Here is a 144179-nt window from a genome sequence, read left to right on the forward strand (position 1 = left end):
AAAAGCAAGAATTGGGTGCACAAGTTTTTAATTTACTGAGGAGAACAAACGGCTATACGGGAGCTGTGCCACTGACAACTGACAATCTAAATGTTCTTGCTTAATAATGACTGTAAAAAAATCAACATTGATCAGAAACTTTTATTCCTCATTTATGCAAACAGATTGAAAATTGGAATTATTTCAAATATACAGTTATGTTGTTTAAAAATGTTCAGTATAAATGAGTTTTTAGCTTCAGCCTAAACTGAAAATGTATACACAATCTGAAGACAAATAAAACAAAGCTCAAAATCAAGATCTTTTTTTTTATTTGTTGTTTTTTATTATTTGTTGGTAATAATTTCATGTGGTCTTTAGTGAACAGTTCCACAAGTTCTTGTTACTCTTCTGGGCTTTTAAATAAAGTGAGTAATCTTCTTTGTAGCGCCACCATGTGTCAGGTAAACTTTAGCGTACACATGAAAACATCCTAGAGAAGATATTTGGTCTTCTCAATGGGGCCTTACTTTTGAAAATTCTGACAATCACTTTGTCAAGTTTTGGATTGCCATTATTCATAAACCCCAGGACGTTGTCAGCACCTCTCCACTTTTCCCGGAGTTCATTGTATACTGTCACAGAGAGATCTTCCATGTTCTCCAAGGAGATTTCAAGATTTTGGGACACAATTTTAGCCCAGATCTTTTCGGTAAGCCTCTGTTTAATGGCTTCATCAGCCCCTAGAGGCAATTTCCCTGCTTCATTTGTATTGCTCATTGCGTGCATAACCAGATCTCTAGCAAAGCGTTCCACAAGTTCTCTGTACTCGTCTCGGGTTTTAGATAAAGTGAGTATTCTTTTGGGTAATGCCAGCAGATGTCTGGTGAATGTTGGGACAGTAATATCATCCTCAAGCTCTTCCTTCAGACTTGAAATCAAATGTTTTTCCTTGCACTTATGTGCTTTACAAAGATTGGTGAAAATGGCTTTCGCCATACTGGGCAGCCTCTTTGGACATAGATCCAAATGTTTTCCCTCAATTTCAGGCCAGATTTTCTCAAGCAGACGATAACAGTTGGGAATCCTTGTGGAGTCTTTGTGTTTAGAGGAGACTTTCTTTAAGGCCCGTGAAACTACCAACTGAGTAAGTGCATAAACAAACATTTTTTCTGCAGTCACATCATCAGATGCCAGACTGATGACAGAAGAAGAATCAACTTCTGACTCATGTACAGCTGGAATCACAGGCTTTTCCACGGGACAAGCTTCTATTTTGTCCCAGTCTTTTGTATCAGCTGTGGGCTTTTTCTTCATACAGCTTTTCTTTGGTTCTGCTGTGGCTTGGGATTGTGTGTCCACATGCTGAAGACATTTGCCGGCCTCTGTCTTCAGTTCTGGAGTACCTGTTTTTTTATTATCACCGCAGTTGTCTACAGATATTTCTTTCAGGATGCTGTCTTTTCCTCCTTTTGCCTCCGTTTCCTTGCATTTATCAACGTCTGACTCATATGCAGCTGGCATTGCAGGCTTTTTCATGGGACAAGGTTCTATTTTGTCCCAGTCTTTTGTATCAGCTGTGGACTTTTTCTTCATACAGCTCTTTCTTGGTTCTGCTGTGGCTGTGGTTTGGGATTGTGTGTCCACATGCTGAAGACTTGCACTGGCCTCTGTCTCCAGTTCCGGAGTTTCTGTTTTTTTATTACCACCACAGTTGTCTACAGATATTTCTGTTACGATGTCTTCCTTTGCTCGTGTTACCCCAGTTTTCTCATGGGAATCAGCGTCCACTGACTCAAGACACTCCTCTGTCTGTGTGGACACCGGAGCTCCCTTCTCCATGGTTGTCTCTGTTGCATCCACTAACATGGAGCAAAGTTTCAACATGTCCTTTAACAAAGTGGAAGGCAGCTTAGTGTTGCAGTACTCTGGGTTTAACTGCAGAGATCGCCACTGTGGTACAATTGCACCAAAAAAGTAGTCGCTTAAGGACTTCCATGTTTCCACTGAGGAGTAACTGTGTGGAGTTGTCATGTTTAAGGTTGTATTTCTACTTCTTTGACTCTGAATTGGAGAAGTGGAAACAAATTGCTGGGGGGTTGATGTGGTGGCAGGTATGTCTGCTCTTTGTGAACTAAATGTGTTTGAATGTTGCTCGCTGTTCTGATGCATGAATGCGCTCTGAACTAAATCGCAGATGTTTATGGAGTTCTGGAGTTCTATTTATAGGCTCGTGTCCTGTAGGCCCCGCCCACTGCCCTTTGATAATTGCCAAGCCCCGCCCACGTCCGAATGACTGTTGCCTAGCAACCGCTAGACGTTACAGTGGCTGCGCGCATCATCAACCGCTAGATGTTGATGATGTTTAAATAAAAACATGTTTAAATAAAAACAACAGGGAAAAAAGAGACAAACAAACAAAAGGAAAACAAAGCAATAATAATTATAAATAACTTACATGTTCAAAAGGACTAGGAAGAAGCATAAGCTTATTTAATCCCACCCCCTTTCCACTATTTAGTAATTAATAGTCAACACTTTTTCTTCCCTCAGAAATTCATTACAATTACATTACATAATGCATGTAATTTTTATTTATTTAACCCCAGTAATACGTCAAAAGATATACAATTTACAGACATATATGCATACTTGTGCACCCACAACACACATATATACACATCACTGTTGTGAAAATAGTGGGTGAACACCCGATCAGAGCCACCTCCTCCCTGATGAGTACGCCTGTGTCACGTAAATAACACGCGATCACCTGAGGTGCAGGAAAATCTAAACACCTGTGCCACCACAATAAATAAACAAAACATAAACATTCACTTTGGCTCTTACACACTTTTTAAAACCCTTTTTGTATTTATCTATTTTTTTTTTTTTTATATGTTAAATGTTTCTTAAATGCACTTTTCTAAACACTATATGACGCAATATTTCATTACTCATTCCAAAACCTAACTGACAATCTAAGACCAAAGACCTTGCTTAATAATGATTATACAAAAAACAATAAATAAATAATCGTTGATCAACAATTTTTATCCCACATTTATGCAAACAAATTGTAAATTGGACCCATGCAAATCGTTTCCTATGTACAGTCACGTTGTGTACAAGTGTTCAGTATATATGAGTTTTTAGGTTCAGCCTAAGCTGAAAATATATACACAGTCTAAAGACAAAGCAAAGCACAAAATCAGGATTTTTTTTAATTTTAATTATTTATTTTTTGTTATTAATAATTCCATGTGGTGAAATGATTATTACCCAGGTTGGTTAGATTGCCAATTATTTTCCTGCCAGTCTGGTTTTAATTGAGAATCTCCAGAATTAAGAGTTTTGCCACACAATCAGATGCAGCTGTCAGGTAAAGCATGCACATGAAAAACATCCTAGAGAAGATATTTGGTCTCTTCAATGGTGCATTTCTTATGAAACTTTTGACAATCTCTTTGTCAACATTTCGGTGGCCAATTTTCATTAACTGCATGACAGTGTTTGGATATTTCCACTTTTCCTGGAGGTCATTATATACTGTCACGCTGACTTCTTCAATGTCCTCTAAGGAGATTTTAAGCTTTTGGGACACAATTTTACCCCAGACTTTTTGGGCAAGCCTCTGTTTAATGGCTTCATCAGCCCCTAGAGGCAATTTCCCTGCTTCATTTGTATTAGGATGTATCATGATTTAATAGTTAGTTTGTTTTTATTTTCATGTGCTATGAAACAAGTGTGTGTTTCACTTTACATGTTTGAACCTTAGGGGTGACACAGGACTTTGTATTGCTAGAAAAACTTTTTAATTGTGGACCCTTTGCTGTCAACTATTTTAATGTTTGATATTGGCAGACCTTAAAGAGATCATAGTTTTGTTTTATGTATGGTAATGTTCAAAGTCTTTGGCCCCTCCACATTTCTTTATATTTTGCTGGGCAAATTTGGTTAACAGGAACAGTAATTTCTTGACAAATGTGCAATCATACAGGTGTGGTGAAAAGTTTAGATTCACTCCTTATGGGTATGAGTGTTATGGGAATTTGGGTTTTTAATGATTTAGCTGAACTGTTTTGTTTTTTTTTACCTCAATGGTATGATTGTACAGTATTGTATCTTTAATGACTTTAAAAAGCAAGAATTGGGTGCACAAGTTTTTAATTTACTGAGGAGAACAAACGGCTATACGGGAGCTGTGCCACTGACAACTGACAATCTAAATGTTCTTGCTTAATAATGACTGTAAAAAAATCAACATTGATCAGAAACTTTTATTCCTCATTTATGCAAACAGATTGAAAATTGGAATTATTTCAAATATACAGTTATGTTGTTTAAAAATGTTCAGTATAAATGAGTTTTTAGCTTCAGCCTAAACTGAAAATGTATACACAATCTGAAGACAAATAAAACAAAGCTCAAAATCAAGATCTTTTTTTTTATTATTTGTTGGTAATAATTTCATGTGGTCTTTAGTGAACAGTTCCACAAGTTCTTGTTACTCTTCTGGGCTTTTAAATAAAGTGAGTAATCTTCTTTGTAGCGCCACCATGTGTCAGGTAAACTTTAGCGTACACATGAAAACATCCTAGAGAAGATATTTGGTCTTCTCAATGGGGCCTTACTTTTGAAAATTCTGACAATCACTTTGTCAAGTTTTGGATTGCCATTATTCATAAACCCCAGGACGTTGTCAGCACCTCTCCACTTTTCCCGGAGTTCATTGTATACTGTCACAGAGAGATCTTCCATGTTCTCCAAGGAGATTTCAAGATTTTGGGACACAATTTTAGCCCAGATCTTTTCGGTAAGCCTCTGTTTAATGGCTTCATCAGCCCCTAGAGGCAATTTCCCTGCTTCATTTGTATTGCTCATTGCGTGCATAACCAGATCTCTAGCAAAGCGTTCCACAAGTTCTCTGTACTCGTCTCGGTTTTTAGATAAAGTGAGTATTTTTTTGGGTAATGCCAGCAGATGTTTGGTGAATGTTGGGACAGTAATATCATCCTCAAGCTCTTCCTTCAGACTTGAAATCAAATGTTTTTCCTTGCACTTATGTGCTTTACAAAGATTGGTGAAAATGGCTTTCGCCATACTGGGCAGCCTCTTTGGACATAGATCCAAATGTTTTCCCTCAATTTCAGGCCAGATTTTCTCAAGCAGACGATAACAGTTGGGAATCCTTGTGGAGTCTTTGTGTTTAGAGGAGACTTTCTTTAAGGCCCGTGAAACTACCAACTGAGTAAGTGCATAAACAAACATTTTTTCTGCAGTCACATCATCAGATGCCAGACTGATGACAGAAGAAGAATCAACTTCTGACTCATGTACAGCTGGAATCACAGGCTTTTCCACGGGACAAGCTTCTATTTTGTCCCAGTCTTTTGTATCAGCTGTGGGCTTTTTCTTCATACAGCTTTTCTTTGGTTCTGCTGTGGCTTGGGATTGTGTGTCCACATGCTGTAGACATTTGCCGGCCTCTGTCTTCAGTTCTGGAGTACCTGTTTTTTTATTATCACCGCAGTTGTCTACAGATATTTCTTTCAGGATGCTGTCTTTTCCTCCTTTTGCCTCCGTTTCCTTGCATTTATCAACGTCTGACTCATATGCAGCTGGCATTGCAGGCTTTTTCATGGGACAAGGTTCTATTTTGTCCCAGTCTTTTGTATCAGCTGTGGACTTTTTCTTCATACAGCTCTTTCTTGGTTCTGCTGTGGCTGTGGTTTGGGATTGTGTGTCCACATGCTGAAGACTTGCACTGGCCTCTGTCTCCAGTTCCGGAGTTTCTGTTTTTTTATTACCACCACAGTTGTCTACAGATATTTCTGTTACGATGTCTTCCTTTGCTCGTGTTACCCCAGTTTTCTCATGGGAATCAGCGTCCACTGACTCAAGACACTCCTCTGTCTGTGTGGACACCGGAGCTCCCTTCTCCATGGTTGTCTCTGTTGCATCCACTAACATGGAGCAAAGTTTCAACATGTCCTTTAACAAAGTGGAAGGCAGCTTAGTGTTGCAGTACTCTGGGTTTAACTGCAGAGATCGCCACTGTGGTACAATTGCACCAAAAAAGTAGTCGCTTAAGGACTTCCATGTTTCCACTGAGGAGTAACTGTGTGGAGTTGTCATGTTTAAGGTTGTATTTCTACTTCTTTGACTCTGAATTGGAGAAGTGGAAACAAATTGCTGGGGGGTTGATGTGGTGGCAGGTATGTCTGCTCTTTGTGAACTAAATGTGTTTGAATGTTGCTCGCTGTTCTGATGCATGAATGCGCTCTGAACTAAATCGCAGATGTTTATGGAGTTCTGGAGTTCTATTTATAGGCTCGTGTCCTGTAGGCCCCGCCCACTGCCCTTTGATAATTGCCAAGCCCCGCCCACGTCCGAATGACTGTTGCCTAGCAACCGCTAGACGTTACAGTGGCTGCGCGCATCATCAACCGCTAGATGTTGATGATGTTTAAATAAAAACATGTTTAAATAAAAACAACAGGGAAAAAAGAGACAAACAAACAAAAGGAAAACAAAGCAATAATAATTATAAATAACTTACATGTTCAAAAGGACTAGGAAGAAGCATAAGCTTATTTAATCCCACCCCCTTTCCACTATTTAGTAATTAATAGTCAACACTTTTTCTTCCCTCAGAAATTCATTACAATTACATTACATAATGCATGTAATTTTTATTTATTTAACCCCAGTAATACGTCAAAAGATATACAATTTACAGACATATATGCATACTTGTGCACCCACAACACACATATATACACATCACTGTTGTGAAAATAGTGGGTGAACACCCGATCAGAGCCACCTCCTCCCTGATGAGTACGCCTGTGTCACGTAAATAACACGCGATCACCTGAGGTGCAGGAAAATCTAAACACCTGTGCCACCACAATAAATAAACAAAACATAAACATTCACTTTGGCTCTTACACACTTTTTAAAACCCTTTTTGTATTTATCTATTTTTTTTTTTTTTATATGTTAAATGTTTCTTAAATGCACTTTTCTAAACACTATATGACGCAATATTTCATTACTCATTCCAAAACCTAACTGACAATCTAAGACCAAAGACCTTGCTTAATAATGATTATACAAAAAACAATAAATAAATAATCGTTGATCAACAATTTTTATCCCACATTTATGCAAAGAAATTGTAAATTGGACCCATGCAAATCGTTTCCTATGTACAGTCACGTTGTGTACAAGTGTTCAGTATATATGAGTTTTTAGGTTCAGCCTAAGCTGAAAATATATACACAGTCTAAAGACAAAGCAAAGCACAAAATCAGGATTTTTTTTAATTTTAATTATTTATTTTTTGTTATTAATAATTCCATGTGGTGAAATGATTATTACCCAGGTTGGTTAGATTGCCAATTATTTTCCTGCCAGTCTGGTTTTAATTGAGAATCTCCAGAATTAAGAGTTTTGCCACACAATCAGATGCAGCTGTCAGGTAAAGCATGCACATGAAAAACATCCTAGAGAAGATATTTGGTCTCTTCAATGGTGCATTTCTTATGAAACTTTTGACAATCTCTTTGTCAACATTTCGGTGGCCAATTTTCATTAACTGCATGACAGTGTTTGGATATTTCCACTTTTCCTGGAGGTCATTATATACTGTCACGCTGACTTCTTCAATGTCCTCTAAGGAGATTTTAAGCTTTTGGGACACAATTTTACCCCAGACTTTTTGGGCAAGCCTCTGTTTAATGGCTTCATCAGCCCCTAGAGGCAATTTCCCTGCTTCATTTGTATTAGGATGTATCATGATTTAATAGTTAGTTTGTTTTTATTTTCATGTGCTATGAAACAAGTGTGTGTTTCACTTTACATGTTTGAACCTTAGGGGTGACACAGGACTTTGTATTGCTAGAAAAACTTTTTAATTGTGGACCCTTTGCTGTCAACTATTTTAATGTTTGATATTGGCAGACCTTAAAGAGATCATAGTTTTGTTTTATGTATGGTAATGTTCAAAGTCTTTGGCCCCTCCACATTTCTTTATATTTTGCTGGGCAAATTTGGTAAACAGGAACAGTAATTTCTTGACAAATGTGCAATCATACAGGTGTGGTGAAAAGTTTAGATTCACTCCTTATGGGTATGAGTGTTATGGGAATTTGGGTTTTTAATGATTTAGCTGAACTGTTTTTTTGTTTTTTTTTACCTCAATGGTATGATTGTACAGTATTGTATCTTTAATGACTTTAAAAAGCAAGAATTGGGTGCACAAGTTTTTAATTTACTGAGGAGAACAAACGGCTATACGGGAGCTGTGCCACTGACAACTGACAATCTAAATGTTCTTGCTTAATAATGACTGTAAAAAAATCAACATTGATCAGAAACTTTTATTCCTCATTTATGCAAACAGATTGAAAATTGGAATTATTTCAAATATACAGTTATGTTGTTTAAAAATGTTCAGTATAAATGAGTTTTTAGCTTCAGCCTAAACTGAAAATGTATACACAATCTGAAGACAAATAAAACAAAGCTCAAAATCAAGATCTTTTTTTTTATTTTTTGTTTTTTATTATTTGTTGGTAATAATTTCATGTGGTCTTTAGTGAACAGTTCCACAAGTTCTTGTTACTCTTCTGGGCTTTTAAATAAAGTGAGTAATCTTCTTTGTAGCGCCACCATGTGTCAGGTAAACTTTAGCGTACACATGAAAACATCCTAGAGAAGATATTTGGTCTTCTCAATGGGGCCTTACTTTTGAAAATTCTGACAATCACTTTGTCAAGTTTTGGATTGCCATTATTCATAAACCCCAGGACGTTGTCAGCACCTCTCCACTTTTCCCGGAGTTCATTGTATACTGTCACAGAGAGATCTTCCATGTTCTCCAAGGAGATTTCAAGATTTTGGGACACAATTTTAGCCCAGATCTTTTCGGTAAGCCTCTGTTTAATGGCTTCATCAGCCCCTAGAGGCAATTTCCCTGCTTCATTTGTATTGCTCATTGCGTGCATAACCAGATCTCTAGCAAAGCGTTCCACAAGTTCTCTGTACTCGTCTCGGTTTTTAGATAAAGTGAGTATTCTTTTGGGTAATGCCAGCAGATGTCTGGTGAATGTTGGGACAGTAATATCATCCTCAAGCTCTTCCTTCAGACTTGAAATCAAATGTTTTTCCTTGCACTTATGTGCTTCACAAAGATTGGTGAAAATGGCTTTCGCCATACTGGGCAGCCTCTTTGGACATAGATCCAAATGTTTTCCCTCAATTTCAGGCCAGATTTTCTCAAGCAGACGATAACAGTTGGGAATCCTTGTGGAGTCTTTGTGTTTAGAGGAGACTTTCTTTAAGGCCCGTGAAACTACCAACTGAGTAAGTGCATAAACAAACATTTTTTCTGCAGTCACATCATCAGATGCCAGACTGATGACAGAAGAAGAATCAACTTCTGACTCATGTACAGCTGGAATCACAGGCTTTTCCACGGGACAAGCTTCTATTTTGTCCCAGTCTTTTGTATCAGCTGTGGGCTTTTTCTTCATACAGCTTTTCTTTGGTTCTGCTGTGGCTTGGGATTGTGTGTCCACATGCTGTAGACATTTGCCGGCCTCTGTCTTCAGTTCTGGAGTACCTGTTTTTTTATTATCACCGCAGTTGTCTACAGATATTTCTTTCAGGATGCTGTCTTTTCCTCCTTTTGCCTCCGTTTCCTTGCATTTATCAACGTCTGACTCATATGCAGCTGGCATTGCAGGCTTTTTCATGGGACAAGGTTCTATTTTGTCCCAGTCTTTTGTATCAGCTGTGGACTTTTTCTTCATACAGCTCTTTCTTGGTTCTGCTGTGGCTGTGGTTTGGGATTGTGTGTCCACATGCTGAAGACTTGCACTGGCCTCTGTCTCCAGTTCCGGAGTTTCTGTTTTTTTATTACCACCACAGTTGTCTACAGATATTTCTGTTACGATGTCTTCCTTTGCTCGTGTTACCCCAGTTTTCTCATGGGAATCAGCGTCCACTGACTCAAGACACTCCTCTGTCTGTGTGGACACCGGAGCTCCCTTCTCCATGGTTGTCTCTGTTGCATCCACTAACATGGAGCAAAGTTTCAACATGTCCTTTAACAAAGTGGAAGGCAGCTTAGTGTTGCAGTACTCTGGGTTTAACTGCAGAGATCGCCACTGTGGTACAATTGCACCAAAAAAGTAGTCGCTTAAGGACTTCCATGTTTCCACTGAGGAGTAACTGTGTGGAGTTGTCATGTTTAAGGTTGTATTTCTACTTCTTTGACTCTGAATTGGAGAAGTGGAAACAAATTGCTGGGGGGTTGATGTGGTGGCAGGTATGTCTGCTCTTTGTGAACTAAATGTGTTTGAATGTTGCTCGCTGTTCTGATGCATGAATGCGCTCTGAACTAAATCGCAGATGTTTATGGAGTTCTGGAGTTCTATTTATAGGCTCGTGTCCTGTAGGCCCCGCCCACTGCCCTTTGATAATTGCCAAGCCCCGCCCACGTCCGAATGACTGTTGCCTAGCAACCGCTAGACGTTACAGTGGCTGCGCGCATCATCAACCGCTAGATGTTGATGATGTTTAAATAAAAACATGTTTAAATAAAAACAACAGGGAAAAAAGAGACAAACAAACAAAAGGAAAACAAAGCAATAATAATTATAAATAACTTACATGTTCAAAAGGACTAGGAAGAAGCATAAGCTTATTTAATCCCACCCCCTTTCCACTATTTAGTAATTAATAGTCAACACTTTTTCTTCCCTCAGAAATTCATTACAATTACATTACATAATGCATGTAATTTTTATTTATTTAACCCCAGTAATACGTCAAAAGATATACAATTTACAGACATATATGCATACTTGTGCACCCACAACACACATATATACACATCACTGTTGTGAAAATAGTGGGTGAACACCCGATCAGAGCCACCTCCTCCCTGATGAGTACGCCTGTGTCACGTAAATAACACGCGATCACCTGAGGTGCAGGAAAATCTAAACACCTGTGCCACCACAATAAATAAACAAAACATAAACATTCACTTTGGCTCTTACACACTTTTTAAAACCCTTTTTGTATTTATCTATTTTTTTTTTTTTTATATGTTAAATGTTTCTTAAATGCACTTTTCTAAACACTATATGACGCAATATTTCATTACTCATTCCAAAACCTAACTGACAATCTAAGACCAAAGACCTTGCTTAATAATGATTATACAAAAAACAATAAATAAATAATCGTTGATCAACAATTTTTATCCCACATTTATGCAAAGAAATTGTAAATTGGACCCATGCAAATCGTTTCCTATGTACAGTCACGTTGTGTACAAGTGTTCAGTATATATGAGTTTTTAGGTTCAGCCTAAGCTGAAAATATATACACAGTCTAAAGACAAAGCAAAGCACAAAATCAGGATTTTTTTTAATTTTAATTATTTATTTTTTGTTATTAATAATTCCATGTGGTGAAATGATTATTACCCAGGTTGGTTAGATTGCCAATTATTTTCCTGCCAGTCTGGTTTTAATTGAGAATCTCCAGAATTAAGAGTTTTGCCACACAATCAGATGCAGCTGTCAGGTAAAGCATGCACATGAAAAACATCCTAGAGAAGATATTTGGTCTCTTCAATGGTGCATTTCTTATGAAACTTTTGACAATCTCTTTGTCAACATTTCGGTGGCCAATTTTCATTAACTGCATGACAGTGTTTGGATATTTCCACTTTTCCTGGAGGTCATTATATACTGTCACGCTGACTTCTTCAATGTCCTCTAAGGAGATTTTAAGCTTTTGGGACACAATTTTACCCCAGACTTTTTGGGCAAGCCTCTGTTTAATGGCTTCATCAGCCCCTAGAGGCAATTTCCCTGCTTCATTTGTATTAGGATGTATCATGATTTAATAGTTAGTTTGTTTTTATTTTCATGTGCTATGAAACAAGTGTGTGTTTCACTTTACATGTTTGAACCTTAGGGGTGACACAGGACTTTGTATTGCTAGAAAAACTTTTTAATTGTGGACCCTTTGCTGTCAACTATTTTAATGTTTGATATTGGCAGACCTTAAAGAGATCATAGTTTTGTTTTATGTATGGTAATGTTCAAAGTCTTTGGCCCCTCCACATTTCTTTATATTTTGCTGGGCAAATTTGGTTAACAGGAACAGTAATTTCTTGACAAATGTGCAATCATACAGGTGTGGTGAAAAGTTTAGATTCACTCCTTATGGGTATGAGTGTTATGGGAATTTGGGTTTTTAATGATTTAGCTGAACTGTTTTTTTGTTTTTTTTTACCTCAATGGTATGATTGTACAGTATTGTATCTTTAATGACTTTAAAAAGCAAGAATTGGGTGCACAAGTTTTTAATTTACTGAGGAGAACAAACGGCTATACGGGAGCTGTGCCACTGACAACTGACAATCTAAATGTTCTTGCTTAATAATGACTGTAAAAAAATCAACATTGATCAGAAACTTTTATTCCTCATTTATGCAAACAGATTGAAAATTGGAATTATTTCAAATATACAGTTATGTTGTTTAAAAATGTTCAGTATAAATGAGTTTTTAGCTTCAGCCTAAACTGAAAATGTATACACAATCTGAAGACAAATAAAACAAAGCTCAAAATCAAGATCTTTTTTTTTATTTTTTGTTTTTTATTATTTGTTGGTAATAATTTCATGTGGTCTTTAGTGAACAGTTCCACAAGTTCTTGTTACTCTTCTGGGCTTTTAAATAAAGTGAGTAATCTTCTTTGTAGCGTCACCATGTGTCAGGTAAACTTTAGCGTACACATGAAAACATCCTAGAGAAGATATTTGGTCTTCTCAATGGGGCCTTACTTTTGAAAATTCTGACAATCACTTTGTCAAGTTTTGGATTGCCATTATTCATAAACCCCAGGACGTTGTCAGCACCTCTCCACTTTTCCCGGAGTTCATTGTATACTGTCACAGAGAGATCTTCCATGTTCTCCAAGGAGATTTCAAGATTTTGGGACACAATTTTAGCCCAGATCTTTTCGGTAAGCCTCTGTTTAATGGCTTCATCAGCCCCTAGAGGCAATTTCCCTGCTTCATTTGTATTGCTCATTGCGTGCATAACCAGATCTCTAGCAAAGCGTTCCACAAGTTCTCTGTACTCGTCTCGGTTTTTAGATAAAGTGAGTATTTTTTTGGGTAATGCCAGCAGATGTCTGGTGAATGTTGGGACAGTAATATCATCCTCAAGCTCTTCCTTCAGACTTGAAATCAAATGTTTTTCCTTGCACTTATGTGCTTTACAAAGATTGGTGAAAATGGCTTTCGCCATACTGGGCAGCCTCTTTGGACATAGATCCAAATGTTTTCCCTCAATTTCAGGCCAGATTTTCTCAAGCAGACGATAACAGTTGGGAATCCTTGTGGAGTCTTTGTGTTTAGAGGAGACTTTCTTTAAGGCCCGTGAAACTACCAACTGAGTAAGTGCATAAACAAACATTTTTTCTGCAGTCACATCATCAGATGCCAGACTGATGACAGAAGAAGAATCAACTTCTGACTCATGTACAGCTGGAATCACAGGCTTTTCCACGGGACAAGCTTCTATTTTGTCCCAGTCTTTTGTATCAGCTGTGGGCTTTTTCTTCATACAGCTTTTCTTTGGTTCTGCTGTGGCTTGGGATTGTGTGTCCACATGCTGTAGACATTTGCCGGCCTCTGTCTTCAGTTCTGGAGTACCTGTTTTTTTATTATCACCGCAGTTGTCTACAGATATTTCTTTCAGGATGCTGTCTTTTCCTCCTTTTGCCTCCGTTTCCTTGCATTTATCAACGTCTGACTCATATGCAGCTGGCATTGCAGGCTTTTTCATGGGACAAGGTTCTATTTTGTCCCAGTCTTTTGTATCAGCTGTGGACTTTTTCTTCATACAGCTCTTTCTTGGTTCTGCTGTGGCTGTGGTTTGGGATTGTGTGTCCACATGCTGAAGACTTGCACTGGCCTCTGTCTCCAGTTCCGGAGTTTCTGTTTTTTTATTACCACCACAGTTGTCTACAGATATTTCTGTTACGATGTCTTCCTTTGCTCGTGTTACCCCAGTTTTCTCATGGGAATCAGCGTCCACTGACTCAAGACACTCCTCTGTCTGTGTGGACACCGGAGCTCCCTTCTCCATGGTTGTCTCTGTTGCATCCACTAACATGGAGCAAAGTTTCAACATGTCCTTTAACAAAGTGGAAGGCAGCTTAGTGTTGCAGTACTCTGGGTTTAACTGCAGAGATCGCCACTGTGGTACAATTGCACCAAAAAAGTAGTCGCTTAAGGACTTCCATGTTTCCACTGAGGAGTAACTGTGTGGAGTTGTCATGTTTAAGGTTGTATTTCTACTTCTTTGACTCTGAATTGGAGAAGTGGAAACAAATTGCTGGGGGGTTGATGTGGTGGCAGGTATGTCTGCTCTTTGTGAACTAAATGTGTTTGAATGTTGCTCGCTGTTCTGATGCATGAATGCGCTCTGAACTAAATCGCAGATGTTTATGGAGTTCTGGAGTTCTATTTATAGGCTCGTGTCCTGTAGGCCCCGCCCACTGCCCTTTGATAATTGCCAAGCCCCGCCCACGTCCGAATGACTGTTGCCTAGCAACCGCTAGACGTTACAGTGGCTGCGCGCATCATCAACCGCTAGATGTTGATGATGTTTAAATAAAAACATGTTTAAATAAAAACAACAGGGAAAAAAGAGACAAACAAACAAAAGGAAAACAAAGCAATAATAATTATAAATAACTTACATGTTCAAAAGGACTAGGAAGAAGCATAAGCTTATTTAATCCCACCCCCTTTCCACTATTTAGTAATTAATAGTCAACACTTTTTCTTCCCTCAGAAATTCATTACAATTACATTACATAATGCATGTAATTTTTATTTATTTAACCCCAGTAATACGTCAAAAGATATACAATTTACAGACATATATGCATACTTGTGCACCCACAACACACATATATACACATCACTGTTGTGAAAATAGTGGGTGAACACCCGATCAGAGCCACCTCCTCCCTGATGAGTACGCCTGTGTCACGTAAATAACACGCGATCACCTGAGGTGCAGGAAAATCTAAACACCTGTGCCACCACAATAAATAAACAAAACATAAACATTCACTTTGGCTCTTACACACTTTTTAAAACCCTTTTTGTATTTATCTATTTTTTTTTTTTTTTATATGTTAAATGTTTCTTAAATGCACTTTTCTAAACACTATATGACGCAATATTTCATTACTCATTCCAAAACCTAACTGACAATCTAAGACCAAAGACCTTGCTTAATAATGATTATACAAAAAACAATAAATAAATAATCGTTGATCAACAATTTTTATCCCACATTTATGCAAAGAAATTGTAAATTGGACCCATGCAAATCGTTTCCTATGTACAGTCACGTTGTGTACAAGTGTTCAGTATATATGAGTTTTTAGGTTCAGCCTAAGCTGAAAATATATACACAGTCTAAAGACAAAGCAAAGCACAAAATCAGGATTTTTTTTAATTTTAATTATTTATTTTTTGTTATTAATAATTCCATGTGATGAAATGATTATTACCCAGGTTGGTTAGATTGCCAATTATTTTCCTGCCAGTCTGGTTTTAATTGAGAATCTCCAGAATTAAGAGTTTTGCCACACAATCAGATGCAGCTGTCAGGTAAAGCATGCACATGAAAAACATCCTAGAGAAGATATTTGGTCTCTTCAATGGTGCATTTCTTATGAAACTTTTGACAATCTCTTTGTCAACATTTCGGTGGCCAATTTTCATTAACTGCATGACAGTGTTTGGATATTTCCACTTTTCCTGGAGGTCATTATATACTGTCACGCTGACTTCTTCAATGTCCTCTAAGGAGATTTTAAGCTTTTGGGACACAATTTTACCCCAGACTTTTTGGGCAAGCCTCTGTTTAATGGCTTCATCAGCCCCTAGAGGCAATTTCCCTGCTTCATTTGTATTAGGATGTATCATGATTTAATAGTTAGTTTGTTTTTATTTTCATGTGCTATGAAACAAGTGTGTGTTTCACTTTACATGTTTGAACCTTAGGGGTGACACAGGACTTTGTATTGCTAGAAAAACTTTTTAATTGTGGACCCGTTGCTGTCAACTATTTTAATGTTTGATATTGGCAGACCTTAAAGAGATCATAGTTTTGTTTTATGTATGGTAATGTTCAAAGTCTTTGGCCCCTCCACATTTCTTTATATTTTGCTGGGCAAATTTGGTTAACAGGAACAGTAATTTCTTGACAAATGTGCAATCATACAGGTGTGGTGAAAAGTTTAGATTCACTCCTTATGGGTATGAGTGTTATGGGAATTTGGGTTTTTAATGATTTAGCTGAACTGTTTTTTTGTTTTTTTTTACCTCAATGGTATGATTGTACAGTATTGTATCTTTAATGACTTTAAAAAGCAAGAATTGGGTGCACAAGTTTTTAATTTACTGAGGAGAACAAACGGCTATACGGGAGCTGTGCCACTGACAACTGACAATCTAAATGTTCTTGCTTAATAATGACTGTAAAAAAATCAACATTGATCAGAAACTTTTATTCCTCATTTATGCAAACAGATTGAAAATTGGAATTATTTCAAATATACAGTTATGTTGTTTAAAAATGTTCAGTATAAATGAGTTTTTAGCTTCAGCCTAAACTGAAAATGTATACACAATCTGAAGACAAATAAAACAAAGCTCAAAATCAAGATCTTTTTTTTTATTTTTTGTTTTTTATTATTTGTTGGTAATAATTTCATGTGGTCTTTAGTGAACAGTTCCACAAGTTCTTGTTACTCTTCTGGGCTTTTAAATAAAGTGAGTAATCTTCTTTGTAGCGCCACCATGTGTCAGGTAAACTTTAGCGTACACATGAAAACATCCTAGAGAAGATATTTGGTCTTCTCAATGGGGCCTTACTTTTGAAAATTCTGACAATCACTTTGTCAAGTTTTGGATTGCCATTATTCATAAACCCCAGGACGTTGTCAGCACCTCTCCACTTTTCCCGGAGTTCATTGTATACTGTCACAGAGAGATCTTCCATGTTCTCCAAGGAGATTTCAAGATTTTGGGACACAATTTTAGCCCAGATCTTTTCGGTAAGCCTCTGTTTAATGGCTTCATCAGCCCCTAGAGGCAATTTCCCTGCTTCATTTGTATTGCTCATTGCGTGCATAACCAGATCTCTAGCAAAGCGTTCCACAAGTTCTCTGTACTCGTCTCGGTTTTTAGATAAAGTGAGTATTTTTTTGGGTAATGCCAGCAGATGTCTGGTGAATGTTGGGACAGTAATATCATCCTCAAGCTCTTCCTTCAGACTTGAAATCAAATGTTTTTCCTTGCACTTATGTGCTTTACAAAGATTGGTGAAAATGGCTTTCGCCATACTGGGCAGCCTCTTTGGACATAGATCCAAATGTTTTCCCTCAATTTCAGGCCAGATTTTCTCAAGCAGACGATAACAGTTGGGAATCCTTGTGGAGTCTTTGTGTTTAGAGGAGACTTTCTTTAAGGCCCGTGAAACTACCAACTGAGTAAGTGCATAAACAAACATTTTTTCTGCAGTCACATCATCAGATGCCAGACTGATGACAGAAGAAGAATCAACTTCTGACTCATGTACAGCTGGAATCACAGGCTTTTCCACGGGACAAGCTTCTATTTTGTCCCAGTCTTTTGTATCAGCTGTGGGCTTTTTCTTCATACAGCTTTTCTTTGGTTCTGCTGTGGCTTGGGATTGTGTGTCCACATGCTGTAGACATTTGCCGGCCTCTGTCTTCAGTTCTGGAGTACCTGTTTTTTTATTATCACCGCAGTTGTCTACAGATATTTCTTTCAGGATGCTGTCTTTTCCTCCTTTTGCCTCCGTTTCCTTGCATTTATCAACGTCTGACTCATATGCAGCTGGCATTGCAGGCTTTTTCATGGGACAAGGTTCTATTTTGTCCCAGTCTTTTGTATCAGCTGTGGACTTTTTCTTCATACAGCTCTTTCTTGGTTCTGCTGTGGCTGTGGTTTGGGATTGTGTGTCCACATGCTGAAGACTTGCACTGGCCTCTGTCTCCAGTTCCGGAGTTTCTGTTTTTTTATTACCACCACAGTTGTCTACAGATATTTCTGTTACGATGTCTTCCTTTGCTCGTGTTACCCCAGTTTTCTCATGGGAATCAGCGTCCACTGACTCAAGACACTCCTCTGTCTGTGTGGACACCGGAGCTCCCTTCTCCATGGTTGTCTCTGTTGCATCCACTAACATGGAGCAAAGTTTCAACATGTCCTTTAACAAAGTGGAAGGCAGCTTAGTGTTGCAGTACTCTGGGTTTAACTGCAGAGATCGCCACTGTGGTACAATTGCACCAAAAAAGTAGTCGCTTAAGGACTTCCATGTTTCCACTGAGGAGTAACTGTGTGGAGTTGTCATGTTTAAGGTTGTATTTCTACTTCTTTGACTCTGAATTGGAGAAGTGGAAACAAATTGCTGGGGGGTTGATGTGGTGGCAGGTATGTCTGCTCTTTGTGAACTAAATGTGTTTGAATGTTGCTCGCTGTTCTGATGCATGAATGCGCTCTGAACTAAATCGCAGATGTTTATGGAGTTCTGGAGTTCTATTTATAGGCTCGTGTCCTGTAGGCCCCGCCCACTGCCCTTTGATAATTGCCAAGCCCCGCCCACGTCCGAATGACTGTTGCCTAGCAACCGCTAGACGTTACAGTGGCTGCGCGCATCATCAACCGCTAGATGTTGATGATGTTTAAATAAAAACATGTTTAAATAAAAACAACAGGGAAAAAAGAGACAAACAAACAAAAGGAAAACAAAGCAATAATAATTATAAATAACTTACATGTTCAAAAGGACTAGGAAGAAGCATAAGCTTATTTAATCCCACCCCCTTTCCACTATTTAGTAATTAATAGTCAACACTTTTTCTTCCCTCAGAAATTCATTACAATTACATTACATAATGCATGTAATTTTTATTTATTTAACCCCAGTAATACGTCAAAAGATATACAATTTACAGACATATATGCATACTTGTGCACCCACAACACACATATATACACATCACTGTTGTGAAAATAGTGGGTGAACACCCGATCAGAGCCACCTCCTCCCTGATGAGTACGCCTGTGTCACGTAAATAACACGCGATCACCTGAGGTGCAGGAAAATCTAAACACCTGTGCCACCACAATAAATAAACAAAACATAAACATTCACTTTGGCTCTTACACACTTTTTAAAACCCTTTTTGTATTTATCAATTTTTTTTTTTTTTATATGTTAAATGTTTCTTAAATGCACTTTTCTAAACACTATATGACGCAATATTTCATTACTCATTCCAAAACCTAACTGACAATCTAAGACCAAAGACCTTGCTTAATAATGATTATACAAAAAACAATAAATAAATAATCGTTGATCAACAATTTTTATCCCACATTTATGCAAAGAAATTGTAAATTGGACCCATGCAAATCGTTTCCTATGTACAGTCACGTTGTGTACAAGTGTTCAGTATATATGAGTTTTTAGGTTCAGCCTAAGCTGAAAATATATACACAGTCTAAAGACAAAGCAAAGCACAAAATCAGGATTTTTTTTAATTTTAATTATTTATTTTTTGTTATTAATAATTCCATGTGGTGAAATGATTATTACCCAGGTTGGTTAGATTGCCAATTATTTTCCTGCCAGTCTGGTTTTAATTGAGAATCTCCAGAATTAAGAGTTTTGCCACACAATCAGATGCAGCTGTCAGGTAAAGCATGCACATGAAAAACATCCTAGAGAAGATATTTGGTCTCTTCAATGGTGCATTTCTTATGAAACTTTTGACAATCTCTTTGTCAACATTTCGGTGGCCAATTTTCATTAACTGCATGACAGTGTTTGGATATTTCCACTTTTCCTGGAGGTCATTATATACTGTCACGCTGACTTCTTCAATGTCCTCTAAGGAGATTTTAAGCTTTTGGGACACAATTTTACCCCAGACTTTTTGGGCAAGCCTCTGTTTAATGGCTTCATCAGCCCCTAGAGGCAATTTCCCTGCTTCATTTGTATTAGGATGTATCATGATTTAATAGTTAGTTTGTTTTTATTTTCATGTGCTATGAAACAAGTGTGTGTTTCACTTTACATGTTTGAACCTTAGGGGTGACACAGGACTTTGTATTGCTAGAAAAACTTTTTAATTGTGGACCCTTTGCTGTCAACTATTTTAATGTTTGATATTGGCAGACCTTAAAGAGATCATAGTTTTGTTTTATGTATGGTAATGTTCAAAGTCTTTGGCCCCTCCACATTTCTTTATATTTTGCTGGGCAAATTTGGTTAACAGGAACAGTAATTTCTTGACAAATGTGCAATCATACAGGTGTGGTGAAAAGTTTAGATTCACTCCTTATGGGTATGAGTGTTATGGGAATTTGGGTTTTTAATGATTTAGCTGAACTGTTTTTTTTTTTTTTACCTCAATGGTATGATTGTACAGTATTGTATCTTTAATGACTTTAAAAAGCAAGAATTGGGTGCACAAGTTTTTAATTTACTGAGGAGAACAAACGGCTATACGGGAGCTGTGCCACTGACAACTGACAATCTAAATGTTCTTGCTTAATAATGACTGTAAAAAAATCAACATTGATCAGAAACTTTTATTCCTCATTTATGCAAACAGATTGAAAATTGGAATTATTTCAAATATACAGTTATGTTGTTTAAAAATGTTCAGTATAAATGAGTTTTTAGCTTCAGCCTAAACTGAAAATGTATACACAATCTGAAGACAAATAAAACAAAGCTCAAAATCAAGATCTTTTTTTTTATTTTTTGTTTTTTATTATTTGTTGGTAATAATTTCATGTGGTCTTTAGTGAACAGTTCCGCAAGTTCTTGTTACTCTTCTGGGCTTTTAAATAAAGTGAGTAATCTTCTTTGTAGCGCCACCATGTGTCAGGTAAACTTTAGCGTACACATGAAAACATCCTAGAGAAGATATTTGGTCTTCTCAATGGGGCCTTACTTTTGAAAATTCTGACAATCACTTTGTCAAGTTTTGGATTGCCATTATTCATAAACCCCAGGACGTTGTCAGCACCTCTCCACTTTTCCCGGAGTTCATTGTATACTGTCACAGAGAGATCTTCCATGTTCTCCAAGGAGATTTCAAGATTTTGGGACACAATTTTAGCCCAGATCTTTTCGGTAAGCCTCTGTTTAATGGCTTCATCAGCCCCTAGAGGCAATTTCCCTGCTTCATTTGTATTGCTCATTGCGTGCATAACCAGATCTCTAGCAAAGCGTTCCACAAGTTCTCTGTACTCGTCTCGGTTTTTAGATAAAGTGAGTATTCTTTTGGGTAATGCCAGCAGATGTCTGGTGAATGTTGGGACAGTAATATCATCCTCAAGCTCTTCCTTCAGACTTGAAATCAAATGTTTTTCCTTGCACTTATGTGCTTTACAAAGATTGGTGAAAATGGCTTTCGCCATACTGGGCAGCCTCTTTGGACATAGATCCAAATGTTTTCCCTCAATTTCAGGCCAGATTTTCTCAAGCAGACGATAACAGTTGGGAATCCTTGTGGAGTCTTTGTGTTTAGAGGAGACTTTCTTTAAGGCCCGTGAAACTACCAACTGAGTAAGTGCATAAACAAACATTTTTTCTGCAGTCACATCATCAGATGCCAGACTGATGACAGAAGAAGAATCAACTTCTGACTCATGTACAGCTGGAATCACAGGCTTTTCCACGGGACAAGCTTCTATTTTGTCCCAGTCTTTTGTATCAGCTGTGGGCTTTTTCTTCATACAGCTTTTCTTTGGTTCTGCTGTGGCTTGGGATTGTGTGTCCACATGCTGTAGACATTTGCCGGCCTCTGTCTTCAGTTCTGGAGTACCTGTTTTTTTATTATCACCGCAGTTGTCTACAGATATTTCTTTCAGGATGCTGTCTTTTCCTCCTTTTGCCTCCGTTTCCTTGCATTTATCAACGTCTGACTCATATGCAGCTGGCATTGCAGGCTTTTTCATGGGACAAGGTTCTATTTTGTCCCAGTCTTTTGTATCAGCTGTGGACTTTTTCTTCATACAGCTCTTTCTTGGTTCTGCTGTGGCTGTGGTTTGGGATTGTGTGTCCACATGCTGAAGACTTGCACTGGCCTCTGTCTCCAGTTCCGGAGTTTCTGTTTTTTTATTACCACCACAGTTGTCTACAGATATTTCTGTTACGATGTCTTCCTTTGCTCGTGTTACCCCAGTTTTCTCATGGGAATCAGCGTCCACTGACTCAAGACACTCCTCTGTCTGTGTGGACACCGGAGCTCCCTTCTCCATGGTTGTCTCTGTTGCATCCACTAACATGGAGCAAAGTTTCAACATGTCCTTTAACAAAGTGGAAGGCAGCTTAGTGTTGCAGTACTCTGGGTTTAACTGCAGAGATCGCCACTGTGGTACAATTGCACCAAAAAAGTAGTCGCTTAAGGACTTCCATGTTTCCACTGAGGAGTAACTGTGTGGAGTTGTCATGTTTAAGGTTGTATTTCTACTTCTTTGACTCTGAATTGGAGAAGTGGAAACAAATTGCTGGGGGGTTGATGTGGTGGCAGGTATGTCTGCTCTTTGTGAACTAAATGTGTTTGAATGTTGCTCGCTGTTCTGATGCATGAATGCGCTCTGAACTAAATCGCAGATGTTTATGGAGTTCTGGAGTTCTATTTATAGGCTCGTGTCCTGTAGGCCCCGCCCACTGCCCTTTGATAATTGCCAAGCCCCGCCCACGTCCGAATGACTGTTGCCTAGCAACCGCTAGACGTTACAGTGGCTGCGCGCATCATCAACCGCTAGATGTTGATGATGTTTAAATAAAAACATGTTTAAATAAAAACAACAGGGAAAAAAGAGACAAACAAACAAAAGGAAAACAAAGCAATAATAATTATAAATAACTTACATGTTCAAAAGGACTAGGAAGAAGCATAAGCTTATTTAATCCCACCCCCTTTCCACTATTTAGTAATTAATAGTCAACACTTTTTCTTCCCTCAGAAATTCATTACAATTACATTACATAATGCATGTAATTTTTATTTATTTAACCCCAGTAATACGTCAAAAGATATACAATTTACAGACATATATGCATACTTGTGCACCCACAACACACATATATACACATCACTGTTGTGAAAATAGTGGGTGAACACCCGATCAGAGCCACCTCCTCCCTGATGAGTACGCCTGTGTCACGTAAATAACACGCGATCACCTGAGGTGCAGGAAAATCTAAACACCTGTGCCACCACAATAAATAAACAAAACATAAACATTCACTTTGGCTCTTACACACTTTTTAAAACCCTTTTTGTATTTATCAATTTTTTTTTTTTTTATATGTTAAATGTTTCTTAAATGCACTTTTCTAAACACTATATGACGCAATATTTCATTACTCATTCCAAAACCTAACTGACAATCTAAGACCAAAGACCTTGCTTAATAATGATTATACAAAAAACAATAAATAAATAATCGTTGATCAACAATTTTTATCCCACATTTATGCAAAGAAATTGTAAATTGGACCCATGCAAATCGTTTCCTATGTACAGTCACGTTGTGTACAAGTGTTCAGTATATATGAGTTTTTAGGTTCAGCCTAAGCTGAAAATATATACACAGTCTAAAGACAAAGCAAAGCACAAAATCAGGATTTTTTTTAATTTTAATTATTTATTTTTTGTTATTAATAATTCCATGTGGTGAAATGATTATTACCCAGGTTGGTTAGATTGCCAATTATTTTCCTGCCAGTCTGGTTTTAATTGAGAATCTCCAGAATTAAGAGTTTTGCCACACAATCAGATGCAGCTGTCAGGTAAAGCATGCACATGAAAAACATCCTAGAGAAGATATTTGGTCTCTTCAATGGTGCATTTCTTATGAAACTTTTGACAATCTCTTTGTCAACATTTCGGTGGCCAATTTTCATTAACTGCATGACAGTGTTTGGATATTTCCACTTTTCCTGGAGGTCATTATATACTGTCACGCTGACTTCTTCAATGTCCTCTAAGGAGATTTTAAGCTTTTGGGACACAATTTTACCCCAGACTTTTTGGGCAAGCCTCTGTTTAATGGCTTCATCAGCCCCTAGAGGCAATTCCCCTGCTTCATTTGTATTAGGATGTATCATGATTTAATAGTTAGTTTGTTTTTATTTTCATGTGCTATGAAACAAGTGTGTGTTTCACTTTACATGTTTGAACCTTAGGGGTGACACAGGACTTTGTATTGCTAGAAAAACTTTTTAATTGTGGACCCTTTGCTGTCAACTATTTTAATGTTTGATATTGGCAGACCTTAAAGAGATCATAGTTTTGTTTTATGTATGGTAATGTTCAAAGTCTTTGGCCCCTCCACATTTCTTTATATTTTGCTGGGCAAATTTGGTTAACAGGAACAGTAATTTCTTGACAAATGTGCAATCATACAGGTGTGGTGAAAAGTTTAGATTCACTCCTTATGGGTATGAGTGTTATGGGAATTTGGGTTTTTAATGATTTAGCTGAACTGTTTTTTTTTTTTTTACCTCAATGGTATGATTGTACAGTATTGTATCTTTAATGACTTTAAAAAGCAAGAATTGGGTGCACAAGTTTTTAATTTACTGAGGAGAACAAACGGCTATACGGGAGCTGTGCCACTGACAACTGACAATCTAAATGTTCTTGCTTAATAATGACTGTAAAAAAATCAACATTGATCAGAAACTTTTATTCCTCATTTATGCAAACAGATTGAAAATTGGAATTATTTCAAATATACAGTTATGTTGTTTAAAAATGTTCAGTATAAATGAGTTTTTAGCTTCAGCCTAAACTGAAAATGTATACACAATCTGAAGACAAATAAAACAAAGCTCAAAATCAAGATCTTTTTTTTTATTTTTTGTTTTTTATTATTTGTTGGTAATAATTTCATGTGGTCTTTAGTGAACAGTTCCGCAAGTTCTTGTTACTCTTCTGGGCTTTTAAATAAAGTGAGTAATCTTCTTTGTAGCGCCACCATGTGTCAGGTAAACTTTAGCGTACACATGAAAACATCCTAGAGAAGATATTTGGTCTTCTCAATGGGGCCTTACTTTTGAAAATTCTGACAATCACTTTGTCAAGTTTTGGATTGCCATTATTCATAAACCCCAGGACGTTGTCAGCACCTCTCCACTTTTCCCGGAGTTCATTGTATACTGTCACAGAGAGATCTTCCATGTTCTCCAAGGAGATTTCAAGATTTTGGGACACAATTTTAGCCCAGATCTTTTCGGTAAGCCTCTGTTTAATGGCTTCATCAGCCCCTAGAGGCAATTTCCCTGCTTCATTTGTATTGCTCATTGCGTGCATAACCAGATCTCTAGCAAAGCGTTCCACAAGTTCTCTGTACTCGTCTCGGTTTTTAGATAAAGTGAGTATTCTTTTGGGTAATGCCAGCAGATGTCTGGTGAATGTTGGGACAGTAATATCATCCTCAAGCTCTTCCTTCAGACTTGAAATCAAATGTTTTTCCTTGCACTTATGTGCTTTACAAAGATTGGTGAAAATGGCTTTCGCCATACTGGGCAGCCTCTTTGGACATAGATCCAAATGTTTTCCCTCAATTTCAGGCCAGATTTTCTCAAGCAGACGATAACAGTTGGGAATCCTTGTGGAGTCTTTGTGTTTAGAAGAGACTTTCTTTAAGGCCCGTGAAACTACCAACTGAGTAAGTGCATAAACAAACATTTTTTCTGCAGTCACATCATCAGATGCCAGACTGATGACAGAAGAAGAATCAACTTCTGACTCATGTACAGCTGGAATCACAGGCTTTTCCACGGGACAAGCTTCTATTTTGTCCCAGTCTTTTGTATCAGCTGTGGGCTTTTTCTTCATACAGCTTTTCTTTGGTTCTGCTGTGGCTTGGGATTGTGTGTCCACATGCTGAAGACATTTGCCGGCCTCTGTCTTCAGTTCTGGAGTACCTGTTTTTTTATTATCACCGCAGTTGTCTACAGATATTTCTTTCAGGATGCTGTCTTTTCCTCCTTTTGCCTCCGTTTCCTTGCATTTATCAACGTCTGACTCATATGCAGCTGGCATTGCAGGCTTTTTCATGGGACAAGGTTCTATTTTGTCCCAGTCTTTTGTATCAGCTGTGGACTTTTTCTTCATACAGCTCTTTCTTGGTTCTGCTGTGGCTGTGGTTTGGGATTGTGTGTCCACATGCTGAAGACTTGCACTGGCCTCTGTCTCCAGTTCCGGAGTTTCTGTTTTTTTATTACCACCACAGTTGTCTACAGATATTTCTGTTACGATGTCTTCCTTTGCTCGTGTTACCCCTGTTTTCTCATGGGAATCAGCGTCTACTGACTCAAGACACTCCTCTGTCTGTGTGGACACCGGAGCTCCCTTCTCCATGGTTGTCTCTGTTGCATCCACTAACATGGAGCAAAGTTTCAACATGTCCTTTAACAAAGTGGAAGGCAGCTTAGTGTTGCAGTACTCTGGGTTTAACTGCAGAGATCGCCACTGTGGTACAATTGCACCAAAAAAGTAGTCGCTTAAGGACTTCCATGTTTCCACTGAGGAGTAACTGTGTGGAGTTGTCATGTTTAAGGTTGTATTTCTACTTCTTTGACTCTGAATTGGAGAAGTGGAAACAAATTGCTGGGGGGTTGATGTGGTGGCAGGTATGTCTGCTCTTTGTGAACTAAATGTGTTTGAATGTTGCTCGCTGTTCTGATGCATGAATGCGCTCTGAACTAAATCGCAGATGTTTATGGAGTTCTGGAGTTCTATTTATAGGCTCGTGTCCTGTAGGCCCCGCCCACTGCCCTTTGATAATTGCCAAGCCCCGCCCACGTCCGAATGACTGTTGCCTAGCAACCGCTAGACGTTACAGTGGCTGCGCGCATCATCAACCGCTAGATGTTGATGATGTTTAAATAAAAACATGTTTAAATAAAAACAACAGGGAAAAAAGAGACAAACAAACAAAAGGAAAACAAAGCAATAATAATTATAAATAACTTACATGTTCAAAAGGACTAGGAAGAAGCATAAGCTTATTTAATCCCACCCCCTTTCCACTATTTAGTAATTAATAGTCAACACTTTTTCTTCCCTCAGAAATTCATTACAATTACATTACATAATGCATGTAATTTTTATTTATTTAACCCCAGTAATACGTCAAAAGATATACAATTTACAGACATATATGCATACTTGTGCACCCACAACACACATATATACACATCACTGTTGTGAAAATAGTGGGTGAACACCCGATCAGAGCCACCTCCTCCCTGATGAGTACGCCTGTGTCACGTAAATAACACGCGATCACCTGAGGTGCAGGAAAATCTAAACACCTGTGCCACCACAATAAATAAACAAAACATAAACATTCACTTTGGCTCTTACACACTTTTTAAAACCCTTTTTGTATTTATCTATTTTTTTTTTTTTTATATGTTAAATGTTTCTTAAATGCACTTTTCTAAACACTATATGACGCAATATTTCATTACTCATTCCAAAACCTAACTGACAATCTAAGACCAAAGACCTTGCTTAATAATGATTATACAAAAAACAATAAATAAATAATCGTTGATCAACAATTTTTATCCCACATTTATGCAAAGAAATTGTAAATTGGACCCATGCAAATCGTTTCCTATGTACAGTCACGTTGTGTACAAGTGTTCAGTATATATGAGTTTTTAGGTTCAGCCTAAGCTGAAAATATATACACAGTCTAAAGACAAAGCAAAGCACAAAATCAGGATTTTTTTTAATTTTAATTATTTATTTTTTGTTATTAATAATTCCATGTGGTGAAATGATTATTACCCAGGTTGGTTAGATTGCCAATTATTTTCCTGCCAGTCTGGTTTTAATTGAGAATCTCCAGAATTAAGAGTTTTGCCACACAATCAGATGCAGCTGTCAGGTAAAGCATGCACATGAAAAACATCCTAGAGAAGATATTTGGTCTCTTCAATGGTGCATTTCTTATGAAACTTTTGACAATCTCTTTGTCAACATTTCGGTGGCCAATTTTCATTAACTGCATGACAGTGTTTGGATATTTCCACTTTTCCTGGAGGTCATTATATACTGTCACGCTGACTTCTTCAATGTCCTCTAAGGAGATTTTAAGCTTTTGGGACACAATTTTACCCCAGACTTTTTGGGCAAGCCTCTGTTTAATGGCTTCATCAGCCCCTAGAGGCAATTTCCCTGCTTCATTTGTATTAGGATGTATCATGATTTAATAGTTAGTTTGTTTTTATTTTCATGTGCTATGAAACAAGTGTGTGTTTCACTTTACATGTTTGAACCTTAGGGGTGACACAGGACTTTGTATTGCTAGAAAAACTTTTTAATTGTGGACCCTTTGCTGTCAACTATTTTAATGTTTGATATTGGCAGACCTTAAAGAGATCATAGTTTTGTTTTATGTATGGTAATGTTCAAAGTCTTTGGCCCCTCCACATTTCTTTATATTTTGCTGGGCAAATTTGGTTAACAGGAACAGTAATTTCTTGACAAATGTGCAATCATACAGGTGTGGTGAAAAGTTTAGATTCACTCCTTATGGGTATGAGTGTTATGGGAATTTGGGTTTTTAATGATTTAGCTGAACTGTTTTGTTTTTTTTTACCTCAATGGTATGATTGTACAGTATTGTATCTTTAATGACTTTAAAAAGCAAGAATTGGGTGCACAAGTTTTTAATTTACTGAGGAGAACAAACGGCTATACGGGAGCTGTGCCACTGACAACTGACAATCTAAATGTTCTTGCTTAATAATGACTGTAAAAAAATCAACATTGATCAGAAACTTTTATTCCTCATTTATGCAAACAGATTGAAAATTGGAATTATTTCAAATATACAGTTATGTTGTTTAAAAATGTTCAGTATAAATGAGTTTTTAGCTTCAGCCTAAACTGAAAATGTATACACAATCTGAAGACAAATAAAACAAAGCTCAAAATCAAGATCTTTTTTTTTATTTTTTGTTGGTAATAATTTCATGTGGTCTTTAGTGAACAGTTCCACAAGTTCTTGTTACTCTTCTGGGCTTTTAAATAAAGTGAGTAATCTTCTTTGTAGCGCCACCATGTGTCAGGTAAACTTTAGCGTACACATGAAAACATCCTAGAGAAGATATTTGGTCTTCTCAATGGGGCCTTACTTTTGAAAATTCTGACAATCACTTTGTCAAGTTTTGGATTGCCATTATTCATAAACCCCAGGACGTTGTCAGCACCTCTCCACTTTTCCCGGAGTTCATTGTATACTGTCACAGAGAGATCTTCCATGTTCTTCAAGGAGATTTCAAGATTTTGGGACACAATTTTAGCCCAGATCTTTTCGGTAAGCCTCTGTTTAATGGCTTCATCAGCCCCTAGAGGCAATTTCCCTGCTTCATTTGTATTGCTCATTGCGTGCATAACCAGATCTCTAGCAAAGCGTTCCACAAGTTCTCTGTACTCGTCTCGGTTTTTAGATAAAGTGAGTATTCTTTTGGGTAATGCCAGCAGATGTCTGGTGAATGTTGGGACAGTAATATCATCCTCAAGCTCTTCCTTCAGACTTGAAATCAAATGTTTTTCCTTGCACTTATGTGCTTTACAAAGATTGGTGAAAATGGCTTTCGCCATACTGGGCAGCCTCTTTGGACATAGATCCAAATGTTTTCCCTCAATTTCAGGCCAGATTTTCTCAAGCAGACGATAACAGTTGGGAATCCTTGTGGAGTCTTTGTGTTTAGAGGAGACTTTCTTTAAGGCCCGTGAAACTACCAACTGAGTAAGTGCATAAACAAACATTTTTTCTGCAGTCACATCATCAGATGCCAGACTGATGACAGAAGAAGAATCAACTTCTGACTCATGTACAGCTGGAATCACAGGCTTTTCCACGGGACAAGCTTCTATTTTGTCCCAGTCTTTTGTATCAGCTGTGGGCTTTTTCTTCATACAGCTTTTCTTTGGTTCTGCTGTGGCTTGGGATTGTGTGTCCACATGCTGAAGACATTTGCCGGCCTCTGTCTTCAGTTCTGGAGTACCTGTTTTTTTATTATCACCGCAGTTGTCTACAGATATTTCTTTCAGGATGCTGTCTTTTCCTCCTTTTGCCTCCGTTTCCTTGCATTTATCAACGTCTGACTCATATGCAGCTGGCATTGCAGGCTTTTTCATGGGACAAGGTTCTATTTTGTCCCAGTCTTTTGTATCAGCTGTGGACTTTTTCTTCATACAGCTCTTTCTTGGTTCTGCTGTGGCTGTGGTTTGGGATTGTGTGTCCACATGCTGAAGACTTGCACTGGCCTCTGTCTCCAGTTCCGGAGTTTCTGTTTTTTTATTACCACCACAGTTGTCTACAGATATTTCTGTTACGATGTCTTCCTTTGCTCGTGTTACCCCAGTTTTCTCATGGGAATCAGCGTCCACTGACTCAAGACACTCCTCTGTCTGTGTGGACACCGGAGCTCCCTTCTCCATGGTTGTCTCTGTTGCATCCACTAACATGGAGCAAAGTTTCAACATGTCCTTTAACAAAGTGGAAGGCAGCTTAGTGTTGCAGTACTCTGGGTTTAACTGCAGAGATCGCCACTGTGGTACAATTGCACCAAAAAAGTAGTCGCTTAAGGACTTCCATGTTTCCACTGAGGAGTAACTGTGTGGAGTTGTCATGTTTAAGGTTGTATTTCTACTTCTTTGACTCTGAATTGGAGAAGTGGAAACAAATTGCTGGGGGGTTGATGTGGTGGCAGGTATGTCTGCTCTTTGTGAACTAAATGTGTTTGAATGTTGCTCGCTGTTCTGATGCATGAATGCGCTCTGAACTAAATCGCAGATGTTTATGGAGTTCTGGAGTTCTATTTATAGGCTCGTGTCCTGTAGGCCCCGCCCACTGCCCTTTGATAATTGCCAAGCCCCGCCCACGTCCGAATGACTGTTGCCTAGCAACCGCTAGACGTTACAGTGGCTGCGCGCATCATCAACCGCTAGATGTTGATGATGTTTAAATAAAAACATGTTTAAATAAAAACAACAGGGAAAAAAGAGACAAACAAACAAAAGGAAAACAAAGCAATAATAATTATAAATAACTTACATGTTCAAAAGGACTAGGAAGAAGCATAAGCTTATTTAATCCCACCCCCTTTCCACTATTTAGTAATTAATAGTCAACACTTTTTCTTCCCTCAGAAATTCATTACAATTACATTACATAATGCATGTAATTTTTATTTATTTAACCCCAGTAATACGTCAAAAGATATACAATTTACAGACATATATGCATACTTGTGCACCCACAACACACATATATACACATCACTGTTGTGAAAATAGTGGGTGAACACCCGATCAGAGCCACCTCCTCCCTGATGAGTACGCCTGTGTCACGTAAATAACACGCGATCACCTGAGGTGCAGGAAAATCTAAACACCTGTGCCACCACAATAAATAAACAAAACATAAACATTCACTTTGGCTCTTACACACTTTTTAAAACCCTTTTTGTATTTATCAATTTTTTTTTTTTTTATATGTTAAATGTTTCTTAAATGCACTTTTCTAAACACTATATGACGCAATATTTCATTACTCATTCCAAAACCTAACTGACAATCTAAGACCAAAGACCTTGCTTAATAATGATTATACAAAAAACAATAAATAAATAATCGTTGATCAACAATTTTTATCCCACATTTATGCAAAGAAATTGTAAATTGGACCCATGCAAATCGTTTCCTATGTACAGTCACGTTGTGTACAAGTGTTCAGTATATATGAGTTTTTAGGTTCAGCCTAAGCTGAAAATATATACACAGTCTAAAGACAAAGCAAAGCACAAAATCAGGATTTTTTTTAATTTTAATTATTTATTTTTTGTTATTAATAATTCCATGTGGTGAAATGATTATTACCCAGGTTGGTTAGATTGCCAATTATTTTCCTGCCAGTCTGGTTTTAATTGAGAATCTCCAGAATTAAGAGTTTTGCCACACAATCAGATGCAGCTGTCAGGTAAAGCATGCACATGAAAAACATCCTAGAGAAGATATTTGGTCTCTTCAATGGTGCATTTCTTATGAAACTTTTGACAATCTCTTTGTCAACATTTCGGTGGCCAATTTTCATTAACTGCATGACAGTGTTTGGATATTTCCACTTTTCCTGGAGGTCATTATATACTGTCACGCTGACTTCTTCAATGTCCTCTAAGGAGATTTTAAGCTTTTGGGACACAATTTTACCCCAGACTTTTTGGGCAAGCCTCTGTTTAATGGCTTCATCAGCCCCTAGAGGCAATTTCCCTGCTTCATTTGTATTAGGATGTATCATGATTTAATAGTTAGTTTGTTTTTATTTTCATGTGCTATGAAACAAGTGTGTGTTTCACTTTACATGTTTGAACCTTAGGGGTGACACAGGACTTTGTATTGCTAGAAAAACTTTTTAATTGTGGACCCTTTGCTGTCAACTATTTTAATGTTTGATATTGGCAGACCTTAAAGAGATCATAGTTTTGTTTTATGTATGGTAATGTTCAAAGTCTTTGGCCCCTCCACATTTCTTTATATTTTGCTGGGCAAATTTGGTTAACAGGAACAGTAATTTCTTGACAAATGTGCAATCATACAGGTGTGGTGAAAAGTTTAGATTCACTCCTTATGGGTATGAGTGTTATGGGAATTTGGGTTTTTAATGATTTAGCTGAACTGTTTTTTTTTTTTTTACCTCAATGGTATGATTGTACAGTATTGTATCTTTAATGACTTTAAAAAGCAAGAATTGGGTGCACAAGTTTTTAATTTACTGAGGAGAACAAACGGCTATACGGGAGCTGTGCCACTGACAACTGACAATCTAAATGTTCTTGCTTAATAATGACTGTAAAAAAATCAACATTGATCAGAAACTTTTATTCCTCATTTATGCAAACAGATTGAAAATTGGAATTATTTCAAATATACAGTTATGTTGTTTAAAAATGTTCAGTATAAATGAGTTTTTAGCTTCAGCCTAAACTGAAAATGTATACACAATCTGAAGACAAATAAAACAAAGCTCAAAATCAAGATCTTTTTTTTTATTTTTTGTTTTTTATTATTTGTTGGTAATAATTTCATGTGGTCTTTAGTGAACAGTTCCGCAAGTTCTTGTTACTCTTCTGGGCTTTTAAATAAAGTGAGTAATCTTCTTTGTAGCGCCACCATGTGTCAGGTAAACTTTAGCGTACACATGAAAACATCCTAGAGAAGATATTTGGTCTTCTCAATGGGGCCTTACTTTTGAAAATTCTGACAATCACTTTGTCAAGTTTTGGATTGCCATTATTCATAAACCCCAGGACGTTGTCAGCACCTCTCCACTTTTCCCGGAGTTCATTGTATACTGTCACAGAGAGATCTTCCATGTTCTCCAAGGAGATTTCAAGATTTTGGGACACAATTTTAGCCCAGATCTTTTCGGTAAGCCTCTGTTTAATGGCTTCATCAGCCCCTAGAGGCAATTTCCCTGCTTCATTTGTATTGCTCATTGCGTGCATAACCAGATCTCTAGCAAAGCGTTCCACAAGTTCTCTGTACTCGTCTCGGTTTTTAGATAAAGTGAGTATTCTTTTGGGTAATGCCAGCAGATGTCTGGTGAATGTTGGGACAGTAATATCATCCTCAAGCTCTTCCTTCAGACTTGAAATCAAATGTTTTTCCTTGCACTTATGTGCTTTACAAAGATTGGTGAAAATGGCTTTCGCCATACTGGGCAGCCTCTTTGGACATAGATCCAAATGTTTTCCCTCAATTTCAGGCCAGATTTTCTCAAGCAGACGATAACAGTTGGGAATCCTTGTGGAGTCTTTGTGTTTAGAGGAGACTTTCTTTAAGGCCCGTGAAACTACCAACTGAGTAAGTGCATAAACAAACATTTTTTCTGCAGTCACATCATCAGATGCCAGACTGATGACAGAAGAAGAATCAACTTCTGACTCATGTACAGCTGGAATCACAGGCTTTTCCACGGGACAAGCTTCTATTTTGTCCCAGTCTTTTGTATCAGCTGTGGGCTTTTTCTTCATACAGCTTTTCTTTGGTTCTGCTGTGGCTTGGGATTGTGTGTCCACATGCTGTAGACATTTGCCGGCCTCTGTCTTCAGTTCTGGAGTACCTGTTTTTTTATTATCACCGCAGTTGTCTACAGATATTTCTTTCAGGATGCTGTCTTTTCCTCCTTTTGCCTCCGTTTCCTTGCATTTATCAACGTCTGACTCATATGCAGCTGGCATTGCAGGCTTTTTCATGGGACAAGGTTCTATTTTGTCCCAGTCTTTTGTATCAGCTGTGGACTTTTTCTTCATACAGCTCTTTCTTGGTTCTGCTGTGGCTGTGGTTTGGGATTGTGTGTCCACATGCTGAAGACTTGCACTGGCCTCTGTCTCCAGTTCCGGAGTTTCTGTTTTTTTATTACCACCACAGTTGTCTACAGATATTTCTGTTACGATGTCTTCCTTTGCTCGTGTTACCCCAGTTTTCTCATGGGAATCAGCGTCCACTGACTCAAGACACTCCTCTGTCTGTGTGGACACCGGAGCTCCCTTCTCCATGGTTGTCTCTGTTGCATCCACTAACATGGAGCAAAGTTTCAACATGTCCTTTAACAAAGTGGAAGGCAGCTTAGTGTTGCAGTACTCTGGGTTTAACTGCAGAGATCGCCACTGTGGTACAATTGCACCAAAAAAGTAGTCGCTTAAGGACTTCCATGTTTCCACTGAGGAGTAACTGTGTGGAGTTGTCATGTTTAAGGTTGTATTTCTACTTCTTTGACTCTGAATTGGAGAAGTGGAAACAAATTGCTGGGGGGTTGATGTGGTGGCAGGTATGTCTGCTCTTTGTGAACTAAATGTGTTTGAATGTTGCTCGCTGTTCTGATGCATGAATGCGCTCTGAACTAAATCGCAGATGTTTATGGAGTTCTGGAGTTCTATTTATAGGCTCGTGTCCTGTAGGCCCCGCCCACTGCCCTTTGATAATTGCCAAGCCCCGCCCACGTCCGAATGACTGTTGCCTAGCAACCGCTAGACGTTACAGTGGCTGCGCGCATCATCAACCGCTAGATGTTGATGATGTTTAAATAAAAACATGTTTAAATAAAAACAACAGGGAAAAAAGAGACAAACAAACAAAAGGAAAACAAAGCAATAATAATTATAAATAACTTACATGTTCAAAAGGACTAGGAAGAAGCATAAGCTTATTTAATCCCACCCCCTTTCCACTATTTAGTAATTAATAGTCAACACTTTTTCTTCCCTCAGAAATTCATTACAATTACATTACATAATGCATGTAATTTTTATTTATTTAACCCCAGTAATACGTCAAAAGATATACAATTTACAGACATATATGCATACTTGTGCACCCACAACACACATATATACACATCACTGTTGTGAAAATAGTGGGTGAACACCCGATCAGAGCCACCTCCTCCCTGATGAGTACGCCTGTGTCACGTAAATAACACGCGATCACCTGAGGTGCAGGAAAATCTAAACACCTGTGCCACCACAATAAATAAACAAAACATAAACATTCACTTTGGCTCTTACACACTTTTTAAAACCCTTTTTGTATTTATCAATTTTTTTTTTTTTTATATGTTAAATGTTTCTTAAATGCACTTTTCTAAACACTATATGACGCAATATTTCATTACTCATTCCAAAACCTAACTGACAATCTAAGACCAAAGACCTTGCTTAATAATGATTATACAAAAAACAATAAATAAATAATCGTTGATCAACAATTTTTATCCCACATTTATGCAAAGAAATTGTAAATTGGACCCATGCAAATCGTTTCCTATGTACAGTCACGTTGTGTACAAGTGTTCAGTATATATGAGTTTTTAGGTTCAGCCTAAGCTGAAAATATATACACAGTCTAAAGACAAAGCAAAGCACAAAATCAGGATTTTTTTTAATTTTAATTATTTATTTTTTGTTATTAATAATTCCATGTGGTGAAATGATTATTACCCAGGTTGGTTAGATTGCCAATTATTTTCCTGCCAGTCTGGTTTTAATTGAGAATCTCCAGAATTAAGAGTTTTGCCACACAATCAGATGCAGCTGTCAGGTAAAGCATGCACATGAAAAACATCCTAGAGAAGATATTTGGTCTCTTCAATGGTGCATTTCTTATGAAACTTTTGACAATCTCTTTGTCAACATTTCGGTGGCCAATTTTCATTAACTGCATGACAGTGTTTGGATATTTCCACTTTTCCTGGAGGTCATTATATACTGTCACGCTGACTTCTTCAATGTCCTCTAAGGAGATTTTAAGCTTTTGGGACACAATTTTACCCCAGACTTTTTGGGCAAGCCTCTGTTTAATGGCTTCATCAGCCCCTAGAGGCAATTCCCCTGCTTCATTTGTATTAGGATGTATCATGATTTAATAGTTAGTTTGTTTTTATTTTCATGTGCTATGAAACAAGTGTGTGTTTCACTTTACATGTTTGAACCTTAGGGGTGACACAGGACTTTGTATTGCTAGAAAAACTTTTTAATTGTGGACCCTTTGCTGTCAACTATTTTAATGTTTGATATTGGCAGACCTTAAAGAGATCATAGTTTTGTTTTATGTATGGTAATGTTCAAAGTCTTTGGCCCCTCCACATTTCTTTATATTTTGCTGGGCAAATTTGGTTAACAGGAACAGTAATTTCTTGACAAATGTGCAATCATACAGGTGTGGTGAAAAGTTTAGATTCACTCCTTATGGGTATGAGTGTTATGGGAATTTGGGTTTTTAATGATTTAGCTGAACTGTTTTTTTTTTTTTTACCTCAATGGTATGATTGTACAGTATTGTATCTTTAATGACTTTAAAAAGCAAGAATTGGGTGCACAAGTTTTTAATTTACTGAGGAGAACAAACGGCTATACGGGAGCTGTGCCACTGACAACTGACAATCTAAATGTTCTTGCTTAATAATGACTGTAAAAAAATCAACATTGATCAGAAACTTTTATTCCTCATTTATGCAAACAGATTGAAAATTGGAATTATTTCAAATATACAGTTATGTTGTTTAAAAATGTTCAGTATAAATGAGTTTTTAGCTTCAGCCTAAACTGAAAATGTATACACAATCTGAAGACAAATAAAACAAAGCTCAAAATCAAGATCTTTTTTTTTATTTTTTGTTTTTTATTATTTGTTGGTAATAATTTCATGTGGTCTTTAGTGAACAGTTCCGCAAGTTCTTGTTACTCTTCTGGGCTTTTAAATAAAGTGAGTAATCTTCTTTGTAGCGCCACCATGTGTCAGGTAAACTTTAGCGTACACATGAAAACATCCTAGAGAAGATATTTGGTCTTCTCAATGGGGCCTTACTTTTGAAAATTCTGACAATCACTTTGTCAAGTTTTGGATTGCCATTATTCATAAACCCCAGGACGTTGTCAGCACCTCTCCACTTTTCCCGGAGTTCATTGTATACTGTCACAGAGAGATCTTCCATGTTCTCCAAGGAGATTTCAAGATTTTGGGACACAATTTTAGCCCAGATCTTTTCGGTAAGCCTCTGTTTAATGGCTTCATCAGCCCCTAGAGGCAATTTCCCTGCTTCATTTGTATTGCTCATTGCGTGCATAACCAGATCTCTAGCAAAGCGTTCCACAAGTTCTCTGTACTCGTCTCGGTTTTTAGATAAAGTGAGTATTCTTTTGGGTAATGCCAGCAGATGTCTGGTGAATGTTGGGACAGTAATATCATCCTCAAGCTCTTCCTTCAGACTTGAAATCAAATGTTTTTCCTTGCACTTATGTGCTTTACAAAGATTGGTGAAAATGGCTTTCGCCATACTGGGCAGCCTCTTTGGACATAGATCCAAATGTTTTCCCTCAATTTCAGGCCAGATTTTCTCAAGCAGACGATAACAGTTGGGAATCCTTGTGGAGTCTTTGTGTTTAGAAGAGACTTTCTTTAAGGCCCGTGAAACTACCAACTGAGTAAGTGCATAAACAAACATTTTTTCTGCAGTCACATCATCAGATGCCAGACTGATGACAGAAGAAGAATCAACTTCTGACTCATGTACAGCTGGAATCACAGGCTTTTCCACGGGACAAGCTTCTATTTTGTCCCAGTCTTTTGTATCAGCTGTGGGCTTTTTCTTCATACAGCTTTTCTTTGGTTCTGCTGTGGCTTGGGATTGTGTGTCCACATGCTGAAGACATTTGCCGGCCTCTGTCTTCAGTTCTGGAGTACCTGTTTTTTTATTATCACCGCAGTTGTCTACAGATATTTCTTTCAGGATGCTGTCTTTTCCTCCTTTTGCCTCCGTTTCCTTGCATTTATCAACGTCTGACTCATATGCAGCTGGCATTGCAGGCTTTTTCATGGGACAAGGTTCTATTTTGTCCCAGTCTTTTGTATCAGCTGTGGACTTTTTCTTCATACAGCTCTTTCTTGGTTCTGCTGTGGCTGTGGTTTGGGATTGTGTGTCCACATGCTGAAGACTTGCACTGGCCTCTGTCTCCAGTTCCGGAGTTTCTGTTTTTTTATTACCACCACAGTTGTCTACAGATATTTCTGTTACGATGTCTTCCTTTGCTCGTGTTACCCCTGTTTTCTCATGGGAATCAGCGTCTACTGACTCAAGACACTCCTCTGTCTGTGTGGACACCGGAGCTCCCTTCTCCATGGTTGTCTCTGTTGCATCCACTAACATGGAGCAAAGTTTCAACATGTCCTTTAACAAAGTGGAAGGCAGCTTAGTGTTGCAGTACTCTGGGTTTAACTGCAGAGATCGCCACTGTGGTACAATTGCACCAAAAAAGTAGTCGCTTAAGGACTTCCATGTTTCCACTGAGGAGTAACTGTGTGGAGTTGTCATGTTTAAGGTTGTATTTCTACTTCTTTGACTCTGAATTGGAGAAGTGGAAACAAATTGCTGGGGGGTTGATGTGGTGGCAGGTATGTCTGCTCTTTGTGAACTAAATGTGTTTGAATGTTGCTCGCTGTTCTGATGCATGAATGCGCTCTGAACTAAATCGCAGATGTTTATGGAGTTCTGGAGTTCTATTTATAGGCTCGTGTCCTGTAGGCCCCGCCCACTGCCCTTTGATAATTGCCAAGCCCCGCCCACGTCCGAATGACTGTTGCCTAGCAACCGCTAGACGTTACAGTGGCTGCGCGCATCATCAACCGCTAGATGTTGATGATGTTTAAATAAAAACATGTTTAAATAAAAACAACAGGGAAAAAAGAGACAAACAAACAAAAGGAAAACAAAGCAATAATAATTATAAATAACTTACATGTTCAAAAGGACTAGGAAGAAGCATAAGCTTATTTAATCCCACCCCCTTTCCACTATTTAGTAATTAATAGTCAACACTTTTTCTTCCCTCAGAAATTCATTACAATTACATTACATAATGCATGTAATTTTTATTTATTTAACCCCAGTAATACGTCAAAAGATATACAATTTACAGACATATATGCATACTTGTGCACCCACAACACACATATATACACATCACTGTTGTGAAAATAGTGGGTGAACACCCGATCAGAGCCACCTCCTCCCTGATGAGTACGCCTGTGTCACGTAAATAACACGCGATCACCTGAGGTGCAGGAAAATCTAAACACCTGTGCCACCACAATAAATAAACAAAACATAAACATTCACTTTGGCTCTTACACACTTTTTAAAACCCTTTTTGTATTTATCTATTTTTTTTTTTTTTATATGTTAAATGTTTCTTAAATGCACTTTTCTAAACACTATATGACGCAATATTTCATTACTCATTCCAAAACCTAACTGACAATCTAAGACCAAAGACCTTGCTTAATAATGATTATACAAAAAACAATAAATAAATAATCGTTGATCAACAATTTTTATCCCACATTTATGCAAAGAAATTGTAAATTGGACCCATGCAAATCGTTTCCTATGTACAGTCACGTTGTGTACAAGTGTTCAGTATATATGAGTTTTTAGGTTCAGCCTAAGCTGAAAATATATACACAGTCTAAAGACAAAGCAAAGCACAAAATCAGGATTTTTTTTAATTTTAATTATTTATTTTTTGTTATTAATAATTCCATGTGGTGAAATGATTATTACCCAGGTTGGTTAGATTGCCAATTATTTTCCTGCCAGTCTGGTTTTAATTGAGAATCTCCAGAATTAAGAGTTTTGCCACACAATCAGATGCAGCTGTCAGGTAAAGCATGCACATGAAAAACATCCTAGAGAAGATATTTGGTCTCTTCAATGGTGCATTTCTTATGAAACTTTTGACAATCTCTTTGTCAACATTTCGGTGGCCAATTTTCATTAACTGCATGACAGTGTTTGGATATTTCCACTTTTCCTGGAGGTCATTATATACTGTCACGCTGACTTCTTCAATGTCCTCTAAGGAGATTTTAAGCTTTTGGGACACAATTTTACCCCAGACTTTTTGGGCAAGCCTCTGTTTAATGGCTTCATCAGCCCCTAGAGGCAATTTCCCTGCTTCATTTGTATTAGGATGTATCATGATTTAATAGTTAGTTTGTTTTTATTTTCATGTGCTATGAAACAAGTGTGTGTTTCACTTTACATGTTTGAACCTTAGGGGTGACACAGGACTTTGTATTGCTAGAAAAACTTTTTAATTGTGGACCCTTTGCTGTCAACTATTTTAATGTTTGATATTGGCAGACCTTAAAGAGATCATAGTTTTGTTTTATGTATGGTAATGTTCAAAGTCTTTGGCCCCTCCACATTTCTTTATATTTTGCTGGGCAAATTTGGTTAACAGGAACAGTAATTTCTTGACAAATGTGCAATCATACAGGTGTGGTGAAAAGTTTAGATTCACTCCTTATGGGTATGAGTGTTATGGGAATTTGGGTTTTTAATGATTTAGCTGAACTGTTTTGTTTTTTTTTACCTCAATGGTATGATTGTACAGTATTGTATCTTTAATGACTTTAAAAAGCAAGAATTGGGTGCACAAGTTTTTAATTTACTGAGGAGAACAAACGGCTATACGGGAGCTGTGCCACTGACAACTGACAATCTAAATGTTCTTGCTTAATAATGACTGTAAAAAAATCAACATTGATCAGAAACTTTTATTCCTCATTTATGCAAACAGATTGAAAATTGGAATTATTTCAAATATACAGTTATGTTGTTTAAAAATGTTCAGTATAAATGAGTTTTTAGCTTCAGCCTAAACTGAAAATGTATACACAATCTGAAGACAAATAAAACAAAGCTCAAAATCAAGATCTTTTTTTTTATTTTTTGTTGGTAATAATTTCATGTGGTCTTTAGTGAACAGTTCCACAAGTTCTTGTTACTCTTCTGGGCTTTTAAATAAAGTGAGTAATCTTCTTTGTAGCGCCACCATGTGTCAGGTAAACTTTAGCGTACACATGAAAACATCCTAGAGAAGATATTTGGTCTTCTCAATGGGGCCTTACTTTTGAAAATTCTGACAATCACTTTGTCAAGTTTTGGATTGCCATTATTCATAAACCCCAGGACGTTGTCAGCACCTCTCCACTTTTCCCGGAGTTCATTGTATACTGTCACAGAGAGATCTTCCATGTTCTTCAAGGAGATTTCAAGATTTTGGGACACAATTTTAGCCCAGATCTTTTCGGTAAGCCTCTGTTTAATGGCTTCATCAGCCCCTAGAGGCAATTTCCCTGCTTCATTTGTATTGCTCATTGCGTGCATAACCAGATCTCTAGCAAAGCGTTCCACAAGTTCTCTGTACTCGTCTCGGTTTTTAGATAAAGTGAGTATTCTTTTGGGTAATGCCAGCAGATGTCTGGTGAATGTTGGGACAGTAATATCATCCTCAAGCTCTTCCTTCAGACTTGAAATCAAATGTTTTTCCTTGCACTTATGTGCTTTACAAAGATTGGTGAAAATGGCTTTCGCCATACTGGGCAGCCTCTTTGGACATAGATCCAAATGTTTTCCCTCAATTTCAGGCCAGATTTTCTCAAGCAGACGATAACAGTTGGGAATCCTTGTGGAGTCTTTGTGTTTAGAGGAGACTTTCTTTAAGGCCCGTGAAACTACCAACTGAGTAAGTGCATAAACAAACATTTTTTCTGCAGTCACATCATCAGATGCCAGACTGATGACAGAAGAAGAATCAACTTCTGACTCATGTACAGCTGGAATCACAGGCTTTTCCACGGGACAAGCTTCTATTTTGTCCCAGTCTTTTGTATCAGCTGTGGGCTTTTTCTTCATACAGCTTTTCTTTGGTTCTGCTGTGGCTTGGGATTGTGTGTCCACATGCTGAAGACATTTGCCGGCCTCTGTCTTCAGTTCTGGAGTACCTGTTTTTTTATTATCACCGCAGTTGTCTACAGATATTTCTTTCAGGATGCTGTCTTTTCCTCCTTTTGCCTCCGTTTCCTTGCATTTATCAACGTCTGACTCATATGCAGCTGGCATTGCAGGCTTTTTCATGGGACAAGGTTCTATTTTGTCCCAGTCTTTTGTATCAGCTGTGGACTTTTTCTTCATACAGCTCTTTCTTGGTTCTGCTGTGGCTGTGGTTTGGGATTGTGTGTCCACATGCTGAAGACTTGCACTGGCCTCTGTCTCCAGTTCCGGAGTTTCTGTTTTTTTATTACCACCACAGTTGTCTACAGATATTTCTGTTACGATGTCTTCCTTTGCTCGTGTTACCCCAGTTTTCTCATGGGAATCAGCGTCCACTGACTCAAGACACTCCTCTGTCTGTGTGGACACCGGAGCTCCCTTCTCCATGGTTGTCTCTGTTGCATCCACTAACATGGAGCAAAGTTTCAACATGTCCTTTAACAAAGTGGAAGGCAGCTTAGTGTTGCAGTACTCTGGGTTTAACTGCAGAGATCGCCACTGTGGTACAATTGCACCAAAAAAGTAGTCGCTTAAGGACTTCCATGTTTCCACTGAGGAGTAACTGTGTGGAGTTGTCATGTTTAAGGTTGTATTTCTACTTCTTTGACTCTGAATTGGAGAAGTGGAAACAAATTGCTGGGGGGTTGATGTGGTGGCAGGTATGTCTGCTCTTTGTGAACTAAATGTGTTTGAATGTTGCTCGCTGTTCTGATGCATGAATGCGCTCTGAACTAAATCGCAGATGTTTATGGAGTTCTGGAGTTCTATTTATAGACTCGTGTCCTGTAGGCCCCGCCCACTGCCCTTTGATAATTGCCAAGCCCCGCCCACGTCCGAATGACTGTTGCCTAGCAACCGCTAGACGTTACAGTGGCTGCGCCCATCATCAACCGCTAGATGTTGATGATGTTTAAATAAAAACATGTTTAAATAAAAACAACAGGGAAAAAAGAGACAAACAAACAAAAGGAGTTGATGGGCGCAGCCACTGTAACGTCTAGCGGTTGCTAGGCAACAGTCATTCGACCGTGGGCGGGGCTTGGCAATTATCAAAGGGCAGTGGGCGGGGCCTACAGGACACGAGCCTATAAATAGAACTCCAGAACTCCATAAACATCTGTGATTTAGTTCAGAGCGCATTCATGCATCAGAACAGCGAGCAACATTCAAACACATTTAGTTCACAAAGAGCAGACATACCTGCCACCACATCAACCCCCCAGCAATTTGTTTCTACTTCTCCAATTCAGAGTCAAAGAAGTAGAAATACAACCTTAAACATGACAACTCCACACAGTTACTCCTCAGTGGAAACATGGAAGTCCTTAAGCGACTACTTTTTTGGTGCAATTGTACCACAGTGGCGATCTCTGCAGTTAAACCCAGAGTACTGCAACACTAAGCTGCCTTCCACTTTGTTAAAGGACATGTTGAAACTTTGCTCCATGTTAGTGGATGCAACAGAGACAACCATGGAGAAGGGAGCTCCGGTGTCCACACAGACAGAGGAGTGTCTTGAGTCAGTAGACGCTGATTCCCATGAGAAAACAGGGGTAACACGAGCAAAGGAAGACATCGTAACAGAAATATCTGTAGACAACTGTGGTGGTAATAAAAAAACAGAAACTCCGGAACTGGAGACAGAGGCCAGTGCAAGTCTTCAGCATGTGGACACACAATCCCAAACCACAGCCACAGCAGAACCAAGAAAGAGCTGTATGAAGAAAAAGTCCACAGCTGATACAAAAGACTGGGACAAAATAGAACCTTGTCCCATGAAAAAGCCTGCAATGCCAGCTGCATATGAGTCAGACGTTGATAAATGCAAGGAAACGGAGGCAAAAGGAGGAAAAGACAGCATCCTGAAAGAAATATCTGTAGACAACTGCGGTGATAATAAAAAAACAGGTACTCCAGAACTGAAGACAGAGGCCGGCAAATGTCTTCAGCATGTGGACACACAATCCCAAGCCACAGCAGAACCAAAGAAAAGCTGTATGAAGAAAAAGCCCACAGCTGATACAAAAGACTGGGACAAAATAGAAGCTTGTCCCGTGGAAAAGCCTGTGATTCCAGCTGTACATGAGTCAGAAGTTGATTCTTCTTCTGTCATCAGTCTGGCATCTGATGATGTGACTGCAGAAAAAATGTTTGTTTATGCACTTACTCAGTTGGTAGTTTCACGGGCCTTAAAGAAAGTCTCCTCTAAACACAAAGACTCCACAAGGATTCCCAACTGTTATCGTCTGCTTGAGAAAATCTGGCCTGAAATTGAGGGAAAACATTTGGATCTATGTCCAAAGAGGCTGCCCAGTATGGCGAAAGCCATTTTCACCACTCTTTGTAAAGCACATAAGTGCAAGGAAAAACATTTGATTTCAAGTCTGAAGGAAGAGCTTGAGGATGATATTACTGTCCCAACATTCACCAGACATCTGCTGGCATTACCCAAAAGAATACTCACTTTATCTAAAAACCGAGACGAGTACAGAGAACTTGTGGAACGCTTTGCTAGAGATCTGGTTATGCACGCAATGAGCAATACAAATGAAGCAGGGAAATTGCCTCTAGGGGCTGATGAAGCCATTAAACAGAGGCTTACCGAAAAGATCTGGGCTAAAATTGTGTCCCAAAATCTTGAAATCTCCTTGGAGAACATGGAAGATCTCTCTGTGACAGTATACAATGAACTCCGGGAAAAGTGGAGAGGTGCTGACAACGTCCTGGGGTTTATGAATAATGGAAATCCAAGACTTGACAAAGTGATTGTCAGAATGTTCAAAAGTAAGGCCCCATTGAGAAGACCAAATATCTTCTCTAGGATGTTTTCATGTGTACGCTAAAGTTTACCTGACACATGGTGGCGCTACAAAGAAGATTACTCACTTTATTTAAAAGCCCAGAAGAGTAACAAGAACTTGTGGAACTGTTCACTAAAGACCACATGAAATTATTACCAACAAATAATAAAAAACAAAAAATAAAAAAAAAAAGATCTTGATTTTGAGCTTTGTTTTATTTGTCTTCAGATTGTGTATACATTTTCAGTTTAGGCTGAAGCTAAAAACTCATTTATACTGAACATTTTTAAACAACATAACTGTATATTTGAAATAATTCCAATTTTCAATCTGTTTGCATAAATGAGGAATAAAAGTTTCTGATCAATGTTGATTTTTTTACAGTCATTATTAAGCAAGAACATTTAGATTGTCAGTTGTCAGTGGCACAGCTCCCGTATAGCCGTTTGTTCTCCTCAGTAAATTAAAAACTTGTGCACCCAATTCTTGCTTTTTAAAGTCATTAAAGATACAATACTGTACAATCATACCATTGAGGTAAAAAAAAAAAAAAAAACAGTTCAGCTAAATCATTAAAAACCCAAATTCCCATAACACTCATACCCATAAGGAGTGAATCTAAACTTTTCACCACACCTGTATGATTGCACATTTGTCAAGAAATTACTGTTCCTGTTAACCAAATTTGCCCAGCAAAATATAAAGAAATGTGGAGGGGCCAAAGACTTTGAACATTACCATACATAAAACAAAACTATGATCTCTTTAAGGTCTGCCAATATCAAACATTAAAATAGTTGACAGCAAAGGGTCCACAATTAAAAAGTTTTTCTAGCAATACAAAGTCCTGTGTCACCCCTAAGGTTCAAACATGTAAAGTGAAACACACACTTGTTTCATAGCACATGAAAATAAAAACAAACTAACTATTAAATCATGATACATCCTAATACAAATGAAGCAGGGAAATTGCCTCTAGGGGCTGATGAAGCCATTAAACAGAGGCTTGCCCAAAAAGTCTGGGGTAAAATTGTGTCCCAAAAGCTTAAAATCTCCTTAGAGGACATTGAAGAAGTCAGCGTGACAGTATATAATGACCTCCAGGAAAAGTGGAAATATCCAAACACTGTCATGCAGTTAATGAAAATTGGCCACCGAAATGTTGACAAAGAGATTGTCAAAAGTTTCATAAGAAATGCACCATTGAAGAGACCAAATATCTTCTCTAGGATGTTTTTCATGTGCATGCTTTACCTGACAGCTGCATCTGATTGTGTGGCAAAACTCTTAATTCTGGAGATTCTCAATTAAAACCAGACTGGCAGGAAAATAATTGGCAATCTAACCAACCTGGGTAATAATCATTTCACCACATGGAATTATTAATAACAAAAAATAAATAATTAAAATTTAAAAAAATCCTGATTTTGTGCTTTGCTTTGTCTTTAGACTGTGTATATGTTTTCAGCTTAGGCTGAACCTAAAAACTCATATATACTGAACACTTGTACACAACGTGACTGTACATAGGAAACGATTTGCATGGGTCCAATTTACAATTTGTTTGCATAAATGAGGGATAAAAATTGTTGATCAACGATTATTTATTTATTGTTTTTTGTATAATCATTATTAAGCAAGGTCTTTGGTCTTAGATTGTCAGTTAGGTTTTGGAATGAGTAATGAAATATTGCGTCATATAGTGTTTAGAAAAGTGCATTTAAGAAACATTTAACATATAAAAAAAATAAATAGATAAATACAAAAAGGGTTTTAAAAAGTGTGTAAGAGCCAAAGTGAATGTTTATGTTTTGTTTATTTATTGTGGTGGCACAGGTGTTTAGATTTTCCTGCACCTCAGGTGATCGCGTGTTATTTACGTGACACAGGCGTACTCATCAGGGAGGAGGTGGCTCTGATCGGGTGTTCACCCACTATTTTCACAACAGTGATGTGTATATATGTGTGTTGTGGGTGCACAAGTATGCATATATGTCTGTAAATTGTATATCTTTTGACGTATTACTGGGGTTAAATAAATAAAAATTACATGCATTATGTAATGTAATTGTAATGAATTTCTGAGGGAAGAAAAAGTGTTGACTATTAATTACTAAATAGTGGAAAGGGGGTGGGATTAAATAAGCTTATGCTTCTTCCTAGTCCTTTTGAACATGTAAGTTATTTATAATTATTATTGCTTTGTTTTCCTTTTGTTTGTTTGTCTCTTTTTTCCCTGTTGTTTTTATTTAAACATGTTTAAAATAAAGATTCAATACAAATACAAATGCTCACAAACGATGTAAGTTAATACATGCGCTATTTGTTTTGATTGAAAGCAAACGTTTATTGTTTTAGTTTTAAATAAATACGTGAAACACAAGTGGGACTTAGTATGGCTTATTGGAGACGCGTCACAGTACAGAAACAAACTCAGCCGGCAGCGGCTTTATTTGTGGATTGAAGTCGCAACAATGGGTTAAGATATTTTCAAGATTTTAATTTAATTGCAGGCCGGCGTCCGTGCGTCTGTCGGTATATGGCCACGGCAAGGGCGTAGATTTGGCATGGGCGGAAGGGACATGTCCCCACCAATATCCAGCGATTATTGAATTGTCCCCACCAATAATTTGATCTCTTCGAGTAAAGAAAAACAAACCCGATAGTAAGGAAAAAAAAACCGATCTGTCAACGTCTCATTCACCCAGCGGTGCAGAAAGAGTTAAATTACGTTCTCTACTGGAGTCCTACCTCATGTGACAAATATGGCCAATGTAATTGGTTGTGCTTTTCAGGGAGCTCTGTTTAGTTTTAGCAGCGGCAAGCCTGCGCTGCGAGGACCTGCGAGGAGGAGGATGGCAGCAAAAAGGAAAAACCTGGATATAAGAAAGTATTTTTCAAAGAAACCTGTAAGTCACTTAAAGCCAAGTTAACTCATAAAATGTGTCCGTCACAATAACGTTACAGGCTATGCTAGGCTTTGGCCCACATCAGTCTAAAATTGTATGTAACTGTTGTAACTTTATGCAGCGTTGTTCCAACTACTGGTTTAACGTGGGTTGCGGTCAAAGTCAACTTTAGATAAAGCACAGAGGACTGAGACGAGGCTATGGTGGAGGTCAGGTCTTCTTTACTCAGCTCCCTTTCAATCACATACAATACCACAGTACCACCTACTGGTGGGAGGTAGTAATAGCTGCTGCTTATTGCAATATACCACATCCCTCTTTTCCGAGATAATGATACTACCTCTTAACTCCAATATTTTGTAACATAAATGCACCTTTTAAATCGTAGGAACATTAACAATATTATATTCTTGAGACATTAAGTAAAGCACACCTTAGATTGCCTATCACTTGAACAATGCAAAGACATATCAGTGCAGTGTTTTGAAACAGATGAACACATGACAAATTGGATGAGACATGTCAAAATGAACATATGAAACATGACATATTTTCTCTCTTTTCCAACAAGACAGTTTTATAACTTGTACAGAACAACTCAGGTACAGGATAGAGTGACTGTAAGTTTCCAATCACTTAGTCTCTATACCTGGCAGGGCGTATTATTGCTCGGCCACTGCGTGTGTAGCATGTGGGTGTATTGTCCATACTTGCAGGACGAGAGTGTTGTGGGGTGTCACTTGCTGGTGGCACAACTGGCTCTTGGGCGTGAACAGACAGTTCATCTGGGTCTATGGATGTGTCCTTAAACAGACTTGGGTGTATTTTCCTCAGATGTCTCCTGTTCCTCCTGAGCACCTCACCCTCTGGTGTTTGCACAGTGTAGGAGCGTGGTTCCTCTCGCCGATGAGCTACAACAGCTGGTTCCCAACCGCGCCGTGTTTGCATGTGCACAGTATCGCCTGAGGTCAAAACAGGCAGTGGTCTTGCATGCTGATCAAAGTGGTATTTCCGCTTTGACTGCAGTCCACGCACTTTATTGTGAATGTTCTGTGGGGTTGACTGTCTCAACAATGCACTGGCGCATGGCAGCGTGCTGCGGAGAACCCTTCCCATCAGCATTTGTGCAGGTGACATATTCAGTCCTGTGACTGGAGTGTTCCTCAGAGATAACAGCACTAGATGTGGATCTGTTCCAGTTCGTATTGCTTTTTTAAGTGCATGTTTAACAGTCTTTATGGCTCGCTCCGCCATTCCATTTGAAGAAGGAAAACCGGGACTGGAAAAAGTTAGCTTTATCTCCCAAGATGCTACAAACGATCTCATCTCGTAGCTGGCAAATGGAACATGATCGCTCACTATCTCTTTGGGAATCCCGTGTCTTGCAAAGACTGATTTCATCTTCTGAATCACAGAGTGTGCCGTTTTGTCAGGTAAGTTAAGAACTTCTGGGTATTTGGATAAATAGTCAACTAACAAAAGATATGGCTGACCATTCAGTTCGAAGATGTCTGCTCCGATTTTCATCCATGGCAGCTCTGGAATCTGATGTGGAATAAGCGGCTCAGCCTGGTTCTTTGGCTGCATTTTCTGGCATTGTTCACACTTTTCAAGCATAGTCTCTATATCGTGTGACATGCCAGGCCAGTACAGTACTCTTCTTGCTCTGGCTTTTGTGCGCTGTACACCTTGGTGAGCGAAATGCAACTTCTCCAGGATCACTTGTCTGAAGCTTTGGGGTATTACAATCTTGTCCCCTATCATAATAATGTCATCGTGGATACTGATATTGTGTCACATAGGCCAGTAGCTGTGGAGTGTTCTGTCTAAACTCTTCCTTTTAGCTGGCCATCCGTTGAAGTGTCTTCCACGCACAGCTTGTAGCACGCTGTCTGCTGCAACTGCCGTTCTCAGGTCACTCAGTGTTTTCTCACTCAATGCTGCTGTGGCCTCCAGAGCATACACAACTCTTTCATCATTTGTGTTTTCACTCACATTTTCATTGTCACTGGTGGTTGTGGCACGTGAAAGTGCATCGGCTATGAACATGTCTCTACCGGGGGTGTATGTGACGGTGAGATCATATCTCTGTAGTTGCAGCAGCATTCCTTGTAACCTTGCTGGTGCCTTGCATAGCGGCTTACGCATTATCGCCTCCAGGGGTTTATGATCAGACTGCACGGTCACTGGTCTTCCATAGACATACTGGTGGAATCGTTTAGTGGCAAACACAATGGCTAGCAACTCTTTTTCTATTTGTGCATACCTTTTTTCTGTGTCTGTGAGTGCTCGTGACGCATAGCACACAGGTTGCCCTTCTTGTAATAGGCATGCACCCAGCCCATCTTTTGAAGAATCGGCCTGCAATGTTAATGGTTTCTTGTGGTCATAAAATCTCAACACTGGTGCTTGTGTGAGCGTCGCCTTGAGCATCTGTAACGCTGCTGTGTGGTGTGGCTGCCACTGCCACGCTGTGTCCTTTTTGAGTAGCTGTCTTAAAGGTGCTGTGAGTGATGCTTCATTTTGAATGTACTGTGCCAAAAACTTCGTCATTCCCAGCAGACGCTGAAGGCTTTGTTTGTCTTCTGGAGTCGGCATGTCGACAATCGCTTTGATCTTTGAAACATCTGCTTTCTGCCCTGCTGCTGTGATAATATGGCCCATGTATTTCACTGTGTCAACTTTGAACTGAATTTTGTCCTTGTTAAACTTCACGTTAGCTGCTCTTGCTTTCTCCATGACCTTCTGCAGGATTTCATCGTGTTCGTGCTCCGATGTAGCTGCAATTATCATATCATCTGCAATGATAAATACACCAGGAATGTTGCCAAAAGTCTCACAATTCTTTTGTTGAAAAACCTCGCTGGCGGATTTGATCCCGAATGGGAGCCGGAGGAAGCGATACCGGCCCCAAGGTGTGTTAAAGGTACAAAGCTTTGATGACGGCTCGTCCAGCTTGATCTGCCAGTATCCATCTTTTTCATCCAATATGGTGAAGATGGATTTTCCTGCTAGCTTGCTGCGAACGTCCTCTTGTGTGGGGATGGAGTAGTGCTGGCGTTTAACTGCTTGGTTCAGATCACAAGGGTCCAAACACACCCTTAGTGTTCCGTTCTTCTTCTGTGTGGCGACAAGACTGTTGACCCAATCTGTAGGCTCATTGACAGGTGTTATGACATCTCTGCTTTGTAAGTCCTGTAGCGTCTTCTTCAGCGGGTCCATTATGGAGAGAGGCACGTTCCTGCATGCATGAATCACAGGTGTTGCGTTTGGGTCAGTGTGTATGTGGTGAACTCCAGGGAACTCACCTAAGCCTGTGAACACATCAGCATACATCCCCACAAGCTCTTCCTTGGTAGAAGGTGGTTTGGCTAGTCTCGTTTTAGTGGATGTTATGGCAAGGGTCTCAACTCGTTTCACCAGATGCAGCTCTTCACAAGCTTGTCCACCTAGGATCGCTTTATCTGCATGGCCTGATACAAGAAAGTCAAACACAGCCTTGTGCTTCCGTGCTTCGCACTCAAGAGACACCACACCATCTGCACGTATGCGGGCTCCACCAAAAGCTATGAGTACAGTCTTTGTGGGCTGTAATCGAGGCATCCCTGGTAACTTGTTGTAAACTGATCTGGGGAGCACATTTGCGTCCGCACCTGTGTCTAGCTTGAAGATGACTGATACGTCTCCGATTGTTACACTTTCATGCCAACTTTCAGTTTTGTGCTTGTCACTGCACACCACGCCAATGTACAGTGAATCCCCATCAGTCTCAATGTTATTAATAGTTTTTGTTTTCTTGTAGTTTCTACTTTTCTCTGCGCCTGCTCTGCATACTTTTGAGAAGTGGTTATTTTTCCCACACTTGTGGCATGTTGCCCCATAGGCTGGACACTGTCGGAGCGCGTGCTTGTTGCCGCATTTGTAACAAACCATTTGCTTGTCGTTGCTCGTTTTGTTTTTACTGTGTCCTGATTTAATGTGTCCTGTTATTTTTCTTAATGCATCCACTGACGTATCTTGGGCTGCAGTTGTTGACTGCATAGCCTGAATCTGTGACTTGGCCACTTCTGCTGATCTGCATATTTCTATCGTTTTGCGCAGTGTGAGGTCGTTGTCACGAAGTAATCTCTCGTTTAGTCTTGTGTCATTTATGCTGAACACCAATTTGTCCCTGATCATGTCGTCCTCATTGACCGCAAACTCACAACTTTTACTTTTCTGACGGAGTTCTGTGATATATCTGTCCACTGTTACACCTGTTGACATTGGGTATGACCAGAACTTATGGCGCTCAAAAACAACGTTCTTTTGTGGACTACAGTAGTCCTTAAACGCTTTCAGAATGTCCTCCATGGCTAGCGCGTCTCCGGCCGGGGTTACAGTGAGTGTGTTGTACACTTCAAGCGCCTCCTCGCCGATAGTGTGGAGAAGAATGGCTGTTTTAACTTTTTCATCTTTCTCCAGCGCACCCGTAGCAGTCATATATAGTCTGAATCTTTGTTCCCACCTGCGCCAGGTCTCAGATAAATTGCCGGTGAGCAGTAGCGGCGATGGTGGCCTGAATTGCTCCATGCCGTTAGCAACGTCTACCGTTAGCTAATCTACGGCTAGCTTACTCACGTCGCGGTCCCCGTTCACACGGTCTCGCCAACTTCTGACACCATGTTGTAACTTTATGCAGCGTTGTTCCAACTGCTGGTTTAACGTGGGTTGCGGTCAAAGTCAACTTTAGATAAAGCACAGAGGACTGAGACGAGGCTATGGTGGAGGTCAGGTCTTCTTTCCTCTGCTCCCTTTCAATCACATACAATACCACAGTACCACCTACTGGTGGGAGGTAGTAATAGCTGCTGCTTATTGCAATATACCACAGTAACCATGAATAACGGGTTTTCGAAACTAACTGCACAACATGCAGCACTATTAGTTCTCTCAGTCTCAGAGCAGCATTTCTAATTTTGATTGAAACTGTCAAAGAAAACGGCAGCCTCGAGCAAGCCCGGATATTCGTTTACAGAGGCTGTTAAAATTATATGTCTAACGTTAAAATGTTGGTGACACAATAATTTCTTCCTAATGGCACTGACATATTCATAGGGTTAATTTTTGAGACAAAATATCATGAGGTAGTCATGATTTTGCAAATATTCCACCTTGTAGTGCAGTTTGCACAAATAGTTTTAAAAATGCACTCACCCTACAAACATTACTGATGAGTCAAGATCTGCACAAATTGACAGAAGCACTGAAGCAGCTTCACATTTTATTCTTATTGTCATGTATGTCCTATTTGTCAGGTGACAGAAGAACCAGCACAAAGCTCAGAGAGTAATGGTGATACAAGATCACAGGTGAAATTGGATGATGACTTGATGGTTCATGACTGTATTTGAAGCACATGTGTGACTGCATGTATTTGGAATGTCTCACTGTTATTTATCAGGTGACAGAGGCAGCTCTGCCATGTTGTCGCTCGGACAGAGGTGAAGAGGCGAGGTCACTGGTGACTGACTGATGTTTTGATGCTATAGATTAACGAGAGGAGAAGGCATGTGTTTGGCTGCTTCACATAGTGGACATTGAGTTGTTGTGTGGGGCACCAGTAGTGCATCTGTGTTGCTGTAACAGTAGTTCATGTTTAGAATAAAACATCCCAGCTCACTGATTTGATCGGGGCAATAGTGTGCCTAAAATGTTGCATAATTTTGCTGAGAGATCTTTTACTTTGTGGTAATCTTAGATGAGTAGTTTTATGGACAAAAACCACCAGGTCATTCAGTGTTCCCTTAGTGCTAATGTATAAGAGATGTTGGTGTACTATAACTGAAGTAATGATGTTAAGTCCTTAAAGTCATATTCTTTTATTGTCATGACTGTATTTGAAGCTATTTTTATTTTTGTATGATACCTGATTTATATGGAATATGGCTGAAGTAAACTAAAGCCTAAAATACTTTAGTCATTTGCTTAATAGTAATTTAACATTATATAATTCACATATAAAACTATGAATTGTAATTTTAAATGGTTTAAAAGCATGTAGAATAGCATATGTAGGCAAGTATATTTCTCCTTTTTTTTTTTTTAATCAAGAAGCAAAGACAAAAAGGGAAAAAAAAAAAGAAACGGGGCAGGGTTTAGTGGTTGAATCATCCGTCCCCACCAATGCCAAAACCAAATCTATGCCCTTGGGCCACGGAGGCTTCATTTCCCCATTCACTGCTTCTTTGCATTTTGCGGATGCAGTATTGGACACTAATGCACTTTCTGCGGGATAACCAGGCTGCTTTGATTGGGCTGTACAACAGTTACAACTAGGCCGTATGTTTGTCCCCCTATCCGCTTTTCTTGGTTTAAGCGGTATAATGGCATATTCGCGGCCCCGTTTGCCGATTTATTTAATTTCAGCCGTTGTGAAGAGAACGGCTGCCGTCAGTTTGACATTGCTTTCTCTCATTTTCGAGTCAGTAGCAAAATAATGCCAAGTGCTGCTTACCCCAGAATTTAGGATGCTAAGTGCTAAATCTATTGTTATTTCCAGGATCTGATTGCTGCCCGCTAAAGCCTCTGTTCAGCAGTCAGTGGTGGTTGTTTCGGCCCAGTCAGGATGAGGGAAACGCCTGCAGCAGCCGCTGTTTTGGGCCCATCCTTTAAGGAACTGCTATCTTGTCCTGTCTACAGATTTATTTTGTGAGACGGTTTATAATTGTTGTGCCCAAGTAGTCGGGCTTTCGTGATCCCCTGCCCGTGCGTTTTGATGGTCGTTTACAGCGATATTTGTATGTTTGACTTGTTCCAGTCGCCACAGAACTATTCTACATTCCTTTTTGGAGTGCGCTGGGATCAAATATCACAACAACTACATTTGGCTCAGGCAACAGTTCACCTGTGAGGGTGCAAATTACTAGGATTGTATACTTTTTTCTGTTTAATACTTTTTTTGTATATTTTGTTTGACTGTGTGTGGTGTTAAGTGCCCTTGTAGGTTTTTGTGACTTTTAATGTTTTTGTTTGTTTGTTTGTTTGTTTTGGGTTTTAATAGTAGCCCGGATAGATTTGAAAACGGCATTTTCGTGTGTGAAAACGCTCCGCGTCCACACTAGCGTTTTCAGTCGTTTTCACAGAGTTGTGCGTCCACATTGAAACGGCCGAAAACGCTTACGTTCCAGTACTGCACATATGTGAAACCCAAGATGATTTGACCTGCCTCATTTCTGTCTGCCGCTTATTTACTTTCCGGCTCTTTGAAACGTCGCAGCAAAATGTTGAGGAAAAGCACCAAGTTTTTTAAATGGACTAACAACGAGGTACAGTTGTTGCTGCAAGTAACACAAAAGTACAAAGTTGCAAAAGCGAGTGAAAGTTAAAGAATTTGAAGAAAAGCTATCTGGAGCATGTACAGACTGATATTAATCTTTAATAGGGCTGTCAAAACAACTGCTGTATAATGCCCTCCGCTATCTTAGGCTACGTTCACACCGCAGGTCTTAATGCTCAATTCCGATTTTTTGATCAAATCCAATTTTTTTTTGTCTGCTTGTTCACAGTGTGAACGCTCAATGCGGCCCGCATGCGCAAAAGAAGATGTCATACACAACGCACTCTGTTTAGACCCAAAGAAAACAATATTGTTTGACTGATGGCCCTTAATAGAAAGACTTCGGACTTTACGTTTCCCAAATTTTGCTTTAAGTTATTTTGTTATTTACATAATAATGTAGATAACCTAATAATTATCCTTATTGCTGTTTTACAGAGGAGCGGTGCTTCAAAGGATAGTTGCAGATTTCTGTCAGAATCTGCAGATTATACAGTACAAATAAAATGTTCACGTTGTCTTCCCAACAGTTTCACTGACATCTACACAGGATGGCCAGGAAGCGTTCGCGATGTCTTCTCAGGCACTTCTCCGGCGCTGATAATTGGCGTCTGTCTTGTGTCAGACGGATTTGATGCGACATGACCGTTCAAACAGCAGTCGCTTTCTAAAACATCAGATATGTATTGGATTCAGTACCACATACGAAAGTGACCCAGATCATTTTTGAAAATGTCGGATTTGTGCCGTTCACACTGTCATACCATGATCGGATATGGGTGGCATAGGGTCAAAAAAATCGGATTTGATGCGCTTTGCCTGCAGTGTGAACGTAGCCTTAGTTTAATTGGTCACATGACTGCATCATGCATCATCGTTTTAGAAAGTCTCCATTTTCGCTGTCCACACTGCCACCGAAAGCACCCTTTTGAAATGTATGTGTTTTCAAAACGCTGTGTTTTCCATCTGTGAAAACGCCATCTCAGTGTGGATGGGAGGCCAAAACGGAGAGAAAAGGATGCATTTTCAAACGAAAACGCATTAGTGTGGACGTAGCCATAGGCTTTGTCCACACATCCACATGTACCCGGGTACTTTTGAAAACCCATATTTTTGCACCTTTCGTCCACACGTAAACGGCGTTTTCGGTCACTGAAAACTGAGATTTTTAAAAACTCCTGCCAGGGTGGAGATTTTCGAAAACTCCGTTCCTCCAGACGAGGAAAACGGAGAAAACGCGTCAAATGTGTGCGCCTTTTTTGACGTCACACTGTGCGCTACGTTATTGTTTCGGTGAAATGGGATGCCAATGTTCACATTTTGGACAGAGAGGACAGATGGTTTGAAAGAGGAGTGAAAGAAGCCATTTACGTTCACTGTGAGCGACCATCTTTGAACAGAGGGGTGGTTTACGACACCAACTGTCTGCCATCTATAATCCAGTTTTGAGTTCCCTCCCCAGATGCCTTAACGCCCACTCACATCCTGGGCCATCTGACCTCAGGAAATCACATGATAAGGTGGGGCCAGGTTTCACAATGAGCTCACCCGAAACCCTGGCTGATTGGGACCAACACCCATTTTCACACCTTGGCTCAGGTGATTAGAGGATCATCAGGGGGTCCTTTTGTCCCTCTTTGGGGGGATACTCCCACTGGGTTTAAATCTGGGACTCTCCGCCATTTGACCTTAGAACTGAAGAAGCTTCTAGGATGAGAGGTGAAACGTCTTCAAGCAACTTAAAGAAGTCCAGACGCTTTTCTGTGCAAGCTCCTTTGACTACGATGACCTGGATGACTGAGAACCTTCACAGACAAATATGGCATATACATTTTTTTTATACAAGTCCCACAATCGTATACATCATCTGCATCAATGTGGAAATCTTTTTAACCCTTTGGGTTATTTTTTGGTTCTGGGATCCTCATGTTAGGAATAGAGATGGCACGATACCACTTTTTTATGTCTGATACCGATATTATAAATTTGGATATCGGCCGATACCGATATGAATCCGATATAGTGTGTTTTTTAATCAATAAAACTGTTTTTTTAATATATTGCTGCATTTTGTATGGGTTCAAACTCAAGTTTAAAAAAAACACTAAAAAAAACACTAAAGCTATTCTGTTATACCTGTATGCAAAAAATACACTGCACCCAAAATATTTCATAGTTCAGGAAAACTGATGAATCTAATAAACTTAAACCTACTCCATCCTCCCTATTCTGGTATTTAAAAGAGTAAGCAACCTAACTAATAGGGTTGCAAACTCCCAGCAAAAAAAAAAATAAAAAAAAGGGAACCACCCCCCACCTCATGATGCTTAATCGACGTAATCAACTTTAATTTGATACAGTGTGAAAAAAAAAAAATGCACAGAAATCAATTATTTTTCTACAATATTTAAATAGATTCAACATCTTTCTTCAACAGAATTGCAGACTGCACAGATGGTACCTTCCCAAAGGAAAAAGTACTATAGCTTACTAGGGTATATTAGACTTAATAGTTACTATATACAGTAATGGACTTCTATACTTTTTACATCAGATTAAAACTTTGGGTGTAAGATTCAGATAATTATTTATTAAAAGCCAGACATTTTAAATGAGAATAAGAAAGAAAAGTATGTCTTTGTGCCACCCTTTTCCCTGTTAATGCCCTATCGGCCCCCCTGGCTAAACTTTGCTAGATCCGCCCCTGCACAGTTACCAGCCGTCAGCTACGTAGAAAAAGATCCTGGTGTAGAAAGTAATATTAAATCAATTCTAACAACAGATTATCAAGCTTAAACATGCTGCTGTTGTTCAGCCGCTGGTTTCCTCTTTCTGGCACGAACAAACAAGAGAGACGGACTCGCGACAGAAAAGCCGATCAGCTGATCATTAATCAGTTTCATGATTTAAGTAGCAGCAGGAGGGGGAGAGAAGAGGCACTCACTCCATATATCGGTTGTTAAGCTTAACGCTGGAATGCTTTACAAACATTCAGAGATGAACTTACACACTTGCTTTACTTCTCTCTGGGATCACTTTCTTGGAGATGAAATGCCGGTTTGGTGGCGAGGCTCCAAATGCTCAACCAGACCACCGACAGGTCCCGCACGCCACAGCCGCTCTATCACTTGATGCATACTGCTCCGACGTGCTACGGTTATGAGCCGAGTTACGCCATGTCGCAAGTTTTGTGAGGTGCTTTTTTGATATTTAATGGATCGGATTACATTTTTTATTTCTCTCCGATATCCGATCCAGTAATTTAGGTCAGTGTCGGACCGTCCATCTCTAGTTAGGACCTATGAAACACATCGTGCAGACTCTTGGATGTTAGAAGACAACTGATACTGCTCATGAATAAGACTAAAGGTAGGAAGGTGTCCTTTATAACTAAACCTTAAGTTTTATATCATAGTTTATAATATAGCACGTGTATTTCAGTAATAGCTTCTTTTTTCAGTATAGTGGTGTGCGACTCTTACCAGTTTGTCCTTGAAAAATCCACACGAGTCCAGATTTCCGAGGACATGGCACGTGGAGTCTGATACTCCTATAAGTTATCCAAGTCATCCAATTCTTTTGTAATGGAAAAACAAACATTCATGTCTCCGGTAAGTTATCTCAGGGACAACTGTTTAATTCATAGCAGCTTCTGCAGTAACCATGGTAACCACGGACACTGAGCGGATGGTCCGATGCAGGTCAGACTTTGGGAAGTTATCCTTCAAGTTTCTGAAAAAAAAGGCTCCTCAGCTGTGCGGCTGTTTGTCAGAATAGGTTTTATATGAGCAGCGTGTGATGCTCACTTCACTGAATGAAGAGCAAACAGTTAGTTGCATTGTTACGAGAACATGCGTGTATTAATTTCATGATTTATTAAATGTATAAATGTTAATATAGCGACATGCAAAGAAATCAAACGGTGTCCATAAATTATGTTTAATTTTTACATTTTTTGAGTTAATCTGAAATCATACAGTTAATCTGTATGATTTCAGATTAACTCAAATAGATTTTTACAATTTTGTTAGATTTCAGTTATGCACAGACAGATTGCAGTCAGTGGAATGTAAGAGTTCAAATGATATTTTGTATCTGCAAAACAATACATTTATTTGATTTATTTTTAGTCTAGCACTGAAATTTAGAATTCAGCAATACACAGAGCTCAGCTGTATTTGGAAGGTTATTACATTTGCAGCGGATTTAAGAATTTGGGATCCCAGGTGGTTGATATTGTACAACAACAAAAACACGTGTAAATCACGCAAAAGGAAAGAAACACTGCCCTCTCCTGGTTAAATTAAAGTTATACACAATGACTGTTTTTGGGTCAGAGAGAGAGGGCGCGATTGTGATGTGTACACCATAACATTTGATTTCTTTTTTTTTTTTTAAATTATGTTTTTATTTTTGTTATATGCTATGTTTATATTTCCAAGAAGTCTAGATCCCTAAATACACTAAATTACATTTTCTGCCATCTGATTGGCTGATTACATATTTGTGTTAATAAGCAGTTGAACAGGTGTACCTATTAAACTGGCCAGAGAGTATAGGCCTTGAATTTGGTTATGAATCTTTCAATCCATTTTTTTTCTTCTTTCTTTCTGCTATTCCTCTGCTGAGAGAAGCTGTAGAAGTGGAGGGTTTTATTATCATTCAAATGTCTCAGTGAATACAGAAGAAAAAATGACCACGAAGCAAGAAAGCAAGAGACAAGGCTAATCAAAAAGGTATTGGGTGAAGCACGTGCTTATTATGCCAACCCTTTTAACAAAAGATAATTTAGCAAGCAGCTCATTTACATATACATAAATATTTTTTTCTTAATAAATAAATAAATTTAGTTAAGTATTGATATGTGCTGGCTGCACAATGATAACCTCCAATTATTAAATCAATAGTATTAATACCAACATTGGTATTGGTCAGTAATAGCGTGGTTAAATCAATTCTCAATCAATTTTCTCTTCTACGTTCAGAAGACTGTTTCAGTTTCATCAAAGATGTGTCTGATATGTCTGTGAAAGCAGCTTAACCATAACTGCTTTGCTGTGTTTTGTTGTGTCATCACGTGACTCAGCCATGCTGCACAAACACAGGGGAGGCTCAAAACACTGAATGTGATGGGAGAGAGAAAGCGGAGCATACCGTGGGTTTTTGCAGTGACCTGTGGGGGCTTTACAGAAAGGCAAGCAGAGCTGCTCCTCTCCCCCAGTGGCTATTATCAATATATATCATATATTCAGTACATTATGCATTCAGTACATAGATTTGCCTATGTAGTTTATATATCTGTGTATCTGTGTCAGCACTTGATGATACTGGCCCTGTATTTCTCAGATCAGTATGTTGTTCATTCAAAGATGTTCTTCTGCTTGGTTGTAATGGGTGATTGTTTGAGTTATTGTTGCCTTCCTGTTAGCTCAAAGTAGTTTGGCTATCAAGAAGATTCTGTAAGTTACCGAGTGATGAATGCATCAATTAACGATAACATATATGTAAGTTGCAAGAAGTAGATTTTTTTCAGAGCTTTAACAGAATTACAAATGTTTAGCCTAAGTAATATTTTCTGCTTTTTTTTTTTAATCTAAATTAAGCCACGCATTTATTTCAATAATGTGACAAAGATTAGTAACGTTTTATAAAACATTAATAAAAAACAATAATGGAGGTAACTGTGACAGCAATGGAAGGGGACCAGAACTCAAAACAGAGTGGATTAAAAACCTTATGAAGAACGATCCTCGGCACCTGGAGTGGATATCAGTTGTAAGATGTGCTGAGATCTCATCTGTCTCTCCTTTTCAGGTGTTCATATTTTGCAAAGAATGAATAGCTGTGAATGGGGTGTTGAGACTGGAGAGATAAATGGCTTCAATCAGTATGGGCATGATGTAGAAAGTCTTCTATCATTTGACCTGCAAACAGTGACATGGATCGCCACATCACCACAGGCTGTCACCACCAAACTGCGATGGGAAGCTGAAAAAGCTCAGTTCGAATATGTCTGTGTGTTTCACTTTTCCGGTGCAAATGAGAACATCATCATCAAATTGGACAAAACACTAAACTGCAGTGGTTGTAACACTACAGTTTAGTGTTTTGAAGACAATAACTATGCACTCTAGCTTTTAGAGCAAATCCTGTCACTTTGCTTTTTAATCAATCTATTAATCCATGTACAGTAACTGTGTTATATTAGCCTGGGTTAAAACTGGGATTAAGTGATTGTGTGAGCTATGAGCACTTCTTTCAACCCAAAATATTAGCACAAAAGAGTAAACCCTCTCTCAATACTGATTACTTAAGCATTATGTGTTCTTGCACCCTCAAGTATGGCACACCATACACACTTAAGAAGTAGTTTCTCATTGTTGTAATTACTGAAACTTACCTAGCAGTTGCTATTGTTTTATTCTGTGTTTGTTGCCAATGTGTGTCTGCTCTTGTGGTGTATGACGACCAAGCACTCTTTGATATCAAGTCATCCCACAAAACTTGGATAAAGCATAATGTGGGTGATCAAACCTTAACCCCTCTACGATCACTGGTGTTTAAACCGGCACACTTGTTCACTTGCCTGCTGTCATCTAATAGAGGAAATGTTTCAGATGAAGGGGGAGATGTGTAGGTCTTCTGCTGAGAGCTAAATCTTACCTGAGATGTGGCTGTTGGTTTAAATCTTTCTGCTATTCAGGTGGATTTTTTTTTCCAACTCAACGATCACTGGGGCTTCAGTGGATCCAACTTGCCTTTCCTGCTCATCCGGGTTTACCTAACTTGCTGGTGGTTAAAACATGTTTAAAACCAGAGATTAGAAAAATGTATAAATCAAGAATTAGAAGAGCAATAATAATAATAATACTAAAACTCTTGGTTGTTTTGCTTGGATTATCGTTATGAAATTTAATTTAAAGTACTTACTTATCTAAGATGGACTTTTTTTGTTTTGTTTTTCTGTTTGTTTGTTTTGTTTTACTCTTTTGCTTCAAGCCCTATGTAAATGAGCTGCTTCCTAAATGTTCTTTTGTTAAAAGGGTTGGCATAACACGCATTTGCTTCAGCCAATACCTTTTTGATTAGCTTTATCTTGTGCTTTCTTGCTTTGTGCTAGATCTATATTCTGTATTCATTAAGATATTTGAATGCTTATCAAATGTATAAATAAAAAAAAAGTAAATAGAACAGACCAGGTGTTGCAATGTGAATTATGGGAACATTTGCCCATTGAGCTGCACCTCTACAACAGTTTGTGAGGAGAAAATTGTTAGTTTGACTCTTATAAATGCTAGATCTCTAATAAACAATACTTTTCAGTTAAATGAATCCTTCACATCTAGTGAATTGGATTTTCTGTTTCTGGCAGAGACTTGGCTTCGTGCTGGAGAGTTCACCCCATTCTCAGAACTTTTCCTCTTGACTGTATGTTTTCCAGTTCCCCTCGAACTACAGGCAGAGGTCTGGGCCTAACAGCTGTATTAAAATCCAGTTTCCGATGTCGACAGTCAACATCTGACCCCTCCTCCACATTTGAAGTGCAGTCATTTGTCATAAACTGGAATTTTACTTGCTAAATTCAGCATAGAAGTCTTTTTTGAATTTGCAGGGACACATACTGGACCTTGTGTTGTCAATTGGTTTAAACTTTGTCTCACTGAGATTTGTGATACTCCTATTTCACACCGTTTTGCTGTTTTATTTATTGTTATTCAGAATCAGAATACTTTATTAATCCCAAAGGAAATTAGGGTTACAGCAGGCAGCACGCTAATGGCGCATGCGCACTTACAAAGGAACCTTCTGACCAACTTTACACAAACATCACATTGGGGAGACATGTCAGAAAGGTCGGCTGATAGGAAAAAAACAACGAAAATACATAACATGAGGTAAGAGGAGGAGAAAAAAAACTCCACTCAGACTGAGCTCCTAGTGGGAGAACAGTTTGATAACAGAAAAAACACCTCAGCACAAAAAGCACATGACTATCAATACACCATAGAAACACAAGACAAGCAACAGGGGCGGGTAAAGGGTAAGAGAGAGCCGGTGTAGACAGCGCATCCGGTCCTGCAGCATGTCTGCGCTGGTCCAGTCGACTGCCATCTTCCCCGGTAGGGCACAAGCATCGAAGGCGTTTGGAAAGGGAGGGGGGATCTCTGTGTGTGTGTGTGTGTGTGTGTGTGTGTGTGTGTGTGTGTGTGTGTGTGTCCAGAGTTCAGCTGAGACAGTGTCCTTCGCCCCGCCAGGCTAAGTAAACAGTCTTCCAAGCCAACCCAGGTGGCCTTGCATGGAATGGGGGGAACAGTCTAAACACAGTCGTTATCAGGGTGTTTTGTTCAGCTGAGGCCGCAGCTGGCGCCGAAGGGGTCTCCGCATGAAGTGATGGTGCTTTTTACTTTAGTGCGAACAACTCATATGAATTTCAAAGCTGTTCTAACAGTCCAACACTGGTCTCTCAATCTCCCGTTGGAGAGCCGTAAGCTTTCTATGATGTTATCAACCTTACGCTCTGTGATCGTGTCATTCTTGTGCTCAAAAAGCAGGTTCTGAGAACTGACGACCGCAGTGCACTTCCCCAAGATGTGATCGAATTTGCGCTCAAAGGTATTATTCGAGCTAGCCCCTCCAGATGTAATCCAGTTTTTCCACTCAGAGGTCTTGTTCTGAGTATTCACGGCAGCCGTGGGTTCTCCAAGATCTTCTCCGTGCTGCACTCAATGAGCCCATTTTGAGAAACTCACGCCTCGTCCTATCATTTCAATCCCAGCGGGCAGCCTTGTGGGGATTTGAACATCCGGTTCCGCTTCATTAATTCTTCAATAAGCCAGGGCCAAGCCAGCTCCGATCAGTAAGAACCCTGTTATCATGGTTCCGAATAGGTAGATATCTTCAGCAGTCAGGCTCACCCGAGCCCAGACTTCTCGTTGAGAAGGGCTGTCAATTGCATTCAGGTGATCAAATCCATAATTCCTCTTTTAGGTTTTAGAGAACAAACTGTGAGAGAGTGTTCCAGGGAAAAGTAAGTAAAAACAAGACAAGACAAGGACATAAGAAGCTAAGCAGGGAAGATAAGGGCAGGAGAGGAGAAAAGTGCAACCGCCTTCGCTGAGAGCCAAAAGAGTTCTGCCCAGCTGTCAAGCTCAACTGTGTGGACTTGATCGGTCGGGTTGCTGTTGCTGTTCAAAATGCAGCAACTCGCCTTTTGTTGGGCAAGAAAGAGTGTTAAACCTATACTGGCCTCCTTACACTGGCTTCCAGTCCATTTCAGGATCTGACCTGCAGTTTGTGCATTGTGCTAGCTCTTCCTTTTCCTTTGAAGTGTTCTCACCCAAGGATCAATGGATTATAGGGTTTCTTTAATGGTGTAAGAGTTTTACATGAAAAAAAAAAAAAATCTCTTGAGGTGATGTGTGATATGGTGACCATTGTCAAATTTACTGAGGCAAATCTAATCATATAATTGAAGTAATCATTCTCAGCACAGGAAATGACATTGGTTTTCTAGCTAATTTTGTAATCTAAACTGCCTAATGTGGTTGCAGACACTGAAAATCTGAGGGGGGGGACATAAATCATGTCATTAAACATGATTTACTGCAGAAAACTACTGAAGTAAAAATGAACACAGGGAAGCGCTTATCTTCAGAGTCTTCAGGCCAAAACAACAAACAAAACACCCCCTTTAACTAAAAATCAAACCAAGAACTCTCTAGCCAAAAACAATACAATGGCTGAGCTCCCTGTCTAGCCAAAAACAGGAGAAAATGATCTAAACAAAGATGGCAGAGAACCCCTACCTGCTTCCACTGTGATGAACTAATTACCACTGTAAAGGCACACCTTTGCTCACAATAAAAGAAAGAAAACCAAAGTTACACAAAGTTTAAATTCACACACACTAAAGCCTGCTGCCCAAACCACTGTAGCTCGCAGCTCTGGCAAAATGGGGGAAGTGGCAGGGGCGTGGCAGTTTAGGATGGCAGACTATATGCCGTGGCTGACGAGCTGCAACACACCTCAGCTGTGGCTCATGAGGCAGACCTGTAACACAGGAAAAGGAGAAAAAAACTCTCTCACAGAGGGAGAGCCACTAGAGGTCAGCAACCGTAACAACATAACAGAAATGCCTTTTTAATTAAAAAAAATGTAATGATTAATAATTAATAATAATTGTTCAAGTATGCTGAAGATAAACACACCTCATATACAGAGAATGTAAACTAGACTTGCACCAGGAAACAAACCTTAACAAAGGGATTTAGCCCAACTTTGCTGTCACATTGCTTCTGCAGGTAAGATCATGATCCACAATCATCTTACTGGAGCAAATTATTTTTTAGTAAAGTATGCTAACTTTGACATGTATATAGGGATTTGATTCTGACTTTTAGAGCTCTTCATGGACACGCACCAGCTTACGTCACTGAACTTCTACAGCACTATGTCCCTAGCAGGTCCTCGAGGTCATGTGATCAGGGCCTACTTGTCATACAGCATACAAGGCTGGGAACTAAGGGACACAGATCTTTTGCCACTGTGGCCCCCAGACTGTGGAACTCTCTCCCACTGAGGTTAAGATCTGTGGGCTCAGTAGTCTCTTTCAAGAAACAACTAAAAACACATCTTTTTAGAATTGCATTTCGTTAACTTTTTGTCTTTTTTTGTTTTATACCTTGTTATCTCTTTTTGAAGCACTTTGTGATCTTTTGTCTAGAAAGATGTATATAAAAAATATGTTACTTACTTTACTTACTTATGTTATCCCCACGAAACACTGGCAGTCTTAAATGGGATAAGCTGTAAGGAACTTGAAAGATGTATTAATATTATTAGGAGAAAATCTTGGATCATTTTCTGATGGATGCATGCATCAGAAGATGCATCTTTATTTTCCAGGAAACGGGCAGAAACAGGTAACTGACTTATAGATAAATGCTTATATTGTTTTTGGGACACAACAGAAATGCCTTTTCAATAATAATAATAATAATATCAATTAAACCCTTGTTCAAGTGTGCTGAGTGTCAGCTGAGGTTAAGCACACCTCATATACTGATAGTGTGAACTAAACTTGTACCGGGAAACAAACCTTAACAAACCTGTAAAACCACACAACTCTAATCTCAGGTCTTCACTTCAACTCCATCTTTCTAAATATGACGATGAAGCTAATGCTGCTGCTCCTTAGCTGTCACATTGCTTCTGCAGGTAAGATCATGAACCAAAATCCTTTTACTGGAGCAAATTATTTTTTAGTAAAGTATGCTAACTTTGACATGTGTATAGGGATTTAGCACAACTTAAAAAAAAATCTCACTTGCTCTCCGACATCAGAACTAGTCAAACAGTTTTATAAATTATATTTATTCTGCACTCCTTGAAGGTTTAAATCACAATATCTACTGATGTAGCAAACATCCCAGCTACAATACATACATGCTGGGACTCACTCTGAACTTGTTACATTTGAGTTTGCGTGTCAGGTTCTTTGTGTTACAGTCAAAGAATTTGGCACATTGTATTGGACATAGGCAGGTATTGGCAAGCAGGCAAGTGAAGCACTTCATGCTTCAGTGGGTGAAAGCAGGAACAGATGCAACAATAGATAAGCGTTTAAACTAAGTACTACCAACCCTAAAAATGTTTTCACATGTTAGAACAACAATGTTATAACATTAAAGATAAAGAAAAGATTACCTTATTTTTATTGCTTCTTTTCTGCCGTGGTTTAAGTGCAAGTAAGAAATGCATTCAAACATTCAAGCTCTAACAGAAATATAATCTGACCTCAGTGGTTTTACTTTTGCTTTATTTTATTGGGAGAGCCAAAACATTTTAGCTCAGATTTTCTGAAATAATTAGGATTAAAAAATTGGATAACACAAATGCATGTTTTATCAGTTAGTGATTAACAATTGAATTTGATTTGCACTACAACTCTTCTGCACTGTCCATAAGTGATGTAGTAGAAAAGGGTTGGTATATAGTATAAAAAACATATATTTTAAACATGGTTTATTTACACTGCTAGACTCCTATACTCCCACAAGATTTAGGCAGAATGCTTTTAATACACGTGAAATAGTTTCCTGATACATATTTCTGTTAAACAGATGATTCTTCATCATTTGCAGTTTAGCAAATCCAAAGACTCTGTCTCAAAAGTGTTTAGCAGAAGCTTTAGTGAAAATGTTAAAGAATATAGCAACATAGTTTTTTAAATGTTATAAAAGTGCACTGTAAAAGCTAAGTAGTTCTCAGAACTAAAAAGAAATGTGCAAACCTGTTGCCTCTAAAAAACTAAGTAAAGCTTACTTAAGTAGTAAAGGTAGTGTTCGTTAATAGTCTGAATAGCCCAGAGAAAGAAGCTGTTTCTGAGTCTGGGGGTGTGGGACAGGTGGTGGGCGGGGTGCAAGGGGGTCACCTGTGATGGTCCTGGTTTCCATGAGACAGGAGAATTGGGCGATGGTCACCAGGGGTGATCTTTAAGTAAGGAAAAAGGAAGCAAAGATGAACCTGGAATTTCCCCTTAACAGCCCTGGCATCTGGTTATCATGTCCATCAGCATTAAAGGGAAAAGCAAGAAAAAATACCAAGTAACTCTTGGCTATAATTCCTCATCTCTGCAGCTGCCACAGAACACCAAAGTACAAATATGCACACAAATATGTAATTCATGCTAACAGGAGGATTAAAAAAATATTATCATGCTGTTACATTATTAATTTTTATAAGGCAATTGATGTTATAGTTATCAAACAGCCTGTTTGTGCTGTTCCTAATAGCGTACTTTAAATAATGTAAAGTGCTCAGAACTAAAAAGAAATATGCAAACTCATTGCCTCTAAAAAAAACTAATTGTGAATATATAAATTTGGTCCCTAAAAGGAACTATTTTTAGTAGTACTTTATTTTTAGTAGAATATTTATTTTAAGTTTGTCATGTTCCTCGGTCTGTTGACCCAGCGTTTTAAGTTTTAGTTTATTTGGATGTTGTTTATGTTTAAGTTCATTAGATTAGCAAAAAAAAATTCTATCTAACAACATTTATAATCAGCGTTCTGCAGTTACTTATATAACAAATGCAGCTTACATTTAAAAAAGTTAAAGCTGAATCACAATGAATGACTCATATTTCTAATAATTTCTATATTTTTTTTCTTATTTAATGTACCATGTTATCAATGTTTGTTTCCCACAGTGAAACACTCACTGGTGTATTTTGTTACTGAATCCTCTGAAGTCCGAAACATCCCAGAGTTTATGGCAGTTGCAGAGGTTAAACGCACTGAGTTTGGTTACTGTGACAGCAGCAAAAAGATATTGGAAACAAGACAAGACTGGGTCCAAAAAACATTAAATAATGACAAGGCTCAGTTGGATTCGTACAATGAACTTTGCTTTGAGATACTGCCATACGTCTTCAGAAAGTGGATTTCAAAATGGCAGCAGCTGGCCAGCCAAAGTGAAGGTGTAGTGTTTTCTCTTGTACTTTATTCACATCATGTTGTTAGTCTCTAGTTATAGATTTTAAATTGTAATTTTGTGCATCTTGATTGTGACCAGAAATCTTACTAATGTGAACATGCTTCAAACTGCATGACAAAAGAATATCTTGTTGCATTCACAATCATCCAGGTAAGTAAATCTCCAAAAGTTGATTATGTTCATCTGGACTGTTTATAAGAAAAGGGAAACCTGCAGCTGAGACTGAAGAAGTCACTTGGATGAGTGATGAAACGTTTCTCCCACTGAAAATGCTACGTTCAGATGAACAGAATCAACTTTTGGAGACAAAAGAATACATGTACACATTGTTCTAAATAGTTGCCTTACATTAATTGCATTAATTATTAGTGCCTTCAAAGTGCCTGTAATTATTTTTCTGGTTCTTACGGATACCCTAGATGGTTGAATTGTTTTTTTTCCTCTTGTCCTTCATCTTTTTCTTTTAATCATGAATTGCGCCTGTTTTCTAATATAATGTTGTCAGATCAGAGTTAAATCACAGGAAGAACACAACAAAGATAGAATAGCAGTGCCTCACAGTATTAATATTATTCATTTTAATTAATTTCTAATTCACTTTTCAGCTGTCAACACTTTACAGATGATAGAAGGCTGTGAATGGGATGAAAACACTGGAGAGGTGAATGGTGTGATACAGTATGGTTATAATGCAGAAAACCTTCTTGAATTTGATCTTAAAACAATGAAATGGATTGCACTGAAACCAGAAGCTGACATTATCGAACAGGACTGGAATGCTAATGGAAACTCAGCAGAAACAATCTTCCTCACTGAGACTTGTCCTGATTGGCTGAAGAAATATTTGAAAAATGGGAACAGCACCCTGCTGAGAAAAGGTAGAATCACATGAGTGTGTATATTACATGCTTTGTTATCTTTCTATTAATGATCTTTAAAAAATAAAAAAAAAACGGCAACATGTGTTAACGTGTTGTTTTATGCAGATCAAAATGAAAATTAGTGGTGAAAACTGGAAAGTAAATGACACACAAGGAAAATAAATTATCAAAATAAATCCGCCGATTCATTTTCTGCCTCTTATTCTGGTCCAGGTTATGGGGGCAGCAGTCTAAACCAGGGAGTAGCAGGTCTACTCTGACCCCATACATACTAAACTCCTCCCCCCTTCGGTGTGAACATCCACCATTTGTACCCACAATAACACTCTTTCAGTCACTACCTTTAGTTCATGTATACCCGTATACACAAACATACCTTCATATATATGTATGCATATACACACACGTTTGTGCAAACAAATAAAACAAAATCTAAATAACATGAAATAGTCCCACAGTCATCAGTGTCAAGGCTAATGGACCGATGGACCCAGACACAGACTTGGAAGATTTCACTTTAGTTGTGTTTATTTACAGTGGTCCAAAATAAGTACAAAGAGTGTCTGTCACGATGAGTTGTGTGGCTGTCAGTGGCTGGACCCAAGTGCAGGACTCGGAGACAAAACATTAACTTAAATGGCAGCTTTATTTGCTGGTGAGATACACTTGGCAATACATAAACAACAACTTAAACTAACTAGACTGGAGATGCATAAGACTTTAACCTGAAGGTAGACGATGAAGAATACGCACACAACAAACGCAGAGGACGCAACAACTAGCAGGGAAAAACACAGGGCTTAAATACATACTGAGGTGATTAGGGAATGGGAAACAGGAGGAGAGCACAGCTGGGACTCATCAGACATTGACATAGTACACAGACTTTCAAAGTAAAACAGGAAACTGAACAGACGTGGACTAAACTAGGGGGTACAGTGACAGAAATCAAAACCAAGAGAATCAAAACACATCATGAAATCACGGATAACTCATACAAACAGAAAAACACTGAGTCCACAGACTCAGGACCGCGACAGTGTCAGTGGAATTGAGGGGATCAAGGGAGGAAGGGTTTCCAGGCATCCAATATGTACAGATCTCACACTCACAGTTAGGCAAGGTACCTGTGCACAGAAAACAGAGGGACAAGTGAAACTTTTGCTCAAACTGCTTGTTCCATTTTAAATTATTACTTTTTTATTATTATTACAGTTTATATTGATTAACATTTTTCATCAAACAAGTGTACTACATTTACTTCTTCTTTGATGTATACTGCTTTGCTTCTTTCACCGATTCTCACACCTTCTCTTTCCCACATACCCTCTCTCCAGTTTTTCCTTCCATTTCTCTCCTCCGGAAGTCTTCCTCCTCTCCAGTCAGCTGCCACGCTACAGGTTTCTACCCTCAAAGGGCCATGATGTTCTGGAGGAAAGATGGAGTGGAGATCCATGAAGGTGTGGATCCTGGAGAGATCCTGCCCAACAATGATGGGACCTTCCAGATGAGTGTTGGCCTGAATGTTTCATCAGTCACACCTGAGGAGTGGAAAAGATATGAGTGTGTGTTTCAGTTTTCTAACGCTGAGGACAGCATCATTACCAACCTGAATAAAACCGTCAACTGGCGAAAAAACAAATTTAGACATGATCAAAGTAAGACAAACAGATTTGAGTTATTTTGTTTGCTGTTATTGTGGATTGTGTTTAATGTTACGCTTAAATGTTTTAGCGGATCCCAAGAAGAGTTGCTGTTACTATGGGAATTACTGATGGAGATCCTAAAAAAATATGTTTTTTCCAGCACTTCGACAAAACTGATGTTAATATTTTTAAGAAAACCATCAAGCTGAAATTAGTTTAGTACTTCTATGTTTCAAATTCAGCATCTGCAGTCTATGAAAGCCTTGGTTGTTTATTTGTGGCCCATTTAGGAGCTTCTTGTTGGGTGAAAAACAGCTCATGTAAATGGGTTAAAAATTCAGTGACATGAATTATGGTGTGTCTGTTAAGCACTGTATAGTGCTGCATTTGTGGTTACATCAGTCGAGTTGACATAGATATCATACCATATTTAAATCCAATATGTGACATATGTTATCAACAAAGTATTCACACTAAAGAATGCATGGAATCATCATCATCATGAGTGGGATTTTAAATATAGAGATTATGGGAGAAAGCTGGCTGATATAACAGAGAGAATGTAGGTACTTTGTGTAAAGTGAACAAGTGGAAGGGAAGCAATGCCAGGTTTATTCAAACTGTTCTATCATGGTGCATTTGGGAAGAGAAACTGAGTAATCTGGAAAGAAGAGCATGTGAAGAGTGTTCTGGAGCTGAAGAGAGTATCAGACAGGATCATGAGTTTGAAGCTGGAAATTAAAGAGGTAATGCTGAATGTTGTCAGTGTGTACAGCCCACAGATTTGGATATTAGTTAGAAGAAAAAAAGGAATTCTAAAGAAAGTTGGTTCAAGACAGTGCAGACAGTGAAGCTGTGATGCAAGGAGCAGATGTAGTAAAGTACATGGGGTCAATAATTTCAAAGCAAAGGGCAGTGCAGCAGTGAGACCTGCTACAATGTTTGGTTTGGAGACGATAGCAGAGGATGTTAGGTACAGGCTGAGAAGGAGGCAGATGATCCGCTGTGGTGACCTCGAAAGGGAACAATTGAAATTAGATTTTTTGATCATGTTCACTGTGTGGCTTCATGATCAAACAACTTAAATTGTCAAAAAATATTTTCAATAATTGGATGCAGTTTTATTCCATCTTATTTATCAGTACATTTTATCTTGTTTGTTTTCACTGAGCAGAAATCCTCATCATTGCTGCAGCGGTTGTTCTTGTTGTCATCATCGTTGCTGTCACTGTAATTGCCATTCACAAAGTGCAAGAAGGTAAGAGATTTAAAGTTTATTGACCAGTCAGTAGAGACATAAATGCATAATTTCATTATCTCTGCAATATAATAGTCTACATGTTAAACATTGTTACTTCTTTGTAAGAGAGAGTTTGATTGTTAGGCATTTAAAACTGTCCAAAATGAATTTTATTGATTTATTTAATTTATTTTAGGCAGATGCCCTACCTCTTGTAAGTACACTATTCCCCCTCTAATCTGGTATTCTCACTCTGGATTTAAATTATTTGATTAATATTGTGCTAATTTTATTTATTGTTAACTTTATTGTTATTATTATTTGGACTTTTGGATGTAACAGCTCCTCACAACACGATAGAACTCTCCGAAAGACCACACAGACAGACAGAGTCTACACAGTGTTAACACCTCCAGTTAACACTGTGAACAAACAAGAACCAAGAAGATTTTCTATTTCAGTTTTGTTTTATGTAAACATGACTTTTTACACAAAATCTTTTTTTCCTTTGTTATTGTTTTAAATTCAAGTTAACTTGTAATAACTCGGGTAAAATGCATTTTAGTATTTTATCATATCATATTTCCTATAACACTGCTATAGCTATTAATGATATAGTGTATATATAATTTGTATGGTGTATTTATCCTGATGATCAGGTGGTGGGGGAGAATGCTGGACAGACGTGTTCCTTGGTGGGGGTGTCGTTGATTGAGAAAAAATGAGTAGACACACGTTTGTTCACACCGTTTTTTAAGAATCTTTTTTATTTTGTAGGTTATTTTGAATGTGTTAAAATAACATTCGGTAAAATAATGTAAAGAAGAATGAGATTCCTCAGCCCTGATGCAGTCAGAAATTAAGCAAAAGGCCTGAAATCCAGCCTTTGGGGGTATATGTAGAGTTATATGTAAGTGTTTTTGCTGATAGTTATTTCTGCTCTAATCACATCAGAAACGTAATCAAAATATAATCAAGAATTAATAAAGTCGAACAAGAAAATTATCACTACAATGAAATAATTCTAATAACCTTTCAACCCAGACTTTCTCTGTGTGTGTACTGCACAACGTTACATCTGCACTCTTTCTGTGCAGATGTCACCTTAAACTCTGTATGTGAGTGTAAAGAATAGAATGATGGAGGAAAACAATGTATTTTTGTTTAAAATAAGAAATCCTGTTGAAATAATGCTAAATTAAGTGAATTATGCTAAGTATGTGTCAATTGTAAGAAAATAGCTTTTACTACAGGGGTGAGGGGAGGGGGGAAAGAGAACAACGAGGTCAGCTCAAATCGGATTTTTTTCATGTGTTAAGTATTATAGTGAATAAGAGCTTAAGAATTTAGATGTCTACACAGTGTTTTGTTAGAAATGGTGACAGTGTAGAAGTTTCAAAGTAAAGGGACACTAAGTACTATGATAAGGTGGGTCATCAGTACCATGTGAGACAAAACATCGTCAGGTATCTCAGCCACGGTTGCTCTCATGGTCACTAAAACAACAAGTTATTGGGTAAAAGATGAAAGAATAGAGAAAAACATCTAGTACACGTGTACCAAAGTAGCAGCTGTACCTCTAAGCTTGGGTACTCACTTCTGGGAAGTTAGCTGTATCTGTGGTTTTCTGAACAGAAGAGATCCATGATACTTTTTAATTATTCAATGCTTTAATAAATAATAATCTTAATAAAGTGTCTCGACTGGTGATTCCTCAAAGTTGATAAACAAACACTTTTACACATGTAACAACAAGGGGTCGGTTATTGAGATCGATTACAAAATTGGATTCTTGAGATTTGAACTTCTTACTCAACCCACCTTGGATTGGGACTTACTATAGGTGCTTAGCAACAGTTTAGATTTAGTTATTCTACATTTTTTACTTTTCTTTAAATTTTGAAATTATTTGATTATGTGATTATTGTTAGCTGTTTGAGCTCTTTGGTTTGCCCTTGCTAAATTGCTTAATACAGTATCCTGATCTGCAATTAAAGTTTTAGGATTCTTAAAACTTGGGTATGAGTATTAATATCTACTTTTGTAAAATTATTTTAGGTTATTCTTGCCTTTCAAAATTAACAGATTCCTGTGGCTTATTTTTCAGGCACAATTCCCAAGTGCCAATAATGTGGCTGTTGATTGCCACTTACTCTGGGTTGCTAGTGGAGGGCATCATCTAGTGGACTGCGGGGTGTGCATTCAGTTGGCGATAGAACTGGGTGAATCCCTTCATCACCAGCTTAAATTGGTTTCTGTTAACCTACTGTGGCAATACCCCTAGGATAAGTGATTCAGACCATTTCAATGGAGACTTCTGGTCCAGACTTCTGTACAGGTAACTGGGATCTTCATAATGCCCAATAGTCAAGCAGTTAAAGTGGCAATAATTGTAGCCACAGCCACCCTGAGGCGCACTGACAGAGGCGAGGCTGCCGGACACTTGCGCCACCGGGCCCTCTGACCACCACCAGTAGGCAACGGGTGAAGCGTATATATGCCATTTTGTTATTATTTGTTGCCTTTTAATTTCCGGGAAAAAAAAAAACATTCAGCACCTTGTAAGCAAATAATGTCTGTGAAGGTTCTCAATCATCCACGTCGTCTAAGGAGCTTGGAAAAAGAAAAGGCGTCTGGACTTCTTTAAGTTGCCTGAAGACATTTCATCTCTCATCTGAGAAGCTTCTTCAGTTTTAAGGTCAAATGGTGGAGAGTCCCAGATTTAAGCTCTGTGGGAGTAACCCCCCAAGAGGGACAATGAACCCCTAATGATCCTCTGCCTAATCACACAAGCCAAGTTGTGAAAATGGATGTGGTTCACAATCAGCTAAGGCTTCAGGTGAGCTCATTGTGAAACCTGCCCCCACCTTATCATGTGATTTCCTGAGGTCAATAAACTCACCCGAAACCTTGGCTGATTGTGACCTACACACGTTTTCACACCTTGGCTCGTCTACCTTACACTATCAAGTTACTTAAGGTGACTGTGGTTTTAATTTAATTTAATTTAATTTAATTTAATTTAATTTAATTTAATTTAATTTAATTTAATTTAATTTAATTCATTACTGCAGTCTGTTTTGGTAATATTAGGGTGACGATATTTTGATTTCCAAAAAAGAGGACACTTGGCTCAGTCATTAAGAACTTGCTTAAAGAAACATTTTTAACATATTTAAACGATGCCTTCTCTGTGCAGTTAATGAATTGTGAATTGTAGTGCAAAAAAAAAAAAAAAAAAAACGTAAAAGCCCCATAATTAAATAATGGTACAGAAATAATGCCTCATCTGCATAAGAAAAATTACCAGTACTGGGTTGGTACGAGGGAAACTTCTTTTGCAGTTCATCTGAAAAGATGCACTTATGCTTTGGGATCTTTTAAACATCATTAGGCACGTTGCTGCGCGCTGTCTGTCCCGTCTGTGAGCGCAGAACAACTCGCAAAGCAGCAGTTCAGGGATGATGTCACACACATGGGTCCTCTGTCGCAATATAGGAAATCACTGACATTTTTATCAATCTTGAAAATCCCCCTGGACGCCCAGGACAGAACGTGAAAAATGAAAAGAAGATGGTTGGTCACCCTAGGTAATGGCATATTAAAGATATTTTTAAACATGCGGGAACAGAGCAATGTGACAAAGATGTGTTAAAGATGCTTGTGAAGACCTCTCTACTTCCATGGTGCAGTCTTGCTGTACTCATCCCAGTACACCATCAGGATGAGGTGCTTTCCATAAGTTCCCCCTACAGAGTGTTTATTGTACTTCAGCAGTCTGCAGGACAAGTACCAGATTGTTGCTGGGTCCCCAGTCTCTAAATCCCCCACCTCATGGTGGCCAAAGAAATGGTTGTGATTTTCAGTCAATTCATGATGGTGCTTTGGTTCGTGATGTGCCACATTCCTTATACGTGCATGGCAAGGTCGCCCACTGGTTAGCCAACATAAACTAATGTAAATCAATTAGCCGCAACCAACCAACCACATGACGTCATGTTCCGTATTAACAGAAGATGCCACTAAACATGTTGGTAAAACTTTAAGCACTTAAATCCAGCTTACAGACAGAGTTACATCTATGCCAGTTTTTGAGACCAGGGCTCCATGATGTAAATTAGCCTTGTTATGTGCAGCAGTTCATGTCCTTGTAAGCCGCTTGGCTATTAGACTCTGATGGTCCATCACAGCTGAATGAAATCAAAGCTGTGCCAGAAATTAAGGCAGAATAGAGACTTAGACTTAGAGCTTTTTATTGTCATTGTGCAGTTTCTTGCCCAGCGAAATTGGGTAGCTAAACCACAAAGGTGCTAAAGTAAGAAGAAGAGAAACCAATATACAACGAAGGCGGAAAATAAATAAATAATTAAATAAATAAATAGAATAAATAAAAAACAGTGTATATGTATACATATGTGAGTGGAACTATATATGTGTTGGAAACATTGAAACAGACTGGGACCAAAATAATTGCACATGAGCCAAAAATATTGCACATAACATGGAAAGACTGAGATGTTGCACATAGATGATCAACAGCAGTGTCAGGGTGGATGTGTTGGGGAAGTCTTTACACACTCTTAGTTTGCATTAAGAGTTCTGACAGCCCACGGGAAGAAGCTGTTCTTTAGTCTGTTGGTTTTGCACCTGATGGATCTGAGCCTTTTTCCAGAGGGCAGGATGTTGAAGAGGTGGTGGTTAGGATGGAGGTGGTCCTTTATAATTGCCCTGGCTCTGGAGAGACATCTTGAGCTGGCAATTAAGTCCAGGGAGGGGGGTGGACAGCCAGTCCCTTCTCTGCAGTTCTGATGACCCTCTGTAGTGTCTTCTTGTCAGCTGTTGTGCAACCAGCGTACCACACAGGGATGGCGTGCACCAGCACACTCTCGATAGTGGCACAGTAGAAGGACACTAGGAGTTCAGTCTGCAGCCTGTTCCATCTCAGAACCCTCAAGAAATGGAGGCGCTGCTGGGCTTTCTTTACTAGGGCTGATGTGTTTGTGGACCAGGATAGGTCCTCGGATATGTGGGTGCCGAGGAACTTAAAGGAGGACACCCTCTCCACATAGTCACCTTTTATGCATAGGGGAGGGGGATCAGTTCTTGTTTTGCGGAAGTCCATGATCACTTCCTTTGTTTTCTTGGTGTGTGCAAGTGAATGCAAGGGAGGATCAAAGGTAAGTAGTGTGATTTAAACTATGCTGAGTGGAGACTGATTGGCTTGAAGAAGATGGGCATAAAAATTATTTTACTACAATGCTGATGTTGGCATTGAGTTTTACAGTGTGGTAAAGTGGAAATGATGTAAAGAATAGAGAAGGAGTTAAACACCTGGGAAAGCAGGCAGACGAGTTAAGCGCTTTGACTGCTCCGGGAGAGTAGAAAAGCGCTATATAAGAATCAGTCCATTTACAATTTATCATACAGATTGTATGTACTCACATACTTACTAAAATTTGGCATAAGCTTCATTTAATTCTCTTTTTTATTGTTAAAGGCTATCCCCGGTGTTAGCAGGACATGTATGCAGCCCTGAAATGTCACGGTCAACCCACCACACTGCTAAAATAAATCAAAAGAATCCAGAGAGTAAAAGTTCTTTAAAATATCAGCCTTTCACTCCACCCGCAAATTGGTAGTTTGGTTTTGTTCCTGTAACAGTGCAGTGGGTGTAGACCCTCTATTTTTGTGTCTGCAGATATGATGTTAGCTATGGCCTCTGCTGACATCTTACTGGTTTATTGCAGTTTTTGTGGCTTTATTTTTTTTTCAGATGTTCATATTTTGCAAAGGATGAGTGGTTGTAAATGGAATGATGAGACTGGAGAAATTAATGGATATAATCAGTATGGTTATGATGAAGAAGACTTTATAGTGTTTGACCTGCAGATCACTGCAGATCACTCCAAAACCACAGGCTGTCATCACCAAACTAAGATGGAATATGGCACATGCCCGATTACAACATAATAAAAGCTCTTCAAGCCATTTATGCCCTAAGTTTTTAAAGAAGCATTTCCACTATGGGAGGAGCTTTCTGGAGACAGCAGGTATAATCACATAATCTGATGTAGTAAGCGGGGAAATTCATATGGCTTCCTTTTTCTAAGATAGAGTACAAATCAGAATCTAACATTTGTCGCTTTTTCCTTTCTCTCTGTAGTTCTTCCCTCAGTGTCTCTCCTCCAGAAGACTCCCTCCTCTCCAGTCAGCTGCCACGCTACAAGTTTCTATCCTTAAAGAGCCAAGATGTTCTGGAGGAAAGATGGAGAGGAGCTTCATGAAAGCGTGGATAATGGAGAGATCCTCCCCAACAATGATGGGACCTTCCAGATGAGGCTCTACTTTAAAAACTTAAAAAAAAAAAACTTAATTCATTCCTATTTTCTTTTAATTGTATCGTGGTCTTAGATTCCTGACAATAAAGCTAGAGATGAATGGCAGGCAGCTGCTCATGTTACCGTAATTAAACTCTTTGCCACAAGTCTTGGTGCATGGTTCATCATCCAGGCAAGGCTGAGGAAGTCACTTTAATGAGTTACGAAAAGTTTCTCCCACTAAAAAAGCTACTTTCAGATTAACCAAATGAACCTTCTGGGTCTTTGCCACAAGGCGTCGCTGTTGTCCAGTCTGCTTAACAAGACTATTCAGCAATCATATATTGGCCAATAAGCCACAAACAAAAATAATATTCAACATTCCTACTTCCTGTGGCAGCTCAGCAAGTTCATCTGCAGGAGCTGCTGGTTATTTTGTTACACTGCCGTTATCCAGTCTGTAATTTGCACGTCTGTACAGGTCCAGGGTAAGGAAACATCTCTGCAGACCCCTGCAGACATAAACTGCGCCAATTTTCAATTTAGGCAACACTGATGAAAACTTTGAAACAACGCAATGTTAAATCATTCTGTAGTTTGCATAGTTTCATAAGACTTTCTATGTTTTCTTATTTTTACTGAAAATTAAAAAAAGGTTTTGTGTGTAAGAACTGCAGAGTTAAGTGTTTCCATGGTTACAAGCGTGCTAACTGGAGAAACTGGAGGAACAGGGGGAGGGACACGGGTTGGTCACTTACTGTCGGACGACGACTTGTTGATTCACATTTCTGTAAAGAAAAGGAATATTAGTTATGACCTTAAAGATAGAGAAACGATGAAGTTGTGTTTGCTGCTTATCTTCTGTCGTAGTTTATTTGCAGGTAAGAAAAATCTTTTATCTCTAACAGCAGTAACCTGACCTTGAGCAGCTTTTACTTTCATTGTACTTTAAAGCACTTTTGACATTTTTAACTGAAGTTTAGAACACAGTTTCTGGAATAATAAGAATATGAAACAGGACCGAATTTTCTTATTAGTACTGAAAAAACAGCTTGGTGTATAAGAACTGCAAAGTTAGGCGTTTCCTGTCACATGCACTCTGTTTACTGCTTACTGGAGATTTAGGATGATTTAAGACACACACACACACACACACACACACACACACACACACACACACAGATTTTGTTTCCCAGGAGATAGATGACAGTTTTTCTTGATAACCTTTACTTTTGCTGTGCAGAACACCCTCAAACCAGATCAGTGACTTTTATTTTTAATGAAAATAAAAGTATGTTAGACTCATGTGACTGTTGCTGTAATGTTAATGAGAATATGTTACCTTAATCATACTGAGTGTATTATGCTAATGTTTATTTTCTTAATTCACTAACATTATAAATATTGTTTGCTCCACAGTGAAACATTCACTGAAGTATTTTGTCACTGGATCCTCTGGAGTCCCAAACATCCCAGAGTTCATGGGTGTAGTGGTGTTTAACGGCATCCAGGCGGGTTACTGTGACAGCAACAACATGACATTAAAACCAAAACAGGACTGGGTGAAGAAAATATTACAAACCAATCCTGAGCAGAAGGAGTGGTACAATCACATGTGTTTCAAGGAACAGCCAAACTTCTTCAAAATCATGATTTCTAATTTGAAGCAATTCACCAAAAGTGAAGGTGAACCTCAGATCATTTTAAATCATGGGATATATCTAAACAAAACAGACTGATGTGAAAAGCTACATTTTACATTCTGTGCTCCTAAAAGGACAAATTTTCAATTTAGAGTTTGCCTTGAAAAATTGTACTTTAACACTTTTTCAGCTTTTTACAGCTGTTGCTATAATCAAGACATCTGTCACATGACTGATGCGATCAATCGGTTTATGTGTTTTTTTCCTTCTTTTATCGTTTTCTTGTGGTCCTGTGATCTTCACATCAGGCCTGCCTTTAAAAGCTTCAGTGTTCCAGTTAGTTCATGCTAATAAAAATGATGACAACCATCTAATTATTGGACTCAAACCTTTGAAAATAGCAGTGCTTAACACAAGGTGCAATATATAACAGCTCTTTACGATCGCTGTTTTCTGTCTGTCTCTTCAGGTGTCCATGTTTTACAGAGGATAGGCGGCTGTGAACGTGATGAAAACACTGGTGAGGTGACTGGCTTAGTACACTTTGGTTATAACGGAGAAGACTTTCTTGAATTCAATCTGGAGACACTGACATGGATCGCACTGAAACCAGAGGCTGACCTTATTAGACAGGAATGGGATGCTGACAGAGTTCGAACTAAACACAATGAAAACTTCCTCACTCAGATTTGTCCAGAGTGGCTGAAGACCTATGTGGACAGAGCAAAAAGCCCCCTACAGAAATCAGGTAGAATCACATGACCTGATACACTTTAAATTTTATTTTTATGAGACTGATTTCGGGCAGATATTTTCTTCATATGTCCCGATTCAATTCCTCCACCTTTGTTCCTCTTTCCTTTTCTGTTTTTACTTTCCCATGTTATTCCATGCATTCTCCGTGCCGCTCTCCCCCACCCCCAACCCCAGTTCTTCCCTCAGTGTCTCTCGTACAGAAGACTCCCTCCTCTCCAGTCAGCTGCCACGCTACAGGTTTCTATCCTGACAGAGCCGTGATGTTCTGGAGGAAAGATGGAGAGGAGCTTCATGAAGGTGTGGCTCTGGGAGAGATCCTCCCCAACAATGATGAGACCTTCCAGATGAGTGTTAATCTGAATGTTTCATCAGTCAGACCAGAAGACTGGAGCAGATTTGACTGTGTGTTTCAGCTCTCTGATGGTGAGGACGTCATCATCACCAGGCTGAATGAAACAGTGATCAGAACCAACAGAGGAGGAAAAAATACAAATGGTGAGCAAAGCTCATTTAATTCATTTTGTTTCCTGTTGGATTTTCTGTAATCCAGTGTTTTGTCCTGTAGGAATAACTCATGGAGATCCTATACAGTTAGAGAAAAAAATTAGTACTTGTATATAATAACTGTGTCTCTTTGATTTAAAATGTGCCCAGTGTTGGTGTTGATAACATCCATCCATTCATCCATTCACTTCCACTTATCCTTATCAGGGTGCTACAGTCCAAAGACATGCAGTTAGTGGGGTCAGGTTCATTGATGATTCTAACTTGCTCATAGGTGTGAATGTGAGTGCGAATGGCTGCTGTTAATATTCTTAAGAGAAAACTGTTTTGACCATAATCCTGACAGTGATACTGGAACTTACATTTCAAAATGCAAGTGTTTCTAAATAATAAAACTCTTGGTTTTTATTTCTGGCCTTATAATTGAGGATCTGAATACACAGAACTCATGTCAAAGGGTTAAAAAGTCAGCCACCTAATTTTAGTGTGCCTACTCTGCTTAACTGCAATATATCATGGTATCTGAGTGTACAGTGTTACATGTATGATCACATCAGTAGATCTTGACATAGAAATTATGCTGTCTTCTTCTCACCAATATGTGATTTGCATTTTAACTATGTGACTTCTAACTGATCAGAGGAACCCTCGGACATGATGATCACCAACATTGCTGCAGTGGTTGTTTCTGTTGTTCTCGTCCTCGTTGCTGCTGTTTTTGCTGCTGTTTACAAGAAGAAGAAAGGTGAGAGATTCAGTGGATGCTCTGATACAGACTGCAAAGCTGAACGTCTCTGGCATTCTTGAATATTTATTTTTTCCTATTATTTCAGAAACAAATACTGAACAATGTAAGTAAAGTGTTTTTCATTGTCACTCTGATTTTCATTGATACTAAGCCAGTTCAAGATTAGTAGGACTAACAGTTTGTTTTGCACCCTACAGCTCGAGACAACGCCTATGATCTCTCTACAAGACTGAATTCAGAGACCGCATAGACAAACACAGCACATGATGGACAAATACAGATATCTTCACCTACATAATAAAAAGAGCAAAGGCAATTGTTGATCTTTTCTTTTCTTTTTTTCATAATGACAGGTATTTTCATTTCTGGTATTTTTGTATCCAGTATGTGATTATTCTGGGTTTTTTGTTTTGTTCTTTTTTTCTACTTTTATGCAAAAACACTAACCACCTTCTAAACTTAAAATTACAGTTTTTCAACTTAATTTATTTATTTTATAAATACCAACTTATCACTATCCATTAGCACTATCTGATCTCCTTTATCGTCTACAATTGGGTTGGTATTAAAGAATCTGTGCTAGATGTATTATGTTCTTACCTAGGGATGGGAATTGATAAGAATTACTTAATTACTCCCAGAAGAAATTAATTATTTATAGTATTGATTATATCATTTTCACATTTCTCTATAAAATAATCTGAAATGCATAAATACCATTTAACAATAAAACCTACAATTTACCTCGTGAAAAACCATTATCCATGTTATTATTTTTTAGAGCTTGTTCTGTACGTTTATGTCTGTCACAGGGCTAAGAGAGATTCTCACTCACACCTGCAGCTAACCTAGAATGACTAATTAACCTTAACCCACACATGTATTTGGACTGCTGAGGAAGCAGGAGTACTCAGAGAGAACACAGTCAGATGCAGGGACAACATGAAAGTGTGTACATAAAGGACTCAGACTAGACTTGACCGGAGGGCCATGCTGCTCAAGCTGTTAAACATGTTTTTAAGCTAAAATGAAATAATTATTTTGTTTTGCTTTTAAACTGATCTAATCATATCTAATCTTAAGTGGAAGCAACATTATTTTTCTGCAGGTGAAACTAAGAATATATAAACTGCTTTGGTTTAGACAATGTGTTATACCAGGGTTTTAACCAGCTGAAGTAACAGATATAAAGGTTTGTTTTGTTTATTTGTCCCAAAGATGGTAAAATGACACTAGTTTGCTAGTATGGCACACCTATGGGTTATCAAAAACCTCTGAAACCATACAAGCCAATAAAATATAAAACCTAACACATTTCAGAGAGATTTATATCCATTTGTGACACATTATCTATATTAACTAAAAAGTGTTAAAATGATAAAAAAAAAAATATATATATATATATATATATATATATATATATACATATATATATTAGAATAGCAGTCAAATACTAGTTACATCAGTTAACAGGGGAACTATTTCTGCATGGAAAATGGACTGAAAGGCAAACCAATAAACAAACATACACACAGAAAAACAATTAAAACAAGCACACAGTCAACATGAGCAGTGTGTTATAACAGTTATGTCATACAGCTATAACACATTAGAGCCAGAAGGCACCTGACTAGTTAGCTGGTATTCTCTTAGCATCCTAACAAAAGTGGTACTCGTGAATAAAGTTACCTTGGTGTAAAAATTCAACTTTCAGACTACATGCTAATAGTGCTTATAATAAAAATGCATGTTAACATTGATCATGCGAACCACCTTCAGTTGGGATGCAGTGATGAGAACCTTAACAATACAGTTGCATTATTTATCCACCAGGTGGCTCCAACTATTCACATGTTGCTCAAGCACATCAATGTTTTCACACCTACATGAAACTTATAAGGAAGTTAGATCAAAATGTCTCTGAAATGTAATCATTTCAGACATCTTTTTGTTATGGATGTGAATCCAACCAATCGGGTCGATCAGGTTTTTTTCTCTCTCTTTCCCTCTATCTAGCCACCTGTTTATCAAGTAAAGCTGTGGGACACAAATAATCTTTTAAGTTTTAAGTTTTGTTTTGTTTGTTTCCCATTCATTCTGGAATTATAAACTGAATAAAAGTAGGTAAACTGCTACAAATATTTGTTTTCTTTTGTATACCAATTTGTATTTCACAATTTATCATGGAGTTTCTTAATTAAAGGTATTCTACTTTTTGTCATTAGTAAAACTTCTGCAGGTGTCAAGTTGAGTAAGTCCAGTGTGTCACATTCTGTGTAAATGATGTGATTTGGATTGGGTATGCGGAAGAGAATTCCTGGATAGATGAATGATCTACTTTGGCTTTTAACTGCAGACAAGCAAAGGTAAACATCTTAATAGAAAAATACCCTGAGCATACACTTGAATTGTGAAAAGGTCCCTATTGAATACACAACCCAAAATAACTCTATACAGCAGTCAAACTGAAGTAGTGTTTGTTAAAACAAGGAGCTGTAGGGAATCAGTCCAAGTCAAACATGCCTCAGATACTCAGAATGTAATCTCAACCAGGAAACATCTTTGGGCTGAACAGACACATAAAACTCTCTAACTCTTCTCCTACTTCTTCAGTTCTGTGCCAGCTCTCTAAACATGATGAAGAAACTTATGGTTCTCCTCCTCCTCTGCCATGCTGCATCTGCAGGTAAGATCGTGATCCATTTTAACAAGTATATTTGTTTGGAATTTGCTTAAACTATTACGCTGGAGGCTTTTAAAGCTAATCATAAATTAGATGATGTGTAAACAGTAATAATGTGGCAACTGTGACATTAACCAAAAGGTATGCTTAGTGCTTGTTATAATACTGAATTCAATACAAGACAGTTTAATATGTTTAATTCACAATATACTGAGTATAATGTAAGGACATTTCAATTTGTCACAACTCTGAATGATGTTTAAATGGCTTAAATTCTATTTGTCCCACAGCAATACGCTCCTTTAAGATGTATTTTATGATATCGTCTGGAGTCCGAAATGTTCCCGAATATTTGGCAGCGGTAAATGTTGAGGATGTTATGATTGCTTACTATGACAGCAACATGAATGAACCTGAACCCAGACAGGACTGGGCAAAAGAAGTGAAGAAAGAGGATCTCCAGCTATGCACAGAGCATGGTCAGATGATCATACTTTATCAGCAGATGTTAGAAGTTGCAACTGCCAGTTTCAAGCAGCACACAAACCAAACTAAAGGTATGTTAATAATTACATGTTTCCGTGGTACGTTTACTTGTATTCAAAGGAGCTTGCAAGGAAAGCGTCTGGACTTCTTTAAGTTTACTTGAAGACGTTTCACCTCTCATCCGAGAAGCTTCTTCAGTTCTAAGGTCAAATGGTGGAGAGTTCCAGATATAAACCTAGTGGGAGTATCCCCCCACAGAGGGACAAAAGGACCCCCTGATGATCTTCTAATCGCCTGAGCCAAGGTGTGAAACTGGGTGTGGGTCCCAATCAGCCAGAGTTTCGGGTGTGTTCATTGTGAAACCTGGCCCCACCTTATCATGCGAATTCCTGAGGTCAGATGGCCCAGGATGTGAGTGGGCGTTAAGGCGTCTGGGAAGGGATCTCAAAACTGGATTATAGATGGCAGAGAGTTGGTGTCGTAAACCCCCGCCTCTGTTCAAAGATGGTCGCTCACAGTGGACATAGATGGCTTCTTTCACTCCTCTTTCAAACCATCTGTCCTCTCTGTCCAAAATGTGAACATTGGCATCCTCGAAAGAGTGTCCTTTATCCTTAAGATGCAGATGGACTGCTGAGTCTTGTCCTGTGGAGGTGGCTCTTCTGTGTTGTGCCATGCGCTTGTGAAGTGGCTGTTTGGTCTCTCCAATGTACAGGTCTGGGCATTCCTCGCTGCACTGTACAGCATACACCACATTGTTAAGTCTGTGTTTTGGCGTTTTGTCTTTCGGGTGAACCAGTTTTTGTCTGAGCGTGTTGCTGGGTCTGAAATGCACCGGGATGTCATGCTTGGAGAAAACTCTCCTAAGTTTTTCTGATACACCGGCTACATAGGGGATGACAATGTTGTTGCGTCTGTCCTTCTTATCCTCCCTCGTTGGTGTCTGGTCTTCTTTTCTGTGCCTCTTTGCTGACTTTAAGAACGCCCATTTAGGATAGCCGCACGTTTTGAGTGCTTCCTTTACATGTGTGTGTTCCTTCTTTTTTCCTTCAGGCTTAGAGGGAACATGTTCTGCCCGGTGGTGTAGGGTCCTAATTACTCCAAGTTTGTGTTCCAAAGGGGTGATGGGAGTCAAAGAGGAGGTACTGGTCCGTGTGTGTGGGCTTCCGGTAAACTTCGATGTTGAGTTTGCCGTTCTCTTCAATGTGCACAGCGCAGTCCAGGAAAGGCAAACAGTTGTCCTTTGTGTCTTCCCTGGTGAACTTGATGTTTTTATCCACAGCGTTAATGTGCGCAGTGAAGGATTCCACTTCTTGTGTCTTGATTTTGACCCAGGTGTCGTCCACATATCGGTACCAGTGGCTGGGTACTCTTCCTTTGAAAGAGCCAAGAGCCTTCCTTTCCACTTCCTCCATGTAAAGGTTGGCTACAATAGGTGACACGGGGGAGCCCATGGCACAGCCATGTTTTTGTCTGTAAAAGCCTTCGTTGTATTTGAAATATGTAGTGGTGAGGCAGAGGTCTAACAGTGTGCAAATCTGATCGGGTGTGAAGTTGGTCCTGTCCTCCAAGGAGCTGTCTTCTTGTAGTCGTTTTCTGACAGTCTCCACGGCCTCCGTGGTGGGTATGCAAGTGAAGAGAGAGACTACATCAAAGGACACCATGGTTTCATCTGGATCCAGGGTAAGTTTCTGGACCTTGTCGGTGAAGTCGGTGGAGTTCTTGATGTGGTGTGGGGTGTTCCCCACAAGAGGAGCAAGGATGGTAGCAAGGTGTTTAGCAATGTTATAAGTGGCTGAGTTTATGCTACTGACTATGGGTCTGAGTGGGACAGCTTCCTTGTGGATTTTAGGAAGTCCGTAGATGCAGGGTATGGCATCCCCTGGGTAAAGGCGGTGATATGTAAGGCGGTCAATAATTTTGTCCTTTTCAAAGTCTTGAAGGCAAACTATAACTTTCTTTTTGTAGCTGTTTGTGGGGTCTCGCTTTAAGGCTTCGTAGGTATTGTTGTCACTGAGGAGAGTAGTGATCTTTGTATGGTAATCTGTAGTGTTTAGGACCACGGTGCATCTTCCCTTATCAGCTGGTAAAACCGTGATGTTGTGGTCTTTGCTCAGGGAAGCGACGGCCTTCTTTTCCTGTATTGTGAGGTTGGATGGAGGGACTTTGGCACTGGAGAGCGTGGCTGAGACTTTCATCCTGATTTGCTCTGCTTCTGTCTGTGATAATTTATTAATCCGTATGGCAGATTCTGTGGCTGTGATGAGGTCCACTATGGGCAACTGTTGTGGAGAAATGGCGTTCTTAAAGTCAGCAAAGAGGCACAGAAAAGAAGACCAGACACCAACGAGGGAGGATAAGAAGGACAGACGCAACAACATTGTCATCCCCTATGTAGCCGGTGTATCAGAAAAACTTAGGAGAGTTTTCTCCAAGCATGACATCCCGGTGCATTTCAGACCCAGCAACACGCTCAGACAAAAACTGGTTCACCCGAAAGACAAAACGCCAAAACACAGACTTAACAATGTGGTGTATGCTGTACAGTGCAGCGAGGAATGCCCAGACCTGTACATTGGAGAGACCAAACAGCCACTTCACAAGCGCATGGCACAACACAGAAGAGCCACCTCCACAGGACAAGACTCAGCAGTCCATCTGCATCTTAAGGATAAAGGACACTCTTTCGAGGATGCCAATGTTCACATTTTGGACAGAGAGGACAGATGGTTTGAAAGAGGAGTGAAAGAAGCCATCTATGTCCACTGTGAGCGACCATCTTTGAACAGAGGCGGGGGTTTACGACACCAACTCTCTGCCATCTATAATCCAGTTTTGAGATCCCTTCCCAGACGCCTTAACGCCCACTCACATCCTGGGCCATCTGACCTCAGGAATTCGCATGATAAGGTGGGGCCAGGTTTCACAATGAACACACCCGAAACTCTGGCTGATTGGGACCCACACCCAGTTTCACACCTTGGCTCAGGCGATTAGAAGATCATCAGGGGGTCCTTTTGTCCCTCTGTGGGGGGATACTCCCACTAGGTTTATATCTGGGACTCTCCACCATTTGACCTTAGAACTGAAGAAGCTTCTCGGATGAGAGGTGAAACGTCTTCAAGTAAACTTAAAGAAGTCCAGACGCTTTCCTTGCAAGCTCCTTTGACTACGATGACCTGGATGACTGAGAGCCTTCACAGACATGTTTACTTGTATTCCTTTTTTTGTTTGATTTTTTTTTTTTTAGATAGAACAATTCTAAGGATGACTAGTGCAAAGAGAATAAAACCACTAAAACAACACTACCATGTGTTCACACCTCAACTTGCATTGCAATCCTAAAGGGCAAAGTTGCAAAATGTTTTATATCACTCGCACTTTTAGTCGTACTGTGCCACATGCAAAGAGCAGTGAGGAAGCATAATAGCTCCCTGTAAGCATACCTATGACCTGAAAAAAGAAAAGAAACATTCTTCTGTTCAAATCTTTTAAAATGTACAAAACTGCTTAAATTTCCATACTGTATTGTAGTGTTAAATATAGCTGATAACAATAGCGTATAAGACCAAATAAAACAATTTTTCAGGTGATGTTGTGAGCATTGTCAGCTAATCATAAACATGTTAACATGAGCATCTTGATATTAGTGTAACAACAGGGTGCAACTGCTAGCATGGCTGTGGAGTCCAATTTACTTGACTATTTGCAGTCTTGTCACATTTGTGACAGTGCGATGATTGCTACATAGTCTGGAAATTGGTATTGGGAGATGATCATTAGGCTGTGATAAGTTACTGTTATGAAAATATGTACTATAAGTGTAATATCAGTTACTTTAAATTGTGTTGGACCCTGAATAATAGTTCAGTCTCTCTTTCTCAGGTGTTCACATAATCCAGGAGTTGACTGGTTATGAGTTGGAAGATGAGACTGAAAAGGTCACTGGGATTAAACAGTTTGGTTATAATGGAGAAGACTTCATTGCACTGGACATAGAAACAGAGACATGGATCTCTTCAAACCCACAGGCTGAAATCACAAAACAAATATGGAACGCACATGCCAATAAGGGGTTTTGGAAGAACGTATTCGCAACTACTTTCCCGGCATGGTCCAGCATGTACATGAATTATGCTGAAAGTTTTGTGCATAGAAAAGGTACAGTGACATTACACACACACACACACACACACACACACACACACACACATATATATATATATATATATATATATATATATATATATATAGAGAGAGAGAGAGAGAGAGAGAGAGAGAGATGTGTGTGTGTGTGTGTGTGTGTGTGTGTGTGTGTGTGTGTGTGTGTGTGTGTGTGTGAGAGAGAGAGAGAGAGAGATATGTCTGTGTGTGTGTGTGAGAGAGAGAGAGAGAGAGAGGAAGAGGCCAGAAACCTTTTAAAAAATACATCTTATAATACTTTACATGTTTTAATGAATAAAATATGTAAAGTATTGTCATTTATTCTTTTTTTTACTGTAAGTACAATTAATCATTGAGTACTGAAATTTTTTACAAAAAAAAATTTAGGGTTAATAAAAAGTTGATAAAATGTTGCTTCATTTGTGCATGTTGAGATAATTACAGAAAATACTTTGATGTCTGATTACTGTCATTATAACATGCAAATAGACATGTTTAACATAATCATTACCATTTCTAAGGTTTTACATATATTTACATATCATGTTACTATCATTTTTCTCCACAACATTTTTGACATTACATGAAAGTCTAACTGGTGCCCAGTATCCAAGGCCTAAGAGTTACAAGTAGCTCAAACAATGGGATGTGACACTAAAACTGTTGCTGTAACATAGAATGTCTCTCCAGTTCCTCCTTCAGTGTCTCTCCTACAGAAGACTTCCTCCTCTCCAGTCAGCTGCCATGCTACAGGTTTCTATCCTGACAGAGCCATGATGTTCTGGAGGAAAGATGGAGAGGAGATACATGAGGATGTGGACCACAAAGAGATACTCCCTAACCATGATGGGACCTTCCAGATGAGTGTTGACCTGGATATTTCATCAATCGGACCTGAAGACTGGAGAAGGTATGACTGTGTGTTTCAGCTCTCTGGTTTTGAGGACGATGTTGTCACGAGACTGAATCAATCAATCACCAGAACCAACTGGGACAAAGGTGAAACTGGAAATGATGAAGGTGAGAAAAACAATACTGTCAGATGGTTGTGCTTCATTTCAGTTGTAATAACAGGGTTGATTGTCACATTGCTTGTTCCTTGATACCGATTTTGAGCCAACACTTTATTCCTAGATTTGATAAGGAATGGATATTGAAAGATGTTTCAATGATCAGCAATTCATGTGAAAGTAAGAATTGTGACAACCAATCCCTGGTCTATCCCACTTTATATTTATTACCTCACACCAGTTTTTGGTTTAGAGGAGAATGTTTTCTTATAAACTGCAGATGATTGTTGGTTTATTTGTATTTTAGACAGATCCATTCCTATCATCACTGCCATGGTTGTTCTTGTTGTCATCGTCACTGTTGTTGTTGGATTTGCTGGTTACAAAAGAAAGAAAGGTAAGCAGTTAAAGAGTTGAGCTGGTGTTCTTTACCACTGTGCAAAACTGAAGATAATAAAAAAAACAGCAGCAGTACCACGCACAGTAATTCTCTCTGTATTCTCTCTTTAAGAATCAAGATTTGGTTTGCTACATAGATCATGGTTTAGTATAGAAAGGAAGACTTTTATATTTAAAAATGTAAGAACTGAAATTATCTGTTTTTCCATTTTGTTTTAGGCAAAAGCACCAACTTGTGTAAGTATAACATGTAGGGAAAAGAAACATTTTATTTATATTGCAATTGCTATTTCTTTTTTATAGATAAAATCCAATCAATGATCAGTGGACTTACAATGTGTTTTGGATCTTACAGCACCTGTCAACATCTCTGACCTCTCTGAGAGACTGAATCCAGAGACCACATAAGCAAACACAGCTCCCGGACATACAGTGACATCGAGAGTTTAGAATCAGACTCATTGTCATTATGTCAAAAGCACAATGCAATTACATGCTGTCCCATTCAGTGCAAAGAAAAGCATGGAAAGCAAAGAAAGCAATCTAACTATTCACAGAAATACAAAAGTTGAAAATAAAATTCTAATAAAAAAAGAAAATACAGTGCAAATAAATAAACAGATATGTACATTTGTGTGTGTGCTTGAGTCACTATTGATTGCACAGTTTGGACACATCAGTGTTTATTTACTGTCTATTATTTACAATCAAGTTCGTTTGTTTTTGCTTTTATTGAATAAAGAATTTTTGAAGCTGTCACAAACTCACTAAGGCTGCATAAAAGACCTTCTTAACTCAGTTATGGGACTATTAAGATAACATTGTAGAAATAAGTACAATTTTTTTTTGTTTACTTCATTACTTTCATTTTTTTCCTCTTGGAAATAAATGTTTATTTACTAAAAAATACATAATCAATAAAGATATTATATTTAAAGTTGGTTTCTATGTGAAAAATTACATTATGCCTATTGTTACATAGTTTAATTGTAATTCATTGTAATTATGCACCTTACTATGAAAATCGTTTATACGGCCTGTGCACCTTGATACAATTTTCTGTAAAAAAAAAAAAATTCTAGGAGTTTCAGTTTTCTTACTTTGCAAGCTGTCTGGATGAATTGTTTGTTATCTCGTGTGTTAAAACCACATTTCCATTACACATGGAACTTTTGAACTGTGCCAAGGAAATTATGTTTTTTGGTGTTTGGTGTTTTGCATCCACCTTGGCAGAGTTTTGGGCTCTCGGAGTGCTTCCTGTTTACTCTGCAGATCTTTAAGAAACTTACAAGGAAGTCAGATGCTAATTTGCAAATGCAAATAAGCCAACACCTGGGTTAATAACAAGGAAATTGGAAACATTTTCTTGTTATTCATATGGAGCATAGAAGCAGGAACTGATGAAACAGGTTTAGTAATTTTTTTTAAACAATGGAAACGGCTACAGATGACAGCTAGAGATTAAAAGACGTTTAAAAGGAGGTTTTCTTGTACACATCTTTATCTTAGTACACTACTGGAAACCCACTGAGGCTCCACCACAAGTCTTAATAATTCAAAGTGCATAATAAACTATAGTAACTGTCTGGTAAACTCCTTTGTAGCTGAAAATGTTAACATTAAAAAAATAAAAAAGTTCATTTTACTTTTTCGAAAATGCTCAGCCTTTAACATAGGTATGCTGTGGAGTTTAGCAGCAGAAAAGCAGAGGCGAATATCTCAAAACACACAGAACAATATACGATAGCCAAAATAAACCCACAATATTTGTGTACCTATATGAAGCTCTATATAGAAGTTACTTGTGAACACCAACATATTTGTTGGCTCAGTCATGGCTATGGTGCACGTCTTTAAAGTTTCAGTTTATGTTTTGCATGATTTACTTTATTTTAAACTTTGCACAATACAAGCAGCAACAAATGAATCAAAGTAAAAATGTAAAAAAAAGTTTTGAACATAACAAAGAAGCCTATTTCATTTCATTACTGAACCAGTTAAACTGAAATAGTATTAGTCGGAGCAAAGTCCATGTTATTCTGCAGGGTGTCCGTTGACGTTGAGCCATTCAAAAAACTCCAGCAAACCAGGAAACATTTTTAGACTGAACAAACCTGTAAAACCATCTCACACTTCTCTCAGTTGTTCAGTGTGAATCCAGCTGTCTAAACATGATGAAGGAGCTAACGATACTCCTTTTCCTATGTCATGCTGCATCTTCAGGTAAGATCATGATCAACAATCAAGATATATTTTAGTTTCTAATTTGCTTTACGAGACTATTGTTATCAACTAAATTAGAAATTAAAATTAGCCTAAAGAGAAAAACATGGAGCAAAAGTGTGTGATAAAGATGAGTCAGCAGCAGGGTCTACCTAATCAACTGAGTAAACAAAACTGGGGACCAACAACTAAATACAGACTAGTTAAATACGACTCTGCAAGCAGAAACAGAGCCAAACTCATTCTCACTTGCTGACATGACAACTAGTGAAAAAAATTAACAAATTCTGTTTCTCTTACAGCAAAACACTCCTGGAAGTTTTATGTCATGATATCTTCTGAATTCCCGAATACCCCTGATTATTTAGCAGTGGTAACTATTGATGATGTTATGATGGGTTCCTACAACATAAACATGAAAACATTAGAACCCCAACAAGACTGGGTAAGAGAGTTCATAAAAGATGATCCTCGGCAATGGGAAACATACACTAAGAACTGCATGAATTATCAGCAAATCTTGATTGATGAAACTAGAATTTTCAAGCAGCACTCAAATGAAATTGAGGGTACGTTATTTTTATTATTTACTTGATAATATCTGGGTACATTTATTGAAGAGGTTGAGAAAAACTTTGAAATATATAATAGCACTTATAATAGGAGGGATCCTGAATCTCATTCTGGTTTAGTTCAACCTTGTTTCTCCTTCAGGTGCCCACCTTATCCAGCAGATTTTAGGCTGTGAATGGGACGATGAGACTGAAAAGATTAATGGTTTTAATCTATTTGGATATAATGGAGAAGACTTCATTGCATTTGACCTTGAGACTGGGACATGGATCACTTCAAATGTGGAGGCTGAAATCACAAAAAAAAAGTGGAATGCAAACATGGCCAAAAATAGTTTACTGAAGTACTTTTTAAAAAATATGTGCCCTGATGGGATGAAGATACCTTTGAACTATGCAAAACATTTTCTGAATAGAAAAGGTAAACTAACATTCTTTTTTCATTTTCCACAGGAAAATATATCTGAAAAATATATATTTTAATTATGATTAAATAATTTCATTATTTAAAATACATCTTTGTCCAGTTCCTCCCTCGGTGTCTCTCCTACAGAAGACTCCCTCCTCTCCAGTCAGCTGCCACGCTACAGGTTTCTATCCTGACAGAGCCGTGATGTTCTGGAGGAAAGATGGAGAGGAGATCCATGAGTATGTGGACCACAAAGAGATCCTATCCAATCATGATGGGACCTTCCAGATGAGAGTTGACTTGAACATTTCATCAGTCACACCTGAAGACTGGTGTAGATACGACTGTGTGTTTCAGCTCTCTGATAGTGAGGATGACATCATCACCAGAATGAATAAATCAGTAATCAGAACCAACTGGAGGAAAACTGAATTAAGAAATGAAGGTGAGAAATCTGTTAGTCAGTTAACACATGCAGGTGACTGCCTTCAAGGTAGATGTCCAATCACCAGCTGCTTAAAATGAATTTAGAGCCAAGTATAAAAACCCTTAAAAAAGGAAAACTATTTACTTCTAATATAATGTGTTTTCGTACTGTACCAGTTATTTTTATTGACAGAATCCAGTTCAAGATCAGTGGACTAACAGTATGTTCTGGATCTTACAGCTCCTGACACCAGCTCTGAACTCTGAATCCACAGAGCACATAGACAATCACAGGATTCTCCCGGGGTTCATCAGATGTAATATATGTATGTGTCTGCATTATTCATTTTTATTATTCATATCTTGCCCTCCTCCACAACATCTCTTTGTCTTGTTTACCTCCCCTCACACCAACCTGGTCAGAGCAGATGGTTCTGCTGAAGGTGTTTTCTTGTTAAAAGGCAGTTTTTCCTTCCCACTGCTGCCAAGGACACCATTGGGGGTCATCTGATTGTTGGGGTTTTTCTGTATTATTGTGGAGTCTTTACCATGCAATATAAAGCACCTTGGGGAAACTGTTGGTGCCATAGAAATAAAACTGAACTGAATTGAATGCAAGTGGATATTGACAGAGTGCCTACTATAACTGAAGGTTAAAGAAAAAAATCTGTTCATAAAACAGATAACGTATTCCAAGTATGTATCCAATTATGTATTTGATTATGTATTACAATAGGCAGACCATATTAAAAATAGATTCATTTAAAAGGTAGGATGGATTTTAAAATCTTCAAAATCTACAGTAAATGCCCACTGTATCTCAGTAAGGTGTTGGTTTACTATGTGCTGCAAGAAAAGCTTCAGTGCACCTTGGCATTGAGTTTCCAGCTCTACTAAATATATTTCTCTCAAAAGATTTTTCTCCTTTAGTTCTCTAGAGGATAGTCATAATCAAACCATTCTACAAGCCCTCATAGACCCTTTTATGAGAAGTTAAGAAAATGGATGAATTGTTTCTGTGTATATGTGAAAAATTTCCATCAGTGAAACTTTACTTCTGTTGTCTTGCTGCACTTCCAATCATTCGGCTCTTTAAGTAATCCTGATGTGTTATCTGATTGTATCATTAATTTAACAAAATCCCCTTAAAGAAGAATACAACTGGAACACCACAGGCAACCGGTATTTGTAAATATCATCATCATCATAGTTTATTTATATAGCACTTTAAAAACACACAAGGCTGACCAAAGTGCTGAACAATAGAAATATAAGAGATACAATAAGAATAATAAATACGATAAAATAATAAACATAGCAAAAACAATAAAATATAAGTAAATACAAGTCATTTAACCACTGAGTCAAAAGCCAGCGAATAAAAATGCGTTTTCAATCTGGATTTAAAAACCAGCACTGATGTTGATTGCCTAATGTGAAGAGGAAGATTATTCCAAAGCTTTGGAGCCACGATAAAGAACGCTCGGTCTCCTCTCAGTTTCAGCCGTGATTTGGGGACTGAGAGCAACAGCTGCTCAGCCAACACATTCTCACTCCCAACTCGTCAAACGTGTGACGCATGGTCAGGCTCCCTCTGCTTCACTTATGGACGCGCAGGGTACCCCCCTCGCGTCGGGAATTGACGTGAAGGGTCCTCCGATTGAAGAGATTGCCGCGGAAGTGCCTGTTGTCGGTATATTTAGACATTTTCCAAATCACATTGTAACGACCTATACGGAACACAATAAATTATATAATGCAGGCAACTATCTGAGAGAAAATTACTGCAGATAAAACTAATTACAGGCTGTTATTTGTGTATCGGTTCTTGCATTGATGGAGTGAGTGATGTATGCTGGGTAATGGCACAGCTAGCGATTGGGTGAATTTATTGCACCGGTTTTATAAACTGTTCTACAATCCTTTTCATATTTGGAAATCCATTTACATTTTTAACCTGTCGATCATTCTGCTACAGCTGTAACATATCTTCTCCAACTCCTCTGAATACATGCAGTCATTTTACCGTCTGCTTTGGCTAATCACGCTCTTACGTATTAAATAAAATTTAATTAAACAAATAAAAAAGAACAGCTTTTTTATTAGGCAAAAACATTTTCGGTGCTGTTAAAGAATTCACAGCGACTCACTTGTTTATTTTTGAGAAAGTTTATTTTTTTTTATCATATTAGATGAGCGGCAGTGACGTCACCGTATGCTGTATGCTATTCTGGAGACTGTCAGCAGAATAAGGTGTTGTGGTGGCAATATTCACTTTCTTTGGGTGCCAGCTCATGTAGGGATCAGTGGAAATGAAAAGGTGGATAGGTTGGCGAAAAGAGCGTTGACTAAAAATAGGACTGAGATGGAAATTACAAGCAGTGGATCTGAAGCGAAAGGTGTTGTTTGGAGGCAGGTTGTTCAGGAGTGGCAGAAGCGGTGGGATTCAGGGAGTACGGGCAGGCAATTGTATCATCTTAAGAAGGAGGTGGCAGTGAGTAGGTTGTATAGGGGTAATAGGAGAGATGAGGTGGTCATTACCAGGCTTAGACTGGGACATTGTGCATTAAATAAAACACTACAGATGATAGGAGAACATGAGACGGGGCTTTGTGGAGTGTGCCAGGAGGAGGTGGAGACAGTAGAGCATGTAATACTGCGATGCAAGGGTTATGATGTGGAGAGGACAGTTCTGCAGAATAGGTTGAAGGAGCGGGGAATTGGGAAATTTAATCTGAAGAGTGTGTTGGAGGGTAATAGGGCACAGGTGAGGGAACTGGTGGGGTTTCTGAAGGCTATAGGTGTTTATGAAAGAGTGTAGGGGTTTTTTTTGTTTTTTTTTTTGATACAGCTTGTGAACTCACTGTCTGACCCATACTCCGGAACAGTAGGAGGCGGTAATGCTCCTTTACATTGGTTGCCAACCGCCGTTAAACACAAAGAAGAAGAAGAAGAAGAAGACGTCACCGTACTCGATCGTACCACAGGCAGTGTTGCCAACTTAGCGACTTTGTCGCTATATTTAGCGAGTTTTCAGACCCCCTTAGCGACTTTTTTTCTAAAAAGCGACTAGCGACAAATCTGGCGACTTTTTCTGCTATTATTGGAGAATTATTTATGACGACTTTTTGACGTGAAAACGCGTATCGCTCTTACTCTCAACAAGCAGCGGTGCTGCGGTGGGCACCTCACCCGTGCCAAAGCGCTCCCAGGCGGAGGATAGTCCTCCCCCAGCTGCTATCAGGGCAGGAGACGTTCACACCTGTGCGTCCAAAAGGCAAATGAATCGCGCATGAGCGAAGCCGCTGCTCCCGCACTGACTGTAATGCAGTCAATTCTTCTTTTACTGTTATGCTGTTTTGTGGATCACAAGGTTTAAAACTACTTATAAACACACACTCTCACACACAAAGTAACTCCACCAGAGTGCCAATTTCGGGTCACTTTTGCCGGTCCAGGCCCGGGTAAAGGAGCAGGGTTGGAATTGTGACATTAAAAAACAATAATTGCTAAAAGAAATTTAATTTGTAGTTCTAAATAAATTCTAACCTCATTTAGGACGTTTTTTACTCACTTTATGTCTCTTCCACGATGTTATTTCTCTCTCCAACAACATAGGTTACAATTATATTAGCATGACCAATTATGCAAATTAGGCGATGACATCATTTGGCGACTTCTAGCGACTTTTAGGACAGCCAATAGCGATTTTCCTTACTGAGGAGTTGGCAACACTGACCACAGGTAAGTACGAATCTGAATCTGTAGATTTTTTTAAAATTATTTGTCTTATTTAAAACTAAAAAAAAAAAAAAAAAAACGAAACAGTGAGCTCACAAAGCTGCTTTTAGCAGTTCTATGGGTTAAGATTAGCAATTTCGTGGAACAGCGAATGACTTAACATTTAATAGCATATATGTTGCCACACCACATGTGCTGTAAGCTAGCTAAATTCATTTCTGTTAGCCAATCAAGTTAAGCTTATCATATATCATCATCCAGGGTACAGTGATAGAGAAGTGTGTGCTGACGTTTGCTGTTGTTGCCACTTTGTAAAGTTTGAGGGTTCTAATAAGGGTCAGTGTTGCCAGATTGGGTTGATGCTCAAATTCAAGATAGACGTTATCTATCAATCTAGCTCTCTCTTTCTGGTGCTCTCTCTCTCTCTCTCTCTCTCATTAAAAACTTAATAACAGCATTACATAATCATTAAATAGCAGACCGATCATCTATGCTGCAAATGCAAATGAAATACAAATGGACAGTAAACAGGGTTTATCTAAATCGTTACAATAGGGTTTAATGTATATATTTATTTATAAGGTGCTTCTGAATTCTGAATACTTTTTTTTTCTAAACAGGTTCTTCATCAATCAGCCTATTATTGCGTCCTACATCTGCTTTTTGAAAAACTCCTAAAGGCACTTTTAAGAGCCACGTCAGTCTGTTTGTATCTGTTCTTACTGCTGTCCTTATTGGTCTGTCTCTCTGTTTCTGCCCCGCTCTGTTGGTCTCTGTCTTGTGTGATTATTCTGTTTGTGTGTGTGTGCGTGCGTGCGTGTTTGTTTGTTTGTTTGTTTGTTCTGCTTTCTGCCATGAGTGACTCCGAAATTCAAGATCCTTTAAGGATCCTAGATAATCTGACTGATCAGCAGGAACAAATTGATGAGCTCCAACACCTCGATGACATGCTTGGTGAGCTGAAGCCAGAGGAAGCTCCAGTACCTGTGAAGCCACCTGAACTAACAGTAAAATGGAAAAAAAGAGACAAAGATGGAAACCAACTCTATGCGAGGCCAAGATCAATCCGGAGTCAATTACATAAGGGTCAGTACTCTTTCATACAAGATAATTTGAAGATATAGATTGTATGGACACAAATCCATAAATTTAACGTATTAATTAATTGAAATATTTGTAAAGAGAAACAGGAAAGTCATTTGTTTGTTTTGACACAAAAGGACATTAAATAAACCACAGAATTATCTCTTAAAACTGAATGCTGCCCCTAGCAAGTATGGCATTCATTACGTTATGTTAGTCCAGTAACAAAATGTGGCTGACAGTTACCTCCTCACAAGGATTTTGGTAAAAGATATAGGGCTTTGGAGTTGACGTCACGCCGCAGTGCATTGTGGGATCGCGGCGCCATGTCAGTAGGCCAGGAAGCAGAACAAGCGCACAGTGTTGGAGTGTTGGAATCGGGACTGCCAGAACCATGCTCAAAATCAGCGCAAAAGACAAAGGGCTGTATCGCGACCGATTGCACCCAGACGCCAAGAGACGGTACTTTGAAAAAATTGCGTGCATCGGTAATGTGGACCCGTATGAAATAAGGAAGTGTAGTGGAAACCCAGACGACCACTGTGACCTCGTTGTGTGGACACAGAGAGACCTTGCTGTGATACGCATCTTCCCTGATGTGGATTTCTGGGAACCGCGTTTAAACCAAGCACAAGACTTCTTTCTTAAAGTGTGCCTTCCTGAACTTATTGGGAAATACTTCTCCAAACAACGTGCTGCTCTAAATAGCCTGTAATGTTTCATTTTGTGGTTCAAGATTAATGCCAGCTGTGTGTTGCCATGTAAATAGTTTGCATTTCATTTTTATGTACTTGCTAAGTACATGTGAACAGATCAAGAATAAAAAAAACAAACAAATATACTATTCTTTTCTGTTTTATTGAAACCACTTCACACAAAGTACAATTATTTACAATGAACTACACATGCAACACAACAGCTTTATGAATACTCAACAAGAGCAGGTTTCATTTTGCACTGGTTTGACAACCACACTGGGGCACATATTCACCAAAACACAGCAAACCTTAACAATCTTATCAAGCAGTGTTGTGTCTTCACCCTCACATGATATGAGTAATCGGATTGGCATTGTAGTGTGTAGCATTTTGAACTTGTTGCGCAAACTACCTATTACTCGCTCAACATGAATTCTCAGGTGGGCAATTGCTCTCGTTTGTTCAAAGTCCCTTGCATCAAGTTGACAGTAGCCTTTTGTGAAAGCTGGAATCTTGACCTCCGCACACATCATTCCTACAGCATCTCTGATGTCAAAGCCTCTGTCAGCCAATACTACGTCCCCTGGTAACAGCTTTTGAAGAATGCCACATTTCTCTGTGATGTGTTTATCTGATGCACGCCCCCCCTCTCAGACGCATTAGTGTGAGTAAGAGCATTTGGAAACCTGTCAGTTTCTTCGATATTGGCAGGAAATCTTTGACAGTGTTGAAGAGGGACATTAAGACAGCATAACAATGTGGTCCAGTGTAATATCTTACTTTTTCAGTATCATCCTTTAAGAAATGTTCATTCAGCTCTGTCTTTTGCAACTGTGATTGAAGCAGTCTGTTCTCCTCCAACAGCCGGTTTATTTCTGCTCTGCCCTGTTCATTGCACACACAATCCTTCGTCTGCCCTTTAGCTTCCGTGACACTGTCTGTCCGATCACCACTGTCCACATTTGCAGCTGGTACCTCAACCTCCACTTGTCCAACACAACTGCTGTCCACTGCCTCCATGACATTGTGATTTTGTTGTTGGTCTTCTGTCAGATCTTCATCGATCACTTCTGCACGGGGCACACCTTCAGACTCTGCAGCTGCATAACGAAAGCCTGTAAGATAAAATTAGACATAAGGTAAATGTACACCAATATTCCAATGACAGGTGTGTGATTCATCTGGAAGTTATGTGCGGATTAGTGTACAGTGATAGCAATTTAGTATGTTTTTAGAGGGGGGGGTTGTTTACCTCCGATGGGTGCTCTTTTTCGCTTCCGTTGCGTATGCCTTGAGTGCCGGTCCGAGTCTGATACAGGTATGTCGTCGTGCCCCATGTGCAGTGTTGGTGCCCAGTCTGGATTTGTTACATCCATTTCATATGCTGGTTTGCCTGCAATAATGCCAAATCATAAGCTACTCAGTTGACATGACGTGGTTCTGCAGCATCACACATTAGCATGTTTTATCTCATTATCTATGACCTCAGCACATTGAAAATAACACTAAAAGCCTTTCAAGAGTGATATGAATTAATTTAGAACTCACCGGAAAGAAAATGCCGTGAGCAAACCAAAAAAAGCTGGGGATTGCAGAGAACTCGATATCCACTCGTCTCACCGCTGCAATCCAAGCCTGACGTCTTTGTTTAGTAATATCGGATACATGGGATCCCTCACATTGCCTCCAGGATGGAAAACGATGAAAAGAGAGCCCATTATCCAGCTTCTTGCCTTCACGATCGTGTGATCTAACGTTGCAACCGACAACACAACACGTACGATCCATAGCTGAAATGGTATCCTTTGTCTGGCCTACTGTCATGGCGGAAGGGGGCGTGGCCCATCTCCCGTGACATCACGCTCCAAAGCCCTATTGGTACTTGGCAGCACAGTGGCACAGCAAAAAATGTCCTGATTTCAATTCCACTATCAGACGAGGTAGGGCTGCTCGATTATGGCAAAAATGATAATCACGATTATTTTCACTGAAATTGAGATCTCGATTATTTGACGATATTTATTTAACAATAACAATGTATTGAATAATGACTTAAAAAATAATATAAAATAGTGTGCAAATACTGATAACAGTGCAAATGTTTGCAATATAAAAAATAAATGAAAAATGTAAACATCTATGTTTAGTGAACTTTGCAGTGTTGCTCTGTGGTGCAGCTACGACACTGTAGCAAAGTTTACACACTATGTCTACTTGATCCACGTCTGACTCTGCGAACCCATAATGTTTCCACACCACTGAAGTTTTTTTTACCTCTCTTTTCAACCAACGGCAGTCACTCTCCTCTCCAAATAACTTCTGCTTAGCTTTCCGAGCTTCCCTCGGGTCCTCTTAATTGTTGTGACACGTGTTCGAAATGCAGAGAGGTGCACTCGATTTGCCACACGGCGCAGCGCGAGAGTAAAGCACGAGGGAGGTGCTAATAATCAGCTCAGTCATTTTTAATGATCGTTGAAAGCCCAGATCGTAATCGTGATTAAAATTCGATTAATTGAGCAGCCCTAATATATAGATGTATTATATATAAGATAAGATAAGATGACCTTTATTAGTCCCACAGGTGGAAAATTTGTTTCGTTACAGCAAAAGTGCAAAGTTATGTAGCAAAAATTAGAAAACACTGGAATGGAATAAAATAAAATACTATATACAATAAGATAAGATAAGATAAAACTATAACAAAATAATGAAATAGAATAATATATACAATAGAACAAAATAGAATACAAATGCTATATACAGCTGAGTAAGAAAATACAAAAGTACAGCTTTGTCAGAAAAAAAATTGCACTTATAGCAGTCTTATTGCACATGTGTGGGTTTGATCAGCTACAAAAGTCTTTGTTGTAGAGTCTGACAGCAGTGGGGAGGAAAGACCTGCGAAACCTCTCCGTGGGTGCCGCAGCCTGCCACTGAAGGAGCTGCTCAGTGCTGTCAGATTCTCCTGCATGGGGTGGGAGATGTTGTCCAACAGGGATGACAGCTTAACCATTCAAACATTCTCCTGTCACTCACCACCTTCACTGGGTCCAGAGGGCATCCTACAACAGAGCTGGCCCTTCAAATCAGCCTGTTCAGTCTCTTCCTGTCCCCGGCAGAGATGTTGCCGCCCCAGCAGACCACACCGTAAAAGATAGCTGAGACATAAGAGACAAATATTGTTCTTTTAATATGTTGGCATTACTAAATTTGGCTCAATGCTTACGTATATGTGTAAAAAGAAAGTGTACGAGCTCTGATAACTGTTTCTGATAGAATAAAGAGTAGACTGATATATTAAGTATTCCTGTATTGGGTGAGAAAATCCTACCATGTCATAACTGATTTAAGTCATACAGAACAGATATCAGAGCCTTAAACAGGCTGACTTCTGCTAAATGGGTCAAACTGGGCAGAAAGTCTACAAACACATAACATCCTTATAGAATATGATGTAACACTATAGATCAACTTACCTCAGAATACATAAAGCATATAAACAATTACAGCAATATGATGCAACAAACACAGCAGTGCTACTAATGCAAAACACTCAAAGCTTCATAGAACTGAAACAAACATTTATTTTTAGGTCCATTCTGCTGCTGATACACACTTTAGGTTTCTGAATGTTAAACTTGTTGCTGCCTTTCATAGTGTGTAACTTGAAGGCCCTGAGTACTTTCTCCCACACTGAAAACACTGGAATGATAAAATTATTTGAACATTACCTAATAAGACTGATTCAGGACAGACAATTAGTTATTTTAAACTTTCCTAGCAGTCCTTCACAAACAGGGAACAGTCTGTCTATTCTCTCCATCTGCCAGCTGCTGCTGGCTCTTCCTCCTCCTCTTCCTCACACACTGCTGAGTTTGTCCTGGTGGATCATCAGGGGTGCAAAGCCTCACAGATGATGTGCAGCAGTGGGTCCCTCAGTCTGTCCTCACTCTGGACACTTGCAGTTGTCACACATGGAAATCAAATGTGTGATAAGCTGCAAGATTCATACACAAGTGTAACTTATAAATACATGTTCATACTTTTGTTACACAATCAGAGAGAAAAAGAAAGAGAGAGAGAGAGTGCAGGACAGACAGACAGGTGACAGTCTCAGGTGTTTACACTGCTACAAAACAGCACAAGAGAAGGAGGATTTAGTGTTTGTGTTATTACGAGTACTCAACAAGAAGAGTTCCCAGATGGTGCAGTGGACACATGTGTGACTGCTGTGATTAAAGCATCTTTCTTTCAGCTTAACGAGTGAACCGCCAGCTCGTTCAAACACAGGTTAAAGTCCGTTTGGCTCGACACCACCGAACAGAGGCAGCAATATAACACAGCTAACATTAACAGTGAAGTGGATGCTGCTTGTGCCGTGATATGTGGCAGCATTCACTGACTTTCAGCTTGGTGTGTTTGTGGATATATGACTGACTTTAATTATCCATAAAAGTATCACATTTTCTGTAAGATTAATGTCAGGTATATATATAGCGGCGTATATTTTAAAGTAAAGGCTTTAAAACCCAGTTAGTACTAACATCGCTAATGGCACATAACTTTAACGGCATGTAGGTATGTAAAGTTAGGGTATTATTGTTTTTAGCGTTGCTTTAATGAATTTTGTATATTACAGCAACTTGTTGTGGTATGAGGCCACTTGTATGTGACCGTTTGTGTGGTGGAACCACAGATCACTTGTGAATGTGATTATTCGTGGCTGCTCTGATTTTGTGTTGTAGCAGGTTGAATAATCGTTTTGGGTTTGACCTTTGTACCCCTTTATGTTGGTCACATGTTAGTCTTTGTGCATTCAGTGTGGCAACTTTAAATCCTAATGCAGGGGCATCCTTGCTTAAAGATGCTAACTTAAGAAATGCGAGTATTTAGTTTTGTGTTAGGAGAGCAGGTAATAAACTGCTCAAGTTTTGGCTTTGGCTTAATAAATTTAGGGGTCCTAGAGGAACCCTTTTGAGGGAGGAGGTGTTACGCTCCTCTGCAGCCCCTAATCTCCTCAGTGTGTTCAGCTGTTGCTAATTGGCCACACCTAGTAAGGTATAAATAAACGCATACCTGTGGCAGGCTTTTCAGGAAGCTCACTAGTCTTTGCCTTTGTGGCAACAGCCATTTGAGCCAACCTGGGATGTCATTTTAAGCTAAAACCTCTTCTCACTTACACTCTGATATTCGTCTCCTTTTTCATGTTGCAGCCTTGAGCCGGGTCATAACACCTCCCCTTAAGTTTTCCAAAAAAAACATCTAGATGATCCTCAAGTACTTAGGGGAAATATTCTGTGGAGTCATGAGACAGTTTGTGGATAGTTTGAATTCTGTTATTTCTGGTAGTGAGATCATAAAGCTAACACAGTATTTCATAAAATGAACATTAAACAATTGATGGAACCATGATTCTGCTCTGTCTGAAAATCCTGAATGCTTTTCTGGGTTCTCCATTAGGTCATAGTAGTTCACAGCCCGGGATTCCAAGCATTCTGATCAGGTAGGGGAGACCGGGGATAGTTGTAACGTGGGTCAGTTGTAACACTTCTAATTTCTCCAATCAGGGATAAGTTTCAAATCATGTGATTCACTCTGTACACGCGCAATTCAGTTCTTCTATCACTGGTGAAAAATCAGCACCCTTCGACAAACACAGACAATTTTAGAAGAAAAAAACTAATTTGTAAGCCAAAAAGTAAGTTGTTTGACTTTATTTCATTTTCTAATAGCACTAACCGCTTTGCAGTTAAACTCATCAAACTTAAATTATGTTATTTGTATGTCTATGGGGATATATTCTGTGCATGTCTTTAGTGCTAATGTTTTAGGTGTTAGCTGTAATGCGAGCTAGATCGTGGCTATAGGAGTCTGGGTCAGTTGTAACAGCAACAGCCTGGGTTAGTTGTAACAACCATGCAAATGTTACAACTTACCCCACTATTACTTTAACTCAGCGGTCCCCAACCCCCGGGCCTTGGACCGGTACCGGTCCGTGAGTCGTTTGGTACCGGGCCGCGAGAGTTGAGGCTCAGGTGTGAAATGTATAGTTTTCAGGGTTTTTATCGGTTTTCAGCGTTATTTTGTTATCGTTTTTATCATTTACTCGGTTTTCCTGGGTATTTTCACGTGTGTTATGAATAAATTTTCTTTTTTCGGTACCGGTGCTAGTTTTATTTTGTTGTATTTATCCGCGACACCTTAAAGGCCGGTCCATGAAAATATTGTCGGGCATAAACCGGTCCGTGGCGCAAAAAGGTTGGGGACCACTGCTTTAACTCATATTTTTTTTGTTTTCTTTGAATTACAGTATGCCTAGGTCATGGAAAAGACAGACTGACCGAGGGGTGCCTCTCAGTATTTTGGAGAGAGCATCAAATGATGTTAGAAATCAGGGAAAGTCCACCAGATCTGTGGCAAAATTGTATAGCATTTGCCATGTCACTTTGCACCGATTTTGTAAAGAGAGGAAGAAGCTGGAAGAGCAGGGATCAATGGAACTCCCACGTGTAGGATACCATAGTGGAAAGAAGGTCTTCACTGATAAACAAGAGAAGGAATTAACAGAATACCTGATGAGAGCTGCAGATGCATTTTATGGACTATGTCCACATGAGGTAAGCAGATAGGAAGCAATAAAGGATAAGACACATCTCCTGTCCACATCTCCGCAGACCTGACATGGTCTGCCCACATTCAGGTCCAGACCAAAAAGGCTAGGCAGCGCCTGTACCACCTACGACAACTGAGGAAGTTCAGGGTCTCTCCAAAGATCCTCAGGATTTTCTATACAGGCGCTGTGGAGAGCATCCTCACACAGAACATCTCATCGTGGTTTGGGAACAGCTGTGTTAAGGACCAAAAAGCTCTCCAGAGAGTGATCCATACAGCAGAACGCTGCTGCAGGATTGCTCTCCCCCCGCTTCAGGACACCTACACCAGGAGATGCCGGACTAGAGCAGCGCAGATACTGAAGGACCCGTCCCATCCTGGCAACAAACTGTTCCAACTTCTGCAATCCGGTAGAAGGTTCCGCATCATCCGGGCAAGGACAGAGAGACTCAAGAGGAGCTTCTATCCCCAAGCCATCCGGGCCCTAAACACACACACACCCGCCCTCTCACATCATCTATAATTGACTGAGACAGGACTCTCTTCCAGACACTCTAAACCCAGGCACAATGTACATTTCAAATTCCTTTAATTTGAAATATGTTTATATTGTCTATTCTGTAAAATAGTCAGATTGTCTATTCTTATTTAATTCACTAAATGTACAGAATTCACCTAACACTGGAATATTTCTAACATTTTGAGTTATTTTCCAGTGTTAGAAAATCAGCACTGCTCAGTGTTAGCCATTGTTAATCTTCAAAACTGACTAGGTTACTTTTAAACATATAACACTGTCAAAAGTGTTAATTTAACACTCAACAGTGTTGTATTTAACACTCAGAGGTGTGGACCCATATAGACACTCTCTAGTGTTAATTTAACACTGGAGATTTTGCTGTGTGTTATTTATATTTTACTGCTGTTAATATTTCCATGTCTGTAATAAGCGTGATAAGCTTGATAAGGTTGAAAGTCATCTGAACCTTCCTTTTCTAAAACCACACTATGTTTCTTCCCCTCTGTTCTGTCTAAAACTGGGATGTTTTTAGCGGCTTTGAGAAGTTCCAGCTCCATATCGCGACGATGGCGTTTGTTCTCGGTGGCCTGACGTCGTTGCTTTAACAAATGCTGTGTTTCAATTTCTTTCTCAAGTTCAGCCAAAGCACGTTTTTCTTTGACTGTCTCGTTATTATATTGGCAAAGTTGAATGCATTTTTCACGCCTTTTTTGCGCCTCTTCCATATGCTTTGCCAGTAATATCACGTCAGCCTTCCTGCCAGCCTCTCCCCACTCCTGACTTTCCCTTTGTTCGTCCTGCATTATCTCTTTCTTTAGCCTGATTGCATCCTGCCAGCTGTTGTGGAGTGACTTAAACCTGGCTTTTCTTTCAGCCTCCTTTCTTTGTCCGTGTTCAAGGTGTTCCACTAACGTGTCATGAACCGAGGTTCAGTGCACAAGCTGGACCCAGAAGCAGAGCCAACACACACAGGAGTACGAGAAAATAAACTTTATTTTAACTGAAGGTGTCCCGGGAGGGTAGAAGGAAAACACGCGTGAAACTAGAGAAACCAAGGGATCGGGAGATGAGTCGCGCAGGAACGCCGAAAACGGGACTGTGGGAGGCTGCAACAGAAAAAGGAAAAGAATTATTGGGGCGCGGGGAAATAGCAGCATACGTGGGGGAGAGTATGAGTCTTATGGTGAAAGCGGGGCCGTGGGAGCCGGAGGGAGGGGTGAGGGTCCGCGGGGGAGCTCCAGGAAAGTCGAGGTGACGAGTACTGAAGGCGATCCTAACTCCAGACAGGCAGGTGGCTCAAAAAACACGCCGAGCTGTTATCGCTGTGAGACGACTAACGGACTGGCATGGAGCAGCAGGCTGGGCTGGATCAAATAGTCCACCTGATGATCGCCTGGGATGGGATGCAGGTGTGGAGTTAACAGCCACGCCCGTGGGCGTGGGCATCCCATCAGCTCCTCGGACGCCGGGCCGCGGACCATGACATAACGGCTTTTTCTCCTGTTGCTCCTTTAACTTGATTTCTACTTTAAGGTTATTTTTCCTTCTAATTTGCTCTCTTTGCTCATGAAGAACCTTGTATTCTTTAAGCGTTCTTAGAGTATCGTTGTGCTGATTATTTTGAATTAATATGTCGGATATATTCATTCCTCTTGCAACTATTCTGGATCTAAACCCTCTGGATGAGGTACTGGCACACCAGAGGGGTCAGCTCCACAATAGTCTAGACAAAACTCCATAGTTTGTGATTTCCAGGTTAATTGTGAAATTCCATCTGTTTCCTAGTTATTATCCTGCTCTCCTGTGTGTCCTGCTCCATTGGGTCACTCTCTTCTATGAACAGGACCAGCTCTGTCTTAATGTAGTGCATCTTCTTTTCATTTTTGTAGAAAATAATCATTTTTTGCCTTTTTTTAAATCCTGTCCTTCAAAACACCTCACCAGCTAACAGTCACTAATCAGCAGACTTAACATGCAAAATACCAAACTCACATTAAATGATTTTGGTCAAATACTTTAATATCTTTGGAACCATCTACCTGATTTTGTTTTTAAAGAACATTGTGCGTTTTGCATACAAGAAGCTGTGAATAAAGTATTTGTCACCTACCTACAACCTTCTACCTCCAACTTGAGCTACACTCCTGAGTCTGTATTCAGAGCCAGAGTACCTGAAGGACCTATGTCAAGTTGTTTTTGAGATAATTGAGTTTTATAATAAACCCTCAAAAAAGAATTTTAGAAAATCTCCACCTTCAGAGTTTTTACGTGTTTTAGAGTTTGTACGTGCTTCGGAATTTGTACGTGTTTTGGGGTTTGTACGTGCTTTGTCTCTAGCAGGCACCATAAATATACTTTTATTTATTCACTCCACATAAAATATAATAAATAAATCATATAATACAAAAACCAACTATTTACATTTCAACTTTTAACTATTTAAATTTTCAGCTTTTGCCTTTTAACCCTTAGATGCACACGTGGGGTCAGAAATTACCCCACGGGTTGTTTTTCTTCAAAATCTTTAAAATGAAAAGTTGTAATATATTCATATTCCAGGTACTCCTCATAAAATATGTTTGTAACATGAAGCCATTTCTATTTTTATTTATTTTTTCATTAATTAAAAAAAAAAAAAATGCAGTTTTTGTATCACTACCCCACTCTTCCACAAGTGGGGTCGAAAATGACCCCAAGCAGTTCCTATGGAATCTTCTATGAAACTTTCATTGTTAGCAACAAATAAAGAGGGTCTCGTACATTTACGAGCATTAAATTTCCTGGATTTAATGGTTTAAAAGTTTAATAGGTCTTTGAACTTGATAATAAAATTGAGTCCATTATTAGCAAAAAGAATAAAAAAAAAGAGCAAAAAAATGCTTAATAAATAATAATTGTTTTAAACTTAAGCTTTGTAATTGTAGCAGATTTCATTATGTCTGTATTTTTTTTATTTAGCCCCACAGTAGTAAAAGCCATAAATGGGAGTTAGATTTATTACTAGTATTTTACACAGCATTCAGCTATAGTAACATGTTCTGCATTTTCCTACTTCACCGAACAGCTGCACTCTCTTAATAAATTAATAACCAAACATTTCTCAGTAACCAATAACTAGATGGAACAGCACAGTATCTAAGAGAGAGATCAGACAGTGTTTGAGCTAAAGAAGCTGTGTGTTTCTTTTGGGGGCTTTTTCAACACTGATCCACCACCGTTTTCCTATAGTACAACGCATATCTGGTAACATTACCGTAAACGTGACCAGTAGGTTCAGGTTCAGATCAGAAAACCGTTTCAGCTGCAGGCATCTACTGCTGTAATTTAAACAATCACCTCATACGCCTCATGTTTTACACCCCTATAAGGTGAGCTTGCTACACTGCACAAGAATATTACGTGACATGGCATGACTAGCTCATGTTCAAACATTTAAGCTACTGTTCAGCCATTTTGTTTACTGGGTAGTGCATAATGGCCGAGTTACCTGAGTGGGAATCCAGTAAAGCCAAAAAAAGAATAATTTTTTTTTAAGATAAGATAAGATACCTTTATTAGTCCCACAAGGGGAAATTTCATGTTAATTAATTACAAATACCTTATAGGAAAACCTAAGAAAAGGTTGCAGAAGTACAGAAAAAAACTGCCGTGTACGTTACAGTATGTAAATTCAAAAACTGTAGAGAGAGAATGGCGGAATGAAAACAGAATAAGAAAAGATGAACTTTATTGAGTAGAATATAGGCAGTAAGAGTTTAGTAATTAACTTTTAATTATGTTTGCCAAAGACAATGACAGTAAATTAACCCAGTTCTACCTGCTAGCGAAAGATGTTATGCTTCTCCCCCTTAGGGACTAGTAAAAGCGCTATACAAATACAGGCCATTTACCATTTATACCGTTTAGGACAACTATAGAGAGTTACTAAAATAATCATTGATGAAAACTTATCAAACTTTCAGTATTTAGCTTTGTCATAGTTTTCGATTCTTTGGTATCCTTTTGTCCTCCACGTTCTCAAACACCAGGGAGAGAAAAGGCCGCAACTGACGAAAGACCGCGAAGACTAGACGCTAGGCGGTGCAATCTGCTCCTCCCTCTTTTTAAACGAGCCAATAGGAGCTGCTCACATTAAAAACAACTTTATTTAAAAAGTAATTTTACACCTGATACAGACATTTTAAAAGTCAAACAATACACAAGTTTAAAAGAAAAAAAAATATTTTTAAGAGTTTTTTAAGCATAGGGATGGTTAATATGTTTAGAAAATTAATATATAATATTTGTCAAATAATTGTCACCCAAATCAACATCATAATAAAAATATAATTAATAAAATATATAATAATGATGATAATAATAATAATAATAACAACAGAAACAGTTTACCTAAAAGCTCTTCTAACATTAGACTGCTTTTGAAAAGTTTCAATAGTGTCAAATACACCATAAGGACAAGGGAGTTACACAGTTGAAGTGTGACTGCTTGAAAGACCCCATTCCCTCTCCTTTACACTAGTTGAAAGAAAATATAAATTATTTCTGGTTATATAATTTGAGGGCACAAGTTTGAAGAGTAACATTTTAACAGATCGGTAATATACTTCAGGAGCTTTACTGGATCTGATTAACCAAAACTTCCAACTTTCATGTACTGTCTTTTCTCTAATACAGTAGAGTGTGTCTGATCTACTAAAAATCCTCAACTGCATGTTTGCTCAAGTAAATAGTCTTAATTGTTTGAACAACCAGTAATCCTTAATTTGCAAATGCCAAAGCTGGATTTTGTCTGTGTAATTCACTTTTATCTTAGGTTTTTTATTTGTATTATTTGTATATTTTCTTTTTTTCTACTCTTGTGTCTGTTTTAATCACTTATTATTGCTGCTGTGACAAGTGAATTTACCTAAGAAGAATCATGAAGTCCTTATTTTATCTTATCTGAGCCTCACCATGCAGCCTACCATGCAGAGTACTGAAAGTTCAAATTAAGTACTTAAAATGAAATCTAAAATTAAAAAAGTAACCAGTTTCAAACCAGTTATTTGGAATAGTGTGCGGAGTGTTTTGAGTAACATTGAATGTTCAAAAACACCAAAGTTCCTATAGTCTCACTTGACAGCTGGGTTGTAGTGTCTGATAACACATAACATCTTGAGGTCTCAACGCGGACTTTGAGTACATTCGCTAGCCAAGGCTAAATACTGAGAGGGTCAAAAATGAAGGGTAAAGAACATCTGACTGTACGTAAGGATAGCAAAAGTGATAGACTGAGGTTGTGCCAAATATGTTAAAGTTAGGGTGATTTGTTAGAGAATGGTACCCCATGGGTGCCATCTGCAGGTTATAAAAGAGAGTTATGTTCATACTTTCTTTTGAGATTCTTTTTACAATTTGACTTTCAGAACTCCCTGGGTTGTGTGCAATCTGTGATGGGCTAAATCCTATCCTATCCCTAAATGGGATAAATCCTCCTTTATTCAAATAACACTTTCTCTGGCTCTTCACAGAAGAAGAATCCTCACATAAGCATGTGCTACCATTTTGAACCAATGTACACATTTACCATCACTGACCCAACTAGGACCTACATTGGATGCCCACCCATATGGCTTTAATGTGAGAAACCCAAGTGGGTCCCATATATACTAAACAATCTTGAGCCCACATAAAATATATGCCCATATTAACTTAACATAAACCGTATGGGGCCCACATAGACATTTTTCAGGGTCTGACTTGCATTTGCCCATGTGCGACCCATATAGTTTGACCAGGTGGACCCCACCTGTGTCATCAGTGCTAAAAAAATATATTGATTACCTCACTTTGCCCCACATGGGGCCCACATAGACATGTTTTCAGGGTCTGACTTGTATTTGCCCATGTGTCACCCATATAGTTTGACCAGGTGTTCCCCACCCGTGTCATCGATACTAAAACATATATTGATTACCTCACTTTGCCCCACCTGGGGCACACAACAACAGCCTGTCCTTAAATGACTGTGTTTTCCCATGTCTATCCCAGGTGGAAAACCCAAGTGGGTCCTACATGTGTTTCCCATTTTGGACCAAATTAAGTGTTTCCCATGTTTGACCCAGCTAGGACCTACTAAAAGTGCCCACTTGGGATTGCCCATATGGGTTTAATGTGAAAAACCCAAGTAGGCCCCATACAAAAAGCCCAGTTTGAGCCCATGCCCACATGGTACCCATCCAGCCTGAGCAAAAACCAGGTGGGGCCCATATATACATGTTGGCTGGGAAACAACATCCAATTATTCCAACAATAATTACAGGATAGATTACAGGATGAGGATAAGATGGCTGTATTTTTATTGCTTCTTTTTTGTTCTGTATCATCTGCAGGTAAGAAATCCTTTTGAATCTTTGAGCTCTAACAGCTGCCTCGTCTGACCAAGACCAAGGCGTTAACTTTCGTTTTAAACTTTAGATTTGACGACTGCGGATAAAATCCGCATCAAAACGAATATTTGTGCGATAACGGAAACTACAGCTGCTGTTGATTATCGTAGCTGGAAGCAAAGAGTTTAGTATATAACATGTTTCAATTTAATTCAATCTTTATTGACAGACTCTAGCGTAGCACAAAGAATATGCGGAGCACTATTAGGTCAACCTGAATGGAAAATAGACAAACTTACAACTGTATGCACACACACAACTGACTGGACAGAAGAGAAACCAGAGAGGTTGGAACAGGCAGTCTCAGAGCAGACAAACCAGACACAAATAGAGACAAAGATGGGAAGTAAAGCCACAGGGGAAACACACCTTTTATCGTTTCCCAAATTTATTGGGGATTTATTATTCATTAGTTTAAAATGAAAAAAAAAAAATAGTGACCATATCTACATTTCTGTAGGGTTACTTTTAGCTTAAAGAGTACAATCATTTGGCTTGAATAGCTTTTTCACACTTTTGCTTGAGTTTCAGTCACAATTGTCTGCGGAGCTTGGGAAGAAAAGTGACTGGACTTCTTTAAGTTTCTTAAAGACATTTCACCTCTCATCCGAGAATCTCCTTTAGTTCTAAAACCAAATGGTGGAGAATCCCAGGTATTTAAACTCTAGTGGGAGTTGACCCACTATTAACCATGGTTAATAGTGCATCCACGACCCTCTTAAGGGACAAGCCCTGCTAGTGTTTTTAAATGCCTTGGACTCTCCACCATTTGGTCTTAGGACTAAAGAAGCTTTTCACATGAGAGGTAAAACGTCTTCAAGAAAGTTAAAGTCCAGTTGCTGTTTTTCCAAGCTTCATGGACTACCATGACCTGGAAGATTGACAACCTACACAAACATTCAGTCACAATTATTTTCTGCTGCTACTATGATGGTTTTCATCTGACATGTATGTTGTACATTTCGTCCTATCGAATTTATTCCTTTATTTCTTTTCTAATCATTACCTCTTCCTTCCCTCTGCCTCCATTGTCTCCATCCCTCTCTTTCCCATCTTCCCTCCCTCTAGTTTTTCCCTCAGTATCTCTCCTCCAGAAGTCTCCCTCCTCTCCAGTCAGCTGCCACGCTACAGGTTTCTGTCCTAACAGAGGTCTGATGTTCTGGAGGAAAGATGGAGAGAAGATAATGAAGGTGTGGATCCTGGAGAGATCCTCCCCAACAATGATGGGACCTTCCAGATAAGTGTTGATCTGAATGTTTCATCAGTCAAACCTGAAGACTGGAGAAGATACGACTGTGTGTTTCAGTTCTCCGATGTTGAGGACATCATTGTCACTAAACTTGATAAACCCGTGATTAGAACCAACAGGGGTAAAAACAAAATCAGTAATAATCAAGGTGTGAGCAAATAATTTTTGTTTGTTAATGCTATGGATTTAATGTGGTGTTTGAAAGTGCATTCATCCATCCATCCATCTTTCCTTAAATATCCTTGAGAGGATAAGGCACTGGGCTGGTGTTCCGTGACCAGGATGATAACCTGAGAACAAACGGATGTAGGATTTTAGGAAGAATAGCTGCTACTGTGGGAATAATTTATGGACAAGAAAAATGTATTCAATGCTTATTTGTAGTAAAAACCATTTCTTTAACTCCAAGTGATCTGCTACTGCAGTTTATAAAAAAAAAACATTTAAACTTCAGGCTTCACTGTATAACTCTGACAGTGATATTGGATTTTTTCTTTTTTTAATTCAACAGTGTCACTAATCGATAAAATCCTTCTCATTTACGGTCTTACAACTGGGGAGATGTTACCAAAATTTATTTATGAGTGAAAACTAGAGCATTCGCACTTGCAATTCTGCTTAATTAAAATATATGTGGTGTATATGATTTTTATAGGATGGCTGTAATTTTGTGTACTATTGTGATGTACTATTCCTTCTCACTCTTTTTCATTTATCTATTTATTTTTTTCTTACTGAGTAGAGACGCTCCCTGACATGATGATCCCCGTCATTGCCATAGTGGTTGCTGCAGTGGTTCTTTTCATCCTCGTGGCTGCTGTTGGATTTGTTGTTAACAAAAAGAAGAAAGGTAAACCATTTGGATGAGCTGAGCTGATGCTCTGATACAGACTGTAAAACAGCATTTTGAAATCATTTTTATTTCAGAAACACACTGCCTTGTAATATACTTCCATACATCCATCATCTTGGGGGTAACTGTGACCGAGGACCTGTCCTGGGGCAACCATATCACCTCAGTTGCACGGAAGGCCCAACAGCGCCTCTACTACCTGAGGAGACTGCGGAGCGCACACATTCCCAGATCTCTGATGTTGAACTTCTACAACTGTGCCATCAGCAGTGTTCTGACGTATGGATTTCTAGTGTGGTTCCCCAGCTGCACCAAGGCCGATCAGCAAGCACTCCAGCGGGTGGTGAAAGAAGCTGGCAGAATTATTGGAACAAGTCTGCCAGAGATTAGTAATATCTTCCCCACTCGCTGTCTGAGGAGGGTGCATAGTATCCTGCGGGACCAACATCACCCTGCGCGCCACCTTTTCCACCTGCTGCCCTCAGGGAGAAGGTACAGGTCTATACAGGCCAGAACATCCAGATTGGCCAACAGCCTGTATCCACAGGCTGTGAGGCTTCTGAACTCTCTGCCCCCCTCTCACGGACAATAACCATATCCAACTCTTTAATAGCACTGAACTGGTCTGCATTGGTGCATCATATCTTTATTCTCTTTCCCCCTCCTGCCCCCCCCCCCTCTTTCTTAAATAGATAACTATCATATCTGACATCATATCTCACAGTACAATAATAATATTGTATGGGTTGCATTGTTGTACTTTGTCATGTTTCTCAGGTCTTTGTCTGAATTTCTTATGAACATTACTTGTCATGTTCTCATGTTGTTGCTAAGGATTGTCTTATTGCACTGGAGTCACACTGGGTTAAATATTTACACTTGGGTTTTAAGGGGTATTTATTATTTTCTTTATTATTGTATTTATGGGTTGTACGGAAGCTCCAAACGCAATTTCATTGTTCTCTGACAATGACAATAAATACTTATCTATCTTATCTATCTAATTTCTTCTGCTTATCCATTTCAGGGGGACAGAATGCTGGAGCCTATTCCATGAGTCATAATACTGCAAGAGGAAGTACTGACAAGACCAGTCTGTCACTGAGCTAACACACAGTGACAGACAACCACTTATACCTGACCAATTTAGAATCACCAGTTAACCTTATGGATGTATGAGGAATGTGGGAGAAAGCTGGAGTACCCGGAGAAAACTGGTCACGATGAAAATGCCCAAACTACGCCCAGAAAAGCCCCAGACCATATCCAAGTCCTAGACCTTCTTTAAAAAATGTGTTTTATTAATATTCTTTATAAAATCCAGTTTTGTAAGCAAGTGGATTTTCAGTTTGTTTACTTTCTTTGATTTTTTAATGAATAATAATAATATTTCATTAAAAATGAATAACCTGGGCTTCTTTACAAAGATTCACAAAATCTTCAACACTATCTGTTAACAATATCCATTATCTAGAAACATGGGTTGGTTTTAAATCATCTGCTCATAATCAACCCATTGTGTATAAGTGTGTGTGGTTCACTTTAAGCTTTGAGTCATTAGATTAGTTCTGCACACTGTCAAACAGGTTTTAGGTGTTATTTTTAATAAATTAAAAATAATAATTAAGTAAATAAAAGGCTAAATGTGTTTTCAATCTAAAGTAACTAAAATTTAACATTTATAAAGTTAGCATAAGTCTGTTTCACATTGACCAATAACTTTTAAATCTGAACAAACACACAATGCTTCAGAGAATGAAAAAAAACTTTCCTCAACTTCATGTGAAACTGCTGCAGTGGATGTTATATGTTGTGACATGAGCGTGATGTTTGACTCGAAGTCTGGAGTTTTAGCCATGTGAACCTACAAGCCTTTCTCCTGTTGTTTATGAAATATTTACACCAGAAGTGTCTATAAAAATAAAAAAGAAGGGAATTTTTTTTGTCATCAGAATTGTTAATAAATATGTCACCTATAATTCAGAAATTTGTAAGGATGCTGAGGATGAAGTCACATGATAGAGCAAATACATTTTCTGTTGAAAGTAGAAATGATAGAGAACCGATGGGAGTTGGAGCTAAAATTTTCTGCCTGTTTCATTTACTCTTTGAAAGTCACTGCAGTTTCTAATGAGATCACTGGAGTCAATCGAGCTCACAGAGGAGTCTCTTTCTTTATCTCATTCTCTGTCTCTCATCCAGAAGAAATAATTCCAAAAATCCAATATTTATTTAAATGTTGGATCTCATTTCAGTTAATAATAATGAGAGATCAGGTATTATTTTCTTTCACAGCCTACATTTGGGTTTGGCCATTTGTAATAAATAGAAGCAGTAGTATCAAAATCATTAATTCAGTAATGACTCCTTAATGATGCACAGCACCTTGCTAACACTTCAGCACTATCATGGTAAATAGGAGTTTGGCGCCTACTTGTGGTGGATGAATTAGTTGCAGAGTCTTTTAAATTAATCCATATTTACTTTACATAAAACCTTCTAATAATAGCATAAATTGTCTTCCAAAAGAATAAGTGTTCAGGAAACCATATAACTGAGCTGTTTTACTAAAGTATGCTTTATTATTCGAGTATTGTAATTACCATTGCTCATATGCGCATCAGTGCGTATAAGTGGATTAGACAATATTTACTTAGTGTGATAAATGGAAGAATTGATGCATGTGTACATATTCAAGCTCCTTCATCTGTAGATTTTATTTATTTATTTGTTTGTTTGCTTGTGAGCGGAGAAGCACTCTGACCTTAATAAAATGGCGTCTCTTACCTTTCCACTTCATTGTATTTCAGGTATTTAGATTTTCTAAAATGCCCCAAATTGTTAACATTCTTTTATTCTGTTATTTATTACTGACATGCCCCCACAGGCAGAGAAGTGCAGGCAGATCAGAAGATATTCAAGTGAAAGTGATCTGAGATGTGCTAACCACATAAGTTAAACACACAACACTGTAACCACAAACCCTCCTAAAACACTGTAAACCTAGAAAACCTAATGAACTGCACTTGTCAGTGAGCGGTTAACCAGTAAATTCATTTCTTCTCTCCGTAATCAATTAATTGCTTAGAAAAAATAATTCTACTTCTGGGAAGTGTTTGGAGATGACTTTTTCCTGTTCCAGCTGTGCACTAAGCAAGGTCTGGTGTGGAAGACTTGACTGAGTCCTGACTCAACCCAACAGATCACCTTTGGGATGAGTGCAGACTGAGAGTCAGGCCTTCTGGTCTGACCTCACAAAATATGCTTCTGGTCAAAATATTTTATTTGTTTGAAGGCAGATGAATGATATAGTGCATCTTTCCCTATATGCATATTTGTTTAATACAACAATGGCAGTAAGAAACTGATTTAAATAGCTTCATAACGGATCATTATCACTTTGGCCATCAAATCATTCTACTGACCTTAAAGGAGAGGTCAGAGGTCAAATATCATATGATATTTTAAATTGTTAAACAGTACTTTCTGTATGTTGACAATAGAGATCAAGTTGTAAGAATTAGAGTTTCTTTTTATTAATTTTCAAACAGCAAATCATTAAGTTGCACTAGAGCGGTGTGGTTGTTGGTCATTCTTAAATCACAGCAAGAAGGTCCAAGGTTCAAATTCAGGTTTTTCCTGTGTGGAGTTTCCACATTGTCCCTGTGACTGTATATTCTGTCTTTCTCCCAAAGGTCATGGTGGTTCTAAATTGCCTATAGCAATGAATATTGGTGCAAATGATTGTAATTAGCCCCACAACAGACCAGCCACCTGTCCAGGGTGTACCCTGCCTCTCGTCCTATCGCAGTGGGGACAGGCTGCAGCTTCCCACAACTCTGAATTGGGTAAGTGGTGTCATTTGTTTTCTTTAGCTGCTGATCAACCATTAATCATCAACCACACACACAGAGAGGAATATTTTTAGCAACAAAATAGTAGTTCCCCAAACCTGCACTGCATTAGTGCAAGTATAACCAAACCTCTGAAATAGACAGACCATTTTTAGTTGCACCTTTCTGTGTTAGAAAAGAGAAGAGGGGAATTCCACAAGCTTTCTTTGAAACCCTTTTCCTCCATATAATGGAAAAGAGTAACTGGTTATCTAAATTTAGCTAATCTATGCAACAATTTCTAATGAATGTTGAATACATACCAAAAACAACACAAGGCCATATATGTCTTTTTTCTTCTAAGGGTCAAAGACGTAATCTGCAGAGTCATGTTTGGTGGACAGATGTGAATGTAAGCTTTAATTTGAGTGGCTGAACATAGAACCACAATACAGTGGTGGTTTTCTTCTTCCTTTTCCTGTGTGTGGTTGAAGAAAACTGTGCAGTCCCTGCAGTGCCATATTTATTTCTCCTTTGACTGCTGCAGCTTTACATCTCTGAACAGCAGAAACCGCCTTTGTGCTCATTATCTCGGATCTTTTCTTTTGAAGAGCTGCTGTTTTTGTTTCCACTAGTAAGACTAATAATTTTCAGTTCTTGGCATAACACTTTCCTGAACATACCTTGTTTTATATCATGTTTTGTTAACATCTTGAGACAGTTTCCTGTAGTTTTGTAAAGGTTTTGGTCACCACAGTTTGATGGTTTAATGTGCTCAAAATCATAAATCCATGTATAATGAATATATATCTTTATCTAATCTCATGAAGTTATGATCTTTTATCTTTATATACTCTTCATCATTAATGATAGAATTAAGGTTTCATGGTCATGGGTTAGTTTATCCAATGTTTTGAGTTTTGACTCAGATACCTTTCCTGAAGCAAGCTCAAAGGCAGTGTGTACTTTGAGGGGAATAGTATTATACTGTGTTTTGTTTTCTTCTTTTTAAACGCACATCAAGGAGTTTGCAGTGCAGTAAAAACGATGCATTTTGGGATTAACTTGAATGAAAAGCAGATGTGTAATGTAAAATTGAAATCAGAGGTCAAAAGTAACAAAATATTATAAAGGAACCTATGATGTGATATTTAAAATCCCCATATAACAGTTTTATTTCTTAAACATAGTTAATAAAGTTGGACTTTATTTAACCTCAAAGAAGAGGTCAGAAGTCCAAAGTAGGATGATATGCAGGATCTTATATACACTATATTGCAAAAAGTATTCACTCAACCATCTAAATCGTTGAATTAAGGTGTGCCAATGACATTCAGGGCCACAGATGTATATAATCAAGCACCAAGGCATCCAGACTGCATCTACAAACAATTGTTAGAGAATGTGTCACTCTAAGGAGTGAATTCCTGCCTGCTACTGTGATAGTGTGGAAAGTGTTTCCAAGGTCGAACTGCGCCATCCAAATTTTACATCACCAAGTGCAATGCAAAGCATCAGATGCAGTGATGTAAACCCACTGCATTACTGCAGATATGAAAAGCTTCTGAAATAGACAGGCCATTTTTAGTTGTGCCTGTCTGTGCTAAAAAAGTGAAGATGGAAATTCTACAAGCTTTCTTTGAATCCCCTTTTTCCATATAATGGAAATTAGCTAATACATATTTAAAGTCAACTAAGCTATTCAACCATTTCTATTGAATGTTGAATATATATCAAAGTCAACAGAAGTCCACATATATCCTTTTTTTAAATAAAAAATGTAAATCTGCAGTCATGTTTGGTGCACAGTGCTTTGAATTTTTACTTTCTAGTGCATTTCTTAGCTTTCATTCAACTTGTGTATTTATTCATGTATGTCCACATCCAATTAAGACTGTCACACTACACAATCTACTTATTAGATTAATAAATATATACATTTCTGTTGTGGCTTAAGATAGAACACTTTTGGTTTCAGTGGTAAACTTTTAGTCAGATGTAGCTGAAATTTCATGCAGTGTTCCACAAGGATTAGTTTTAAGCCCCCTGTTATTCTCATTATATGTCCTGCCATTAGGCCTTATTAACATTTCCTATCATCTGTATGCAGATGAGATCCAGTTGTACCTTATTTTTAAACCTTGTGAATTGGATAAATTATCTGCAGCAAGAAAGTCACAAAGAAAACAATGCATAAGAAAATTACACACACAGGAAGTGAACAAACAGCTTACTCTGAAAAAGGAAGACACTAAAAACTGACAAATGTCAAACACAATATGAAATTGTCTAAACAAGCTTCTGACTGTTTAAATTGTTAAACAGTACTTTCTGTATGTTGACAATAGAGATCAAGTTGTAAGAATAGGATAAGCTGTCTGACTCTATTTCAGACAGCCTATCCATTCTTGTATTTGTATGATGTCAGTGAGACCGGATGTAAATGTGTTCACCTCATGCATGCAGCTCTGAATATAAGTACTTTAGTCCCACCCACTTGTCCAAACCTTTTTGTGTGGACCAGCCAATCAGAGGAAAGGTAGCTAAAAGGTAAATGTACTTATTCCACACCGAGGATGAACTCAAGGAAGAGGGCAACTATCATCATGAACAAGGACTTTTTTAAAAACTGTGAATCATGCACAGCTACTCTGGCAGAGTCCAAGAATTAAGTCAAGTAAAGTAATATTATCTTTTCTTCCTCTCTGTCAGTTAATTGAGGAAATACATGGATGAGTAACATTTTGTCAGTTTTCCTGTTCTCTCTTTCTCAGCCACACCATGTTTCCCAATGACTCTCTGCCCACCAACACAGTCAAGCCTTCTAAAGATGACCAGGAAACTATTGTGGGCATCAGTGCCATTATGGACAATGTCAGTATCATTCTCTATGCACTGACTGTTGTGCTCGGCATCACAGGAAACTCTGTGGTCACCTGGGTGGCTGGATTCAAATTTAAGGTGAATACTTCAGTGGATAATACCTTTCAAATACCTTCTGAGCTTGTTAGTAATCTGTTTAGTGAAGTCTGTGGGGTCATATTTATTTTCTAAAGAGATTTTTTAAAGACAGTAAATACACTTGGGGTTAAGAAACTGTGACCTTTACTGGTGTAGGAGATAGGTGTAGGTGGTTTCACAACATATGCCTGGGATGTGATAGCCATGGTGTGTGTGTTGAGTGAGCAATGCATATAAATATAAACCTCTTTCACCTACTGGGAGGTGGTTATCGCCACATTCATTTCACACAGATGAACAGAATTAGTAATGGATGGTGTTTCCAAGGTGAAATACCAACAAAACTCCCCACACTCTGAAGTGTGACACATAAATTAGAAGACTGTTTTGAACTTAATTTCTGTTATGATGTTTCTATTTCAAGAGCGATGTGATTAAGTTTATCAAGTTAAGTTAAGTTTATGTACAAAAGGCACTTGTTTAGCGTTTGGACTAGTTTAAGACGACTGAGCCTGAAATAAGGTAGAGGATTATGTTTAGTAGTAACATTTATATAAATAGGACCTCATAATAGCTGATAAAATCCCATTCTGGTTACTGTTTCACGTAAATATTACCTTTCATTTTTGTTTTTCCTTTCTTCACTTTTCCATCGTGTTTTATTTTCTTCTTCACCCACAGCCAAAGGTCACCAACGTGTGGCTGGTGAATCTGGCGATAGCAGACCTGATCTTCTGCTTCACACGAGTTTTCTCTCTCACTAAGAAGCTCTTCTTTGACCGCTGGCCTTTCGGCCTCTTCGTCTGCAAGTTCAATGCCTTCTTCAAATACAACAACATGTTCTGCTCTGTCTTTTTGCTGGCTGTGATCAGTCTGGATCGAGTGCTTTGTGTCTGTCAACCTGTCCTCACAAAGCGTCGTCGCACCCTGTGGGCAGCGAGGGTGGTGGCAGTCTGTATCTGGATAGCAGCCAAGTCTATCTGGGCAAGAAGAACCTTAGTACGTGCTCTCTTCAACCAAAAGAGAAGGCAGAAGGGTACAACAGCACCAAAGTTGCTCTCTACACCATCCGCTTCCTGTGCGGCTTCATAATTCCCTTTATGGTGATTCTGGTCTGTTACATCCTGGCCGCTGTGGGAATCCGACGCACCCGCCTGTCAGGGAAGTCCCGCCCTCTACGTATACTAGCATGTTTGGTCATTGCCTTCTTCCTGTGCTGGGCGCCTTACCACTGTCTCTTACTGGTGAAGATGGTGGACAGTAAATACGCTCTGTTCAAAATCTGGTACCCTGTAGCAAAGGGTATTGCCTACTTCAACAGCTGTGTGAACCCACTGTTATACTTCTGCATGGGGCTAAAAGTCAGTGAGGGATTTAGACAGAGTCTGATAAGAATTTATAAAAGAGGCCTGGCAGATGACATAGACGGCCAGATGACTCACTCCACTGATCGCTCTTTGGATTAAAGCTCAGGGTTGAAACACAGCAGTCTTGTAGTGGTAGGAAAGAGTCAGACAGAATTGACTAAAATTTAAGTTTCTTCCAATGATCCTGAAGTTCAGAAGAGCTACAACAAATCAACAAAAGAATACCTGAAACACAAAAGTACTACAGTGTTCAAAATCCAGATCTCAACCCAAATGATGTCTACAGGGCAGTCAACAACACAGAGTTATTGGACTAATGTAGGACTACTATCAGCAACCAGCCAATAGTAATGTCATATTCTGTTTTCTAACAAGATGGCACTGCCCATGCTCTAAAAACTGTATTTTAAATCACAGCCTCACAGAAAGTATTAAATTTGTGACATTTTTGGGGGGAGAAGGCTCCATGGTGTAAATTAGGCTATGTAGTGTTTTACGTCCACTTTAATGCACATCAAATGCCAAGTGAATAATCTCTTTCTCCTTTGGGTGGTCATGTCTGAAAACAATCACTGAAATTTGTTTTTTGTTATTATTATTGTTTATTATTGCGCTGAGACTTTTTTTTCCATATCGGTTGTTATGGCTGTTCCTGCTGTAAAGAGTAAAGTGAATTCAAGTTTTCCTTCATTTTATCCTACTGTCACTAAGTGCTTGGTCATTGGGGGGTGTCTGACTGTTGGTTTTCTCTGTATTATTGTAGAGCCTTTACCTAAAGCACCTTCAGGTGCTCTGATTTTGCACTGAGGTACTAAGTGCTTCTTGCTTTTCGGAACATAACTTTTGTGTAATATTTTGTAATCTTTTTTTTTTGAGTAAAGATAATACTGTTTCAACGATGGATGTGTATTCTTATCCAGTGAGAAAAAGACACTTTAATTCACTCAAATAGCAAAGAATACTTAGATAAAATCTATAGGAAAGCACCAGACACCCAGACAACATTCAAGACATAACATTCTCGATTAATATTAATTTTAAAATTCTGTTGCAGCATATTTCCTTTATCTTCTTTGTCTGCTGTAATTTTCCAAATGTTTTTTTTTTATTAACTCTTTAACTCTCTGAGACTTTATTTTCTATTTTTTGTACCATAAATGAGTTCATATGCTCTTACGTTAAGGCTCTTGTCATCAAGAGAGTTTAATTTTTTAAAAAAAAAATAGGAAATGCTCACAGTGGCTGTGATTGAGTCCTGAGTACTTTAAAAAAAAAACTTTATTTATCAACTAAAAACTGGCCATTGCTACATCAAGCGATAAAAAGGGCAGAAAAGACTGAGCACACAGATAACACTACTACAAGGAGGAAAACAGAATAGCAATGAATAAATGATATAAAGAAATTCTTTTAATTATTATTAGTATATTATTATAGGAATCATAGTAAGTTGCACAAGAGCCCTAATGTGTCCTTTTATGCATTTCCGGCTTCCTTGTCTCTACCATTTCTCCCTTCGCCTGCTCGTGTTTTGGGAGTGGTTTCGGCAGACAGGCTGGTACAGGTAAACGCTGGCGACGGCATCGGCTGTTTTCATAATCTCTGCAGAAGTTTAAATAAGGACTTATTTCCGGTTTATACTTCTGCAACATGAGCAATGATCGTTCTAAAATTAAGGATAAAGGAAAGATGAAGATACTTTTGTTGCTTCACTTATGCTGTGATTTATTGGCAGGTAAGAAACGGCGATTTTAACAAAATCACATATTTCCTCAGCAGAGGATCTTGCGTTTAAAACTTGCAGCAAATTCTGTAAACACATGGCGCTTCTGAAATTCTGACCATAACCTGCTCCAAGTTAACATTGTGGTTTAGACAGGTAAAAAGAGAGCTACTTTAATGAACTCGCAGAGTACGCCCCTCGGACAAACCTGAAGTTTTTATCCCGGTGCTATGCCAAAAAGTGATCGCCTGCCAAAAAGTGATTGCCTGCCAAAAACTGATTGTTCGTATTTAAATTACTATAAAATATCGTGTTGCTCTACACCATGTGAAACACATGTATCCCTCATGAATGATATCAAGTCATCTTGAGGCACAGACAAGATTCCTGTAAGAAAGTAGAAGCCGCAATCAGTTTTTGGCAGTGACTTTTATATAGCCTTTATTTATCCAGTTAAAAAAAATCTCGTTGACATTAAAAATGTCTTTTTAAGAGTAATTTGTTCAAGAGGACAGCAGAAATTGCAGCAAATATAACAATCAAGGACGTAGATTTGGCATGGACGGAAGGGACATGTCCCCACCAATATCCAGCGATTATTGAATTGTCCCCACCAATAATTTGATCTCTTCGAGTAAAGAAAAACAAACCCGATAGAAAGAAAAAAAACATCTGTCGACGTCTCATTCACCCAGCGGTGCAGAAAGAGTTAAATTACGTTCTCTACTGGAGTCCTACGTCATGTGACAAATATGGCCAATGTAATTGGCTGTGCCTTTCAGGGAGCTCTGTTTAGTTTTAGCAGCGGCAAGCCTGCGCTGCCAGGAGGACGTCAGCAAAAAGGAAGAACCTGGATATAAGAAAATATTTTTCAAAGAAACCTGTAAGTCACTTAAAGCCAAGTTAACTCATAAAATGTGTCCGTCATAATAACGTTACAGGCTATGCTAGGCTTTGGCCCACATCAGTCTAAAACTGTATGTAACCATGAATAACGTGTTTTGGAAACTAACTGCACAACAGGCGGCACTATTAGTTATCTCAGTCTCCTAGAGTAGCATTTCTAATTTTGATTGAAACTGTCAGAGAAAACGGCAGCCTCGAGCAAGCCAGGATATTAGTTTACAGAGGCTGTTAAAATTATATGTCTAACGTTAAAATGTTGGTGACACAATAATTTCTTCCTAATGGTACTGACATATTCATAGGGTTAATTTTTGAGACAAAATATCATGAGGTAGTCATGATTTTGCAAATATTCCAACCAACACAAAGCTCAGAGGGTAATGGTGATACAAGATCACAGGTGAAATTGGATGATGACTTGATGGTTCAAGACTGTATTTGAAGCACATGTGTGACTGCATGTATTTGGAATGTCTCACTGTTATTTGTCAGGTGACAGAGGCAGCTCTGCCATGTTGTAGCTCAGACAGAGGTGAAGATGCGAGGTCACAGGTGACTGACTGATGATTTGGTGCTATAGATTAACTAGTATTTATTATCATGACAATTGTTAGGCTGCTGATGTAAATTGATTCATTAGTGTATATTTGACAAAGAATCTGAATTGACATGTCTCACTTTTTATATGGCACGAATCCATGTGTTATTTTATCAGGTGGCAATATGTCCTAGTGCAGTCAGAGGGGAAGAACCAGGGCCAAAGGTGAGGCAAAGCAAGCACATAATAATAATAATAATTTTAATCTGAGGATAAAACGCATGTACTGAGGCTAAAAGAAGTTTCAGTGCTCTCAGAAGACTAAAAAGATGGGTAAGGTTAACAGTGACTCGAATGAGATTAAACAATGCTGCTGTATGTCCACCAGGAGAGACTGGACAGTATAGATGTAAAACCAATATGCCAGCAGTTTATCTCAGTTAACGAGAGGAGCAGGCATGTGTGTGGCCCCTTCACATAGTGGACATTGAGTTGTTGTGTGGGACACCAGTAGTCCATGTCTGTTGCTGTAACAGTAGTTCATGTTTAGAATAAAAAATCCCAGCTCACTGATTTGATCGGGGCAATAGTGCTTAAAATGTTGCATAATTTTGCTGAGAGATCTTTTACTTTGTGGTAATCTTAGATGAGTAGTTTTATGGACAAAACCCACCAGGTCATTCAGTGTTCCCTTAGTGCTAATGTATAAGAGATGTTGGTGTACTATAACTGAAGTAATGATGTTAAGTCCTTAAAGTCATATTCTTTTATTGTCATGACTGTATTTGAAGCTATTTTTATTTTTGTATGATACCTGATTTATATGAAATATGGCTGAAGTAAACTAAACTCTAAAATACTTAGTCAGTCATTTGTTTAATAGTAATTTAACATTATATAATTCAAATGTAAAACTATGAATTGTAATTTTAAATGGTTTAAAAGCATGTAGAATAGCATATGTAGGCAAGTATATTTCTCCTTTTTTATCAAGAAGCAAAGACAAAAAGGGGAAAAAAAGAAACAGGGCAGGGTTCGGTGGTTGAATCATCTGTCCCCACCAATGCCAAAACCAAATCTACGCCCTTGCACCTTCATGAATCTCTTCTCCATTCCTTCTCCAGAACATCATGGCCCTGTGAGGGAAGAAACCTGTGGCGTGGCAGCTGACTGAAGAGGAGGGAGTCTTCTGGAGGAGAGACACTGAGGGAAGCTCTAAAGAAAAAAATTGATCAAATAACTGCTAGCTGGAAGCATATGCGTAATAACTATTTTAATGTAGGCTAAGAGAAATTTTAATAAAATCCACAAAACTATCTTACGGTATGTTAATTTACCTCTTCTCAGCAGAAAGCTCCTCATATGCATCTTAAGGCGGTCAACACAAACCTGTTTTAAGAATTTCTTCCAAAAATCGTTGTTGAATTTGTCTTTGTCCCATAAATGTTTTGTAATGACAGCCTGTGGTTTTGGAGCAATCCATGTTTGTGTATCAAGGTTAAATGTTAGAAAGTCTTCTCCATCATAACCATACTGATGAAAACCATTGACTTCTTCAGTCTCCTCATCCCACTGATGGCCACAGTGACATACTGACTCGCAGACTGCAACAACTACTGTCAGTGACATTTTTGTGAGTAACACAGTTTAAGCATTAAAACTGATTCCAATAAATATTTACAGAATCACACCTCCAGTTGGATTTACACGCTTCTTCATAAACTGAAATTCTTCTTTAAAGAATTGCTGATGCACTGTACACTCCCCAGTGTACCACTTCCAGTACTTTGGATCCTCACCTCTTAATGTTTCCATCCAGTCCTGTTTGGGTATAGCTGTTTTGAGTTTGCTGTCACAGCAACCGACCTCTACATCATTATTCAGCATAACAGCCACACAGAGGTGGGTAGTAACGAGCTACATTTACTCCGTTACATTTACTTGAGTAAGTTTTTGAAAAAAATTTACTTTTTAAGTACCTTTTTTGCACGATACTTTTTACTTTTACTTGAGTACATTTATGAAGAAGAAACGGTACTTTTACTCCGCTACATTTGCAAAATTCGACTCGTTACTTTTTAAAAAAAAATTAGCTTAACACATTAGATAACGTGCCGTCAGTGGAGTTGCCGGTAACTTTTTCACCAATGAGATGTGGCCATGCAGTCACATGACCAGTTTGAAACCGTGGCGGGCAGAGCGGCCCAAGTGTTTCAAAGTAGCGACACACGGAAAGAAGAAATATGATGGCAGAGTCTACGCTAGAGCTGAAGAGGATGAACACCTTTGGCCTCACATACAAAGAATGTTTCGCTTAAAAGCAGCACAAAAGAACAGCTATGTCTTCAGTGAGAGCCAAAACAACAACTTTTCAGCGTGAAACAACTCAACTCGTGTAACCGGAGGAAACGGTAAGTTTTCTCTAAATATCTTTTTAGCTGTGGTTAGCTGGATGTCAGTCTAATGTTACAGCAGCTGTGTCGAGCTCGAGCTGCGAGTCATATTTTCGGCGCTACGTTGTAGTGAGATAAGTTTGTGGGTGTTTTGTGCAGCTTCGGCTGTCCTTTTAACTGCTCGCTGGGTAGCTAGCGTGAGCTATAAGCTAACAGCTAGCATGGTTAATGACGCTGGAGTTCAACGCACATGCAAACAGCTCGTCTACTGCTTTAACTGTTAAAACAGAAGGCAATACTGCGGCCGACAGGGTTTATTATGTGAAACAGCAGCTTGTTTAGTTTAAACAGTCTGCATTAAGCTGGGCAAACACTGCGATTTTTTTTCAGTCGCGTTATTCCACTCCTGCTCAAACTGATGCTCTGATGCGACCTGAGTGCTCAAACTGTGCGTCCATAACATGAAGCTTATCATACAAAATCTGTCTCTCGCTTTCCCTCTCTCTGTCTTACAGACACACACACACACCACCACTATCAACTTTGCTAAATTCCTAATGAAAAACATTGACCAGACAGCTGTGATTGAGCAGCAATGTCCATCCAACTCTTTTCATGGTTGTTGTAGTCGTGATAATTTTGTGAGGCCACATTGAAAAGCCTCGGATACGGAAGCGCAGAGCTGCCACCGGGGCAAAAGAAAAATAGAGCTATATCACGTTATAACGTGAAAGGTTTATTGTTCTAACAATATACCTTTCATGTTTGAACAATATAATATCACGTTATTACAATATACATAATTATCACGTTCGTACAATATAAATATTATATTGTTCAAATGTGATAGGTATATTGTTAGAACAATAAACTTTTTACGTTATAACGTGATATAGCTCTATTTTCTTTTGCCTGGGTGGCAGCTCTACGCTTACGTACTCAGATGAGCTTGCCTCATCCTACAAGTTGTGCCTCCATCTCTTGTGTCCAGATCACACGCTGCACTGCCGTGCTGCTCCACCTTTTCTTTCATTTCTGTGTTTGTGCGTGCGCAGTGTGATAGGCGACAGGATTTCAAACTGGTTTGATTATCATGCGACCATACGATTGATGATTGGGAGCTGGTCGTGAGGTGTTAACTGCTTTTCGTTACCCCATGTATACTACACGATGCACACACGATTAAGGCAAGACACAGGCCGATCCCCAAAATGGTTGCACAACTGAAAAATCTGCTTAAAATGGGCCAAAACAGTGTATGGCCAGCTTTTGGAGGCTAGCTCCAAACAAACATCCACAGCTTGGCAGTGTATACAGCACTATAATGACCAGACCTAATTCTTTTGAAAACCATACATCTTTCCACAGGTCTCCACTTCATCAGACATCACCTAGACACAGAGCTGGGTGAGGCCAGCACAAACAGCAGCCTAACCAACGAAGATGATGGATCCATGGGGTCAGGAAAGCCAGAAGCAGAGGAACTGGAGAGGTACCTTTCATGTCCATTCACTGGAGGTATGGATGTATTGCATGGCTTTCCTCAGATCAAGAAGCTGTCGATCAAAGTCAATACAGCTCTTCCTGCATCTGCAGCCTGTGAGAGACTTTTTAGTCATGCAGGACTCCTGTTCACTGCCAAACGGTCACAGCTTCACAGCAAGAACCTTGAGAGCCAACTGCTGCTGAGGCTGAACCACCATTTCACTGACTGAAGAAACAATTTATGGTAAAGTGAGCCATACACATATGTACATCCACATAGTGGAAATTTGTATTTGTCTTTTATAATTAGTTTTACTCTGATTTCAGTGTTTATTTGTGAGTGTAGTTTTTACATTTTTACATATTACATTGTGTTAATCCACTGTCTATACTTCAGGGTATTTTAGTATACAAAGAACATTTTATAGTTTTGTTAGAATGTCTATTCCTGTGGAATTTTAGCACAGATGTGTTGTGTGTGTGTGTGTGTTTTTTAATTCCTGCTGTCCGCCTTGGGAATAAACCTTTCCTGATTATACCTGTTGCATCTCTGTGTCATTTGTTTCTGATTTACTTAATCCCTCCTTGTATTTAAAAGAACCACCCCTAGTATGACATTCTGGCGCATCAGCTGTAGTCTGTTATGTTGAAGTTGCCTCGTTCTAATGTTTTCTCTGAGGCTGCTGTAAAGAGGGCCCGGTGGCGCCAGTGTCCGGCAGCCTCGCCTCTGTCAGTGCGCCCCAGGGTGGCTGTGGCTACAATGTAGCTTGCCATCACCAGTGTGTGAATGTGTGTGTGAATGGGTGGATGACTGGATATGTAAAGCGCTTTGGGGTCCTTAGGGATGAGTAAAGCGCTATATAAATACAGGCCATTTACCATTTTGCCAAATGCGAATATATTTACTGTGGGTTTTGCTGGAAAAAGATTTACGTTGTGAAAAACTGAAATCTTGAAATTAGAATTGTTGTGCCTTATTTTGTGGATCTTTTTACATATATTCCTTTTGAAAATACTAAAATTTGTATATTTATTTATTTTTGTTTGTCTGATAGCATTTATTTATAAAATAAATCGGACATTTCAAACAGTTACTCGCTACTTACTCAGTACTTGAGTAGCCTTTTCACCAAGTACTTTTTTACTCTTACTCGAGTAACTTTTTTGACGACTACTTTTCACTTTTACTTGAGTAATAATATTTTAAAGTAATAATACTCTTACTTGAGTACAATTTTTGGATACTCGACCCACCTCTGCAGCCACAACCTCCAGGAAGTTTGGGACTCCAGAAGATGCAGTGAAGAAAAGAGTCATTGAGTGCTTTACTGTAAGTTAAACAGAATATCAAGATCAACTGATGTAACTGTCCTTATGTCAATGCAGGCCTTGTATGGTACCATTTTAGGTCATACATTTTAATTGTAAATACAGTGGAACCCCGACTTACGAAATTAATTCGTTCCCGAGGGTCTTTCGTAAGTCGAAGCACCCATCGCGCCTTTTGAGTGAACTATAGGCTAACTGCTAACTGCAACAACAATACGTCGTTCAAGTGGAACAGCGAAGCCCAAGTACAAAAGCCAAGGGGTTGTCACATGATTCGGAAGGCATTCTGGGCTCAGCCAATCAGAGCCAGCGGATTTCGTTACGCGGGCATTTTGCCATAACACGGGCAGAAATATTGCCGTTAAGTGCCTTCGTAACTTGAATTTTTCGTTAAATGGGATATTCGTAAGTCGGGGTTCCACTGTACAATTTTCTTGTGTGTTTTTAAATAGGTGTTTTATAATATTCATCACCAAAGTGTGAAGACAACCCCTCTATGAGCAAAAAGTTGAAGGAACTGTTCACTATGCCCTGGAGCCCAGCCTGGGGAAGGTGCCTGAGGGAAAGGATCTGGTGGCTGGGCCTTAGTCTATGGCCCAGCCAGGCCCTACCTGAAAAAGGGCCCAGGTAATGAAACTAGCAACTGGGACATGGAATGTCACCCCTGTGGTGGGAAAGGAGCCTGAGTTAGTGCGTGAAGTGGAGAGGTACCGGCTCAATATAATTGGGCTCACCTTAACTCTTTAAGACCTACCATAGAACCAAGTGCGCCAGAGCCTATCTTTATATTTTTACATGCTGTAGTGCCATTTTTGGGAGCATTTCAAGTTGCTATACATCAATACAACCGTTATAGCCTAGATTTTAGTAATATGTATGCATTCAGTCCATTGAAACTACTTAAATTGCAAAAAAAGTGCAATAAACTACAAAAAAAGTGAGAATCGTTTTTGGGTTTGTTTTTTTTTTACATATTTCTAGTTAGAGAAATTTAAGAGGTTTATTGCTCAAAACTGTAAATACAAAAAAGTTGCACAAAATAATTTCCAACCACAGGAAATTTATTTTGAGTGTCTTCATTGTTTCATTTTTGAGATACACCAATTTTTATATACTGCAGGAAAAACAAAAATAAATATTATAATGCAAATTTGGAAAAAAAACAAAACAGCATGTGCATCAAAATAAACTATTTCCAGCAGTGCAATTTGAGTTCTACACATCCCAGAAAGTATACAAAAAAGCATAAAGCCGAATATGACTTTTAAAAACACCAGTACAGGCTTATAAGGCCCTGAAGGTAAAAAAAAAAACCTACATTTTCCACGAAAGTGACGTCACTTCCGGTTTCGGCCAGGTAATGGCGGACATACAATAGTTCACGCTGACGTCTATTCCAACCTAGGAAGAGTTGCGAACAGCTGATCAGATTGGCAAAGCGTGTTTCTGGAATATAATGTTTGCTGCAAGCGCTTTTTATACAATTTTTGCAAAGTTTTTTGTGGAAGGAAATCATGACCTAGGACAAGCTAATGGCATAACATGTAAGTACAACTCCTCTGGTTTCATATGCAAAAAAAATTATTGCGCTACCTTACGTGGTTCCAGTTCTACAGAGATTTAAAAATAGTTACGCAAATTCATCTTTGGGAGAGAGGCTGGACTCTGTCTCAATCTGGAATTGCCTGTGGTGATAGGCGGTGGGCTGGGGTGGATATCCTACTATCCCCTTGGCTTGCTGCCTGTACGTTGGGGTTTTCCCCAGTGGACTAGAGAGTTTGTTCCCTGTATCTTTGGGTTAGGGAATGGGTCCTGACTGTCGTCTGCACTTATGTGTCAAATGAGTAGAGTACCTGGCCTTCTCGGAATCCCTGGGCAGGGTGCTTGAGGGTGCTCCATCTGGAGACTCTATCGTCCTACTGGAAGACTTCAATGCTCATGTGCGCAATGACAGTGGGAGGGAGGGACATGATTGGGAGGGTCATTGAGATCTGAACCCGAGTGGAATTCTGTTACTAGACTACTGTGCAAACCATAGTTTGTCCATAATGAACACCATGTTAGAACTGATCACCATCTGGTGGTAAGTTGGATCAAGGGGTGGGCAAAGATGCTGCACAGACCTGGTGAATCTAAACATATAGTGAAGGTGTGCTGGGAACGCCTGGCAGGGGCTTGGTGCCTGTGGTTGGTGCCTGTCAAGGTGGTTACACTCAAATCAGTTGGTGGACACCAGTGATGAAGGGCACCACCAGGCTGAAGAAGGAGTCCTATCAGGCTTGGTTAGGCTGAGGGACTTGGTAAGGCTGAGCCAGCAAATAGATACCAACAGGCTCAGCTGCTCAGGAAGTCACTAAAGCAAAAACTTGAGTGTGGGAGGAGTTCAGAGAGGTCATGGAGAAAGATTTCAGACCGCCTTGAGGAGATTCTGGCAAACTGTCAGGCGACTCAGGAGTGGAAAGCGCTGATCTACCTACCGCTGATGTACCTGTTGCCCCCCTCGTCCCCAGACGAGGGGGGCAACTCATCTATCTCCCGGGGTGAGTTCACTGAGACAGTTAAAGAACTCCCTGGTGGCAGAGCCCTGGGTTGGATGAGTTTTTGCCCTGATTTCCTGAAGTCTAATGGATGTTGTAGGGTGGTCTTGTTTGACAAGCCTCTGAAATGTTGGGTGGAGTTCAGGGGCTGCACCTCTGAATTGACAGACCAGGGTGGTGGTTCTCAATTTCAAGAAAGGGGACCTGAGGGTGTGCTCCAACTATACAGGGATTACACTCCTCAGCCTCCCCAGGAAAGTCTATGCCGGGATGCTGGAAAGTAGAGTTTGTTTGTTCCTCTACAGGAGGAAGAATGCAGTTTTCATCCCTCCTGTCCTTTGTCACTGATTCTGCTCATAATTTTTATGGACGGAATTTCTAGGCGCAGTCAAGTGGTGGAAGGCTTGCACATGGGTGGTCTCAGAATCTCATCTCTGCTTGTTGTAGATGATGTGGTTCTGTTAGCTTCATTGGGTGATGGCGTCCAGCTCGCACTGGAGCAGTTTGCAGCCTAGTGTGAAGCAGGAGGAATAAGAATCAGCACCTCTAAATCTGATACCATGGTCCTCAGCCGGAAAAGGGTGGAGTGCCCGTTCAGTGTTGGGGATCAGTTTCTGCCCCAAGTGGAGGACTTTAAGTATCTTGGGGTCTTGTTTACCAGTGTGGAGAGAAGGGAGCAGCTGATTGACTGATAGATTGGTACTGTGGCACCAGTGATGCGGACAGTGTACCAGTCTGTTGTGGTGATGAAAGAACTGAAAAGTGAAGCTGTCAATTTACGGTTTGATCTTGTTCCCTGCCCTCACCTAGGGTCATGACTGAAAGGAACAGATCACAGATACAAGTGGCAGAAATGTGCTTTCTTCAAAGGGTGGCTGGCCTCTCCCTTAGAGATAGGGTGAGAGGTTCAGCCATCTGGGATGGGCTCAGAGTAGATGGGCTCAGAGTAGATACACTGCTCCTCCACTTTAAAAGGAATCAGTTGAGGTGATTTGGAATCTGACTAGGACTCCTCTTGGGCGTCTCCTGGGTGAGGTGTTCTGGGCATGTCCCACAGGGAGGAGGCCCTGGGTCAGACTCAGGACATGCTAGAGAGATTATATCTCTTGGCTGGCCTGGGAACGCCTTGGTCTTCCTCCTGAAAGGATGGAGGAGGTGGCTGGGGAGAGAGCAGTCTGGGCTTCTCTGCTTAAGCTGCTGACCCTCGAACCGGCCCCGGATAAGTGTTAGAAGATGGATGGATGGATGATGCCATGAAAACAATGAAAACTTGAGTTTTAAAATATGCACATTTATGCATACTTAGAAAATGATTCATTTGCATACGTAAACATAAAATTTCAGACAATATTAAATAGAAAATGTATTCTTTAATTAAAACCTGTGTGGATGTCGCCTGTGGATGTTCCATATTTTATTTATTTATGTATTAATTGATTTTTTAATCAACTTCTCTTAAGTCTTAAGATAATGCTTAAAAAAAGAAAAACACATGAATGTAACCACATTTATTACATAACTTTTTTCTAATAAATACTAAAACTCTTTCATATAAATAATGATTAATGCAAGAAGTATGAGAAAATCAAAAAACTGAATTACTGCACAAGAAATGTTACTCTCTTATAAGACATAAAACACATACACTGACCAACCACTTCATCAGGAAGACAAATATTTAATCAACCCATCAGAAGTCAGCAAATTAGTGCAATTAGGCATGTAGACATGGTCAAGACAACTTGCAGAAGTTCTGACCGAGTATTCTTACCAAGAAAGAGGAAGAAAGTTGATCTAAGAGAGAAATCTCTAAGACATACTGGTCTGAGTATTTCAGAACTGCTGATCTACTAGGAATTTTCCACAAATCTGTCTCTAGAGTTTACAAAGAATGGTCCAAAAAAAAACAACAACTGGCATTTCTCTGGGTGAAAATAAGTTGCTGATGTCAGAGGTCAAAGGAAAACAGCCATAATGCTTTGAACTGATAAAAACAACAGAAACCCAAAGAAAAACTTGTTAAAACCAATACATGTACAACAAACATCACATCAAAACTTGAAGCAGATGGGACACACCTGCTGCCACTCATTTCAGCTAAGAAGAGAAAACTGGGGCAATAGATTACATGGATTCACAAAAATTGGCAGCGGAAGATTGACCTTGTCACCAGGCTGAAAGTTGGACAGTTTGGCGTGTATGTGAGCATCAGTGTATTCTTTCATTTTCAGTTGCTTATTCTTAACTCTTTCGCACATGGTATGCCTTTCTGTCTGGGGAACAGGCATATCCATTACCTGTAACTTTGTTCACATTCGTCGTCCATGGAGCAGTTCTGAAGGGGAAACTCCAGTTGTTGAATGAGGGGTTGCTCTGTAGTCCATTAGGTAAGTTCTCAGGAACGATTTCCAGGGTTGTCCTTGAATCAATGCAGTCTGTAGGCAGTCTTTAACGCATCTATTGAATCGCTCAACTTCCCCATTAGCTCTTGGGTAATACACTGAGGATCTCAGATGTTGGATTCTTCTGCTTTTGAGAAAGTCAACGAACTCAGCAGAGAGAAATTGAGAGCCATTGTCACTTATCAATGTCTTTGGATTCACTTCACGAGAGAAAGCTACAGAAAGGAACTGAATGATAGTAGCTGCATCAGCTCGGGAAGCAAAAGCTACTTCAGGCCACTTACTACAGTAGTCTACAATGTGATGGCAAATCTACAGACAGAAGGAGCAATTTCAAAAGGGCCTATGATGTCCACAGACACCTTTTCCCAAGCAGCAGCTGGTAGAGGAATGGGTTGAAGTGGAGCATCATGGGTGACAGTGGACTTGTCATTCTGTCTGCATGTTGCACAGTTCTTTATCGTTGTCTCTATCTGACAATCCATTTTGGGCTACCAGTACAATTCCCTCCGGCGTTGTTTGGTACGTACAATGCCTTGGTGAGTTTCATGACCTATATCAGTGAGTTTTTTCTGCAATGACTCAGGCAATAGCAATCTGATGATGCACTCATTCATGACCACAAGTCTGGAAGTCATCCTCAGACACAGCACTCAGATCAGTGAGGATGGATGCAACTGACTCCACATCCTCTGCACATGCCATGTCTCTCTCGGGAATTGGGAGCCTAGATAGACAGTCAGCAACATGGTTCAATGACCCAGTTCTATATTCCACTTCATAGTCAAACTCCAACACGTGAGCTGACCATCTGGCTATGCGTAGACCAGCTCTGTTATTGCCCTTAGTAGTCAGCAGTGTTGTAAGCGCTTGGTGATCTGTTCGTAGGAGGATTTTCTGCCCCAGAGCCATATGCGCCATTTTTTAGCAGCCCAGATGCAAGCCAGAACTTCCTTCTCAATGATTGAGTATTTCCTCTCTGCATCAGACTGGCTGCAAGATGCAAATGCGACAGTCAGTTCTGCATCATTACTGTCAAGTTGAGTCAAAACAGCACCTACGACGTAGTCTGAGGCATCTGTTGAGACTATGGTTGGCTTACTGGGGTTGAAAATCACCAGAGCAGGGCTGTGCACAATTAATTACTGAGTAGTTAATAGTCACGTAATTTGGCACAAGCTTGCTGTACCATGCACTCAAACCAAGAAATGTTCGCAGGGTTGCAGGATCAGTAGAGGTCGGAGCATGCAGGATAGCAGTGACATGAGAATCATCTGGCAGCAGACCTTTTGGACCGATCTTTTGACCCAGAAAGATCAGAGTAGTTTGACAGAGTTGACATTTGTCAACATTGAGTTTCAGTCCTGCATTGTTGATTCTGTGTAACACAGCACGCAGGTTGGCCTCATGTTCAGCTTCTGAAGTTCCATATATGATGACATCATCAAGATAGCATTGCACCCCTTTTTGGCCACGTAGAATTTGTGTCATCATCTTTTGGAACACTGCAGGCGCCGAACCTAACCCGTAGGGGACTCTGCACTACTGGTACTTCATGTGTAATGGAAGCAGTGAGCCCTCTACTCTCTTCATGTAGTTTTAGCTGATGGTAGGTGGATTTAAGATCTAGGGTGGAGAACATGACAGCCCCACACAGCTCAGACAGTATGTCCTCAATCAGTGGCAAGGGATTACTGTCAACGACCACTGCTTTGTTAGGTTCTCTCAAATCAACGCACATGCGTATGCCACCAGTCTTCCTTCTAGTGACTACAATCGAGGAGACCCATTCAGATGCATCGATTTTCTCTATGATGCCACGTTCCTCAAGGTTCTTGAGTTCTGGGGAAACAGCATCACGGACTGACAAGGGTAAGCATCGAAGTTTCTGCTGTATTGGCTTCACTTCAGGTTGTACCTTCACTTTATGTACAAAGTCCTTTGCACATCCGAATGCAACTGGAGACTCACATTCCTGTTTGCAGTGAGTGGGCAGAGCAGAGGTTTGCTGAAGTGTAGCACAGACCTTGGGACTCTCAAGTACTAATTGTCCCCCTTTTATGTGTAGCTGGAGGGCAGTCACCAAGTCCATGCCCAGTATGGGTGTCCCTGTTCTCACAATGTAGAGATCTGTGGAGGCACTCTTCCCATTGTAAGTAATATCAGCTTTAAGACATCCTAATACATTCAGTTTCTCTTTTGAATATGTAACAAGCTGAACAGCAGGATTACTTAACTTAACTGAGCCAAAATGTGTGCTGTAAACATGTCCAGGCAGTATAGAAACACCAGGCCCTGTGTCTACTAGTAGCTTAGCTGTACATACCTGTGCAGTATTTGGTACAGTGACAGTAACAGTGCACATCAGTTTAGCTGGATCACTACTGACACAATTGTCAACAGTTAAAACATACATTTCAGGCACAGTCACTTCATTAACAGGCTTATGGGAAGATGTACACACTCTCGACAAATGTCCGATTTTCCCACATATATTACATTTGCAGTCTTTTGTAGGGCAGGATTTATCATTGACTTTGTGGTCAGCTGAACCACAACGGTAGCACATTGGAGCTGTATCCGTTTGTTTTTTTTTAGCTGCTTTGTGTTTTGGCTTGCGCATCTTTTTTTGTACTTGAACAGTGGCAACAGGCTTTGTTTCACCAACAACCAGTGTTGGGTAAGTTACCTTGAATTAGTAACTTAGTTACATTACTAGTTACTTCCATCAAAAATAACTCAGTTACTTCAAGTTACTCATTACTTTCAAAGTAACTAGTTACTAGGGAAAGTAACTTTGGTTTTACTCAAAATTCTCTTGTTAATGTGTTGCTTCCGTAACTGGATACCCAGCAAGATTGCCAGTCTTCTAACTTGTTTACTTGCCACAAGTGCAGTGTGCCACCTACCAATAGAGAGGAAAAAATAATGTGCATATTTCCACAAGAGAAATCCCACGCCTGGACCATCGTTGACTGCCCCCATGATTCTAGCCTACGTCACAGCATCATGTGCGCTTTTTACGTCCAACACGAAAACTGCAGTCGTGGTGCTTTCGATTGTACTCAGAACTCGGAAATTCTGCCTTCCGAATAGGAAGATGTAGGCAACACCAGACTGCAGATGAGCTGCATACAGGGCTGGACTGGGACAAAAAATCGGTCCGGCCGTTTTGACTAGAGACCGGCCCACCAGGTATTATTGGAAAAACCATAAAACCTTTGAATGAAAACAAACACTGTTTTGATGGTATATATGCATCAATCTATCAGTCGTTTGTTGTAAGATTCAGATAATTATTTTTTAAAAGCTAGATATTTTAAATGAGAATAAGAAAGAAAAGTACTTCTTTGTGCCCCCCTCTCCCTGTTAATGCCCTACCTGGCCCCCTGGGCAAAACTTTGCTAGGCCCGCCCCTGCACAGTTACCAGCTGTCAGCTACTTAGAAAAAGGATCCTGGTGTTATTTGTCTCTCAGAAACAGTTCATAACTTCCCTTCAATTCATTCATGTCACCTAAAAGGTAAACCTGTTTCTCCATCACCTGTTCAGCTCTGATGATTCAGTAAGGACATCTCCTGGTTTCATCTTCATGTTTCCCTCTCACCACATATCCAAACCGACATCATGACCAGCAGCTTTACAGCTGTGGCTCCAGCAAACATCAGCTGATACTAGAAATTAATATAAAATAAATTCTAACAACAGCTGACCAAGCTTAAACGTGCTGCTGTTGTTTAACGTGACCTCCGCTGGTTTCTTCTTTCTGGCACAAAGTTGATCATTGATCAGTTTCATGATTGAAGCAGAAACAGGAGAGGAAGGGGGAAAGAATGAGAGAAGAAGAGGCAGCTGCAGCGTAAAGACGCTGTAGCTGAAGTATGGGGCAAACTGCATTCCTTTTCACCTCAATACGAAATGCATAATATTTTCTCTGAATACGAGACGATTCCGTTTTTTAGCGGACGGTTGGCAACTCTAATAATTAACCTTATGAACAAAATAAAGTTCAACATCAGTAACATCATAGCACCCACCCAGCTGTATAGAAACACCGTCATGCTAGCTAGTACGCAGTACAAAAAAGTCAGCACAATGAAAATAAACTCCACCTTAACTTGGTTTATGTCTGACCCAGATAGACTGCAGGTCATAACTTCTTAACTGAAGTTCAGTTCACCTGACACTCGGACCGGCGGCCGCCTCGGGTCTCTCCTCCTCCTGCCTTCCCTTTCCCTCATCCACCTGCTGGCCTCCACCACTTGCTAATGTTACTGAATCTGTGGAAGCTCCGCGATAGCCACCACACAAAGTAACGAATAACGACCCTATCTGAATCCCAGTAACGATTAACGCGTTCCTGATTTTGGCATAATAACTAGTTACCGTGCTCATTACCACAATAATAACATAGTTACTGTAATGTGTTACTTAATAACGCGTTAGTCCCTACACTGCCAACAACAATGGTCTTTGCATCAGCTATTGCAGCCTCTGTACGCCTAGCAATTTCCAAAGCTCTAACAACCATCAAATCCTCCTCCATTAGCAGTCTTTCACGTATACTAACATTATTTGTCTTCTCTACAAGTTGATCCTGCAACATTTCATTCTCCTTAGCTCCAAACTTAGATCGTATCACGAGCTCACGCATTGCTGCAACGTAGTGATCTGTAGACTCACCAACAGCTTGGGCTCGTTGCCTGAAGCGGTATCTCTGGGTAACAACATTGACTTTAGGATGAAAGTATGTTTAGAAAGCCTTTATGGATCCCTCGCAATCATCCGTAGCGAGTGGTAAGGCACTGTAGATTCGTTGTCCCTCCGTTCCCAAACAGTGAATGAGCAGGTCCTTCTTCCTCTCCATAGCAAAGTCATTACCCCCGATCACAAGCAAGTAGTTATTGAACAACTTTTTCCATGCAGCAAATGGAATTTTCGGTTTGCCCGGACAATCCAGGAACACACCCGGGGGTTGCAAAGAGAGCAGAGCTATAACTTCATCACCACTCGTCACCACTTGTTGTGTGGTGTTGGTTCAGCAGGCATTACACACACACACAGGTAGGAACAGAGGATCACCGGAGATAACTCTTTTTTTAATTATTTTTTCTTCTTCCCAAATACCGCAACAACAACATACTCACTAGCGCCCTCTAGTGCTTCTGGTAAATGCATCTACAGAACAAATGCAATAGTATGTGGACACAAAAGACAATGAGTTCACTAAACTCAAACGGCCTCCAAAATCACCAGATCTCAATCCAATAATGGAAATTTTCCAGCACATTGTTGAATCAGTCCAACCTATTGCTATCAAAGTGTACTTAATAAAGTGTCCACACTCAGGGTATCATAAACCATAGGAAACTGCAGGACACTGCTTTTAATGCAAAAAAAAAAAAGTAAAATATTTAAAAGGTCTTACCTGAAGATGAAATGTGACAGAAAAGCAGCAACAGCAAAAACTTCATGCTGAATACACAAAGAGGAAAAGCATATAATTTATAGACGAGAACTTTTTGCTGAGGTTGATGTTTCCTGGTTTTGTGTTGCAGTGTTTATTTTCCTCCTTAATCTGTTCACTACTTGTGACTTGTGATCCTCACTACAAAAGTGTTAAAGCTCCATCGTGTGGAAATTGACTTTTCCGTGCTGTCCGTGTCATTTGTGAGAAAGCAGGTTAAGAGTTTGGCATGAAGTACACCTTTCTGCTTCTGTTTGCTTTGTTGTTGCTTTTACTGCCTCTCAGTCACACCCATGAAGCATCTCTCTGTCAAATTCCCCTGTAATTAAAAACCTGTTCATCATGTTTCTACTTTTAGATTACTTTTACATTTGATTCATAGGTTAAGGGTATTATTTGTTTTAAATGTGGTATTTCTCATATCATCTGCTGAGGAGGCTCAGAAACATGTTCAAGATAAACTAGTTAACACTGGTTTCAGTTAACTCCACAGCAAACAAACAAAGAGAAAAGCTGAGGAAATAGAAATTATGACTTAATTTCCCTTTGTTCAATACTAGACTTTGCTTATTCAGAAATCATTGTAAGACAGTCCTGATTAAGTCACTGAATGATTAAACTGCATGGTACAACTGACAAAGATTAATGTCGCTGATCCAAGGACTTGTAACACTACAATTTGACCAGAGGTGGCAAAAGTACAGATATTCATGTGCTTAAGTAGAAGTCCAGATGGTGTTAAAAAATACTCTAGGAAAAGCTGAAGTACAGATTAAACTTCTTCAAGTGAAAGTGAAAATGTACAGACTCTTGCCAAAAAGTAAAAGTATCTCCTTGAAGA

At 39.1% G+C, this 144179-nt stretch overlaps 6 protein-coding genes, 1 long non-coding RNA gene and 2 pseudogenes across 8 annotated transcripts; 7 read left to right on the forward strand and 2 right to left on the reverse strand.

Moving 5' to 3' along the window:
* Positions 1–66775: 66775 nt before the first annotated feature.
* LOC146363456 (major histocompatibility complex class I-related protein 1-like) lies at positions 66776–74532 on the forward strand. The gene is made up of 7 exons (XM_084919871.1): positions 66776–66827; positions 68821–69090; positions 69713–69985; positions 71326–71646; positions 72809–72892; positions 73071–73088; positions 73217–74532. The coding sequence occupies exons 1-7, from the start codon at positions 66776–66778 to the stop codon at positions 73279–73281; spliced, it is 1083 nt and encodes a 360-aa protein (XP_084775997.1). The 3' UTR covers positions 73282–74532.
* A 3500-nt stretch (positions 74533–78032) lies between these two features.
* LOC146363457 (major histocompatibility complex class I-related protein 1-like) lies at positions 78033–79340 on the forward strand (annotated as a pseudogene).
* A 686-nt stretch (positions 79341–80026) lies between these two features.
* On the forward strand, positions 80027–82901 carry LOC146363458 (major histocompatibility complex class I-related protein 1-like). Its single transcript, XM_084918979.1, has 5 exons — positions 80027–80072; positions 80611–80877; positions 81304–81582; positions 81765–82085; positions 82735–82901. Exons 1-5 carry the CDS (start codon positions 80027–80029, stop codon positions 82899–82901), a joined length of 1080 nt encoding a protein of 359 aa, XP_084775105.1.
* A 2455-nt stretch (positions 82902–85356) lies between these two features.
* On the forward strand, positions 85357–92437 carry LOC146363459 (major histocompatibility complex class I-related protein 1-like). The gene is made up of 7 exons (XM_084919843.1): positions 85357–85528; positions 85816–86082; positions 89897–90172; positions 90866–91195; positions 91493–91582; positions 91804–91821; positions 91940–92437. Exons 1-7 carry the CDS (start codon positions 85477–85479, stop codon positions 91990–91992), a joined length of 1086 nt encoding a protein of 361 aa, XP_084775969.1. The 5' UTR covers positions 85357–85476; the 3' UTR covers positions 91993–92437.
* Positions 92438–93745: 1308 nt separating this feature from the next.
* LOC146363460 (major histocompatibility complex class I-related protein 1-like) lies at positions 93746–96019 on the forward strand. The gene is made up of 5 exons (XM_084919855.1): positions 93746–93807; positions 94110–94376; positions 94522–94800; positions 94907–95233; positions 95456–96019. The coding sequence occupies exons 1-5, from the start codon at positions 93756–93758 to the stop codon at positions 95479–95481; spliced, it is 951 nt and encodes a 316-aa protein (XP_084775981.1). The 5' UTR covers positions 93746–93755; the 3' UTR covers positions 95482–96019.
* Positions 96020–98177: 2158 nt separating this feature from the next.
* On the forward strand, positions 98178–100875 carry LOC146363461 (uncharacterized). Its single transcript, XR_014799268.1, has 2 exons — positions 98178–98958; positions 99576–100875. It is a non-coding gene; the product is annotated as an uncharacterized LOC146363461 (long non-coding RNA).
* On the reverse strand, positions 100862–102664 carry LOC146363462 (uncharacterized). 2 transcript variants are annotated; one of them, XM_084919866.1, is made up of 3 exons: positions 102285–102664; positions 101989–102129; positions 100862–101851 (listed from the first exon to the last, which is right to left on the reverse strand). In XM_084919866.1, the coding sequence occupies exons 2-3, from the start codon at positions 102110–102112 to the stop codon at positions 101364–101366; spliced, it is 612 nt and encodes a 203-aa protein (XP_084775992.1). In that variant the 5' UTR covers positions 102113–102129; positions 102285–102664; the 3' UTR covers positions 100862–101363. The 2 variants fall into 2 exon arrangements, with proteins under 2 accessions (XP_084775992.1, XP_084775993.1); XM_084919867.1 differs by having other exon boundaries at positions 101989–102664.
* Positions 102665–123012: 20348 nt separating this feature from the next.
* On the forward strand, positions 123013–124727 carry LOC146363463 (formyl peptide receptor 2-like; annotated as a pseudogene).
* Positions 124728–128654: 3927 nt separating this feature from the next.
* On the reverse strand, positions 128655–130841 carry LOC146363464 (major histocompatibility complex class I-related protein 1-like). The gene is made up of 2 exons (XM_084918980.1): positions 128975–130841; positions 128655–128939 (listed from the first exon to the last, which is right to left on the reverse strand). Exons 1-2 carry the CDS (start codon positions 129353–129355, stop codon positions 128805–128807), a joined length of 516 nt encoding a protein of 171 aa, XP_084775106.1. The 5' UTR covers positions 129356–130841; the 3' UTR covers positions 128655–128804.
* Positions 130842–144179: the final 13338 nt, after the last annotated feature.

The sequence above is a fragment of the Perissodus microlepis genome, chromosome 22 (assembly GCF_051167445.1).
Source record: "Perissodus microlepis isolate ML-2025 ecotype Zambia chromosome 22, ASM5116744v1, whole genome shotgun sequence".
Classification (NCBI taxonomy): domain Eukaryota; kingdom Metazoa; phylum Chordata; class Actinopteri; order Cichliformes; family Cichlidae; genus Perissodus; species Perissodus microlepis.

Excerpts from the sequence above, each read along its gene's own strand:
- LOC146363456 (XM_084919871.1), top strand. The coding sequence starts at position 66,776 with ATGACGATGAAGCTAATGCTGCTGCTCCTTAGCTGTCACATTGCTTCT. Across the intron at positions 69,986-71,325 it reads CAGCACCCTGCTGAGAAAAG|TTTTTCCTTCCATTTCTCTC; the intron begins GTAGAATCACAT and ends CCCTCTCTCCAG. Across the intron at positions 71,647-72,808 it reads CAAATTTAGACATGATCAAA|AAATCCTCATCATTGCTGCA; the intron begins GTAAGACAAACA and ends TTCACTGAGCAG.
- LOC146363458 (XM_084918979.1), top strand. The coding sequence starts at position 80,027 with ATGAAGTTGTGTTTGCTGCTTATCTTCTGTCGTAGTTTATTTGCAG. Across the intron at positions 80,073-80,610 it reads CTGTCGTAGTTTATTTGCAG|TGAAACATTCACTGAAGTAT; the intron begins GTAAGAAAAATC and ends TTTGCTCCACAG. Across the intron at positions 82,086-82,734 it reads AGGAGGAAAAAATACAAATG|AGGAACCCTCGGACATGATG; the intron begins GTGAGCAAAGCT and ends CTAACTGATCAG.
- LOC146363459 (XM_084919843.1), top strand. The coding sequence starts at position 85,477 with ATGATGAAGAAACTTATGGTTCTCCTCCTCCTCTGCCATGCTGCATCT. Across the intron at positions 86,083-89,896 it reads GCACACAAACCAAACTAAAG|GTGTTCACATAATCCAGGAG; the intron begins GTATGTTAATAA and ends TCTCTTTCTCAG. Across the intron at positions 91,196-91,492 it reads TGAAACTGGAAATGATGAAG|ACAGATCCATTCCTATCATC; the intron begins GTGAGAAAAACA and ends TTTGTATTTTAG.
- LOC146363460 (XM_084919855.1), top strand. The coding sequence starts at position 93,756 with ATGATGAAGGAGCTAACGATACTCCTTTTCCTATGTCATGCTGCATCT. Across the intron at positions 94,377-94,521 it reads GCACTCAAATGAAATTGAGG|GTGCCCACCTTATCCAGCAG; the intron begins GTACGTTATTTT and ends TTTCTCCTTCAG. Across the intron at positions 94,801-94,906 it reads ACATTTTCTGAATAGAAAAG|TTCCTCCCTCGGTGTCTCTC; the intron begins GTAAACTAACAT and ends ATCTTTGTCCAG.
- LOC146363462 (XM_084919866.1), bottom strand. The coding sequence starts at position 102,112 with ATGGATGTAACAAATCCAGACTGGGCACCAACACTGCACATGGGGCAC. Across the intron at positions 101,852-101,988 it reads AAAAAGAGCACCCATCGGAG|GCTTTCGTTATGCAGCTGCA; the intron begins GTAAACAACCCC and ends TTTATCTTACAG.
- LOC146363464 (XM_084918980.1), bottom strand. The coding sequence starts at position 129,355 with ATGTCACTGACAGTAGTTGTTGCAGTCTGCGAGTCAGTATGTCACTGT. Across the intron at positions 128,940-128,974 it reads TTATTACGCATATGCTTCCA|CTTCCCTCAGTGTCTCTCCT; the intron begins GCTAGCAGTTAT and ends TTTTCTTTAGAG.